This window comes from Alnus glutinosa, chromosome 11 (genome assembly GCF_958979055.1).
Source record: "Alnus glutinosa chromosome 11, dhAlnGlut1.1, whole genome shotgun sequence".
Classification (NCBI taxonomy): domain Eukaryota; kingdom Viridiplantae; phylum Streptophyta; class Magnoliopsida; order Fagales; family Betulaceae; genus Alnus; species Alnus glutinosa.
Window position 1 is genome coordinate 21,390,348 of NC_084896.1, and position 107,977 is coordinate 21,498,324.

General features: G+C 36.9%; 8 protein-coding genes, 1 long non-coding RNA gene and 1 other non-coding gene across 14 annotated transcripts in view; 6 read left to right on the forward strand and 4 right to left on the reverse strand.

Annotated features, from left to right (window-relative positions):
- Nucleotides 1-5,502, reverse strand: part of LOC133881213 (oligopeptide transporter 4-like) — a 13,410-nt gene extending 7,908 nt beyond the window's left edge. The window contains exons 1-2 of the mRNA XM_062320153.1: nucleotides 4,981-5,502; nucleotides 4,495-4,592 (exon numbers count right to left, since the gene is read on the reverse strand). Coding sequence (XP_062176137.1) covers nucleotides 4,495-4,592; nucleotides 4,981-5,502 — 620 coding nt within the window. The remainder of the gene's footprint in view (nucleotides 1-4,494; nucleotides 4,593-4,980) is intronic.
- A 9,054-nt stretch (nucleotides 5,503-14,556) lies between these two features.
- Nucleotides 14,557-17,363, forward strand: LOC133882919 (protein transport protein sec31-like). Of its 2 annotated transcripts, none has more exons than XM_062322157.1 (2): nucleotides 14,557-15,425; nucleotides 15,820-17,363. In XM_062322157.1, the coding sequence occupies exons 1-2, from the start codon at nucleotides 14,640-14,642 to the stop codon at nucleotides 17,089-17,091; spliced, it is 2,058 nt and encodes a 685-aa protein (XP_062178141.1). In that variant the 5' UTR covers nucleotides 14,557-14,639; the 3' UTR covers nucleotides 17,092-17,363. The 2 variants fall into 2 exon arrangements, with proteins under 2 accessions (XP_062178141.1, XP_062178142.1); XM_062322158.1 differs by having other exon boundaries at nucleotides 14,558-15,419.
- An 18,984-nt stretch (nucleotides 17,364-36,347) lies between these two features.
- LOC133880866 (RNA-binding motif protein 25-like) lies at nucleotides 36,348-52,383 on the forward strand. The gene is made up of 7 exons (XM_062319823.1): nucleotides 36,348-36,977; nucleotides 37,422-37,471; nucleotides 37,555-37,600; nucleotides 38,263-38,340; nucleotides 40,299-40,415; nucleotides 43,468-43,547; nucleotides 51,973-52,383. The coding sequence occupies exons 1-7, from the start codon at nucleotides 36,456-36,458 to the stop codon at nucleotides 52,079-52,081; spliced, it is 1,002 nt and encodes a 333-aa protein (XP_062175807.1). The 5' UTR covers nucleotides 36,348-36,455; the 3' UTR covers nucleotides 52,082-52,383.
- A 4,191-nt stretch (nucleotides 52,384-56,574) lies between these two features.
- Nucleotides 56,575-61,897, forward strand: LOC133882938 (protein N-terminal asparagine amidohydrolase). Its single transcript, XM_062322176.1, has 9 exons — nucleotides 56,575-56,781; nucleotides 58,022-58,207; nucleotides 59,119-59,183; nucleotides 59,295-59,394; nucleotides 59,502-59,540; nucleotides 59,643-59,834; nucleotides 60,649-60,827; nucleotides 60,966-61,085; nucleotides 61,471-61,897. Exons 1-9 carry the CDS (start codon nucleotides 56,734-56,736, stop codon nucleotides 61,574-61,576), a joined length of 1,035 nt encoding a protein of 344 aa, XP_062178160.1. The 5' UTR covers nucleotides 56,575-56,733; the 3' UTR covers nucleotides 61,577-61,897.
- A 2,419-nt stretch (nucleotides 61,898-64,316) lies between these two features.
- Nucleotides 64,317-70,180, forward strand: LOC133881731 (uncharacterized). 3 transcript variants are annotated; one of them, XM_062320747.1, is made up of 6 exons: nucleotides 64,317-65,033; nucleotides 65,189-66,300; nucleotides 68,722-68,801; nucleotides 69,049-69,313; nucleotides 69,421-69,718; nucleotides 69,825-70,180. In XM_062320747.1, exons 2-5 carry the CDS (start codon nucleotides 65,544-65,546, stop codon nucleotides 69,687-69,689), a joined length of 1,371 nt encoding a protein of 456 aa, XP_062176731.1. In that variant the 5' UTR covers nucleotides 64,317-65,033; nucleotides 65,189-65,543; the 3' UTR covers nucleotides 69,690-69,718; nucleotides 69,825-70,180. The 3 variants fall into 3 exon arrangements, with proteins under 3 accessions (XP_062176731.1, XP_062176729.1, XP_062176728.1); XM_062320745.1 differs by having other exon boundaries at nucleotides 64,317-66,300; nucleotides 69,421-69,722; XM_062320744.1 differs by having other exon boundaries at nucleotides 64,317-66,300.
- Nucleotides 70,181-72,384: 2,204 nt separating this feature from the next.
- On the forward strand, nucleotides 72,385-76,397 carry LOC133881571 (heat shock 70 kDa protein, mitochondrial). Its single transcript, XM_062320523.1, has 6 exons — nucleotides 72,385-72,599; nucleotides 73,541-73,617; nucleotides 73,710-73,788; nucleotides 73,920-74,486; nucleotides 74,595-75,215; nucleotides 75,549-76,397. Exons 1-6 carry the CDS (start codon nucleotides 72,522-72,524, stop codon nucleotides 76,173-76,175), a joined length of 2,049 nt encoding a protein of 682 aa, XP_062176507.1. The 5' UTR covers nucleotides 72,385-72,521; the 3' UTR covers nucleotides 76,176-76,397.
- A 3,365-nt stretch (nucleotides 76,398-79,762) lies between these two features.
- Nucleotides 79,763-88,552, forward strand: LOC133881490 (uncharacterized). Its single transcript, XM_062320426.1, has 9 exons — nucleotides 79,763-80,019; nucleotides 80,336-80,905; nucleotides 81,923-82,048; nucleotides 82,135-82,332; nucleotides 83,818-84,045; nucleotides 84,134-85,258; nucleotides 85,864-86,151; nucleotides 86,422-86,974; nucleotides 87,342-88,552. Exons 2-9 carry the CDS (start codon nucleotides 80,369-80,371, stop codon nucleotides 88,193-88,195), a joined length of 3,909 nt encoding a protein of 1,302 aa, XP_062176410.1. The 5' UTR covers nucleotides 79,763-80,019; nucleotides 80,336-80,368; the 3' UTR covers nucleotides 88,196-88,552.
- Nucleotides 88,553-88,767: 215 nt separating this feature from the next.
- On the reverse strand, nucleotides 88,768-91,819 carry LOC133881491 (transcription factor GTE2-like). 2 transcript variants are annotated; one of them, XM_062320428.1, is made up of 4 exons: nucleotides 90,228-91,819; nucleotides 89,901-90,105; nucleotides 89,657-89,812; nucleotides 88,768-89,571 (listed from the first exon to the last, which is right to left on the reverse strand). In XM_062320428.1, exons 1-3 carry the CDS (start codon nucleotides 91,605-91,607, stop codon nucleotides 89,754-89,756), a joined length of 1,644 nt encoding a protein of 547 aa, XP_062176412.1. In that variant the 5' UTR covers nucleotides 91,608-91,819; the 3' UTR covers nucleotides 88,768-89,571; nucleotides 89,657-89,753. The 2 variants fall into 2 exon arrangements, with proteins under 2 accessions (XP_062176412.1, XP_062176413.1); XM_062320429.1 differs by having other exon boundaries at nucleotides 89,652-89,812.
- A 6,397-nt stretch (nucleotides 91,820-98,216) lies between these two features.
- LOC133882901 (uncharacterized) lies at nucleotides 98,217-99,152 on the reverse strand. The gene is made up of 3 exons (XR_009902748.1): nucleotides 98,997-99,152; nucleotides 98,558-98,645; nucleotides 98,217-98,404 (listed from the first exon to the last, which is right to left on the reverse strand). It is a non-coding gene; the product is annotated as an uncharacterized LOC133882901 (long non-coding RNA).
- Nucleotides 99,153-101,941: 2,789 nt separating this feature from the next.
- TRNAQ-UUG (transfer RNA glutamine (anticodon UUG)) lies at nucleotides 101,942-102,013 on the reverse strand. The gene has a single exon. It is a non-coding gene; the product is annotated as a tRNA-Gln (tRNA).
- Between the last annotated feature and the right edge of the window lie 5,964 nt (nucleotides 102,014-107,977).

Consider the following 107,977-nt stretch of genomic DNA (forward strand, 5'->3'; position numbering starts at 1 on the left):
ACACCAAAATCAATAAGTATAGGTTCGGAAGAACCTGAGTTAATCCACCAAGCATTGGAACGAACTTTAATAAGAGTTGATTCGAAACATACACAAGCTGAAGGCTTAGCTTTCTTTTTGAACCATGCCTCACATTTGTAACAATCTTTTTTAATATGCCCAAACTTTCTACAGAAACAACACTTGTCGTTGTTTTGTCCATTCTCATGAACCTCAATTACTTGAGGAGGCCCACTAACCTTATGTGGCTTTACCTTTTTGTCTATTTTAGGCTTCTTCCATTTCTTTTTGGCCCCTTGACTTACAAGGTGAACTGAATAATATCCTTGTTGCTTAAGTATTTCCTCTTCTTGAAAAAGCGTATTGGCCAATTCATTTGCATTCCAGTACTTATCATTAATAGTGTTGTTATGAATTTAAAATGGCCCATACTGAGAAGCAACAGAGTTCAAAATGAATTGCACGACAAAGAACTCTACCAAATTCATCCCAAGAGCATTTAATTTAACAACTAGATTTGTCATTTCAAGGATATGCTCATGCATCCCACGTGTACCATCAAATTTCATGGTGGTATTTTCAACCATCAATGTCCCAACAAGAGATTTTTTAGTTGATGAAAACGTTCTTCCACAATTTTAAAGAATTCTTTAGTACTGTCACATTTAGGAAGCGTTGACTTAATATTGTTCGCTATGTAGATTCGCGCTCAATCTATCAAGACTTGTACATAGTATTTTCTGTCGTACTGCTTGAATTAGTAATAGCATGCGGTATTGCGGTTCCTTGGTTCGAAGTGCCAAATCAAGATCCAAAACACCAAAGTAAAATTGAAATTGTTCAGACAAGTTTTAGAAATGTGCTCCATTAAGAATCAAAATAGATTAGGCATACGAATGTAGTGAAATAAAATTAACACTATAATTAAATAAATGCTCACTAAGTTAATGCTTTGAGTTATCAAACATAAAATACTATTCTAACAAACAATAGTAGTACTACCTGAATTCACATTTGGGTGAAAATTGCGATATGCTAAAAATTTAATTGTTATGGTAATTCCCTTTCACTTATTAGGAATAATTAATAATGAATCCATAATTCGATAGGTTTGTTACATTTGGTTATTCGATTCTAACTCTTAATTAAGGATACACATTACTTATCCTATCTCAGTTTATCAATCACTTGAAATGTGGTGCACCTATGGGCCAATCCAAAATATTTTTGTGATTAGAAAAACTGTTAAAAAAAATTTCCAATGTTATTGTCTTAATACCTAGGATATGGGTTTTAAATTTCAAACATACTACTTGAAATCTACTAATCTTTCTAGTTTGGTCACTTTGGTGATCACCAAACTATTTCATAATATAAATCTCAATTCGAAACAAATAACAATGCAAAGCAAAGAGTCATAATGTACCATTAACATTAATTGACATAAATATTCATGTATATAATCAACAAGAAAATAACACAAATAAAACAATCAATGTTTTAAAGACAAAACATTCACTATCGTAACATTGATCTCAATTATTTTAACCAGTAGTTAATTTTACGAGTAGCAAGTTATAAGAAGCTCAGTGAGTGAGGGAAGTAACGGGAAGAAGATAAATTGTTGATGGGAAGAATAACTAGTGGCAATAGAGGCAAAAGTAAATTAGAGTTGGAAGCAATAAGGATTCTAGAAGGCCTGCATTTTATGAAGAAACAATTGCGTTTTGGGCATCTTGCGTTTTATGTAGTAAAGCGTGCATTTTGTTAGTTAAGCTTGTAACTGATTCAGCTAGCAATTGAGTGAGAAAGGTATAAGTGAGATGAACATAGGAGAGAAGAGTATTGAATTTGTGTAATGTTCATGATGAACTTTGGAGGGAAAGGCTCCTCGAGTTGCCTAGTTTGTTAATAAAGACACATACATTCCATTCATTTCCCATTTACATACCTCCATTTCCTTTGTAACTCAGAAATAGATAGTTGTTCTATTACAAGTGGTATGACTCGGTCCAATTGATGAGAACAAGGTCAATAATGACGAAAATCACACAAGTTGATCAAGTTCGTGAGTTGCAAGTTGGCTTCTCGAAAATACAGTTGGAGATGGCTACTGTGCAAGAAGACATCAGAACAAATCAGGAAGAGTTGTTGAAAAAGCAAGAAGATCACTTACGGAAAATACAAGCAATGTTGACAGCAGACAACGAGAATAAGGCCATTCAAACTAGAATAAAGGATCACTTATGTTAAATCCCTTGTTTGGTTTCAAAAATTATGTAGTAATAATGGCCTTACAACTTGGAGTGAGTTTCATAAGGCTGTTCAAACTAGATTTGGTAAAGGGCCTTATGATGATCCTATAAAAACATTGACCAAATTAAAGGGTCTTATGCTAGAGGACTATAAATCCCAATTTGAGGTTTTAGCCAATAGGGTATATGGATTGCTAGAGAATCATAAACTTAGTTTTTATTTAGGAGGACTTGAGGATGCATGATATTTGATTGCCTGTTAGGATATTTCATCCTAAGAATTTGACAGATGCATACTCTCAAGCAAAAATTCAAGAAGAACTCATTTTAACCACTAGAAGTGTTAGGCCTATGCGAAATGCAAATCAATTCCACATTCCAAGTAATGGAGTAGCTGCTGAGATATGATCTAATAAAGGCAATTTTTTAGCACAAAAATGACATTACAAGGACAATCAAAACCTTTCCATACTGCTCCTATGGCGAGTGGACATTATAAGGGTGGAGAAGGGAATCTTCATGTGATGCTAAGTGGAACAAAGGACATATGTGTGAGGTCCCAAAACTCTTCATCATTGAAAGGGTTGAAGAGGAGGATGAGCATCAGCTAGCTCATTTCTTCAGAGGAGGATGATCTAAGAGACAAGTTACTAGAAGAAGGTCCTGAAATATCCCTAAATGCTATCATCAGAACCCCAACCCCTAAAACTATGAGAATTGTATGATTTTTAATGAATCATTAAGCGATAATCCTTATTGATTTAGGTAGCACCCTCAATTTTTTGGATGCTAAACTTGCTGTTATTATTGGCCCTCAATCTAAGGGGCAAGATGCTATTAAGGTTCGTGTAGCCAATAGTTAAGAAATAGTTAGTCTTGGAAAGAGTAGAGATGTGAACATCAAGATGCAAGGTTCTATTTTTCAAGTGGACATCTACATTCTACCTTCGGCTAGTTGTGATGTGGTGCTTGGAATTCAGTGGTTATGCATTTTAGGACCAATTCTATGGAATTTTGTGAGTCTAACAATGGAGTTTGCATATGATTGTGGCAAGTATCTATTGAAGGGTTTACAACAGGGGCCTAATCTGAGTATGGAAGATGCATAATATTTCAGATTATCCAGGAGGGAAAGCAAAGGAGTAATATTACAATTAATGGGTGAGTTTCTATTACTTTAATTAGTTAGGAAATACAAAATAGGTCAAATTACTTATAATTGACTAGAGTAACGCCACAAGTCCGCTTTGGCGTAAAGTAAACTAACACACAACCATGAGGCTTCAAAGTATTCCTATATACATGATTTAATACCCCAAAATTTATTGGAATTCACATTAGATGAAACATCTAAAGCAATAGACAACAACAAAAATAAAGACTTTTTTTTCTTTTCTTTTTTTTTATCAAACGTGCGGACTGTGCAATGCCTAGTTTCCTTAAGCTTTCTAATTGACCCATGCATTGAACTTTAGACTAATGACTTCCAAACCAGATGGATTTAGGACATTAGGTGTAGAAACACCTATAGAGACTTAACAACTTGAATAAAAAATACTATGAAGCTAAACTAGTCACAACACAATAGCAACCGTTCCAAACTACTCGCTTTTGAAGCAAACACTCACTTCTTACTGAAGCAAGAGGTTCAGTTCCTGAGTAACAAGATCGAAATGGTCAATAAGTCACTTTAATAGACACACTTGCCTGAGTATTGAGCTTTATTAATATATTAGTTAAATTATTAAATTTATCATTTCCTTTCAGATTAAGTTTTTAAGATAAGTGATAATTTAATATGGTATGAGAGCTAATGTTTCAAATTCGAATATTGTCTCATAATTTATCGCATATTTCAATTAAAATAGTCAACATGTTATCTAGTAATTTAACAAGTTTGAACCCTCATTCCTACATTGACCACCAATACAAAGCTGGAGGCTGCTGAACTGGAAGAAGTTATTGATTAATAATTATAAAGAGTAAATTTACCAATTGATTTTTCAATGGTCAAAGTAAGAGTATTTTCATAATTTGTTTTTTCAAATTTGGTTTCTCAATCCATTCTAACGTTCAACGCTAACAGGTGGAATTTTTGCCACAAAAATGGTAGTTTTGATATATTCAAGTGTCACACCTGTCAATTTATAAAGCTTTACTTTTTTCTTTTTTTTTTTAAAAAAAAAAAATGTCTGGTAGATAGTTTATTTTGGTCAGGGGCAAGAAAAATTTTACATACCGAAAAAGTGAGACCTGAACAAGACTGGCAGGCCACCACATATGGGCAGGGTCCACCACGTAGTTCCTCAATAGCCCAGCCCAACCATATCCTAACACCTGTAAAATCAACCATACCCAATAAATAATATTAATTTGTATGTCCTTCGTAAGGCATAGAGATTTTACAGTAAAAGCTTAGGAAAAAAAAATGAATATTCTTCAAAAAAAAAAAAAAAGTTAGAATGGTTTGAAGTTGAATTGTTTTTAGAGAAAAGTGGGGGTGGGGAAAGGGTTTACCAAACAGAACTATTGTAACTCTTGTCTCTTAAATTCATGTAACTCTTGTCTCAATAGTGAGAATGATCCTAGTAACCAACTATTACAATTACAAGTTACCGCTCCTACACTTTTCAAAGTGAAAAATGAAAGAAAAAAAGATAGAATAAAAACCATTTATAAGGAAATTATTACCTTCTTCTTTTTTACTAAGTCAAGACACCATTACCTGAGTAGTGATAATAAGAAGCCAACCAGCCAAAAAGGAAATATTTCGATGATAAAAGGCTTTGACTATATCAACAATATAAACAGCATAAGCTGGCCCATTTCCAAATGCAGAACCAGCATTGGCAAAGATGGAAATGAGTACGTGCTCTTTCATGTTAAAGGGACCCGGGTTAACAGAGAATAACATTGATCCAAATCCTGGTATTTTGAATTGGGTTATGGGGAGGGTGGCTGCCATGAAGCGGCCGATGGGGAGGGTCGCCACCACGACGGTGATTTGGGTTATGATGATGGGCTCAGTCCGGTATGCAAAAAACTGGTTAAGGAAGGAGAGGAGGGCACATGAGAGTAAGCCCAAGGTCCACATTCGGAAGGTCCATACCGGTTGGGTTGGATCGTCGGTGTTGGACACAGTTAGCCGAACTTCCTCGATGGGAGATAGCTCGTCCTCATCGACAAAACCATTGATGATGGTGGTGGTGGTATCAGGATTCCGTGTTTGTTTTTCTAGGGTGGCCATGGGTGAAGGAAGTAAAGAGGATGGATTAATGGGAGTGTTGATTTTAGTAGGAGAACTCGGCTGCTACCTATTTATGGCATGCTATAAGAGTTGGATGTCCTACTTGTGAGGCTGAGACCTAGGTACAGTTAAGCCCAAACCGTTTTTTTTTTTTTTCTCTTAATTACATAGAAAAGAAAAGGAGATATGCTGAGAAGGGAAGGATGGCAATGAGTTGACTGCAAGAAAAGTGGTTGTTAGGGATAATATTAGCATGAGATATGTTTAGTAAATTTCAACTCATTATAATTATGTTATTTAACATAAAGATTAAGTTATTTAAAAAATATGATTATGATTAATTAGGAGTTCTTATCAATTTAGGTGGCATTCTATTGTATTCTGTTCAAATGCTATAATATTTTTAACGTATCTAGCATGTTTTAACTATGAAAGATGATGAAAAGATAGAGAAAACTTCACTAACCCCCTTGAATTGTTACTGCTTTTGCAATTAGTCCCTTAAACTTCAAAAACTCTCGATCAATTTAATGTATCAATCTTTTAATTTTTATTTTTTTTTAAATTTCATCAATCTGTTTGGATTTTATATAAAATCCTGTCAAAATTTCAAAAATATTCCTCTTTTTTTAAAAAAAATAAAAAATAAATATATGTAAAGTTTTTCAAAGATTTCGGCGTGGCTATTTTTGCCAATTTCATTAAATCCTGACCAACACCTAAACCTTAGCTTTTTCTTTTTTTCTAAAAAAAATTGATAGGTATTTTGAGAATTTTGACAACCTTCCATTAGGATTTAATGAAAAATCCTAACAGATGTGTGAAATTGAAAAAAAATATTGAAAGATTGATAAACTAAATACAGAGTTTTTGAGGTTTAAGAGAGTAATTGCAAATGTGATGAAAGTTCAAAGGGCTTAAGCGAAGCTTTTCTTGAAAAGATATGGATATTTTATTAGATATGAAATGAGTTACGGCTACACTAAAAAGGGTGTGGGTATGCATTACGGATAGCTTGGTGATAGATTTTCGATATGAATACAGCTACCTTGCAATGGAGTTTTGGTATGCGTTACGGACTACTCGTTAACGAGTCTCCAGTATAAGTTACTGTTACCTTATAATGTGGTGCCAGTACGATGACCTAGCCAGTATGCTTACAGTGCCCTGTGACAAGGGCATAGGTACAATGCAGATTACCTATATGGAATCATGTATACTATGCCAAACTCTATAGTACGACAGTAAATATACTAGCTAGTATGTTATGATGCCTCGTGTCTTAGTATGGAAATGTATGATAAGGAAATGGTAAGATGACCTCAACTGAATGAGGGTAAGATGCGGGTATGATGATGTGATGAAATGAGGTTACAGTTTTAAAGTTAATGAAATGTGCAAAAATATAGTGTTAAACTCAATTATTTTTAAACACCTTAAAGTGAAATTGTCATGAAACCATACCTTGTTTTATGAACTTATTACTTTACATGAAAACTAATTTTGAGTCTATCAATAGCTTATTTCGATCATGGTTTACGTATTAAATTGTGGACTTAAGTAATTGATATTTTTTTCCACCTCTAAAACCGATAAGTGAGATTTCAAGTAAGTGTTTACATAATTTTCTTCTGTCCGAAGAAATGATTTATCCAAATAATGAGTCACCATTGATATCGACACATCTGAGATCACCAAATGTTTGGAATTTCCTCTATTCAATCATTTTCCTTCTTCTTGTTGTTGGATATCTCGTTCCCTACAGTTTCTCTTTGTTTCTCAAGCCTATAGTGAGTTACAAACAGAGTAGATTTGGGTATCATAATGGCAATATGGTAATTAAATAGAATTATATAAACACATAACTTGCACAAAGTAAAAACTAAAGTATAAAATCAAAATTTAAACATGAAAATCACATTATCTATGCTTAGAAACTCACCAAACAAAGCTTTAGAGCATTTCTTGGGATGGTAACATATGGCATATGATCAAAGGAATGAGATTAAGCCATCTCTCCATCACACATGATGGTTGACCAACTGGGAGAGCTTCCCACAAAATATCTTAAAATCTAATCATCACAAAAATCAAATAATATTATAATCCAATCCTTTCTAGATAGACTATCTTAGAGGTGAAATTAGGTTATATTTAAGATGAAATATTCTGCAAATAGTCATGGACTAGTCAGCACAATAAGGCTAACGTGTTGTGCTGACATAGCAGTATCTTGGGCTACCACACATACACATTGTCTAATATATCCAGGGGCATTATGTTCACGGCCACTTTTGGTCAACCTACAAAAATCTGATACTATAAATTTTACAATTAGATAGAGGATTTTGAGCATACTGGCCTTTGAATAGACCCATTTTTTGACCTGCTCAAAATTTCAAGTCCATTAAGCTTATTCAATCAAATTGGAGAGCTAAGCGTGCCCCATTTGGCTCCAAATTTTTATTACTTGTTCTTCACACATAAAATGTCTTGTTGAAATTTTTTTCATTGAGAATATCTTCCAAATTGATTTTCAATTTTTGAGTCACACCCTTATTACGTATAATGAGTAATAGAATAGATAATATTCCTTATTATCCTTTTATTCATTTTTTAATATTCTGTATAACCCTCAATAATACCTTAACTCCTTATTACCTTAAACATACCGAAAATGAAATCTATGACCTCAAACATCAATGAATATTTAATTCTAGAAATATTAATATAGTTCTTATATTCTTTTCAGATTTACTATTGTGTTATTATTTGGTCTTAAATTTCATTTTAAGACTGTCATATTCCAGAATTTAAAGTCGGGGGTGCTACAGCCTCTTTGAGCTTGACCATCATGATAGTCTTTTGACGAGCCTCTGACAACATTAAACCAAGACATTTCTAATCTCAATCGTCATTAGGGGTGAAAATGTAGATGCGAATGCGGTTTAGCAATATCTTTATCTACAAAATGTGGTTATCACTTTTAGATATCCGCATATATTATATGATTACTATCCGCATCCCCGTGATTAATGCGGTTATTATCTGTTATCTGCATATGAGGTAATGAACGTTTTGGATTATTAGCTAAATCTATAAGCAAGATTAAATAATGCAACTATTACTATATGCAAGTTTAAATAAATTAATATTTAACTTGTTACACAATTCGCGATTATTTGTCATAGAAGGTTATTGTCTCATAGAGTAATTGAGATTTAGATTACCAAAGAAAATAAATAAATAAATAAATGCAATGAGGTATGACTTTGAGATGATAGTGGAAAAAAAAACGACGTCATTTTAATGACTTTATATGGAAACGCAGATTAACCGCATCCGCATTTCCTTAAAACCGCTATCCGCATCCGTATATGCATATGTTGGTTTTTGCTAACCGCATCCGCATGTGCTGATAGAAAATAGTGGTTAGGTGCGGATAGCGGATGTAAGCAATTATTATTCACCCGCATTTTCACTCCTAATCATCATGACGTGCTTCTGATGACATCAGGCAGAAAACTTTCTAGGCTTCATCATCATGATAGCTATCTAGCGAAAACACGTTATTTTTGTACTTCCAAACGAGAGATGTAACGCCCCGAATTTGAGCCAGCAAATTCATAAGCAGAAACCTCCAGTTTTCACGTGACATTACTACATCAGGGATAACTTACGCAGCAGAATATATTTATTTTCTTTAAAAAGACACATCAGAGTTTACTGAAAGACAAATGTAATTAAAATATTACATTCCAAACTGATACAAAGAAATCACTGTAATCATTAGCTACATTAATAAACAGTTCTAACTCTTCAGTGCTAACAAAATCCAATCCTTGAGCTTTATACTCTTTCGTACCTGCATAATGGGCTATACTGCCCATATATAAATATATATGTCAGTCAACTGCTTTCAACAATGATAAGATTACTGATTTAATTAAAAATATGCGATGCAACAATATGTAAGGCAACAATATGATGACAGTTATAAACACTTATGCCAAGGACTCAGACTCAAGAATCTCTATTAATTTGCCAAGGGCCTCTAACCCAGGGACCTCTATCCTTTTGCCTTGGGCCTCTAACCCAAGGACCTCTAACCCAAGGACCTCTATTCTTTTGCCTTGGGCCTCTAATTCAAGGACCTCTATTCTTTTCTCAGGGCCTCAGATATCTTAGGTTGTCTATCCCTCCCAAGGCCTCAAACCCAGGGATGTCTTGTCCTTTCCTCAGGGCCTCAATCGTGGGCTGTCTATCCCTCCCAGGGCCTCAAACCCGGGGATGTCTATCCCTTTGCCTTGCTTCTAACTTATAACCAATACATGCAATGTTCCAAACAACATGCTTCAAACAAGTTGCATACTATTAAATAAAGCAGAAATCAAAACATTAAAGAAGCTCCACGTGTATCACTCTGAGTGAGTAAGAAATACTCACAGTTATTCTCCGCAGTCTCTTAGTTCATTATCTGCAATAAATCCATCCACACAATAATATGTATATCAATTATCTATTAAACAAAACATTGTTTATAGACCCTTATCTCTTTATATTTATTATATCCATCACTTCATTATGTTTGAGACGATCACTTATAACAATCTTAAAACCTTGGTTCATGATTTGATGACGAGGCTATATGACCAATACCACCAAATATGAACTTAAAGGATTAAAATATATCATAAAGACAATAAGAATAAATACGATCAACTCATAAAAGTCATGAGGACATGAAATGTAAAAGTAAGTATAAATACGATCAACTCATGAAAGTTATGAGGGCAATGAAATGTAAAAGAAAATATAAATACGATCAACTCATGAAAGTCATGAGGACAATGAAATATAAAAGGAAATATAAATACAATCAACTCATAAAAGTCATGAGGACATAAAATGTAAAAGAAAATATAAATACGATCAACTCATGAAAGTCATGAGGACATAGAATGTAAAAGAAAATATAAATACGATCAACTCATGAAAATCATGAGGACATTGAAATATAAAAGTGGTTTATATTACTTTTTATTTTAATTCTTTTTATCTCATAAGCTTATTGGGTCTTTACATAACTCATAAAACAAGTAACATGGAAATTATATAAAATAAATTAAAGTCTTATTTAACAACTTACCAAAAAGTCCTTTCATTATCTATTTGAATTCAAGATTTCCGTCCAAATGGAGGGCAGCTTACTCCGACCTATTTTTCGATGGTCAAACCTACTTCGATTGACGTGAAATTTTGAAAGTAGATAGAAGACTTCAAGAGAAACACTTTCTCTTTTTGGTTCGACTCAATCTGAGTTCGTTATGATTCAATTCTGGTCAGTCAAAGTTTCTGGTTTTTTTTTTATTTTCTGGGTACTAGCCAAGCAAGAAGAGTAGAGAGGGGGAGCTGTTTTGGTTTCTGATCTTTATTCTATAAAGCTAGGCCATGAAAGAGCAAGGTAAGAGGTATATCTAGCTCTCCTAAGGATGCTGGACAGAAATACAAAAGGGAGAAACAGAAAAGTTTCACTCAATCCTCACCTAGGCCAAGTAGTGTAAAAAAGAAAGACTAGATTGTTTTTGCATGAAATTTTCACTTGTCATAAGGTAGAATGGAAGGCAAGGCTTACCTCATATTTATAGGAGTCTTAGAACATCAAGGAAATGAAAGAAATTCGTACATAAGTGTTGGAGGGTTGCTGAAAAATTCAGATATCAAGGGAAGATTCCTATCACATGGATTATCAAGGCTTTCCATGCCTTTACACTTAAATAATCAAATTGCCAACCACATGGACTATGCTTTCACTAAAATTCCAACACTAGTTGGTGGGTAATGATTTCAGTATATGGGAGGTTGTACTAGGTGTTGAATCATCATATCTTTCACTATCCTATTTAATCATATCTAACTATGATGATTTATTAAATGACATTCTTAAAGCATAAAAATAGGTTTTTCACATGTTGAGTTGGGTGATAGCTCATGTAGTAATCATGACTATGGGAAGATGACATGTGGTAGGTGAGTTGGGTTTGTGGATAGCAACTGAAATGGGTTGGGTTAAGTTCAAAGATGGGCCTATTAATGATTAATGTGAATTTTCGTCCAAAACAGAGGTAGTATGTTTCACGGATGTTTTCATGCCCTAAATGGAGTCCAAAACTCATGAAATTCGGAGGGTAACTAGAGGGCTTCGAAATGAGCGTCCCAGTTTTTGAATCGACTAAAACAGAGTTTGTTTGACCCTGTTTCCGTCGTTCCAAAATTTAAGGTCCGTTTGAACTTTTATTGAATCGAAACTATAAACGTTTTTTAATCAATGAATATTTATTTACACAAGTATTCATATTTATTATTTTGCCTTATTAATAGGTTTTAAATCTAATTTAAGACATTAATCTTATGTCTTAAAATTTGGGGCGCTACAAGAGATGTCATGACAGCCTTATGACAAAAATACACATAAGACTATAAAAACTATCCTCTTTAGAGAGAGAGAGAGAGAGAGAGAGAGAGAGAGAGAGAGAGAGAGAGAGAGAGAGAGAGCATTCTTGAGGAGTTTTGTTCGGGGGAGGGGGGGGGGGCTCCACGCCTTCCCCCTCTTAATGGTGGTTCTCTCCTAGCTCTTCTTGGGTTAGGGGTTTTTTTGTTTCCTCCATGTTTTGTTCTTTTGGAGGTTAGTTGTCTCCTTGCCATTAGGGCTGTGGAGTTATTGCCCCCTCGGTTTTCTGGTGGTGGTTGTTGTCCCTTGACAGAAGACTTCACGGGAGTTTTGGTGTTGGGAAGCGGCTTCTTGGTGTGTCTCCGGCAAAGTGTCTGACCATGCTTCCTTGGTGTTTTCTTTGGAGTTAGATCTACTTACTTCAGTTGGGTTTCTTAAGACACGCACCTCTCCACGATGGTCGCCGGCCTCTTCCAGTTCAGCAGCCTCCAGCTTCGGCCGTGCCGCATGTGGCCAGCACCCACTAGGGAGGTCACTCCCTGGACTGGCAGGTGAGGGCCACGGCATGACTTCCAGGGTGCAACTGGTGGTGTTTGGTGGTTCGGGTGTCTCCGACAGTCGTCTACTGAAGAGGGAGGTCCCCGTTGGTGGCGCATGTGGTCCATGCGCCGCTGCTGGTGACGGCATTTCCTGACGCCAGTTTTCCGTGTTGGTTTTCTGTCGTTGGGTTGTTTTGTATTTCTTCTAACAATTTGCTTTGTGTTTGTATTAATCTAGTCATTGGTTTTCGCTTAGAATGTGTGACTAATTCCTTGTTCAAGTAAAGGTTTATATCAATGCATAGATACCATTATGTTGGCTAGATTTTTTAGTAACAATTGTCTGTATTTGTGTGAGTCTTTTAGACTCATGTTGGATGTATACTCTTGGGGTGGTTGCTTGTGTTCACCTATATGGTGTTTGCTGTTATAATGTTGATTTTAGTAATGAAAGTTTCAACTTTTCCTAAAAATAAAAAATAAAAACCATCATCTTCACACCTAACACTTAAGAGACGAAAAAATTTACTAGCATGGTTTCAAATATAGAATAAGGTCAATTTTTAAAACCTAACAAATTTAATAATGGGTATAAGAAAAGTGTACTTTATATCGGAGATATACTTATACAGTTAAAACTAAATAATAATAATAATAATAATAATAAATAATAATAATGAATGTTGTTTAAAAAAACGCTTTGACTAAAAAATTTCTCATAAAATTTAACCTATCTTATATAAAGTAAAATATTATTTATAACTTACAAAAAAAAAAATATTATTTATAAAAGAAAATTATTTTATAATTACATTTTCCCGTCAAACCGCATTTAAACCGCCAAAACACCGTCACGATGACTACATGGTTGTGTAATACCCATGGGAGTAATGCTACATATCACCCTTGTGTCCCACATAATTGATGTGACTCTTAAAATCACCATTGAATTTATGATAAACTACTATTGAACTTTGATCCAATGATAATTTTAAGAGTCACATCAATTATGGGAGGATAATGAATGAACATAAGGGTGATATGTAGCATTCATTTACCTAAGTAGGGGTGAGCAAAAACCCGCAAACCCACCCCAACCCGCACTCCCCGCCCCAAATATAGAGGTTTTGGAGGGTTTTTATGCGGGTACGGGTTGGATTTTGTCCAACCCGTGCGGGGCAGGGCGGGTTGCGAGTTCCTCGGGGACCCGCACCTCCCCGCTGAAAGAAAAAAAAAAAAAAAAAAAAAAAAATTAAAAAACCCCTAACCTTGTAACCCTAAGCACACGCCGCACATCTCTTCATTTTTTTTTCTTTACTCTTCAGTGCCTCAGTCCCTCATAGTCACACACCTCACGCCTCACTTTCATCTTTTCTAACCCTAGTGCCGCTCGGAGGCTTCACAAGTGTTCGTCGACCATGGCGATCCGGCTCGCGAGAACAACCACGACATCTCCGAGTTCACGGTCTCTGATCCGGAGATCGACGGCAGGGGTGGCCTTTGGTGGGTCCAGACCTTGGTAGGCCTCCTCCTCCTCTTCTTCTTCATCAACCTCAATTGTTACAGCGTTAAAATTTAGGCTTGGTGAATGTTTACAGGGTTTGATCAATGGCGGAGGAAAAATTGAATACGGAAGTTTCTGTTGAAGAAAATGGGACTGCGGTGCCTGTGAATGACAAGGAAAAGGCCTCCGAGCCTTCTTCGACCTTGGAAAAAGATGAAGAGGACTAGATGAGGGGAAAAAAGAGGAAGACGAGGGAAAAGGTGAACTGGGTGAGGAATCCCCGCGGATCTCCGCTAACCCCCGCCCCGTGCAGCCCCTCCCCATCCCCAACCGCCCCGCATGGATGCAGGAAAATTTTAGAGGGGTGCGGGGCCAAAAAAGGGGCATCCCCGCCCATGCTCAACCCTTGGGTAGAATCGAAAATGATTTGTGGAGGATGAAGAACGTATCCATAACCTTTTTTTATTTTTTGGTTTTTTAATCTAAAAAAATCAAAATTTGTACTTTGATGGATCAAAGGACAAATTGGAATGTATCAGCTCTCGTCTCAAATTGACCATAGTCAAGCGGAACCATTCCATTAACTGAAACCCACTCTCATTTCAATTTCCAAAACCAAAAGAAAAAACCAGCGATTCAGAAAATGAAGGCCCTTCTCACAAACTCCCCGCCACTGCCCACTACCATGGCCTCCGATCCCCACCCCTCTCCCACCACCACCGTCATCACAAACACAAAAACGAACCCACCACCGTCCCCGCCACTGCCCACCACCACCGTCATAAAAAACACGAACCCACCACCGTCCCCGCCACTGCCCACTGCCGTGGCCTCGGATCCCCATCCCTCTCCCACCACCGCCGTCACCACAAACACAAACACGAACCCACCACCGTCCCCGCCCCTGCCCACCACCATGGCCTCGGATCCCCACCCCTCTCCCACCACCACCACCGACACCACAAACACACGCCCCTTCCCCTTCCCCTTCCCAATCCCAATCCCAAACACAAACACAAACACGAACCGACCACCACAATCAACAAGACCCAACAATATGTCTCCACTCCTATGCCCACACCGCGACCACCTCTACCCAGCCCCCCATCTCATCAGACCAACCCCACAACAACCTTCTCACTATCAGCAAGCTCTCTACCCACGCGCCTCCTTCGGCCGCGGCTTCATCCCCAAACCCATTCAACCTGTCACCGTCTCCGCCCACCCTTCTACTGCTGCTGCGTACCCACCTCGCCCTCTCGTCTACTACCCCCAACCCCACGTTCGCAGCCATCCTGTCCAACCCATGAGGCCTCCCCACCACCACTACTTGCATCCTGCTCAGCTTGGAGGTCCGGGTCCGGGCTCGATTCCGGGTCCGGGTCCCGGTCCGGGCATTCCTATTTCTTCTCCGCAACCCAAGGTTTGGGTTAGTTGATGCTTTTAAAATTTTTGGTTAACGTGACATTGTCACTGTCAATTTACTAATATATATATATTTTTTTTCTCCTTTCAATTGATTGATAATGTCATGTAAAATATATATATATATATATATATATATATATATATAAATTAAAAAAAAAAAATGAAGTAACATATCTCTAAAGGAAATCGGAGCTTGTTAGCTCATTTTATGAGGCACACGGGATTGATTATTTGATTGAAAAAATGATAGTCAATATTTGGAATTGAGAATAGAATAAATTAGAATACAATAGTTATTTTTATTTATAATACTGGAATAGAATAATGAATATTTATTTTATTGTTTGGTACAGAACTATACAATGGTTAATTGTATTGTTTCATAAATGTAACAGGGTACGATGTTGCCATGTACCGTAACAGGGGAGAAGAGGCGCAGAGCACCGAAGGCGGACGCTTCGTCCTCTCGTACCAAGCCAAGGATTGAGGATTCAGACGCCACAGCATCGGAGTCGGGATCTACATCGATTGAGGTCTCCCCGACTACCTTACCGATTACTTCACCGACCGGGAATCAGGGAGTAGTACCACCCGCTGCAGGGACGTTTAATTCCTCCAAGTTCATTGACGCGGATGCTTCGGATAGGTACGACAGCATCTTTGTATCGAGATCCGTACAAATTGAGCAGCATATGTTTTTTGCTGATTTCGAGAAGCGATATCCGAGAGTGATGCAACTCTTCGATCACCAGGTATGGACGGATATGCTCTCCTCAACAGTCTCTATATCACTGAACTTGGTTCGGGAGTTCTACGCGAACATGCACGACTTTAGCGATGGCGCCTTTAAGTCGAGGTTGCGGGGTAAAACTTTCACGGTCAGCCCAGATTTGATTAGAGAGCTCATTGGCACACCCTTAGTCAACAAGTCTCCATATCCCTGTTCCGCGGATAGGCTTCCAACACGAAGCGATCTCATTCGGTGCTTTGTCGACGGCAAGCCTACTACAATGAATGAGGTAGGTGTAGGTTTTGGCCTTGTTGATTTGCCAGTGGATTACCGCCTCATCTACCGTATTGTTGCGAAGAGCCTGCATCTGATTGACAGCACCGACCCCATGGGATACTTCCTATACACGTTGTTGGAGCAAAATCCCATAGACTTCAGCTCGCACGCCATCGACCTGATATGGAATTTTCCACGAACAAGCAAGGATGCAATGTTACCTTTTGGAGGTCTCATCATGCACATTGTCATGAGCTTTGGCATAGATCCTGTCATAGGAGGGGACATCAAGACCCCCCCGAGGCCTTTCAAGAAGAACTTCATCTGGACAACCGAGGATCGCCTACTCAAAAAGGCAGTACCCCTGCCAGATGAGCCCGAGCAGCCAGCCAAGCCAGTACATCCATCAAATGGAGCGCCGACCTCCAAGCCTACTCTAACAACCCAAGACTTGCCGACACTAGTAGCTCAACTTGTCCAGGAGGTGAGCCAACTACGTGAAGTGGTGGCTAAGCAGGAGACGACAATCACCTTGCTGCAGGAGACGCTTGATGATCACATCACCGCTTTTGCCGAGGAGCGGGGCATGTTGGCGAACGATCGACAGATTCAAGGTCACACGCTTGCAGTCGTTGATGAGATCCGGGAGCAGAAGAAGTAGGGTGGAGGTTCACTTGAGGAGTTCTTTGATGGAATAGGTCGTTTTGAAGAGACCGTTTAGTTATGTTTTTATGTATTTCTCAAATTTTTATTTTATTTATGTTGTGATGTTTTGGATACATTCTTGGGAGTTTTTAGGTTGTGTTGCCTACAATAGTTTTTGGGGATTGTATATTGGATACTGTCTTTTGTGTTTATTATGGTTGTGCTTGGACAATTTCCACCATGGAGGTGGTAATCCTTTGGGTATTATGCACACTATGATTTTAGGTACTTTAATCAATTATTAAAACCCTAATAATCCATTCTTAGTCACTATCGAATGTTAAGCTTCGAAGTCGAGCATTCAACCAATAAGGGTTGAAATTCAGTCAAGTGCAGTGAACATTCAATGAAGGCTAGATGCATAAATGAAACAAAACTTCTAGCTTAACCAAAGTTCATAATAAGTATATCAAAACATATAAAACCATAGCAATGTTATAAAACATGAGAAATATGAACAAGTTCGATTTTTCTTTTGGAAAATCTAATTACCCTATGTGATAAATTACAAACTCAACATGTCAAGCTAGGACTTCACAAAATGCTTGATATACAACAAGTTCAATATATAATCATTATGAAAAACGGACTTGAAGTTCAAGGATTGCCTTATGGAAATGGAACTAGTGTTGTCCAGCAAATTCAAGCTCTTAAGAAATCATCGATGTTGTTAAGGAGACAATATTCATAAGTTTTTATAAGCAAACCTAAAGTTGTTTTGAAAACTTAAAGATCAAACCTTAAAACCTTTAAGACCAAAAAATAACATTTAAGCTTTAAACTTTGACTGAACTGAAAATAGGTCAAACGAAATCAGATTTAATTTATTCAAAGACCACATTGTGCTCACAAAAGAAAGATCTATTGTAACGCCCCGCCTTTTACAAAAAGGCGTAAGTGAAAATTTCGATTTTCACGTGACATTACTACAACATCAGAGTTATAAATTGGTAGCGGAATATAATTTATCCAACAGACTTGGATTAATTAACACATCAGAGCTTTTAAATTAAATACCTCTAGACATTCATTAAAAAATACTTAGAACAAATACATGGAAACATGTGTCCATAGTGACACAAGAGAATACAAGGAAATTATTAGCAACCTTGTCAACATAAAATGCTATAAACACAGAAGGCTACAAACAAAATACAAACTATGTATCTTTAACTTGAAGACCACTCGAGCTCTAATCTTTGTCTATAAACCTGCACCAATGTATATATATATATAGAGAAATAAAAACACAAAACAACCTAAGTGAGTCCACTGTTTCCCATAATAATATGAATGCTGATTTACTAATAAATGCCACACAATGCAAATATGGTTTTATAGTCACATATATATGCAATATATAATCCGTGGTAGCTAATCACAGTCATATATTAAATGTATACCTAACCATAAAACAGTAATATGACAGTTTTAAATGCAAGGCTTAATTATCAATTTTATGCACTCCTCTCGTGAAAGAACCAACGGTCCAGATTAGCGTGTCACGGGAGCCAACGGTCCCAGTTGGCAATACCATCAACACCCCAGCTATATTAGCCAACTCTCACATTTATTAGTTTGTTACTGGAATCCAAAGGTCCCAGCAGACTATGAGCCAAAGGTCATAACCCGTTTATTTATTAAGTTTCACGGAAGCCAAAGGTTCCACTGGCAGCCATCACCCCCCCGCTGCATACCAGCTTTGTTATTAACCATTTTAGTTAAAAATAGAAAACATGTAAGAACACATGCGCAAACAAATAAATAAAGCAGTAAACACAATATCATGGAAAAATCCACAAGCTTCGTCCTCAGTAAGTATAGAGATACTTACAGCCTTTTGGTGCAGTTCTCATAATAGCTCATATTCTGCAATAAATATATGTTTATATATAGAGAGTGTTAATATTATTATTCAAGGATCATAATTGTGTACACATAGATACAATTACCCTTTTTACTTGGAAATCATTTATCATTATGAATTTATGAACTCAACCTGATAGTTATATTCTAAACTTAGTAAATAATAATAATAACATCAAAATCATGTTTCTATAAAAATATCACAACTTATTTAGCACTTTTAAAAATCCTCTTCTCTCAAAAGAACCACTTAAAAATATATTAATAAGGATTCCTTAATCCATAATCATTTCCACTAAGATAATAGAATCCAAAGCATTTCAAAATAATTAACCCATCAAAACTCATAAACCCATTCACACCATCAAACACTCTACAACTATCTTGAACCAAGAACATAATAATCCCAAATCAGCCCACTCGGCTGAGGTGACCAAAACTCCTAAAATCACCCACAGCCAACACATACCCATAACAGAAAACACAAGGATCTCACACCTACACCACCGAAATACACCCACCCAAAACACAATCAATCCAAAATTCACCAAGTGATCACAGCAACCTTCAACACTCAACTCACGGCTCAACCAAAACAGGGAGGAAAAACACCACATACACAAACATCACAGTATTCGGCCGATCAAAGGGAAAACAGGGGAATTAGTTCAACTTGGCAAAAGTCCATAAAACATCAACTTCCAACTCAAACAAAACCACCCACATACGGCCAAATTCATAACAGAGCACATGGCCAAAGACCACTATAGCTCAAAATCATCAATAAATCCAACAAGAAACCCAATCGGTTGAACCCACAAAAATACCCATTCTAAATCAGTCCTTCCAGAAAATACCCAACATCAAACCTATCTAGGAATCACCCATCTATGGGTACAGGGGATCACACGGCCGAACACCCACACAAAACACACACACGGCTAACCCAGAAAAATACACACAATCGGGTCAACCCAAAAACTCAATAAATCCAAATACATAACAGAAAACCACAATAATCAAACAGAAATTACAAGAAATCATTAGGAATTTAAGGCTGGGGAAATTCACCAGAAAATCACCCATGGAAGTCGCCGGATTTCCGGCCAGAACCGCCGGAAATCGCCACTGGGTTCGTCACCTACGATGACCCACGGAGGATCGGGTCTGGGTCTCGCCGGAGAGTCGGGTTCCAGCTCCGGTTCTTCTGGGTCCTCTCCTCCGTCGGTTTCCCTCTCTCGGTTCTCCCTCTCTGATTCACTCTCTCCCTCTCGGCTGTCTCTCTCTCTCTCGGCCTCTCAATTTCTCTTGTTCTCCTGATCTCTCTCTCCCTCTGTTTCGGGTTCCCTGTGTTTCTCCCTCAGCTCTCATCTCTCTTTCTCTCTGTTCTCACTCGGATTCAGCTGAGAAGAAGGAGAAAAGAAATGAGACCAAAAGAAGAGAAAAGGATTGGGTCTCTTCTCTCCATTTCGGCCAGACAAGGAGGAAAGAAGAAGAATCACGGAAAGGGAAAGAAGGGGCTCGGGTCATGGGTTCTCTGGGCTCGTCGGGTCACGGGTCATCTCCGATTCTCTCCCTCTCAGTGTTTCGGTCTCTCTTTCTATCTCTCTCGGGTCTCTCGGTTTCAGAAAAGAGAAGAAGAAAGGAGAACAGAAAAGAATGAGAAAGGAAGAAGAAAGAGCGAATAAAGAAGAAGGAAGAGCTTCAGTTAATTCTCACTGAAGAGGTGCGATTTTCTGATGAAGAAGGGAGTTCGGATTTATAGAAGAGAAACCGTGGGCAGCAAGGGTGATGCACAGAGATTACGCAATAGATTCCTTCACCCAAATTCAATTAACCCGCAGATTCGACTAATCTACAGATTCAATTAATCTGTATATAAAATATTTTTTTGAATATTTTTATATCGGGTCTTTACCATTTAATAAATCATTAGAATATAATTTTAAACTCGTTTTGAGTCCAGTTCATTTTATAAATAATGTTAATTTTTGAATAACATTATTACACTGATAATATTATTATACAAAATAATATTAGATCAAAATAATATCTTGTACAATAAATATTTCAAAATAATATTATATATTAATAATATTATTCTACAAAATATTCTCGTATAATAATATTAGAGATATTATTATTCCAATCAATTTACTAAATATTTAGGTTTTGGAACAGATAGCACATAAAGATGCAATTTATCAGAATAATGTCGATCAAGCAATTAAAAGTGTGAATTGATCGCCATAGATCTTAAATTCTATTTAAAATACCTTGTCTTAAAATCTGGGGTATTACATCTATCATATGGCAAAAGTTAATAAAAAGTCCACCAGTAGACTTTTTTACCCGAAACCGGAGCTTAAATGACTCAACTATCGAATTAACCAAAAAATTGTCAAAGAAAAATATCACCATGTTTCTAGAGCATTTTTGTGTAGAAGTCAAGAATAATAATGAAGGAATAAAAGATCTCAAGAATATCACAAAAGTAATCATGAAAATAAAGAAAAATCAGTAAAGTAAGTGTGAATGCAAAAAGTAGTTTAAAGATATTTTGGCTTAATAGACAGAAACTTTGACTGGATCGGAACTAAGTTAAAACAAACTCGAAATGAGTCAAACCAAAAAAAGAAAGTTTTTGTCTTAAAGTCTTCTATCTACCCTCAAAATTTCACGTCAATCGGAGTAGGTTTGACTATCGAAAAATTGCTCGGAGTAGGCTGCCATCTATTTGGACGAAAATCCTAAATTCAAATAGATAATAATAAAATGACTAGTTTGCACGAACTTATCTAATAAGTTAATACTTTTATTACATTTTTCACCTTATACCCCTACTTATCTTCTATAAATAAGCATACAAGGGTCTTTGTTTTTCCACACAAATCATAGGCAACTTTCATGAAAGCTTTTGCTTTGGTTTTCTCTTCCTTTTTCCCTCCTTCTACCACACAGCCACTTTGGTGTTCTTGAAGGTTTTTCTCTCCAAATCAACTTGGTAAGCGATCTTGATGCATTGAGTGACTTCTTCGATATTCCTAAGAAAGTGTTTAATTCACTTCCACTATATCGAGTCTGAAAACTCAATAGATATAGTTTGAACATGAAACTTTCAAAGGAATATCTTATGAACCACTAGGCATCTCTTTCTTACTATTTGATTTCATTACTTGTTTTATGAGTTGTTTAAAGACCCAATAAGCTTAAGAGATAAAATAATTAAAGTAAAAAGTTATATAAACTGCTTTTACATTTCATTGTACTCATGATTGATCTTATGGCTTTCATGAGTTGATCGTATTGATATTTCATATTTACATTTCATGTTTCCTCATGACTGATCTTATGACTTTCATGTGTTAATTGTATTTATATTTCGTATTTACATTCCATTGCCCTCATGACTGGTCTTATGACTTTCATGAGTTGATCGTATTTATATTTAATATTTACAGTTCATTATCCTCATGACTGATCTTATGACTTTTATAAGATGATTGTATTTATATTTCGTATTTTATATTTCATTGTCCTCATGACTAATCTTATGACAGTTCATTGTCCTCATGACTGATCTTATGACTTTTATGAGATGATTGTATTTATATTTCGTATTTACATTCCATTGTCCTCATGACTAATCTTATGACTTTCATGAGTTGATCGTATTTTATATTTCATTGTCCTCATGACTGATCTTATGACTTTCATGAGTTGATCGTATTTACTCTTATTGTCCTTATGATATATTTTAATCCTTCAAGTTCATTGAAAAATAAAGTAACTTCTAAATTACAGTGTGTGTGTGTGTGTGTGTGTGTGTGTGTGTGTGTGTGTGTGTGTGTGTGTAATGTGTAACAAAATATCAGAAGTGCGGAATTTAAAAGAGACAAATATTATGTTAACGAAGTGGAAACTCAATTAAGAGAAAAACCACTTCAAGACAGCCAAACCCAGGAAATCCACTATTCAGAAGACAAAGCTAGTACAAAGACAGTAACACTCACATACCCGATGCAGCGATCGCATCTTGCACTTCGACACATAACCCAACATGAACGCCTCCCAACCAAGTCACCTACTTGAAGGGGTATTCAATGGATTCATTTACCTTAGGGCTCCTCTCTAAGATAGACTTCACACGAACACAATAACAGCACATTGGCAATAGCTAAAGAACTAGAAGATCTTTACAATATCTCCCTAAACACCCTCTCTAAGCTATAGAGAATTCAATACCGAATTCTGTAAAGAATACATGCATGCCTAGAGGCCTCTATTTATAGGCTGAGAAGACCTAAATCGAGTCTGTCTCTGATTTCTCTAGGTGGCGTCCGGACGGTCAACTGTGCAACTGTCTTTCCATAACGCGCTTTACGCGTTTCCATATTAAGGTCGCATCCAGACGGTGTTGCCCTAGAACCTGGACAGCTGCAACTTGTCTACACGTAATTGCCTTATCAAAGGACTGCGTCCGGCCGATGTTTCCCTGGAGTCCAGACAGATGCAGATTGTATGCACACAATTTCCTTATCAAGGATCTCGTCAAGACGGTGTTGCCTTGTCATTTGGATGGGTGCAAGCTGTCTTCCCACTCCGTGTCTGCAAAGAAAAACTGAAATCTTCTCAAACTCTGAAGAGAGTCCAGACGTGTTGCCATGACTTCCGGACGAATGCAACCTGGATCTGTTCAGAAGCTTCTCGACACTGATGGCCATCCGGACGGAAACAAAGGATCCGACTTTTCTGAGTTGGAATCTACACAGAATCTTCCTTGAACACTAAGGTAGTCTTCTCTAATTACTTTAAAGATTCTGAAATATACGGCATCCCTGTTTAAAACAACAACATTACATAATAGTGATTTTGTCAACAGAATGTAACCAACAAAACTAACAAACTCCCTCTTTGGCTATTCTGGGACAAAATTCACTTGATCGATTTAAAAATCACGTACAATTATTTACCTATTTATTTAGGTAGATATTGCACAACAGCGTACAATATCTATGGCACCGGTGTTATTAGGGCTGGTAAAACGGATATGCGAGTCGACCCATTTAAGCTAGACCCAAACACGACCCGTTTATGTTAACGAGTCGGGGCTCCAGACACAGCACGACACGGCAATTTCATGGATCACCCAACACGACCCGTGTAACCCGTTTAGAATAATGGGTCATATCGGGTCAACACGACCCGTTTGACCCATTTAGCTTAAAAGGGATTACAATTTACCATTACTCAATATCAATTATATACACAGCTCAGAGCCTCAGATAAAAATGACTCTACCACTAAAATTTACATTTTCTTTTAATGATAGAAAAAGGAAATTACTCTCTCTCTCTCTCTCTCAAAGAGATTTTCCTCATAACACTTTCCACCGAAAAAAAGATCCAAGAAAAACTAAGTTTCAATATATCACCGTATGTTGTTTGGCTTCATTCACTAAGCGATCTAACTATACCACCTTTAAGAACTTACATTTCCACAAAATTTTGAACATTCAAAGCTAAGAAAGTATGGCAACCCATTATCTCAAAACCAAATCAAAATTCACAATCAGCACCTCAAATTTCAACTAAATGTTTTACTCTCAACAGTCAAAATAAAACCAAATTGACAATCAGATCGCAAAATCCATCAGAAACGTCACTTGCTTGTTGTAGATATTGAAGTAGATGTTGAAGAGGTACCAGAGCCCAAACAACACCCCGAGCTCCAACATCTTGAACAAGCTGCTAGATTCTGCGCTCTTGCCGATGCTCTCGAGCATCGAGGTGGCCCTGACCTCCAAGCTCTTCGTGTTGCGATCGGACTCAGGGACGGGGATCGAAGACCGGGGCTTGAGCTTGAACGAGTTCGACGAGGACAGAGACCACGACTGGCGAGGGGAGTTAGCAGAGACAGACACATTGGGGAGACCATGGGGCTTCAAGGACGACGGTGCAGTAGAGAGACAGGGAGAAGAAGAAGAAAATGGAAGAAGAAGAAGAGGGGGCGACGTTGAAGGAAAAATAAAATGAGTTAGAGTTTTTTTTTTTTTTCCCAGCTAATAGTAATAATCTCATTTCCTTTTTTTTTTTTTAAAAAAAAAAAACATAATCATGTCTGGCGGGTCACCCACGGGTGACCCATGACACGACCTGCCAAGCCGAAGTAAACAGGTCAATCCGTTTATGACCCAAACCTGCTAATTTCGTGTCGGGTCGTGTCAAAATTGCCAACCCTAGGTGTTATATTACAAGTCCTTCGGGACAACGTCAACCTTATTGGAAATGGGTTAAAATCCTAGGTAGGCCGTATGCCATTGATATGACATGGTTCTCTTGTTATGACATGTATTCTACCTATATTGCATTCATAATCATTTTATTAACCAAATAATTAAAACTTCACATTGTTGTATGTGATTTATACATTAACTTCTAAATTCACTTCAAGATAACATGTGCATCATGTGTATTATTACAAACTAAGTTGTTGACTTACACTTGTTTCTTTTCCACCTATAAAAAAATGTGTTGTTTTATAGCTAGTTACCTAGATGCCGATGCCAGTGAGGCGATGGTTCGCTTGGAGGACTTGATCCGTATTATTTTCCAGGAGCTAGACCCGATTCAACTTCAGGCTATGTGGAACGCAGATGGGGAAACCCAAGCTAGCATGATAGAGATCATTTATGCGCTTTGTCTTGTCAAGACTAGGTTATGACTCTCTTGATGTTATTTTTATGACTTCTAGTATTAAGTTGTAATGTTCAAATGATTTCAAGATTGGTATTTTGACCTTGACATTTGGTGACTATCTATGTTATGATGCTTTAGTTTTGCTCTGGTTGTTATGTGATTATGAGTTTTAATTACTATTCTTATATTATGTGGAAGTCTTCCATTGCAGACTCTCTTTTTAGAGAGGATGAGATCTCCGTGGTCTTATTCTTCTTAGTATAAGATTGGGAGGCGAACCATGAAGTTAACTATCAGTTAGTTAATTTTACTAAAGCCCTACACCAGATTTTGGTCGACACCAAAACCTCAGGCAATCTCTTGTATTGGCTGGCATTCGAGAAAATGAACATTGGTAGGAATATTATAGCCCTCATGGCCCCATGTTGTAATGTCCAAGAAAAATATAAGTGATACTTTTAGATTCAAAGAAAATTGAAAAGAAAGTAAAAAGAAAAGAAATGATAAAATAAATAAATAAATAATTAAAGGGGGGGGGGGGGGGGGGGGGGCGCACGGCCAACAAAAAACAAAGGCCGAATGGCCTTTGTTCAAATGGCCATTCGGCCATTTTAGAAATGAAGGGCCCGATGGCCCTTCAGTAAAAATAAAAAAAATAAATAAGTGAGGTGGCGCACAGACGTGCACCCTTTAGGAGAAAAGAATGCCTCTTTTTGGACCACACCAAAAAAAAAAAAAGAAAAAAAAAAAGTAAGGGCTCCTCTCTTAGTTTTCAAAAAGAAAAATTGTGATATACGAAGATTCAACGGTCCGATCTTCAATCCGTCTTCAAAAACGTGATCCTTGCCCTTGGATCTACATTTTCATCGATCATTTTGAAGTAAAACACTAAGCTCATGGTTTTGTGATTTTTGGGTAAAATCCTATAAATGAGTTTAATCTTTTATGTTCTTTAGATATTTGGGCTTGTTGGAACTTACTTGAGGCTACCCAAACCTTGGGTTTTGGTTTGGTGAATTTTGGGTGAGTTTTTTCAAACCCTAACTTTTGGGTTATGTATTTAAATTGCGATTTTTGTGCCTAAATCTTATGTGTTAGTGTTATTTGCGTTAAAATGACATTATTATGTTATGGGTTAGTAAATATAAATTGTGGTTAGTATTTATTGCGATTGGGTTAGTGAAAATTGATTTGGGAGTTTTTAGGTGTTCTAACCCCAGATTATTAATGAGTGAACTAATTGCATCTAGTGTGTTAATTAATCTCATATTATCTATGAATTTCATGAAAAATAGACATTTATGGGATTATGTCCTAAAAATAGTAATTAGTATAAATTGGAGATTTTAATTGTAAACTTAGGAATATTTCTATGTATGGGTTTAGTCTAATAATGGGTAACTTCGTGTTATAGCCTTTGAGCGATTCAAAGTGCTAATTGATATAATTGTTAGTTAAATAGCTAAATAGTGCATTATGTTGTGATTATAGCGGCACATTGCGGGTCAAACCTAGGATTGTTGGAATCAGGAGTATGAGCAATCCAAGGTGAGTATTTTATTCATTGAGAAAGTATTATTTTTCATATATGATGAATTGTAAAATATATATTTTTTTACAAACCGAACCAACTGTATGTTGATTATGATCTGTTTTGGATGATTTGATTACTTTTGAGTATATTGAAATTATGAAGATGTTTTGAAGTATGAATATGATATGTAGAGTTTGAATGAATGGTGTGACTATATGTTTTGGTTGGGAGTTTTGAAAACTGTGATTGCATTGGAACATGAATGTGATTTTAGAGTGAGTATAAAGTTTGAGAACATGATGCATTACGTGCCACAAGAGCACAGCATGGTTACTTATGTGCCACAAGAGCACAACCTTGAGCCACAACTCATGGTACTCGCATATGCATACATATATTGTGATGTGATGGAATGTGTTGCATGTCTTATATATTGTAGTTTTGCTAAACGTATTAGTTGCATAATTTAAGAAGCATTGAGTTTGGATGTGCCTAGATGTTCACATTGTTCAGATATTTGAATGTTATGTCTTAGTATAGTAGGCAGTTGTTATTTGTTCTTCAGCAAAGACATGCTTGCATATTGGAATCTCACTTTAGTGCTCGCATGATCACACTAACGTTCAAAGGCAATGAGTCTCAATGTATTCAAGCGTAGTGTTACTGATAACTCGGAATTCAAATGTCTTTGTATAGCTGAGCTAAATGTCTTATTTTAGTATTTCCAAAATGCATTAAGCCTCAATGTATTAGATGGCAAGTATTTCATTAACTTAAGGATGCTAGTGCTCTGTATAGATATGCCTCGAGCAGCAATGTACAGTGTGTTGGTATTTCTTATGCATAAGATGCTTGTGTTTCGATACAGTAGACTAAATGCCATTATTTAAGCCTAAGGGTTATGTGCATGCGAATGACTTCACGTGTATGAAAACCTAAGCAAACAAACTACGAAGTAATATATTGTAGATGGGTCGATATGTAGAAGCTTCCAAGGTGGAGTGACTGGAACTTCTATATATGTTCACAGCTACATAGTATGCTTTAAATATTTTTTATTAGTCGGTGTTTGCTATACCAGCTATGGGAGTTTTTCAAACAGAAGCTTATAAAATTGGTAGCTGTTATAGTGCTCGTAAGACTATAAAGAAAAAGTTGGTTCTTTGTGAAAACTCAATGAATAGTATACCTCTAATGTCTTAGTGTAATTATTTATGCTAAGGCGGTGGGCTCATAATTCCACCTCTGCGAATGCGGCAACCCCCGCAACCATGCAGATTCTGATGTTGTGACTACAGGTTCTCCTGAACTAGATGATGACCTGCAAACTTATTTCTACCGAAATCAAACATAGGCTATTGCTTAGCTTGCAACTCATCATTCAAGTCATAACACCCAAAAGTCCTAGATCTATCCTATGCTTTGGTCTTTCACAATTAAAACCTACTTGAATCATAATCTATTTTTAGATCATCTTTTGTGGTCGACAGAGTCGGATGCTCTGATACAATATTATAACACCCCCAAATTAAATAATTATATTTACTTAAGTTTGAGTGTTACTCGTAGTGTCATCAAACCAATTAACTAGTAATTAGTTGAATTCACTACGCTACACTAATTATCAGAGTATACTACAGCGAAAAACATAATTAAATAATCTAAGATTTCTAACAATAAATCTTTAAACTTAACAGGTGTTAGTATTTTATGTTGGCTACATTCTGGATGACAAAAACATTTTATGTAACATTTGCTTTTTAACAGGATTATCAGTTCTATTCAGAGTCTTCAAGTAATATGGACAATGTCTCATTTCATGCCATGTGTATGGTTACAAGTTTCTAGAAGATGTCCATGAAGATTCTGTGCAATTTCGAAGTCAGAACAGTCGGTTCCTGTGCAACCGTCCGGACAGGCCTTTGAAGGCGTCCGGACACCCTATATAGTGTCTAGAAGCTTCAGAGTCGAAGACGTCCAGACGTCAGGGCAACACCGTCCGGACGCTAGGTCAAGCTTCTCCAATTTCTACTTGGAGTTGGATTTCATGTTCAGACACAGATCGGGAAATAGCATCCGTCCGGACGGAAGGGCAACACCATCCGGACGCTTTTCAGGTTTCCAGGAAGCTTTCTGCACACGTCTTAGTGTTTTTATGCTCAAGTATCAGATTAAGACAAAATTGGTGTCGTTGGAAAGCTAAGAAAAAATCCTACAACTTGAGTTTCTAGACGGCCAATAGAAACATCCGTACGGCCCACCGTCTAGACAGAAAGAGAGTAGCGTCCGGACGGCCTCCAGAATTGCGTTGTTTTCTGAAAGGCGGTTGCAGAAGATCGTCCGAACGAAGCTAACTTCCGTTCAAATGGTCCACAGTCAGAGTCCAATTTTGAGCAGATTTAGGGTTTCTTTAAGCCTATAAATAGAGGGCTATAGGCTTGTAAATTGTATGAATTCAGTATCGAATTCCATAGTGCTTTGAGATGGTGTTTAGGGAGAATCGAAGATCCGCTAGCTCTCAAGCCGTTGCCGGTGTGTGCTCGTTGTTCGTGTGAAGTCTATCTTAGGGGTCGGCCATAAGGTAAATGAATCCATCAAAAACCCATTTCAGGTAGAAGATCTGGTTGGGAGGCGTTCACGATGGACTTCGTGTCAGAGTTAAAGGTATGACTACAGCATAAGAGTATGTGAGTACGAGTGTCTTGTACCTAGCTTTGTTTTTGGATAATGGATTTCCTGGGTTTGGTTGCCCCGGAGTGGTTTTTCTCTTCATAGAGTTTCCACTTCGTAACAAATATCTTGTCTTCTTTAAATTCCGTATTTAAGATATTTTGTTGCACACAAACACACACATTTGATTAAATTAGAAGTCAATATTTTATTTTCAACAGGTATTATCAATTATAGACTCAGAGCCTCCAAACAGACATTTGATCACAATAATGGTTAACTACTAACTAATTCAACCTAACAATACGAGCCATTCACTCGGCATCTTCATCCTAGTGAATTTCTCATTATACTGCTTAGCAACCTGCTAATCTGCAAAACACCTCGGTGTTTTACAGTGGAAGAGAAGTAACTCTGTAAGTCCACAATTTAGTAAGTAAATTATCACAAACTTAGTTTATGTAATGAGCCATAAATGACTGTTCATCATGATTAATTTATTAGACATGGGTTTTTCATAAAATGGTATGTGTTGTCTCCTTGTTATTATGTCATCTTAAAAGTATGGTTTATTTTGAAGAGGAGTAACATAAGCCTAATAACAATCACTAATATTTTAATGCATAGAAATCATGTTATGCATATATAAAATCGTTATTATAAATTTCCTTCGTATGATATATACAAGCCCTTAACCTCTTCTTCATAGGGTTGGCTCTGTTTCGAGGCACCCATAGTACAATATTGGTGCCCTGATATTGCCACATACCATCCATCACTAGCAGCCCGATCAAGTCTGACTTCGAGTGGCCCACACTGCTAATGATGTCCATCTATAGTGACCATCAAAATAAACATAAATCCATGTGACCATAGGGTCAAGCCTGTATAATAGTAAGCTCATGGCATTATATTGCTCGTACCAGTGTACCATATCATACAATGCAAATATTGTTAATTTAATTTAAGAAAATCATATATGTTCATTTATCCATTGAAAGCGGTCTAAACATGTTAAAAAACAGTAGTTCAGGATATATTCTTTTGAAAAGTAAAGCATGCTCAATCATCTGACATCTCACACGTTAAAGTAAAATCAGTTCAGTTAGTATTCACTTATGTCAATCACTTATCCACAAACTTGGACATCTTGAACTTCCCGCTACTGCGAAACATATCCTAATATTAAATATAATACATCGAGAGTACTAACCTATGGACATAAAAACCTTAATAATGCACTAGGTACTCCAATATATTATTAAAACGCTCATTATCCATTCCTGGTCATTGTCGAATATTCGGATTCAAGGTTGAGTATTCGACCAATAAGGTCAACCGTTCGGTCAAATGCAGTGAACGTTCGATGAAGGCCATAAGGCATAAATGACTCAAAACTTCCACTCAAACCACATTATAGCTTAACCAAAACTCATACTAACTATATAAAAACATATTAAACCGTAGCAATGTAATAAAACATGAGAAACATGAACAAATTCATAATATTTTTTAGAAAATCTAATTATCCTATATGATAAATCATGAACTCAACATGACAATCTAGGACTTCACAAAATGCTTGATAGACAACAAGGTCAATCTATTGTGAAAAACGGGACTTGAGGTTCAATGGTTATCTTATGGAAATAGAACTACACCAAATGCCACACTCTCTCTCTAGAGTCTTTCTCTCTCAAGGTTTGGTGTTGCAAGAATGAGGGACATGAGTTGAAGGCCGTAGTGTGCTATTTATAGGCGTGGGAAATGATAAGATTGGCTAAGATGACTGAAAAGTTAAAGTGTTTTTCAGGTGTGATCGGATGTTCAAGGCATACTTCAAACTTTTAGAGAAACGACAACTCGAATGTTTCGGTGGGATATCGAACAGTCAAGAAAAAGGACAAGTCAATCATTCTAGTGGGATATCGAATATTCGTCTACGGTAAGAATCGAACGTTCCAGTGGGGCATTGAACCTTCGACTTGGGTATGAAAGTGTCAGTTGTTAGATTTTGGGAAAAATTGGTTTAATGCCTGATTGAATTTCTTTTTAAATGTTAGTCATGACTGTTGGTTTTTATAAAACGTTATTAAAGCGAACACTTGTATTATATTTTATTTTAATATTTTGGGTTATTACAAGAACTCATATAGCACTCTTCCCCTTTGAAAGATCTTTCGAATGGCTTTTGAATTGTCCAAATCGGGGCTAAAAGAAGTCAAAATAGGCAAAAAAAAACCCAAAAATGGTCTAAACCGACCGGTTCAGATAGTTTAGATGGACCAAACCGGACTAGTTGGCAGTGGCCCAGTGCGCCACATGGCTTTGGCGTGCGTCTTGGTTCGCGAGCTCGAGTTGGTTGCTGGATTGGGGTTCTGGTCTGGGTTGGGCAGCGAGTCAATGTTTGACCCATCAATCGTTGACCGGGCTTGGTCCTTGGCTTTCTAGGCTTTGGCCTGGGCTTTCAATACAGAGTTACGGGATGTGTGCTTCACTTTGGGCCGCGTCGAGATGGATTTTGGGTCACGCTTGTGCTTCTTGAAAGGATGTTGCAATTAAGCTTGTATAAAACAATGTTGTGTTGTTTTTTTGCAGGTCGTTTCCAAGGTCCACGGAACGACGTTGTTTCGCCCTGAAACTAGTAGAGTCTTCTTCAACCTTGGACTTACTCAGCAATTAGGGAAAATAAAATTGGAATTTTGCCCAAAACTTTCCACCCTTCAACCCAAGATTTCCCCTTCTTCTAAGGATCCAAAAATTGTACCTTTTGTTGGAGATTATTCCCCAACACTTTCAATCCTGGGGAAGGAAAGTTTTATACAGATCTAGGGAAAAAAAATGGATTTGGAAAAAAAAAATCTTTTTGAGAAATTGAAGAACCTAAAAATTGTTTTCCCATATCCTTTTTCAAGTTCGTATCTTCTTCTCAGCATTTGGACATTCCTTGTATATCTCACACCTCCCACAATCACCGTTAATGGTTTTTCATCAAGTTTAGCAATGGATTGGTGGAGATTATAAAAGTCTGTGGTAGATGTCAAACTGAGGACTTGCTTATTGATTGTATTGCACACTTCTCGTAAGATTTTCTCTAATTCAATTTATTTTTCATTTCTTCTTCCATAACCTAAGCTTTTGATACCACTGTAGAAATATGAAGCATAGATTGTGATTGTTTGGAAGTATTTCCTATTAGGATAGAAATCCTATGGATGACAAAGAGAAAATAAAGTAGGAAAAGTTTTGAATGAATAGTTTCTTTTGATCCCTCACTCAAATATATAAAGTGTAATGCAACTCTTGGTGAAGACGTGCATTGTTTCCCTTTTCAGTAACCTCCATGGAAGTTTTTACCTTCCATCGGAATAATCAGGTGTGGGTATGATCACACTTGTTATGTTGTGATCATTCATACATCATCAAAATAGATGGGCCCTCAAAGATCGTTTTGTGCATTGATACCACATGAAAATCAAAGACAGAACGATCGGAGGAGAAAATAAAGAAAAGAAAATTAGAATACACAAGACTATTAGGGATCAAAGACTAGCGTTAGCCGATGTCTTTGATACCATGAAGAAATTTATAATGAAAAAAAAAATAACAAAAATAAAAACAAATGGTTTACGGATGTTTCAGTGTTAGACATCTACATCCACCAGTAAGGAAGAGCCCAAAAGTACCACATTTTCGCTCTTATTTATAGATGCTATTTTTAATACAAAAGGTTCCTATTTATAGGAAAGGTGGAGATAATATAAATATGGTAGGTGGAGGTAATATCAAATTATATTCAGATACAATCAAATTTGAAATCAATTACAATCACATTTGAATATAATCTCAACAAAAATAAAAATGCTAAGATTAGGATTAATCAAATCTGATCATATATTCTAACATACGGTCCACATTGTTTATGGAGAGCTTCATATCTCTGCAACCTGGAAATGAGGTAAGAGGAGGGTTTGTGTGATTACCTAGAACCCTCTTTTGCTGGAAATGTGAGTAGGGAATCCATATCCCTTTGCTTTGGAAATGTTTACTTTTTTCTTCAGTAGAAAAAATGCTCAAAATTGAGCTCTCTCGTGCATGCTAACTCTCTCCCTCTCCTTACCAACGAGGTCTCTCCCTCTCCCTTGAAAGGGTGAATCTCTAAGAATCCTTGTGGTTCGATTCCCGACAAGTTTCCTTTCTCCCAATCCGTGTGGTTTGATTCTAGATAATTTTCCTTCCTCCTTTTTTTTTTTTTTGGTGTGTGCTAATCTCTCGTCAGAAACCGTTGTCATATCTTTTTACTAACTCAAATCCATTATCTCCAACTAATTATCCAATATTGGAACATACAGTAAAACCATTCAAAACATTGAATGACTATTTTATTAGGAGAAATAATAGTTATTATTAGGAATATAAGAAAATAAAATGAAATAATTATTCATATTCATTAGTTTGGTTATAAACTGGAATATAATTTTGAATATGTATTCTATTGTTTGATATAGTGCAATACGTTGGTAAATGGTATCACATTGTAATATAGTTTTCTAAAATGCCCTTATAATACGATTCTAAACATTTTTATGATTTTTTTAACATAAAAGATCATTTTATTATTTTTTTCAATTCCTGCCACACTAGGAAATTTGTTTCTTAATGAATTTTTTATTCACCCCAAAGAAGATAGTAACACCTTCTTATTGGTAGCCTCTACCATATTATATTCTTAAAGTTTTATTTCTTAACGAATTTTATTCACCACAAAAAGAAAAAGAAAAAGACATAAGCACCTTCTGAACAACGTAGTTTGATCCTTCTCATCTTCCAACCCTCGTATGGCTATTTCCCTCTTAAAGTCAAAACATGCTACTCCGTCGCTCCGTTTACCCACATGGTGAGGCGATTGGGTAACCTAAATCCTTGGTTGGCTAGTGAGAATTTGAGAGAGAGAGAGATGGAAGCAAAAAAATCAATTGGAAACTACTTTCTAATAATTTGCATTATTAAAAGAGTGATTCATGTACAACTCATTTTTGCACAACTTCTATACAACTTCCACACAACGCAGATATATCGATGGAATTCATGCATGCGGGTCTCACCTAATGTGTCTGGGTTGTCCGAAAATTTTGCAATAGAGTTGTGAAAGAATAATGTAGTTAAAACTTTACTAATTTTATATCTTATGTATTGATTTAATGCTCAATTTTAATAAATTTATTACTCATGTTTTGATCCTCATATCTTAATATATTATTCATTCATACTTTTGCCCCCATTGATATAATTCCTGGTTTCGTCCCAGATGGACGCGGTGCCGCCATCAAGTGGGCCACATCACCACTTAGTTGAGTTTTAATTTTAAATTTTTTTAAAAAAACTAACTGTTGGTACAGTTTCCGGTATGGTGACGTGTCGCCTGAAGATTCGTTGTTGATTTCTACCGAATACCTCAACCCTGCAAAAAGGAACAAACAACTCGTCGGGGGTGCCGACCACGCCCACTCCGATGCCTAAGTCAGTCTAAAAAGTTTTCTGCAGAGTATTCTGAATATTAATCTCAAGAGCTTCGAGAGTTCGTGTTTATACCTGGTGTGACGGTCTTTATTTATAGGCCGGACCTTCTTGACACCTAGTTGGATTAGGAGTTTGAGTCCTAGCCTGGTTGAACTTTAACTACATCTTCAGGGAATTCGAGTAGGAGTGTGAAGTCCGTAGTTGATCGCGTTTGTACTTCTTTGAACTTGATTCCATGTCAATAACCATTTTATCCCATAAATTATGGATCTGTAGTTTATCCCTGATCTTCTGGGATTCTATCTTTATCTCACTCTAAGACGGACGTGGCGCATGGCACCTTTTAGAAGTCTGTAGCACATTTCAGCTAACCTCCGAGGCGATGATATCCGAGACGTGTTCGCTCCGACCTGGAGATCTCGGGATATATCGAGACGTTATTACTCCGAGACACAAATATCCGAGATATGCTCGCCCTATTCAAACTAGGATATCTCGGGACGTTCCATATACCGTAACCTGGAGTGTTAAGACCGAGATGTCGTTTTGCCTCCGAGATGTATTTGTACCGAGATGTCGTTATACCTCCGAGATCTATTTATACCTAGGCAATCTTTTCTTCGCTGGCCGAAATAAATGTCCGAGACATAGATCCGAGATGTTTCTGAGTCCACGTGTCTCTAGGGTTAATTTTATCCCTAACACTAACAATATTAAGTTATTTTCTAAAAAGTATTTTGTGTTTTATTCTTTTAGAAGTATTTTGAGTTCTAATAAGGGTTTTGTAATTTGTTTTGAAAAATATGTTATTACAAAAAATATGGATGTGTAAAAGCTGTCTCTAATATAATATATAAAAAAATAAAATTTTGTAATTACATTTTCCCCTCCAACCGCCAATTGCCAAAACACTGTTGTCTCAAATGACTCAAGTACTCTGCGGAGCCAATCCCGAATTTCAAAGCCTCTGATTTCTTTCAAAACCAAAAAAACCTGACCTTTCTCACAAACTCCCCGCCACCGCCCACCACGATGGATCCCCACCCCGCCACCACTGCCGCCACCACCGCAGTCACCACAAACACGCGCCCCTTCCCAATCCCAAACACAAACACGAACCCACCACCACAATCAACGAGACCCAATATAGCTCCACTCCTATACCCACAACCCCACCACCACCAGCACCTCTACACACCAATCAGACCAACCCCAAACCTCCAACAACAATCTTCTCACTCTCAGGGAGTTCTCTACCCAGTCGCCTCCTCCGGCCGCGGCTTCATTCCCAAACCGCTACCGCCCATACACGCTGTCACCGTCGCCTCCCACCCTGGTACCGCTACTTCTACTGCTGCTGCTGCTGGTGCGTACCCACCTCGCCCTCTCGTTTCCTACCCCCAACCCCACGGTCTCAGCCATCCTGTCCATGTCATGAGGCCTCCCCACGTCCACCACCACCACCACTTGCACCCTGCTCAGATTGGCGGTCCGGGTTTGGGTCCCGGTCCGGCTCCGGTTAAGGGCATTCCGGTTTCTTCTCCGCAACCCAAGGTTTGGGTTTGTTGATGATTCTTTTGGGTTCGAAATTGTTCGTTGTTCTTTGCTTGTTCTTTGGGGTTTGATTGATAATGGGCATGGTTTTGATCTATCGAAGAACTTGGTTTTATGGGGTTGCTTTCGATTTTTCAACCTTCTTTTCCCTTTATTGGGTGTAATTTCAACTGGGATGATTTGATATGAGTGGTGGTTCGGATTTCTTTGTAAATGGGCAGTGTTGGATTTAATTTGATAATGGGTAGGGTATGTTTATCAAAATGTTTTTAATCCAAGCCTTGCTTTCAATCTTCAACTTATGTTTGTTTTTGGGACGGAATTTCAGTTGGATAAGTTCATTATTAATGTCAAGATTATTAGTTTTGTTGAACACGAATATTTGATTTTATGCTTTTATTCTTATTTTGTATAGTCCATTCACTTTGAGTTCTCCTTGTTTAGGGTGTTCCTCCATCATCAGTCGCTGATTCTAATGGCTACAGAGATACGAGGTTATTTTGTACAAATTAGCATAATTTTGTTTTGTAAATTCAGAGTCATCACTTTAATGGATCTTTTGTTGTTCTTCCCGTAGGGATAGAAGCAGAGATGACTCATTGACCACTGTCAGAGATCGAAAAGTAAGTTGATGCTTTTGCTTGTTGATTGGCTTACATATGCATTACAAGTTGTTCAAAGAAGGCATTGTTATAATATTTTAATTACTTTGTTGACCCTTCTTGTAGAAGGGGTCATTTATGTTGTTTCACTTAAAGGGATTTAGGTTAAGGATAAAGAAATTGTTTGAGTTCCCTTGTTTAGAACTGATATAATTATTAATTAACAAGGATTTGGAAAGAAATCCACACAGCTTATCTTCTGCCCAAAATGATTGGATTTGGCTGGAATTGGAATGGGCAAAGGAGGAGTATTTTTTTGTATCCTGTTCTAGTTTATTTTGAGGACAAAAACCTTCAATGTCTTCTTCACTTTTTCTTTATTTTTTTCTAATAAAAAATAAAAAATAAAATAAAATTCCATTTGCCAAACAAGATAAAGGAATTATACTCGTTGCCACCCCCATTGGCATCCCTACGGCCCTCTAATTCTACACCAGTCAACTATAATTACAAAAAGAAATGGACAAACAAATGTTTTAGTGTGTTTTAAGTTCTATCATTTGGAGCATTGATCTTTTATGAAAACTTTTTGCGTTCTATATATTATAAGTAGAATGTCAAAAAGACATTGAGTTCATATTTGGCCTTTGGTCTTTATTCTTTGTTGCTGTTTATATTTGTAGGTCAGAATAGTGGATGGGGCTTCTCTATATGCACTGTGCCGATCATGGTTGAAGAATGGTTTTCCTGAAGAAAGTCAGGTTTGCATCAATTACGATGGGAATTCTTCTTTTCTGTGCATTTGGACTGTGCTGCCTTCTTCTTTTGTTCTTTTTTTTCGTTCTTTCCTCCATAACATATTGTAACAAATTTCAATATGCATAGATTCTTAATGAATTTACTCGATGCTTTACATGTAGATACTTAACATACTTGGTGGCACAGAGAAGTGAATGTGTCAAGTCTTACTGATAAAGGTGATGGCATGTGTGCTTATAGGCCTATATAGAAAGCTAACATTTGCATATTATAGAAAGATTTGGAACGGTTATGAATTATTACTTGTGTGTGTTTTTGGGATAATCTAATGAGAGGAAATTTGGTGCTTTCTGCATTGGAGAACCTAGTCCTAGTAGGGAAAAGAATGTCTAAGAATCTTAAAGATATGCTTCATTTGTACTCAAAAGATATCAGATTGTTGATAGTAAAAGTGCAAGTATTTTGTCCATTTGGAGGCACGTGTGCAGTGTTCTCTCTACCTTTTTTCTTCTTCTTCTTCTTCTCTTTCTTCTCCATCTTCTTGTTGCAGTGTTCACAGCTAAAGACAGCCTCTTGAACCCTTTTCCTTCCCTCTTTTGCAACCCCAATTCAAATCCTTTCATTTAAGCTATCAAAATCTTAAGACCGACCACATAAATACACATAGACAGTTTCCTAATCTAACCTTCATCACAAGTTCATGGGCTTGAAGTTTGTGGCATGTGTGTCATGAACTAAGCAAAAGAGAGAAAATGTGATGCAAATTTTTACTTTACCGTTCACATTGCTTTATATTTTTGACTCTGAAAGCTTATTTGGAGATGTTACATATAATTCCAATTCAGAGTACTTGTTTTTTTTTTTTTCAATTATAATAATTCAGACTACTGTTACTTACCATTTTCCTTTTGACACGGAACTGATCTTTCATAAACCTTGCTGTGAACTTGGAAACTGAATCTTCTCTTTTTCTTTCCTCTTATGCATGTATATTCTAATATGGGTTTCAATTTTCTCTTTCCTCAACAATCTATGCATTCAATCAAAAAAAGATGAATGGTCCTTTTTTTTTCTACTTGTAATTAAGAAAAGGTGAATGTCATAACTTCTATTTGAAGATCATACATTGTAGTTAGAGGATCTTTGAACAAACTAGTTTTTGGGTAAAAAGCTTCATATTCTGCTTAAGTACATTTACATGAGATACTTATAAAAAAAAAGTACATTTACATGAGTCATTTTTCATTCAGTTCTATCTTTGGTCTCATCTTCTGTTGAAAACACTATTCTATCGTTTTCCCACTGCTTGAGGTCATGTTCTTTTTTACTGTCCTATTGTCCTTGTAGTGCCTTTTAACTTGAACCAGATCACGCCTCTTGTTTGCCTTGAAGTCAATTTATTGCCATCTGTCAAATGGTTGACAGTTTTGGCTTTTGTTTGAAAACATTTGGTGTTGAAAGTATTTAATAGTTCAGTTTTTCAGTTTTTATTTATTTTCTAATTTGTATTCAAATGCATGTGTATGACATTGGCTAGGAAAATGAAAATTCCACCCCTGCTTTCTCAAACTTAATCTCTTCATATAGTGTATCCCAAGCACAGTGGATGGTGGAGGATTGGTTAAGTTGACTATTAAACTCCTTGTATAACATCTGTCACCATTGAAATGTTGAAGTCAAGATTATTCTTAAGGCAGTTCCTGTAATTTCCTGTTTTATTAGCATTGTAGTAAAGCAGGCTATTGGCCCATTTTTGTAATTTCCTTTTAATTGCTTTTAAGAACAATCTTACATCAATATAAAGTATATGCAGAATATGCCCTTTGGTTTCTTTTTCATTGTGATTTGGGCCATCTGAGTTGGGTGTGGGAGTTAAAATGTTTGGAGACTAGAGTGAGACTTTATTCTTTTCATCCCCTGCCCCAAATAAATGTTTTGTATTTATTTTTTCAATTGGCAGCCACAGTATGGGGATGCTGCAAAGTCTCTTCCAAAACCTTTGCCTATACCTGTGTCAGCCACTCATCTGCCAAAGAACAAGGAAGCTGAAGAAGAAGAAGAGGCAGAGGATAAGGAGGTTGTCTTTTCGCTTATCAATTTTTTGTTGTTGTTATTACTTATTTTTACCGTTTTTCTATATTACCACTCATCTGCCAAAACGTATTACTGTTATTTTTGTTTTAGTATGATTAATCAATTGAATAATTTTTTAGAATAAAATAAAAAGAAATGCACTAGATGGGCATTTGAGGAAACATGGCCATAATAGCGTCTGGAGAACTTCAACAAATTTAATGAGCATGTTTAGATCCTACTTTTTATGTCTGTTTGTCTTTGCAGACGTGTACATGAAAAGCCAAAAGGTGTTTGGTGAATTATCAGTCATGAGAATTTGCATGTCACTTTTCCCTTCAGCTTAAAGGTTTTTACATATTATGTAGCTGGAGTTTGGATCTGTGCTACACAAATATCCTCATTTATGTGGTGATCTTTTATTTATGCTTGGAAATTATGAAGAATTATTCCTATGATCAGAGTTTTTACTCAATATCTAGATGTATTTACATGCAAAATTTTAGTAGAATAATACAATATAACCCATTTTAAGCGTCTTTTATTTTCTTTTACATTCCACAAATCTGAGGTTACTGTTGTTTATTCATTTTAGTCGGCTTTTGGATGAACCCTTAATCATTTATCTTGTTTTGGGGTATTTCTTAAATAATCCGCTGATCATGACATGAAATGATGTAATTTATTTTTTAAACTGACAACCAGGCAGTAGTTTCAGTTGTAGATTAGTTAGATAATTCTAATTTTACTGGGGTTTATTGCAAGTCAGTCAGCCCACTTTTCTAAGTTATCACTTATGTTTTCAGACTAATAATCATCCTTCATGACCATACTTAATTGTGATCGTGCTTCTTTTATGGCATGTAGGAGCTGTATCCATTAGGTATCCATATTGAAATTAGCACTTTAACTTTAGACACCATATTCAGTAATTCTTGTATCCTGTTGGGTGAGTACCTTATGATTTTTCAATGTCAGGATATGACCTTGTTAAGTATAGATTTAAAAAGCATTTTTTAAAAAAATATACAAAACTTTAACAAATTTTTGACTAGTGTATATTTGGGATGTTTGCGTATGATAGAGTTGCTACACCATGGCATATCGCTATTTGACAAAAAATTGACATTTATTTGCAAAATATATGATTTTAACTGACATGGACGTGTTTCAGAGTTGAATATTTATATTACTGAACCTTCCAAGTGTCTTTTGTGTTCTTAAGGGGCTTAGGAAATGAAATAAGGCTTTATTCTCATTGCATATTGATGCAATCAAATAATAAAAAGACACAAAATAAAGATAGGGGCTACTTCGAGAGAGCCTTGATCTCCAAAACAACCAAAAGGTTTAGGGTTTCATAATATTCAGCATCTTTATTCATTGAGTAGGATTACACTTAAATAGATGACGGCTAGGTCATAAGACATAACCATTAGGTCTAGCCGTCATAACACAATGCAGGAAATTAAACTAAGAAGGAAATAACTAATGAAAAATACATTCCTTATTAGCTAAAACACTTATGGAAATAATATATGGAGATTATACTCTTTATTCTCTGCCGACTTGAGCTTTAGGATTGCCACGTGTGTTGCCACGTAAGCCCTAAAATTCTAAACGTATCATCCCTCTCCCCTAACATCTTCCTTGTCCCCAAGGAAGAAATCAAGAACTTGAACTTGGACCATGTCTTGATCCTCCCATGTAGCTTCTACCGGGTCAAATTTCCTGAACACAAGCCTTTGCGCAGAGCCGGAAGATTCTTTTTGATATATCTCTATAGCATATGGGCCACGATTTCCGGATATGGCAGTTTGGTATGTGCCATCTCCTTGTTCAGTTTCTGCCCAAAGTAGCCACTTAATTCCACCACCAAACTCAAAAAGATCCAGCAAACCCAAAATCAGAAAAGCATAATCATCTAAAAACCCAGGAGCTTGAGATGGGCCATTCCTTGTTGCTTCCCTTCTCAAAATTTCAGTCTCGTCTAGGGGGACATTTGGGACCACAAGCCCTTGTATTCCAACGTCTTTTATAGTGAACATGAACTTGGCTTTCTTGTTTTTGGTTCGTGTCTCTTTCTTGTAGAACCAAACCCAAACAAAAGCTCTCTTCTTTATCTCTCTCGCACCACAATTAACATGAATGACTCCTAAAGGCATGGAGGCACGGCGTGAATTGATGACGGCGCGTTTGGAAGGTTGGGTCCGGTGCCTTCTAAATTTACGGCCGAGGTGGGCTAATTTGCAGCCGGACGGCGGTGGTTTGGTGGGACGCTGGTGTGGATGGATTTTTGTTGCTTCAACCGCTCTTTTCTTCCTCTTTTTTGTGACTAGGGCAGCCGGTGAGGTGGGTGTTATGGGTGGGGCTTGGCTCGCCGGAGCGGTGCATGGTGGAGAAAAGCTTTCAATTCTTTTTCTGATCTCCTCCATCCGTTTGCTTGCTTCTTCTTTGTACGCGAGAAATTCTAACCGCATCTTGTCTAGTCTCGCTCGTTCCTCTTCATTCCAAAAAGACATGGTGATGATGTGGATCGGAGATTGTTGTAGAAAACAATCAACCTTCGCTTTGATACCACTTGATGCAATCAAATAATAAAAAGACACAAAATAAAGATAGGGGCTACTTCGAGAGAGCCTTGATCTCCAAAACAACCAAAAGGTTTAGGGCTTCATAATATTCAGCATCTTTATTCATTGAGTAGGATTACACTTAAATAGATGACGGCTAGGTCATAAGACATAACCATTAGGTCTAGCCGTCATAACACAATGCAGGAAATTAAACTAAGAAGGAAATAACTAATGGAAAATACATTCCTTATTAGCTAAAACACTTATGGAAATAATATATGGAGATTATACTCTTTATTCTCTGCCGACTTGAGCTTTAGGATTGCCACGTGTGCTGCCACGTAAGCCCTAAAATTCTGAACGTATCACATATATGTAGATAGATACATACATGCATACATTTTCAATTGAAAGTTTTGATCTGTTGTAGATACTCTTCCTCTAACTCCTCCAAGCTAACTTGCCTGTTTCTGCTTTCAGGATGAGGAATCTGTTGAGCATTTATTGCCGCAAGATCTTTTGAACAGACACATCAAGCATGCTAAAAAGGTTCGAGCACGGTAAGTTTTCTCTATTTCCTATTTGGTGCCATTTTTTTTAACCTCTCGTCTTTTAAATATTATTCTTTCTCATTAGAATGAGGCATGGTTTAGTTAATTCAAAATGATGCAGAAGTTTTTAAACTTGATTGTAGTTGAAGTAGGACCATCTGATAGTGCTTCCTGTGAGAATTCATAGAGGATGGATTATGAAATTAAATGTCCTCGCCTAACTTGGAAAATAAGTTCAAGGAATTATGGCGCTTGCGAATGGTTGTGTTGAAGATCTTTACTCATTTCTCTATATTTTTTCTTAGGCATCCAACGTAGAAATATAGAGAACTGATTAAAGATCTTCATATGGTTTTTATTGACTAGAGAAAGCATATGATAGGGTACCTAGAGGTAATATGGGGGTTTTGGAAAAGAGAAGGGTTCCTCTAAAGTATTAGGGATATGTATGATAGAGCTTTAACTAGTGTGAGAACTATATCAAGGATCAACATTGAGTCAATATCAAGGATCACCATAGCTAACTAGATCAATCCAGGATGAGGTCTCTTGGTATATGTTCTTGCAAATAATATCATGTTATGATGAGACTTGGGTGGAAATTTACTCCAAGCTGGAAGTTTAGAGGGATATTTTAGAATCTTGAGGTTTTAGGTTAGTAAGACTAAGAGTAAGACTAAGACCAAGTATATGGAGTGCATGTTTAGTAAAACTAGAAATAGAAATGGCAAGATAGTATAATTGGTCAAAAGACGCTAAACAATGATTACTTTCAATATCTTAGATTGTTAATTTTTTAAGGATTGGGAGATTGAGAAAAAAAATGTGGCTTATAAAATAGAGCATAGTGGATGAAGTGGAGAAGTGCATCGGTAGTATTATGTGATCTTAGAATACTCATTTAAGTTGAAGGGAAAAACTATAAGACTGTTATAGGCATGTTTTTACTACCGTTGTAATTATTATTATTTTTTGTAATTAAATCATTCTTATTACAAGCGCAGAGGTGCGTAACCCAAGTGTACATGGAGTATACAAAAGAGACTCGAAATTAAGGAGAAAAAAACAAGAGTCTAGAAATTCCGTAAAACTAGAAAAGCGAGGACTATTATACATCTTCAAGCATAAAAAGATTATCTCTAACACCGATCTCTCACATTTTGCTTTCTCCAAATGCACTACATTAAGCACAAATGGGTAATCCTTAAAGCTTCTAAAATGCCACGACTACCCCCATTGACATCTCTAGCTAGCCAATAACTCCACCACTCTTCTAGGCATAACCCACTCAACACTAAAAGGACGAAAAATTGAAACCACAATTCTTTAGGCACTTTTGACTTCACGATGGAGAAGAAGGTGATTTATAGTCTTTCCACTCCTCGTGTACATGCAGCATCAATCCACCACTATGACATGTATCTTTCTCAAGTTGTTCAAATTTAAAATCTTCCTTAACGCCGCCGTTCACAAATGCAACTCTCGAAGGAGGCTTAATTCTCCAAACGCTCTTCCAAGGAAATGGGGGTCCAATGGGAGTGCAAAGTGACTCATGGAAAGATCTAACCTCAAACCTCCGCCTAATTGAAGGAAGACAACATATTTTGGCTTCGCCACCTTTTCCCAACTTGATGGAGTACAAAAGATCAAAGAACGAAGTGACCAAATCCACTTCCCAATCATGCAATGATTTTCTTGATAAGTAAGAAAATTTTTATTAAAAAAAAAAACATAGGGCGCCCCTAAGTACACATGGAGTATACACATGAACAATCAAAACCAGCCCACAAAAGTAAACCCAAACAAACTTACAAGGACCTAAACCCTAAAACTCGAAAACCCTAAAACCTCAAGACCCACAAAAGGTACACAACACTACGTCATGTGAGCCTTGCCTATCCACCGCCTAGCTCCACACTACGTCATGTGAGCCTCGCCTATCCACCGCCTAGCTCCATAGTTAATGGAGCTTTTCAAATTCAATAGCTCCCTCTTGCCTTTGGTCTTTTGGTACGTTATCATATTTTTCCGATGAAATTCCTCTTCAATGACATCTAAGATTGCCAAGGACTTCTCGCCATGATCACCATCCATCGCCCAATCCAAGGGCATCCCATCCCAAAACTCGTCATCTTGCTCCCACACAACTACCTCTCCAGATGGATGAAACCCAATTGGCCACTCCTGATATTGAGATAAACCATTACACCCAATCAAGGGGGAGGGAAGCCCAAACACCCTGCAAGCAGTCATCCAATCATGCAAAGACAAGCTCAGAATCGGACCGAAACTCAATGCTCAGAGGCGGCTGGAGTCGAAATGAACACAAAGAATGGATAGAGAAAAGCACCCAACAGCGAAAGATTCTGGCACTGCACGAATATGAGATAGAGATAATGGGCGCTTTGTTAGTCTCCTTGACTTCAACAATCTCTCTCTCTCTCTCTCTCTCTCTCTCTCCCCCCCAAAGAAGGAGATTGAAGATTGCCGTTAGAGAACTGCACATGATTTGCCACTATAGCCTCCTTACAACAGGCAATACTAAATAATTCTGGAAAAGAAGCCTTTAGGGTATGATCCCCACACCACAAATCATGCAAAAACCTTATCTTAGATCTGTCTCTCACCTCATATTTGACAAATCTAGGGGAAAAAACCCACCCCCTTCTAATGTTTTTCCACAACCCTACCTCGAAGGGTCCCAACAACCTCCTTGGAACATCATCCTCCTCTCAAACTATCATATTTGGTTTCTACCACCGATCTCTACAAAGCCTCCATTTTCATGACAAAACGCCATAACCATTTCCCTAGTAGAGCTCGGTTAAACTAGGTTAGATTTCTATCCCCCAAACTGCCGAAGTACGACAGAACAAATTTTAGCCCAATTGACTAGCTGAAATTTGAACTCATCGCCAACTCCAACTCACTTATGCAACAAGAATAAACCTCTTCACATCCTTAGTAATATCATCCTTTCTCAACCTTTCCTCATAATATAAGGATCTTCCTTCTGCAACCAAATCAAGATTTCGGAGTTCATCCGAAAGAACCCTTTTACTCTTTTCAACGTTGCCAAAAACCTCTTCATTCCATTTTTTCAATTCGGTTTTCAAGGCTTCCAATTTATGAGCCAAAATAGAACTATGGGAGCCTTGAAAGTTGTAAGATGTCGTCCACCATTATTTCACCTAATCCACAAAGCTTTCTGACTTTAACCACATATTCTCAAACTTAAAATACCTACTACTCTGAACAACACCACAACAATCAAGCATTAAGGAAAAATGATCCAAAAGGGTTGTAGGGAGCCTCCTCTGAGAAACATCTGGAAACTAATGGTGCGTTTGGCAAAAGAATTTTCAAAAACAAATATGATTCTGATTTTGGTTTTGCTTTTTTCAAAAACAAATAATATTTTATTCAAACTTTTTCAAAAAAAAAAATCATATTTTATTCAACTTTTTAAAAAACAAATCATATTTTATTTGACTTTTTTCAAAAAGTCAAACCTCAAAATTCGCGCACCAAATAAAAATTGAATTCTGTTTTAAAAAATCGAACACCCAAACGGACCATAAGCTTCCCAATCAGGAAATAGAAGAAACCTATCAATTCTAGACCACACTAGAGGGTCACGATTCTTGAACCACGTGAAGTTCCCACCTACAAGAGGAATATCCATGAGGCCTTGATCAAAGATGAATTCGGAAAACTCCAGCATGGCTGGGGACAAATGGGTATTGCTAGACCTCTCACTAGGATAGTATATGATGTTAAATACACCCTAATACACCACGATAAATCCCACCAACTAATAAATTTAGCCAATTCAGCCCAAATCATTTTCTTGTCATTGTCGTCATTAGGCACATAAAGCCCGCAAAAGCCCACTCAAAGTTATCTTCAACACTTCTAAAAGAACAATTAACAAAGAAGGCCCCCACACATTCCTCAACTTTTTCCACCACCCTCTTATCCCTTTGCCAGTAGCCTCTCTCGATCCCAAATAACACCAATCTACATGACGATGGCCTCATAAATTGCGCACTCCAGTCCTAGATACAAATTTCAATATAATTTCTTGTAAATAGACAATATTAGCCTTCCAATCTCATAAAATATTTTTTAACCCTCCATCTTTTTTCCTTCTCATTCAGCCCTCTCACATTCCAGGATATAATCTTAGGCTTCATTAACCCCTCCCTTTACCTTTACCTCTACTAGAATGACCTCTCTTAAGGTCGTAGTTGATTGAACAAGCTAATCTCTTTAATTCACGTTGCCCTCTGTTCCCTAACTTAGAGATTGAGCTAGGAGAATCAGCTAGACCATTCTGATGACGGCTTGCTTCAATGGCAGTGAACAAGGCCCTCTCATCTTCAAAACCTTCGCACAACAGCCCCACAACGTGGTAGAAGCTAATGACTTTCTGTGTTACCCAATTTGAAGAGAAAGAATCAGGTATAGTTAGATCGTCAACCACAACAAGAGGGGATACGGTTAAGGGCTTACTATCCCCAGGCTCCTCCCCAATGTAAAGCACCAATTTGAAGAAGACGAAGGCTTGCCCCTCATCTCCGCAACAACTAACTAAGCTCGTTCTAGTGTTGTTTCCTTTCGAAAGGGTTGCCTGCATAAACCCTAGCTTCTTACCCACAGTATTGCCCTCCCCCAGCGTCTTCACCAGAGGAGAAAACATAGCCCCAAAAGATAAACCCTTAATGGAAATCCTCTTCCCTTCTCTGAAATCATGAGGCCACGCCTCACCGAAACAAGTAACAACAACCGCCTCCTTAACCTTGTCCTTGTCTGCTTGAACACCCAAATCCAAAGGCCCGTCAACCTATGCTCTAAACATAAAAACCAGCTTTGGGGCCACCGTTGGCTACCAAGGAGCCCATGAGCTAAGTTGATGGTTGACTTGAACTTGCTACAACACTTGGGCACACGTGTCTCCCTCTTCACCTGATTTAACTCTCCACTTGAAAGATGATATGGGCATGGGACGAGAACTCGAGATACGGGTATAACCTTGACGGAATGGGCCAACCCAAAAAAAATGAGTTGGATTGTGCATATTCGAGCCTATAATTAAAGAAGACTGGGTCTTCCTAATAGGGGTGGGCCTCAGGCTCGCTCCTTCACTCGAGCCCAAAGACAAGGCCCCCACTCCTAAGCTCATGGATCGAGCATGTGAGCCTAGAGGAAACAAAGCTAATGCAACATATGGATTTGGGGCCCGGGGCAGGGATGTGCTCTCATTGGCCTTCGACTCCCCTATTTTTTTCTTCTCACAAACTGCTCCACTCCCAAATCCACTAAAGCTCTAGCCCACCTCCAACCTGGCAATACAACGTTCAATTTCTACTTTGAGAAAGTGCAACATGTCCCTAATCGAACAAAAATCCATATTATAGCTCAAAGTGCCTTTGGAAGCTTCAGACTTGGCAATGTCAGGGAGAAACTTGGCATCCTCTGATACCACTCAAGGCACCCCCCGCTACTGCCACCTCGTCCTCTCCTATCTCTAAAACTTGAAATACCCGCATTGCCCCTGCACACCAAGGGAGTTGCTGGAGAATAGGCCGACCTTGCACCTTCGCGTACGTCCTTTTCCTGCCAACCTCCGTTATGGCTAAAACCTTTGCTGACGAAGTGCTACCACCCACACCACTCGAGGACTGGCCACCATAGAACCAACTGGAAGACTGAACTTTGAAGCCATTACAGCATGAGAACTGGAAGAAGGATAGTGCCTCTTGCAACTCGATAGTGCAGCTTTCCCGGCCATTCCCTTCACGTCCTTCCGGTAAGATGATGAAGGCTCTACGGTTGCCACCACTGTATTCTACTAGAACCAAATATCGGCCAAGGCGATTGGAACAACAGTGAGCTATATAAGCTCTGCTCCCAACTTTGGAAGATTAACGAATTCATCCTTCCCCTCCCCGCTCAATAGAGCTTCTAGAGAACCCAACAGCCACTCGACACTCACCTTGCCCAAAACAACTACTCAAGAAACACCTTTACTCCTTTTAACAATGCATAGTACAAAAGACCCATCAGATGCAAAAAGCTCGAAATGCTTAGATTCGATAAAAAATCTGCTCAAATAACCCATAGCAGAACACCCTAAAAGGAGGACTAAGCAAATGCCACTACTGGAGAACCAACAACACGGGATAGAGATGTTGAGATGTGCCTATACGCACCAACGAGAGAGAGAGAGAGGGAAAGAAAACATAAATTTGAGGGAAGAACGATTAGAATTTAAATGAATACCACATTTAATAGTGCTCTTGGGTAGCTCTTGGATATCATCTGTGCGATTGTCAGTTTTGGTTAACGACACTTCAGTAGTTCTCGTGGTTTGAGACAAGGGGATCCCTTATCCCCCTTGTTTGTTTTTGTGATGGAGGCTTTGGGTAGAATGATTTCGGCTGCAGTTAGTGGGGGTTTGTTGGATGGTTTTTCAATGGGCAACGTTATCTTCTCCCATCTTTGTTTGCTGATGATCCCTTGATTTTCTGTGGTACTTTTCCAGCACATTTGTGTCTTTTGCGGAGCTTGTTCCTTTGTTTTGAAGCTACCTCGGGCTTAAAGGTTCACTTGGCCAAGTCAAAGTTGGTTCCTGTGGTGATCAGGTGGAGAGGTTGGCCGAACTGCTAGGTTGTGGGATTTCCACTTTGCCGGTGAAGTATCTCAGTTTTGCTATTGGGGGCTTCCTAGAAAGCCAAACATATCGGGGTGGTGTTATTGAAAAGATAGTGTCGGTTGTCGAGTTGGAAAATGATGTATTTATCAAAGGGTGGCAAGGTTACCCTTATTAAGAGTACCCTTGCTAACTTGCCTACGTACTTTATCTCTCTTTCCTCTCCTGGCGAGTGTTGCTAAACGCATTGAGAAGCTCCAGCGTGATTTCTTATGGGGTGGGTTAGGTGTAGAGTTCAAAACTTGGTGAGTTGGTCCAAGGTTTGTTCACTGATTTTTTAGGGAGGGTTGGGTATTAAGAATTTGAGAATTTGATGGTGTTCAATCCTTGTGCAAATGGTTGTGCGCTATGGGCTTGAGAGAGAGTTACGATGGACTCTAAATTTGGCAGTTTATGGGGTGGGTGGTGTTCTCTTGAGGCTACTGGAGCATTTGAGGTGCGGTTATGGAAGAATATCAGGAAATGATGGGAGAATTTCTCATGTCATACCAATTTTGTGGTGGGAGATGGATCTCGGATTAGTTTTTGGCATGATAAGTGGCGTGTGGATATGGCTCTTAAGGCACCTTTTCCAGTTTTATTTAGTATTGCTCATGTAAAGGATGCCTCTGTTGTGGATCACCTGGAGTTTTTGGCTGGCTCTAATTAGTGGAATTTGAGGTTTGCTAGAGCGGCTCAAAATTAGGAGGTGAATATCTTTGCCTCTTTCTTCTAGTTGCACTCTGCTAGAGTGAAAAGAGGAAGTAAAGATAAGATGTGGTGGATCCCATCCAAAAGAGGGTTGTTTAAGGTCAAATTCTTCTATAGCTCCCTAGCATGTTCTGAAGGGAGCCACTTTCCTTGGAAGAGTGTGTGGTGGACTTAAGTTCCTTTGTAGGCTGCCTTTTTCACGTGGTAGGCGGCTTTAGGTAAGATCCTTATCATGAATAATCTCAGGAAGCGGCATGTCATTGCGATGGATAGATGTTGCATGTGTAAGAATGAAGAGTCCACAAACCACCTTTTTCTTCATTGTGACGTGACCTCTATCATTTGGATTGCCTTTTTCAGTCGTTTTGGGTTGTCGTGGGTTATGATGCCTTGACGTGTAGTCAATCTCTATGCTTGCTGGTGGACCTCTAGTAGTCCGCAGAGTGTTGCAATATGGAAGATGGTGCATGCGTGCATTTTATGATGTTTATGGAGGGAAACGAATTACAGAAATTTTGAGGACCGAGAGATAGATGAGATTTTATCTTTAATTCTTTAGAATTTGTATCTATGGACAGTTACTTATGTAACTCTTTTGTCGATTAGTTATAGCGGTTTCCTTACTCTTTTTGCTTCTTCCAATTATGTGTTTTTTTGTGTATTTTCCCTGTGTACTTAAGAACGCCTTATGCTTTTAATGATATTGTTAATTACTTATTAAAAAAAAAATTACACAAGCTATAATGAAGAGAACATAAACTTGAAGAAAGAATAGAAAAAATAAATAAATAAATCAAGAAACAAAAGCCATCACTATAATTAATATATGGGCTTTCTTAAAATGGTATTATTTCATATGTTTGTGTTTATTTTTGCAATGGCTTCCATTCTTTTACCTAATAGCTTGTGTAAATTTAAATGTGGTATTCATTATACACGAGATGTCCAAAAGGAAGTATTATACATAATATATCTCTGTACATTTGAGATAATGCAATAAATGACATACTATTCAATGTTTTGGCGTAGATTAAGGGAAGAACGGTTACAGCGAATTGCAAGGTACAAAAGTAGGCTTGCTCTTCTCCTTCCTCCGCTGGTAGAACAGTTCAGAAATGATACAGCTCCTAGAAACTGATTCTTGCAGAGTTGATCAGACACCATTGTCAATATCATGCACACTCATGCACTTGATGTAAAAGCTGTAAACTTAATTACTGAGGTTCTTAAGCCTTTCAGGGATGCAGAAAAAGTGACTCAAATTTGGTGGAGTTCATTGATCAAGATGCAAGCAAGCGGGAGATGGGAAAATTGTTTAGGTTTTTTGCTCATAAATATACATAGAATTGTTAGCTTTGCCCCTTGGTGTTTACATCATCATGCAACTTCGAAACAGAGTGCAAATGTTCTCTACTTAATCTAATTAATTTACTTTCTTTTTCCTGGTGTGATGATGATGATAAACTGGATAATTTGCCCTCTTCCTTTGTTGGTTCTTGAGACTCTAAACAAAGGATTCGAAGTAAACTACAATTTATGACAAGGATGACATCTACGGGGATATCATATTCCTCTTCTTTTAGAGACAAAAAAGATCTCATTCATCTATCTATTGTTTATCAATCATCGATTCTTTAGCAGTATGGATATAGCAAAAGGATTATGTATTGTTTTTATTTTGGAGAGTATTGCCATTCCTTTTAACTTTTTTAAAAGAAGTTTCTTGCCATGTGGGTATTTGATGACTGTTTTGATAAGAAAATTGAACGATCAATAACTTCGGTCGGAAAAACGAGTGATATATTCATGAAAGATAATTGGGAAAACTTTACTTTTTCTCATGATGTTTTGGCATTTTTGTAATCATACTCTCAAAGTTTAAAAAATTGTTATGTGGGTGGGGGGGGGGGGGGCTTTCATGTTTTAAAAGTTTACAATGTCACCCATACTATTTGGTTTTAGGGTTAATCAAAAAGTAAACATGTGAAATGTCTTTTATACCCTATAAAACCAATAAAAATACAAAATTATCCTTGATTAAAAAAAATTATTATTATTTTCATAAAAAAATAAAATAAAATAAAAAAATACAAGACAAGCCCCGGTAGACCCACGACCGTCCTTAGGACCCACGGCCTGGCCTTGGTCGACTAGGGCATGTCTTCCATTTAAAAAAAAGAAAGTGTTATTTTGGAGATTTTGGCATCTTTCGTTAGGAATTAACAGAAATCCTACCATAGGGATGGCATTGCAAACTTTTAAAACATGAGAACTTGACAATATAACTTTTTAAACTTTTGAGAATATGATTGCAAAAGTGCTCAAACATCAAAATGATAAGTGAAGTTTTCCCAAGATAATTACACTCAAATTTTGCCAATCCTTTTTAAGTGCTTGCACTATTTGGAGAGCATTACCTTCTAGAACCACCCAAAAGAAACTAAACTCACTGCTAAATTTGGATGCCCTTAGCGCTGCCGTGGCTTCTGCAATATCAGGGGCAATTATGTAATCTTTTGGTTCAGATAACGTAGCCAGTATTTCACCCATACTATCTCTAATAATAACACCAATACCCATCTTCATTTTATGTCTATCCACTGCAGCATCCCAATTGACCTTAACAGAACCATGCAGGGGGGTTTTCCAAGGAATCTCTGTAGTTTCTATCACTTGGTTCGAGGATTTTCTAGAATTTGCAACTCGAAAAGCCACCAGTAATTCATGTGCATTACTTACCACTAAACATGAAGGACAAACTGTTCTCCCGTAAATCACTACATTTCGTCTTAGCCACAAATTTCTAGATGCAACTCCTATAAGCTCCATGTCTTCCATATCCATATATTGTTGAAGCCCCTCAACAATAAACACAAATTCTGCATTTGCAATACATCGTTTCTGGATCTTACTTCCGCACATACTTCATATAGCCTTTGCTATTGGACATCCCCACAAAACATGTCCCGTAGTCTCCGCCTCCGCTCCACATAGAGGGCATAAGGGGTTGTCAATGATTTTGCATCGAAAAAAGATTTGTTTTAGTGGCCAGAGCATTGTGACATGCCCTCCATATAAACACTTTCACCACTCGCGGAACATTCATCTTCCATATTGTTTTCCACATGATTTTATGTTGACTTGTATGTGAACTTTCCCATTGATCAGTAGCTCCTTACGTAGATGGTAGGCGCTTCTAGCTGTAAATTCTCCATTAATTGTAGCCCTCCAAATCTGTCTATCACTATTATGAATGGAGCCAATAGGGATCTGGCATATATGATCACATTTTCTACTCCAAACAATTCGCGCACAACATAAATCTTCCACCTTTTTGTATCCCCATCAATCAGCTCTCAGCTCTGCTACCTTAGTTTCTTCACTGAGCCCTCCTTGAAGTGTTCTGAAAACTTGAGGTAGCCGCTTGTCCTTCTAGATACGAATTTTTCTTCCATTATCCACTCGCCATTGTAACCCCTCCTTGAGAAGCTCACGGGCAGACCAAATGCTTCACCATACGTAAGATGGGCGAAGGACCAATTGTGCTTCGAGAATCGAACCATGCTGAAAGTACTTGGCTTTTAAGACTTTTGGAGGTAGTGATTAGGATTTTGAAGGATGCGCTATACTTGTTTGTTTCGCTAATAAAGCTTTGTTGAAATATTCCAAATCACGAAAGTCTAATATTTTAAGACTTATTACAATAGTAGAATGTTGGAGAATTAAATGATATTAATGCCTTTTAAATTACTCATTACTATAATTAGTGGCCTTAATTAAAGAATATTGACTATAATAAAACCTTCAAATATTTTTTTTTTTAAAAAAAAAATCCATATTAATACTCATTAATTAGGGGCCTTAAGCGATCGCCTCATTTTTTATGAGGTAGAGCCGGCCATGCAGTCTGCCAAGCCAGGTTTAATGAATGACCTTTCTTTGGGGGCGTTCCGTAGCCTTCTTCGAAATGTTCCTAGTCATTGAGCATGGCCCTCGGTCTTACAGGACGCAAATGACGGTGTATGACCTCGTTGAGCCTTCTCGAGGCTAGGACTTAGTGTCTCACCGGGTGCACCTGAGGTATATTTTTGGTGCCTTGTCTAGTGGATACCCGAGGCTAGATCTTTTTGTGCCTAGCTTGTTGAGTGTACGTGTGTACCTGAGGCAATATCTTTCCATGCCTTGTCGAGTGTGTACCCGAGGCAAGGTCTTTCATTACCATTACCTTGTTGAGTGAATACTTGAAGCAGTGTCCTTCTGTGTCTTGTCGAGTGTGTACGTACTTGAGGCAAGGTCTTTCCTTGCCTTGTTGAGTGAAGACCCAAGGCAATGTCTTTTTGTGCCTTGTCGAGTGTGTATCCCAGGCAAGGTAATTTTGTGCCTTGTCAAGTGTGTACCCGAGGCAAGGTCTTTCGACGATCCTGGCAGGCCGAAACCGGCGAAACGTGTGACATTTCGATCGGCAATGGCGATGGAGATCCTGGCGGGTCAGGAGGTGTGGCATTCTTTTTTGGAAACAACTGCCTACCTTTTTTTCTTTTCCTAAGCAGAAACAACTACCTCCTAGACTACATCAAAAAAGCCCAAAAGAAGAAGAAAAAAACAAACTAACAAAACAAGAATGAGATGCTTATTATTATAAGGGATAAATTCATAATCATGGTTTCACTAATTTGCAAATAGCACTCTAGGGTATAAAAATTGGCTTAAAATCCTCGTGGTAAGCAAAATTGACAAATGGGCCCTCCATGGTTTTTCCAGCCAAATTTGAACCGTCTGTCAAGCTAAGTCATCAAATTGTTACGTATGCAGTGATGCTACACTTAACACGTCAGCATTCACTTTATAAAATCGATCTCACATGCCACGCTTGACACATTAGCCCCAAACGTGCGTCTTGTGAAAGAATGAGATTTTTGAATGAAGATAGAATCTTGTTGTCTTTCGTTTCAGTCAAATGATGAAAAAAAAAAAAAAAAAAAAAAGGAAAAAGAGTTGGACGAAGTAAAAAGAGAAAAGGATGTCTCCAACAAAAAGTCGAAAAAGGTTGGAGTATTTCCTCTCTATTTTGTTTAGGTTTTGTGTTCATTGTTCAACTACGCAATCACCGTTGCGATCATCTCCTTCAATATTATTCGTTAGAGGCGATGTGGATGCAGCACTATCAAATATGCGTAAACTCAAGAATTTATCTTGGATATACCCTTTTTTAATTTTTTTTGGGTTCTTTGTTGTTGTTGTTGTTTTTTTTTTTTTTTTTTAACATTTATATTTTAATTTTTAATTTTTTTAATTATTGTAGACATTTATAATTTTATTATTGATGTTGATTTGGCAGATTAACGATCCCCATCAAAATTTCAAACAATAGTTGAGATTCTTGAGAGCAAAAATTTATTTATCAATTTTGCTTGCCACAAGATTTTTTACACCCAAGAAGGAAGAAGCTATATTTATAAATCAGTGAAATCTAAAGACTGATAGAGGTTCGTTAGATAAAACACTTTAGAAGTTATTTTTGCTTTTTGGTTGAAAAAGTATTACGACGTAAATGTAAAAATAATTTTTTAACTGTTTTTTATTTGAAGCTGTTTATTAATACTTTATTTTATTTTATTTTATTAAAAAGCAAACAAACACTATCAAACGAAAAGAAGATTGTCAAACGTATCCGATTCCTGTGCCTGTTTCAAGCCATGTTCTTCGACACCATCGGCTATTTGCTTCCATAGAGAATTGAGAAATATTGCTTCCTCTCTGAGATCAGTCAGAGGTTTTGCACCAAAAGTCATGATATTTGTTGATGGGGTCCCGTTTTCTACCGACCCATCTTCTGAGGTACTCTGTCCACTCTTTCCTTCTTTATTATCACTCTTTTCTAGCATTTTTTTTTTTTTTTGCGAATGCCCATCTGCTTAATTCGCAGAATACTAACCCAGTTTAAGATTTTCGTTTGTCTGTTCATTTAGCAGTTTGGCTGCCAAGAAAATAAATTATACAACTACTATATCTCTCTCCCTTGGGTACAAGAAAGTTTAGAATTTTAACCAACTTAAATGCTTGGTTACATTATGCGTTTATAGTCGCTAGCTTATTGTATGAGTAGGCTAATCACTGTAGTGGGAGTAAAAAGTTCAAAAATTTCTCATCTGGAGAGGGTTTTATAGTCTCTTGTCTTTCTGTTAGTTTACTGAGAAAATTATGGTTATCAATTCAGAATTAGTATCCAAAAGCTTAAGCCGATAGAAATGGATGAATTTAATCATTTAATTTATATTTTAACATTTTTCGGCTTAAAATCTCCCTTAATAAGTGAGTTCCAATAGGTAAAATATTTAATTGAAATGGGAAGTGAATGACTAAGAAAAAATTCGAATTAAGGACCTTTGTTCTGCTATCATGTTAAATCATCATTTATCCTAAAAACTTAAGCGGATAAGAAAAGATGAATTTAATCATTTAATTTATATTCAAACTGAGTATATAATTTAACCTTTTGTTCATGAAGTTTGCGATTGCAGTTGTTTAGGTGCTGACAGGGTGGTTTTCCTTTCTTTCTCCATTATTTTCTTCTTGGGTGATCGCGGCAATTTTACCTTATACCTTGCTCTTAGACGCTGCTTATGAGCTTGGTCTCCACTCTCCAGTATCATTACTCAATGTCAACTTCTATGTCGAAAAAGGCCTAGATGCTTGATGTTAAGTTTGGAGCCTCATATAGCATATTCCCTTTCTCGTGGTTCCCAATTTTCTCAAGTTTAGAAACTTGAATAGTGGCAAGCTTAGTGTACTTGACCCTGTGCATGTCTTCAAGCACGCATATTTGTGTAAAATTGAACATTTCTTGGGATTCTGGTCCGACTTGCTTGTACTAGAGTAGATTGGTAATAGATGTGTGTGTTTCACCATTTTGGATGTGTAATGGAGCAAATATGAAATTCGAAATAATCACTTTTTCTCATAGATAAATATTTCCTGAAGGACTGTACATCCTGTGTATTATATGACATGCTTGCAGAATTTCTTTGTTATATTATGTGAATAGGTAATGGACATGAAAACTTGTGCTTATGAACAGGGAAGGAATGCCCTGGTTGCTTTGATGGAACACTCCACTCTGGTATCTGTCTCAAATTCTCTCAAGGCCATCCCGGAGAGGAAGTTCTCTGTCAATGAAGAGTCTAGCCTGGAGAGATCTCAAAAGAGTAAATGGGTTTATGTGTTCCAAAGAGAATATGCAACTGTAGATCCTGCATTAGTTGATGTATGTTTGTTTCTCAATTCCCTAGGAAAACTACTTGTGATTTTCTGACATGATTGATAGTGCATTGTAAGCCTTTACATACTTATCTGCCTAATTATTCTACGGAGTCATTCAAACTGTCAAGTATTTCTCTCCTTTCCCTAAGTTGGATCAAGATATTCCTTTAGCAACATGACTTTCTTGACCCTGCTTAAGAGAATTTGTTGTGCGTATGATATCTTGGAAATCCATATGCATGAAAAATACTTGTATTAGCATGCATAAGGAGTTAACTCAATTTTGGGGATCATAGACCGGAAAACTGAATCTGAACCATCTGTTCGTTTCAGCCATTTAATCTGGGATATCTTTTTGGTGAAAGGTTATTATTGTGTGCCTCTTGTACCTATCCGAGTTTTGTGTACAGGCGACCACATTCATGCACGTTCAAGATTTGAAGCACTAAAGGCTGGGTTTTTTTTTTTTTTTTTTTCATTTGAATCTTCTGTAGTTATTCCTAGTCCTCTGATAATCTTCTACACACAGGGCAATATGATCCTATTTTGGAAGTGCAAGTAACAAATTTTTCAGATGTTTATTGTACAGTCCGTAACGTTGCACTAAACCTTATTTTCATTTTTCCTTTTTTATCTCTAAACCCCACCCCTTTGTGAATCAACTGAAAGATTTTTTTTGTTTTTTTTCCTTTGACTAGATTTTTGTGAGGCCCCAATTTTAAATTTTAGATACTCAATTGGAGGATTTTATGAACAGAATTTTTATCTAATAGCCTTAAATGTTGTCATATGATGAATTGTCACTAGACAGAACATTGCAGTGCCATTTAGCATTCTCAGCTCTGCATCTCTAGCTGTTCTTTCCCAATTCCTTTCATTTAACATTAATGTTTTTTTCCCTATTCACATGAAAAGTTTGTCGGCACTGACGAAGCAACAACCTGTGTGGGCCTTGTTATACGCAACAAGCAAAATGGAATGTAAGAATTGATCATACCAGGGGTAGAGAATTTGTAGGAGATTTTACGAACTAAGATCAAATTTTATTGTGCTTCGTGTTGTTTTTCTGATTCCTATTTTTTTGCATGCAGGACCTCAGTTGCTCATATGGATTCTCCAAATATTGTAGATATGGGCCTCTCCCAGATGTTATCACTTGTTGTTGATCAGAACTTGGATGCCTGCTTGGAGGTATTCTTCTTTATTTCCCTATAGTTTTGTTTCTCAGTTATGATTTCTTCTATTCACCTTGATTACTACTTCATGGATTGAAACTCTTGCATAATTACATCATGCAGGTGCATCTAGTCGGTGGTTTCGAAGATGTTTCTCCTAATGTCTGACTGGGATTCTCTACTTTGTTATTGATTTTCCAGAGATGTAGTTTTCCACTTAGAGTCAGAATAACTGAAGTTGAATGTGTTGAATTTTCTATGCAGTATGCTAATTCTAGGACTAGATCAAAAAGTGGTGCAAAGTTGGAGGGTTATTCATATCCTTTGTGTGCCAAAATTGTTGAAAGTATGTGCATTAGACAGGAGAAGTTTCACGTTCGGACTTTCTTCGTTCTTGGGCATAACACCAGAAGGGATTCTGAAGGGAATGCATACCCCATTTTCAATGGGTTAGCGGTCAGATTAAACTTTATGGTTCTTATATCTTTTTGTCTTTGTTGAGTTCATTTAAATTGACTATAGGTTTTTTTTTTAAGGGAACAGAGCATTTTCCTTTCGATCTGGGAATATTAAACTTGTATTAGCAAAATATTGGTTGTCTTCCGCTGTGATCAATGTGATCTAGGGAAAAATTATTAACCAGCCCATGTAACTATGCATCCTTAGCTTAAATCTTGTACCCAAGTTCCTATGAGTGAGCTTGTAAATCTGAAAACTTGAGAATTGTGACAGAAAAGGCAGCTATTTAGGTATTCAATGCTTGCATACTCGCGTGCCACTCTTTGCACTACTTTAAACTTTATAATCTAAACCTGTAGCTGTAGTGGATTTTCCATGTAAAGTTTCAGCTAGACAAAAACCCAACTACAGAGAAATGAACCCAAAGATTCATTTGATACGAGTTAGGATTTTAGTAATTATGACTAGAAGTAGATATTTACAAATGAGACAGATGCTGGTATGGAGGTTCTTTTGAAAATCAAATAGTTTACATTCATCAAGACGCACTATATTGACAATATTATACAAGACAGATTTTGTTATGGACTACTTTTTTCCTTGGTGGGTACATATAATCACTAAACTAGTTACATGTGTGAGATGGACTCTAGTATGGACTTAATGGCATGATGAGGGATATAGTTACTAAACCTGTTACATGTGTGGTTTTACGGTTTATGACAAGATATTTGGCCTTTATAGGTTAATTTATACATGTGGCTGAACCTTTAGCAAGATTCTAAAATATATTATTCTACCCTTTTTTCAGGTAGAAACTTCCACCGGATCAGTTATCCCTTCCTGTTTTGATAGAACTTCAAGATGTCCAGATGAAATTGTCAGGAGAATTCGAGTAACTTCATCCTATGAGGACCACAGCTGGAATGGCAAGTTACTGGAGACATATGATACCCAAACTGATCAATTCAGAATTGCTCCCTGCCACTGGTAAATTTTTACATTTATTTTGAAGAATTATGAAGGCTTCATTTCTTTCCAAAAGTCAGTTCTCTATTTGTTTATGTAGCGCCTTGCTCTTTTCTCCATATTTGTTGATTCCCCGTGCTCTTCTTTCTACTGATATAGGACCTTTCGCCAAAAACGTTTTGCTTTGACACGGCGAAATTTTCCCGATTCAGAAATCCTCCTCACATGTTCTACTTCACCTTTTGCTGAGGGCCCAGATTTTGTGGATAATTTAAGAAGGTACTCTGATTAAATTAAAGCTATGATTTAAGAGTTCTTATGAACTTATGGTTGCTTAATCACGATTCCTTGGTCAGTTTGTGTTTGAACGTTGGACAGTGTCTTAGCTGCCACTTGTTGATTGCCAGTACCAACAGTTTTTTAGAAGTAGACAATCTGCACGTTGGATGCAAATATACTCTTTCTTGAATAAATAGTGAGTCGGGTCAATGGTACAGGAAACATGAATAGTAAAGCATTTCATTTTTCATGAAATCCACTAAGTTATAACTCCTTTGCTTTGGCTTGTGGATTGGCATATTTAATAATATACTGACTTCATGACCTCCACATGTTGCTTCAATGATATGGTTTGCATTTATTGTGTTCCATTTTACCTCTTCAGGCAGGATCAATTTTTGATTAAACACCCATATTGGAGAGAAACCTTTCCGATGAATCAGCCCCGAGTCTTTAAGAGGGCCGGTGACGGTGGATGGAAGAAGTGCTGATTAGAGTTACAAGTGAAGTTCTTTTGAAAATAATGATACCCCCAGAAATCGGTAATCTGTTGGTTCATACACCATTGGGAATTGATTTTTTCTGTCATGTGGGATACTTAGGATCGTAATATCGGGGCTAACGTCATGGCTATATGCACACTTCTTTTCCTCATCTGTATGTAAACCGTTCAGTTTTTACAGGGTCATCACATTTGCAATTCTTGTGCCAAGTATAAGCACAATTGCCCTGCTCTGCAATTGGTTAAGTAACAAACTGTTGTCCAAACTACATGGCATATATTAAGGTGTCTTTTAGTTTTTCAGTGTTCACCTTGTTGTTCTACTCAAAGGAGATTTATACTCCATTTAGTTACTGGAGAAAAGAATAGGAAAATGCTTTAGTATGTTCAAAACTATCAAAGATATTTAACCCGTTATAAACATTTCATTGCATTCTTTCTGAATTGATCTAGGCTTTGTACTTTAAATCTGTCCAAACACCAAACGAAAAAAAATAAAATTTTAGATATTCATATGTAGATATCATTTAATATCTTCTGTTTTTGCAAATGCTATATGCGCAACAAATGCATATGTTAAGGGCATACCATTGATGCAAAAGTTTTAAGACCATTGGATACTGATTTGATTTACTCTTTAATTATAAAGATAGTAACATTTCAATACGCTTCCGAAATTTGACGTTCGGGGCGGCTTACTATATCGATTCTAAGTCCATAGTAGTCCCTTTTTTTTTTCTTTTTTTCTTTTTTCTTTTTTTTTAGCTTAACACTATGCTCATACATAATACTAATACATTTTAATACAACTTATAATTCGTTTCCTTTGTGACTCGAATTTGTGATATAACGCATGCTCTGGTACTAATTGTTAAAAGCCTAACCATTGATCCAAAAGCCCTAAGAACCTAACCAACCATTCATGCTTTAGTTTTAGATTATCCAATGTTACTTTGATCACCAAAATAAACAATTTGGTGAGCTCCATGCCTAACCACAAGTCCACAACTCCTCGAGAAAATAATAATAATAATAATTGACCCTCTTAATTTTAGATTAGTAAAAATCAATTCGGTGGGCAAAACAACCAACTGAAGTTATCTTTGGCCACCCAAGTGTTTTAATGATCATTGTGAATTGTAAATATCTTAGTATGTGAGTTCAAATGTCATTGTTGAATCCAAGTATGCATAGAAAAATAAAAAAAAAAATTAATATTAATAGATGGGTTAATCTCTAGGCCGGGAGTTGTCTCCCCTATTTTAGTTCCAAATCAAAACAAGATAATTATTTTTTTAAAAAAATTTATCAAGATGCATAACTTAAATAGGGCTTCTAAATTACCATAATTACACAAGGGGGAAAAAAAAGTAATTAAAGTTGTAATGAAAATTTAGAAGTGAACTTTAGTAGGCCAATTGATGTGTTTAGGTCTAGTCATGGATCAATCATTGTTAGTGGTGTGGCAATCTCACCACTAGCTTTTGTGTAGCATCAATCTCCTATGCACAATGCTGCACCCTTGGTTTGGTTGTAAAGGCAATGGTGTTGATGTTGAATCCATGGGTGGAGTTTGGTTGTAAAGGCAATGGAGTTGGTGTTGAAGCCATGGGTGGCAACTTTTTAATTATAAAAATAAATAAAAAATGGTAAGTATGTGCAGGCAATGGAGTTGATGTTGAAGCCATGGGTGGCAACTTTTTAATTATAAAAATAAATAAATAAAAATGGTAAGAATGTGCAGGCAATGGAGTTGATGTTGAAGCCATGGGTGGAGTTTGGTTGTAAAGGCAATGGAGTTGATGTTGAAGCCATGGGTGGCAACTTTTTAATTATAAAAATAAATAAATAAAAATGGTAAGAATGTGCAGGCAATGGAGTTGATGTTGAAGCCATGGGTGGAGTTTGGTTGTAAAGGCAATGGAGTTGATGTTGAAGCCATGGGTGGCAACTTTTTAATTATAAAAAATAAAAAAAATAAAAAAATGGTAAGTATGTGCAGTATGTGAATTTTATCAAATGAGTTAATGGGATTTTAAATTGTCAAGAGGGCTTAAAAAAAAAAAAAAAAAAAATCACAAGTAACAAGTTACGTGGCCGGTTGGTTTGCAAAATCTAACATTTCCTTCGGCATCCATATTTTTAGAAATGTGATGCCTGTAAATCTAAATTCACACGTTAGCGAATGATTATGAATCTGATAGGATTTTTGATAATATGAGATTCTCAAGTTTGGTTTACTCAGGCATCTTGTCGGAATTATTTATTATTACTAAAATACCCTTGTGTTTTTCACTTCAAGTGCATCCTTTGTTTGATACAAAATTATTTAAAAATTAACAAAAAATGAGAGAGAAGAAAAACTAACGGATATAGATTTCTAACAAACTCTAACTCTATTTCTAAAAATAACATGTGTCCCTTGAACATGTGAAATGTAGCATGGTCTAGTAATTAAAATTAACAAAAAAAAATAAAAATAAAATTACACAAAAAAATAATTTAAGTTTATAATTTGATGTAACATAAAGATAAAAATAATTTTTTTAATATATTGCATTTTAGGTTGTTTATTGATATTTTTATTTAGAAAAATTAAAAATAATAGTGAGAAATATAATGATTTAGCAAAAGGAAGCCTGCTAAATGCTCTCTAACTAATTAGGATAAGAATGGGGCCCCAATTTAATCCATTTATAAACTCCTTAAGACCAAAAAAGGAAAAAACACAATCACACGTAGATATGCAATAGCGATCGGAGGGCGGAGAGAAAGGAGGAGGCGACGTCACGGCGCCGTAGCGATCGGAGCAAGGCTGCGGTGGCGGCCATGGAAGAGCATCAGAACGGAAGAACGAGAGAGAGAGAGAGAGAGTTTTGGAGATATGAATTTTTAGAGGGTTTGCGTGGTAGAGACGTCGTCGTTTTGGTCCTTTGGGCTTTGGATTGCGCGGGATCCTGCGTTCTCTTTGGTCATGGGCCACGTGGCGGTAAGCGGGAGTTCGGATTTCTTGGGTAAAAGGTTTTCTAAGGCCGTCCATTTATGGGAATTATTAATGTGATGGTTATTTTTGTGGTGTTTTTTTTTAATAAAGTCTATTTGGCCGAGCCACATCTAAAATAGCCAAGTTGGTGATGGATGGGAAGCTTCGCAGGAAAGTGGGAATCCATGCAACACGCTTCCTTTCTTCTTTGTTTATAGTCCTGAATCCTGACAAGTCTCATTTTCAAAATATTCCACTTGTAGCAAATTAATATTCTTCTTTTGAAATTTTCAAACCCCGTGGTGGTCGCTCAACGACCTGTAATAAGGCTGAAGAGGCATTTTGGGAGTTTTGTATATGCATCTTTCTAGTGCTCTGTGATTGGGTAATTTGGGTTTGTTGATTCTGATGCGGGTTTTTCTTGTTTAGGCCATGGCATGCTGACATGTAGCCTTTTAGTGAGGTACGACATCTATGTATGAGTATTTATATAGGTATTTCTGTTGCTGTTTTTATTCTTTCTGGTTGTTGATGTATTATTGTGGATTAATTCTTGTAATGGGATGTCTTGAGGTTGAGTGGGATTTGAAAGATTGAAAATTTGATGGGTTTTGCAAGGACTGGTGGATGTTGAATTTGGAATCGTGGTGGATTCAAGGTGTGGGGTCTAGTGGGTTTGCAGCAAATTTGGTGAATGATTTTGATCTGGTTCAATTTGGATCCCATTTTGTGTTACCTTGTTTTGAGACGGTTAGGTTCGATTTGGTATCATCTTTGTTGATACTACTGAATTTGGTCGCAAAAGAGAGATAATAACTTGGTGCTTTGAGGTTGAAATCTTGCAATTTACTGTGATCTGAATCTATAATTGATTTTATACCAAAGTGGAATCAGGATTTTCTGGATTGGATTGATTTGATAGACTTTATTGATGTTATTGGATTGACTATTTAAAGATAAGCTGCATTAAATTATGGACCTAGCTCATGAAGAACCAATGGGAGATAGAGAAGCAGAGGAGATGGAGACACAACCTTTGGAAGACACTCCTCTCAGGGAGCCCCCTGTCTACTGGTCTCGTTTAAAGGGTGAGGTGAGACAGAAAGCCTATATTTTTGATGGCTATGGGAACGTTTACAATAAGGAATGGGATCTAGTAGAAGGTCGAGGCAATGAGTTTTGTTGGTATCATGTGGAACTGCCAAAAGTAAATCAGAAACTGTCACAATCTGCACAATACCTTATTAGTGTTCTTTGTCCACCTTTGAAACTCCAAGACATTCTTTCACTTGTCAGCAATGGACCCTATTGTGGGCATGTTGATGGGGCTCTTGTCTTCAGAGCTAATTCGCCTGGTCCTTCCTCTAGTGATTTTACATTTAGAATCGCTGCTAGAGTTACTGAGAATTCAGTGATTACAGTATCATTGGGCCGTGTTCCTAGATTGGGCTTCTCGAGGATGGGTCAGTCTCTTCTCTCAGAGATTCCTAGAGTGGAGAGTCCTTCTTATCTTAGGGGTGAAGAGAAGGAAGGGGGTGGAATTGTTATCAAGGAGCATGTTCTTGAGTTCTTGTTGACAATGAATCACTCTGAGGAGGCTGATAATCCTGTGCCAAAATCTGTTTCTAATCTTCTTGTTCACATTCTTGACACGCATGTGGATCACCTTCAAGATGTTATGACTAAACTCGAGATGGAGCTGGATTCTGTGGAGATTCAAATGGATAAAGGTAAAATCCGATTGGTGCCAATTTAAGTTGTGCTAGCTATAATTGAATCCTCCTTATATGTTGTTGCCCAATTATTGTAAGTGTAGTCATCAGTTCACTTGCGGAAGAAACTTCTTATCGGTTTTTATATCCTTTATTTGTTATAATATAATAGTAACACCAAACTTTAGGGTCATCAAGGTTCATGCATCATTTTTCATGTTCCTGATGTTAGCTCTGTAATTGAAGCAAACATTCTCTAAATTGATTTAGTTGATCTTGAAAAAACTTTGAAATTTGGTTGATCTTGAAAAAATTTTGAAATAAGGGGTTGTCTACGTCATGCTTATTTACTTATTGTACATGTGGGATATTTCTTTTGGTTTCAGACATATTACCTTAGACATTGTCACAAATGATTTCTATTTTGTATAGTGCTAGTATCTTATATCTTTTTTAGCCCTCTCTATGGATAAGTAGCATCTCAACTTAGTGGAAATCAGAAAAGGTCAATTCATCATGTGCACCAGAGATTTGGACACTCATAGACCTTGAGGTATCACTAAGAGAGGCTGCATGCTTGAATATAAAAGAATGAAGCTGGATTAAAATATAATCTACAATTTCTTTTAACTAAATTGTTGATATGCAAAACACAATATGAGTGCCATTCCTTATGGAATTGTGTATCATTCAGTATTGATTTAAGAAAGAAAAATAAAATAAAAGAACATATGGTTATTTTGTGGCATCGTTACAGTTGTGAAAATGCCTGCTAAGGACTCAATTGTGCTTGTAACAGCTCAGTCCAAAAAAAAAAGGAATGTAAAAAAAAAAGGTCTTGTAACTATTACACTCCTATGTGTAACAATTGGAATATAACTTCATAAAATTAGTCAATTGACAGATTTCAGTAAATAAAAGCCCTCCTCCCCCCCCCCCCCCCCCCCCCCCCCAAAAAAAAAAAAAAAATCGTATTTCGCCCGAGATTAAAAAAGAAAAAGAAAAGAGGCAATTTTTCTTTTCAGAACTATTGCCCCAAAAAATAAATAAATCTTGTGATAGGTCTTGTTCCCGGTCAGAAATATAACGAAGTCACATTTCCTATTCTTTCCTCGAACCCCACTACTAAGAAAAATGTTAACTTCTTAAAATATCCGATATACGTAAGTAGGAACAATGGTAGTTTTCTTGCTCCTTTTTGCCCCCTATCTAGTCTAGTAAGGCTTTGATTCACGAGGTTTTGAATACAACATTTTTTACTTAAAGGATGAGGGGTCGTGGGGGAAATTCTGGAGAAAGTGAGAGAGAGAGACATTTGCAACCGTTACATCCTCAGAATCCACTTGGTCTCCATCAACAAACTCTGAGGAATTGTAGTCCTGGGTAGCTGAGCTGCACAAAACAATCAGTCGATGTGTAGCTTTAGAGTGGGCGTAGAGAATCGCCTAGAGAGTCCACCAAGAGCACATTAATATACATGCTTGGACACCACCCCAACCCAAAAGCTTAAGCTAATGGGTTTAAGTCCACTTATGTATATTAACTATTCACTTTGCTTATTTTTCCTCAATGTGAGACTCAAGACTCATTCGTGCACTCACAACAAATCTCTCCTTCACATGTAAGTTTCTTCTACATTGACCTAACTTCTCCTTGCATGTGAACCATTTACAAATCCAAAAGTGTCACGCATTCAAGAGTTGTACCAATTGCAGGCCACCAAACACAACTTTGCTCCAAGAGCCATCCACACTCATTACCGAATCCAAATCAAATGCGTCAAAGACCAAGACACTCATTTAAATGGAAGCTGAACCATAGCTCTGATTCCAATTTGTTAGGGAGAAAATCGCCAAGGGAGTCCAGCAAGAGCACATTAATATACATGTTTGGACACCACCCCAACCCAAAGGCTTGAGCTAATATGTTTGGGTCCTCTTATGTACATTAACTACTCACTTTGTTTATTTTTCCTTAATGTGGGACTCAACACTCACATGTGCACTCACAACACAACAAAATTCTACTTGAATGAATAAAATGGTCTTATATGTGACTGATGACTATTCAACAGGTTTCTTGAAGAAAATGTCTAATTGTCTTGTTTATTTAGGTAATAAAGAACTGCTATTATACTCAAAATGGCAAATAATGTTTTCAACTGTTGACCTATATGTGCATGGTGATACCATTGAGAAAAGCTTGGTGAGGGCCAATTGCAGGATTTTCACTTGAAAAAATCTTTTCTCCATTGAGGATAAATGCTCTGCCTAACTGAAAGAGGATGGGGATATCAATCCCATTGAAATTTCACCATGTCTTTCTAACTTTCTTTTGTGCTAAAGCAGCTCCGAATCTATTTCATATTGTTTTTTGTTTGGATTTGCATGGCTTAATACAGGGTTGAAATTAAGGCATAATTCTCCTGTTTCATTTCAGGTGGTTTTGCTTTGAAGAAGCAAATGCTAGATGATAGAAGATTCCCCAAAATGCATCTTAATTTGCAGCGCCTTTTGCAGGTAGTTTATCAGACCCATTTGGTTTCTTTAATGGCCAAAATTAGAAGGAAATGGATAAGAATTAGTATTAGCTCTACAACATATGGACAATATTTACTATGGTAGTATTTCATGCTTTCTTTATCTTCCACAGGAATGCCATTGGCTAGAATAATTACTACCATTTGATTGGAGTTTTGATCTAATGAGTATAAGTCAAAACTGTTGACTAAGCCTTCGTTTGGTTTTGTATTTTCATCAAACTCAGGTGATAGCACATGGGGAGCAAGTATTTCCACGAGTGAAAGAAAAATGTTCTTCAAAAAGTTGGTTTGCTAGCGAAGACATTAACTCCTTTGAAGAGTTGATCGGACAATTAAGGAGGCTAAAAGACAATGCGGGGTTTATAGCAAATCGGGTCACAGCAATACAAGCTGGCCTTGATAGCTGGCAGGCCGAGCAAATAAACAAGAAATTGTATTATCTTTCATTCCTTTCAATAATATTCCTTCCTTTGTCCGTCATCACTGGAGGTAAACGTTTCTCTTCGTTATAGCCTTACATTTGGTAGAATTTTTCAGAACACTTTTATGATTTTGGTGAGAGTGATAGGCATTTTAACATGGATTACTTGTATCAGTGTTTGGCATGAATGTGGGAGGAGTTCCATGGACAGGGCAAATAGACCCAAAGATAAAAGACGGTTTCCGTAATGTCATGATATTATGTGCGGCAATGCTACTTCTAGTGCTGTTGTGCTTCTGTTTCCCTGCTCTTTATACCCATGTAGCTGCTTGGCACCGAAGGAGGGGTATGAGGAGAAGCTGGTCTCTCAACAAGAAGTCATTCCCGATGAGAACCACAGAAAATGGAGGAGTTCAAGAAAGAGGAGGTTACCTCCGGATTTGAAGGGAAGAGAAAATGTGTCTATTATCTGTGTAAGTATGTTTTGAGCACTCTTCATTTGGCTTTTCAGTTACATACTCTTCCTTTTAGCTGTTTAAATATTTAATTCTTTATCATTATATCTTTGTTCTTTTTTAGGCACTCAACTTGCCACTGTTATCAATTTGGTTAATTCTGGTTCCCGTATGACCTTTGTAGAGGGAAGACATTGTACGATAGTCCATTTTCTGTAATACCGTTGACTCTTTACTGGAAATAGGAATTGTATTTGCCTCTTTTTCTCAATTTAGTTTAGAGAGGAGGCGGCGGTTGCTAGTTTTTTCACTTTTTTTCTTCTTACTGATTTTGTTTCTACAATTGGTTTATAGTTTCTTTCATCTTTGGAAAGCTCTTAGCGTGTACAGCATTCTTTATTTCTTTTATCCCCTTTTTTTAGCACACTGATTGTATTATGAGATCATACTAATGAGATATATATACTGCTCTGATTGTAATTACTGTATCACTATCATATTTATGATATATAATGCTTCATTCTCACTTACTTTTAATTCATTCTTTTTTATGCACATATATAAACTCTATCATCAACAGCCTCATTCTCAGTGCCCGAGCCTTGTTCCACCAAAAGGATGCAAAGACTGTTAACCAAACCTCTAAACTTTGACAGAATAAAACTCGACAACTTAGGCTGGTTTTTTTCTTCGGATGGAATTGATCTTTTAACTACCACTTTTTGTGAATTTGAAGCAGAACAAGATATGCAGCAAGGTTGTATTGACCTTTGTAGCTTCTGGCACCACTATTGGCCCCATTTAAGGCATGTCATGGCATCCAGTTTTCATCGAACTTGGAGTATAGAGAACTGGGGTCAGGTTAAGCATACTTGAACACTTGTCCTCCTTTCAAGATGTGAAATAAAAGCTAAGATACAAAATTTACCATAAAATAATACTATGGTAGAGAAGCTTGTGGTGGTTCATGGGAGGAAAAAAATCATATACAAGCATTTCATTTGTCAAGTCATGAGTACGATGTCATCACCGAGGGAAAAATCATATTTAACACAAGTATTCCATTTGACTCGTCATAAGTACTGTGTCAGCACTACGTCGACAAACTTCCCACATCATGTGTCTCGTCATTTACACGGTAAAAAAACAAGAAAGACACCCACCTACAAGAAGTGAAAAAAAGAAAAAAAGAAAGTAGAGCTTAATCTATAGAAACGACCACCCCCTCCCACAAGAAGGGGAGTGACCGTTGGTCTCTTTTCTTTTCTTTTTTAATTTATTTTACTGTGTAGATGACAAGACATTTGACGTGACAAATTTGTTGATATAGTGTTGCCACGGTGCGTATGGCGGGTCAAATGGGGCACACATAGTAGATGAAAAATAGCTAATTTTGATGGTAAAATGACTGAGAGACATATTTAATGACTGTGAGATATTTAAAACTTAAACAAAACACGAGAACTTAATTGTTAAATTGAAAACCCAAAAAGTAAATTGAAATTAAAAAAAAAAAAAAAAAAAAAACAAGGGCTAAATATAATTTTTCCTTTCATTTTAATGTAAGCCTACTATTTCAGACACTGATATTTATTTTGCTTAGAAAAAGTTCCATGAGACAAAATCTTTTTAGTTTTCTGCGGGTGTTCAATGAGAAAGAAAGTGAAAGTAGTTGGAAAAATGTCTAACTAACATTACATGGTTAGGCTGTTCACACCTAGGACATCTATAAACCATACCTTTCTCACTTTTAGGATCTAAGGGCATGTTTGGATAACTCATATTTTTTTTTATTATATTTCATTATTTTTGAAAAATATGTGCGGGGTTGATTTTTGAAATTCAAATTCTACTCAAGTTTTATTCAAATTCTTTCAATTTTGTCTAAAGTTTTTTAAACCATCCAAATATAATTTTAAAAAACAAATTTTCTCGGTATTCATAATTTTAAATATAGTAAAGAATAATAAAATACAATACAAAAATATTACACACCCAAATGAGCCTTAAAAGTCTCACATCTTAGTAAATTAACTATATCAATGCACACCATCTATATATATCCACCAAAAAATGTCACTAGTAGAAGCAATTAATTTTTTAAAAAAATGTATCTGAAAATTTAAATTGTAAAAATTATTAGTATATTAAATAAGGAAAAAAATACATATACTCCATCAAACTTTAATCACACTCCAATGTCTTCCTCAAACTACCAATTATATCACTGTTCTTCATAAATTGCTAAAAAAATGTTAATATCTACTCAAACAAAAATACTCTTCATAAAATTATAAAAATTAAAGAAAAAAAAAAAAAAAAAACCCCAAAGAGGTTGCTCGGCCAAATAGACTTACTAAAAAATCACCACAAAAGTAACCATCACATTAATAATTCCCATAAATGGACGGCCTTAGAAAACTTTTTACCCAAGAAACCCGAACTCCCGCTTACCGCCACGTGGCATCATGACCAAAGAGAACGCAGGATCCCACGCAATCCAAAGGGCCAAAATGGCGACGTCTCCACCGCGCAAACCCTCTAAAAATTCCCTTTGCCCATCATCACTTTAGGACCTCGATCGAACGGCCAGTATTCCGTTTGATCATCTAATTCCCGCTGAGGTGTACAGTCAAGAGGTCTAGAATCTTCCACCCACTTCTTTTCGCTAGAACTATCTCCGAACCCTCCCACGCACCCCTCTTTTCATTTCCGCCTCATAAAAAGCCCCCCTTGACCCCTACCGCATAAACCCTAAACCCTAATACCTCCAAAACTCTCTCTCTCTCTCTCTCTCGTTCTTCCGTTCCGAGCCTCTTCCATGGCCGCCACCGCAGCCTTGCTCCGATCGCTACGGCGCCGGGACGTCGCCTCCTCCTCTCTCTCCGCCTTCCGATCTGTACGTCGTCTTCCTCATCATCATCTCGACTGTGCTTTGTTTGGATTTTGATTGTTTATTTTGGTTGGTTGTGATCCGAGAAATCAGTGATAACTGGGCTTGATAAAAAAAAAAAAGTTAGCTTTGTCGAAGGGGTTGGGGTTTTGCCTCTCTGATCGATTGAAACGAAAGTAAAAATAGCTGATGCATTTTTCTCGGTATTCTTCGTTTTATCTGAGATGGGGTTTTCTAAAATGATATAGAGAAGCAATTGTGTTCTGTAATAAGAGGTTCTTTTCTCGGTTTAAGTTGCTGCATATGTTTATTGACTGTTTTTATGATTGATTGCGAACAATATACTGGTTGATATTTACTTGTACATTTTCAGTGAGGGATGCTAAATGATGCTGATAATTAAATCATGTTGATTGTGAATCTGCATCCTTTTTTGTTCATGCACATCCTCGCAAGCTCGAACTATTGGGCTTTTTTTAATAATTGAGAAGTTCTAGATGATGATAATACTTACTCCTACATGAGTCTTCTTAACATGTCATAATTGTACTTGTTCAGCATTGGTGGAAATCATTCGCCTTCTACTCTGATCTGCATCTCTTTCAGGACACTGATGATGTTCCAATTTTTCACTTGTCATGCTGTCTGTTTCTTGGACTCTGCTTCACTTTCTTTTCTTCTTTTTCTTTTTAAAAAAAATCCCATTCTCTAGCGTTTGTATGATATTAGAGCTACCCGAGTCGTTTTTATATAAATTTTCTTCCTTTTTTTTTTAACTGGACAAGCGTAGTTATGAGGTTGTATATGAGTCGCTTTCTAGAGTCGTGGTCATGGAACTGTTTTCTGCTGTATAAGGTTAATACTTTAGTTACATGTGTCCAGCTTGATATGTACGAGTAAATGTGGGTGAGACCTAAAATTAGTGGTATTTTCTAATGCCTGTGCAGTTAACTTGCAATGCAAAACCAGCCTGGGCTCCCTCGCAACTGGGTCACAACTGGGCAAGTTTGACCAGAGCATTCAGGTAAAATGGATTTTCTGAGTCTTTTTTGAATTTTGGTGCATTCTCTCCCCTTTTTCCTTGTTATTGATGTTTGTTAAATTTCTTCAATACAGTTCTAAGCCCGCTGGGAATGATGTTATTGGTATTGACTTGGGTACGACCAACTCGTGTGTTTCAGTTATGGAGGGAAAGGTACGGGCTTAAAACCGTGTTTTCATTACTGCATGAGTCATACCTTATTTATGGATTAAATATTTTGTTTTGGGTTATTTCTGGTTCAATTGGTTTACTTCTGACTAATTCTGATTTATGAGAAATTGTAGAGTCCCAAAGTTATTGAAAACTCTGAGGGAGCTCGGACTACCCCATCAGTGGTTGCCTTCAATCAGAAGGGAGAACTACTTGTTGGTACACCAGCGAAACGTCAGGCTGTAACTAACCCCACAAATACAGTATTCGGAACCAAGCGACTGATTGGCAGACGCTATGATGATCCCCAAACGCAGAAAGAAATGAAGATGGTTCCATATAAGATAGTCAAGGCTCCAAATGGAGATGCATGGGTTGAAGCCAGTGGACAGCAGTATTCCCCAAGTCAGATTGGAGCTTTTATCTTGACTAAGATGAAAGAAACTGCAGAGGCTTATCTTGGAAAGTCAGTTACAAAAGCTGTGATCACTGTTCCAGCATATTTTAATGATGCTCAGAGGCAAGCAACAAAGGATGCTGGCAGAATTGCAGGCCTTGACGTACAGAGAATTATCAACGAGCCTACTGCTGCTGCACTTTCCTATGGAATGAACAATAAGGAGGGTCTCATAGCTGTTTTTGATCTCGGTGGTGGAACATTTGATGTTTCCATTTTAGAGATCTCTAATGGTGTTTTTGAGGTAGTATTTTGTTTGCTATTAAAGCGATCTTTTCTTCCCCCGCCCCCTGGGGTTATGCTTAGGCAATTACCACCATTTTTTTTTTCATTTTTTTTTTTTTTTGTGTAGGTGAAAGCTACAAACGGGGACACATTCTTGGGAGGAGAGGATTTCGACAATGCCCTGTTGGACTTTTTGGTGAGTGAATTCAAGAGAACTGAGAGTATTGATCTTTCCAAGGACAGGCTTGCCTTGCAGAGGCTTCGTGAAGCAGCTGAGAAAGCTAAGATAGAACTGTCATCCACCACCCAAACAGAAATCAACCTGCCCTTCATCACTGCTGATGCATCTGGGGCAAAACATTTGAACATCACACTAACCAGATCAAAATTTGAAAACTTGGTTAACAACTTGATTGAGAGGACTAAGGCCCCATGTAAGAACTGTTTGAAGGATGCCAGCATATCTGCCAAGGATGTGGATGAGGTACTTCTGGTTGGAGGGATGACACGTGTTCCCAAAGTACAGGAGGTCGTCACAGAGATCTTTGGGAAGACCCCAAGCAAAGGAGTAAATCCTGATGAGGCAGTTGCTATGGGAGCTGCTATTCAGGGTGGCATTCTTCGTGGTGATGTCAAAGAATTACTTCTCTTGGATGTCACTCCTTTGTCACTTGGTATCGAGACATTGGGTGGTATCTTCACCAGGCTGATTAACCGGAACACGACCATTCCAACGAAGAAGGGTCAGGTATGGCCTGATTCTAATTTTATTTTCTATGATTTTAATTAAGCAAGACTACTATACACTGGACGATTTACTTGAATAATTGACAGTGTTTAGAAGTGTTAATATGATTATCCGTTAGAAGGGGAGATATCAGATTGCTACTTAAGTTTCCAGTCTTTCCCACCCATAAATGTTTTGCCTTGGTAGTGATATGGTCTCAGTTTTGGCTGGCTTTCGGTTTCACTGAACCATTTCCAGCCTGCAGATTTTCATTTTTAGCAGTCTGCTTTACATTTTTCTTTTATTATTATTGAGGATGCTAAGTTCCTGAATGATGTGCTTCCATTATTGCAGGTTTTCTCCACGGCAGCTGACAACCAAACTCAGGTGGGGATCAAGGTACTACAAGGTGAGCGCGAAATGGCCTCTGACAACAAGCTTCTTGGAGAGTTTGAGCTTGTGGGCATTCCGCCAGCTCCCAGAGGCATGCCTCAGATTGAAGTCACGTTTGACATTGATGCCAACGGCATTGTGACTGTTTCTGCCAAGGACAAGACCACCGGGAAGGAACAACAGATTACCATCCGTTCATCTGGAGGGCTCTCAGAAGATGAAATCGACAAGATGGTTAGGGAAGCTGAGTTGCATGCTCAGAAAGATCAAGAAAGAAAAGCTTTGATTGATGTCAAGAACACTGCAGACACCACCATCTACAGTGTCGAGAAAAGCTTGGCTGAGTACAGGGATAAGATTCCTGCTGAGGTTTCGAAAGAGATTGAGGATGCAATTGCAGACTTGAGGAGTGCGGCAGCTGGGGACAGCGTTGAAGACATTAAGTCAAAGATTGATGCAGCAAACAAAGCCATTTCAAAGATAGGGCAACACATGCAAGGTGGTTCTGATGGTGGTTCTTCCTCCGGAGGGTCTCAGGGTGGTGGTGACCAGGCTCCTGAGGCTGAATATGAAGAGGTGAAGAAGTGAGTTATGAGGTTGTTTATTTGTGATAGTTCGGTCCTTTAGACTGGCGCTGCGTCACAATTTAGGATGGATATCTTAATTTTCATTGGCTCTTTAGGACATAAAACTTTCTAGCGGTTTTTGTATTTAAATTTCGGAGGTTGAATGTACTAGGAAGTCCCTACTCTCATTGAGCACAATTCTATGCTCTTTTGGCACATTGTTAACGAAATTTTTGCATCAGTATTTTTGGTCGCATATACTTATGGGGATATACTGTCTGGGGATCCCTGGACTTGAAGCCAAACTTTGTCCCGGGCTTTCATAATATCAATAAATTTACATGTTTCATTTTAGAGTTTATGCTATTTGATGGTGTGAAGGAGGACCATTTGAGCTGTCTCTTAGATGCAAGAGAGATGGTAAATTTTATAGTTATTCTAGCACGACTGCACCATGCACATGAGCCTCAGGTTTGCATCTCTGTCCAATGTAAAAAAACATATATATGTGCCACTAATTCTAAACTAATCATTGATTTACTGCCCATGTTGTACAATTAGCAGTAAACAAACAGAGTCCCGGGCCCTTCCAGTTCATGTAAAATGTCTACTAAGATATAATAATTTATTTCGTGTCATAAGCAATGCAACACGAACCCCTATCCCTCTCACTTGTTTACAATTCCAGTCATTATGGCCCCGGCTCACGCCATTGCTGCCTCAAACAATTTTAAGAGCTGCACGATAGAGGGCGACCACCTAAAAAGTTAGTGAATATAAAGGTGGGTTATAGATGTTTAGTTTCGCAATAATCATTCGTTGATTAAGTTTTATAAGTGAATTAGTGATTACAAACTTCTCTCATTTAGGTTCCCTTCCTACTTGTGAGTGGTCTCCCAGCACCGCCGGTGTGCTCTCCAAGGGAGGAGGGATGGATACCATCCTCTCCCTCCTCCCTTCCCTTATTCTCGTCTATGCTCTTTGTTCCTTTTTATGTGGTTGCTTCTTTTTCCTCCTTAAAACTCAGCTTTTGGCCTTTCTCTGCTTCTTGTCCACCTCTCCCTGTCGCATCGCCTTTCTCCGGCCTTGCCCTGCCATCTGTCATCTTGCCGATCTCTAATCTACAGTGGATTTTAAATCCGCCCTCTTCCAAGTCCAGTCTATCACTTACTGTCTATTCCCTCCACCGACGCGTCGTTTCATTGTGCTCTTCGGCTCCTCCTCTCACCTCCTGTACCCTCCCTCCCGTCTTGCGACCATCACATGTCATCACGTGGATATCACATGCCAGGTTGTGTTCTGCTTCCGCCTTCTCACCGCCTCCCCATCCGCCGCAACCACTTCTTCTTTTTTTGTGGGGGGGTGGGGGCGGGGTCTTATGATTTTTCCTACGTATTTCTATTATTAGTTTTTTTTTTGTGAATTTTAGTCTTTGTGTGCTACTTGGTTTGTTCCAGTTGAGGATACTTTTTTGTGGTCTTTATTCACCTGGTTGGTGCCTCCCCTAGTGGCTCCGGTTTGGCCTCTCTTAGTGCTTTCTTTGCTAATGTGGTTCTCACTCCGGTGAGATTTGTTGCATTGATTATAGCGCTTATACTGGCGGCCAGTCTTGGCTTTTGTTCTAAAAACTCATAAAGCTGTGTCAATTATTTGCAACATTCCCTTCTCTGTTCCTGTTTGTAATCTTATAAAAGGGAAAAAAGTGTTATAAGTGATTTAAAAGTTCTCAATTATAATTTTTTTGGGTCGATATAAAGGGTTTTCATATGAGTAACATTTTCGACTCTCTCTTTTGAGGTTAAGTTTGTAATTTTTACAGTTGATTCCTCCAAATAACTCTATAAATAAGGTTATAAATTCACGAACCAAACTTGAACTTATCACCGAATTAGATAATTTGTTCAAACTCAATTTATTTATTTTTCGAACAAACTCAAACTTTAACTTATCACTGAACTAAATAATCTTCAGTTCTTTAATTTTTCGAACGAACTCAAGCTTGTTCACGAGCTACTCAATTAATTTATTCATTTCATATATAAAGTGAAGGTCATGATTGTTTATTTTTATTTTTTTCTTCATAAATTCATATTAATTATTATTAAGATTTTATTATTTGAGAATTAAATAAATTGACTTAAATCTTAAACGATCTAACCCCGAGTCTAGATGGTTTTCTTATAGTGCGTATATACTTTCAACACACACGTTATTATATACATTCAAACAAACCCACTCATTTACTCATAATTACAAACCCACTCATATACGCCTAATTCTGATTAAATCTCAAACCTCTTCATTGTAAATATGGTAATATTAATTTGCTTGTTGAAAGATATTAATAACCTAAAAATCCACTGATATTATTTAACTATTTGGGTAAATTGCATTTTATCCTCCAAATTACCATCTTAATTGCACTTGCACCTACAAATTACAATTCATTGCAACTCGGACTCATAAATTACCAAAATGTTTCATGTTTGCCCCTCTATCAAATCTTGCCGTTATTTACTTATTTTGGGTAGATAATGTCACACGTACGTAGCACATGCGTCTAAGACACTTTGGAGGTACCAATTTGCCCCTATTCTATGTGGAAACATACATTCTTACCGCTAGTAATCAACATGAAAAAAAAATAATAAAAAATATTCTAATGTGAAACATCAAAACCACAACACATGGTGGAAGCAAGCGATCACCATCATTGCACCACAACCAACCGATAAAAAATAATAATTCATGGGCACTCTGTAAGAGCCACCCTTATGTTCTGTTGAGAGGTGGGTGTGCCGCTACCTTCCCTTATTAAAGAGTTGCGTCACTCCTTATGTTTTGTAAGGTGTTCGCGTAGTTATATCTAACTAGCAGAAGATTTGATGCTATCATCTTTGTTTTGTTAAGGAGTGCATACAAGCCGCTCCCACTAATAAAAGGGGTGGTGCCACGCTCGCTGATAGAGGGGTTGGCACTACTCCCTTTATTCTGTTAGGGTGTAGCTCATGGGCTATCTTTATAGTATGAATGATCAAGCCACTCCACTAGTTCAGGGTGTCATACCCTTTTATTCTGTAGCATATCATCACATGCGCGATAACAATTTCATAATTTGTTACCTTTAAAACAAAACTAATTTTGGCAATATAAACGATTCATGCGCACATTATAGGCACATGTAATAATGTTCATCCGAAATAATGGTCCGAGTTAAAGGAGGGACAAATTGGAACAATTTAATAGTTTATGAGTTTGAACGAAATTGCCAATTGGGGTGAGAGTTTAAGGGGTGAAGTGCAATTTATCATAGTTGTTTTTGTCAAACAAATATATAAAAGCATACTTATTGGTTTTTAAGTTTCAACTAAATGTCCCTCCATTAAGGGTGAACATAACCTAAAACTTTAGAGATAGTCATAAACTCACAAAAAAATGATTTCTTTAATATAAGCACTTTATGGTGGCGAAATCACAAATATTGGGAAATTGTAGGTCATATCCGTTAAAAGGCTTGGGGAGGCTTTTCTCATAACACGAACAATGAAGGGTGTGCTTTGCAATATTAGAGAGCTCTATATAATGGTTTCCACCAAAACTAGAGCTCCCTTTCCCCTTACCCTTCTTGCTATTGGCGGCCACGGTGGGGACAATCACTCGCAGAACAGATTCAACAGAACAAAACGAACCGTTTCCTCACACATTGGCTCAAACCCTGAACCCTAGAAGGGTCGCACATGCTTCTCTTTCCTTTTCTCGTTAGCTTGTGTTTGGTTGCCGAGAAAACAGTGTAAAATACCCTTATTACATCCGAGTTGTAAGCTTTTATCTATATTTTCTCAGCGTCCAAACAGATAGTAGTAAAGGTACTGTTTTTTCTTTACCTTTAATATCATAAATATGGCTCTTTTTTACTCAGTTTGAAAGATATCCTATTTCTGGTTTCTTATCAAAATACATGCTTTATTTTGTGGATGTTTCTTTTCCTGAACGAATATAGAGATTTTAGGACACAAATATGTAGATTTATACTGTTTATTGTGGTTACTGGAGTAGAATGGTGTGCTATAGTGCTCTATAGTGCTTGTTATTGCTTCATTTATTCATTTCTTTCAAATTTTGAGGATAAATTTAGGTATGATATGCTTAGTAATTGTTTTCTGATGTACCATCACTGTACAGAGGTTTTTGACCAAAATAGAGAGTTTGGTCTAAATGGGTAGTAAGAAAAGAAGTTTCAACTCTTTAGAGGAGGAAGTAGAGAGTCAAAAGGATACTGTTGTTTTGAATCCTTTGGAGAAGAAAAAAATGAAGAAGGATAAGAAAGTAGATGGGGCTGTGTCCACTATGCCCATGGAGAGAAGGAAGAAGAGAAAGGCATTGGCCAAAGAGAGGCGGCATGCTGCAGTTTCTGAAAATGAGAAAAAGGCAAAAGAAATGGATGTAGAGTCGGTAGGGAGTGAAGATCGTGCACCTTTGGTGTCTTCAGCAAGTGGTGGTTTGCCCGAGTTTCATATTGGTGTTTTTAAGGACTTGGCATCGGCAGATGGGAAAGTAAGGGAAATGGCTGTGGAAGCAATGGTTAGAGAGTTGCAGGAAGTTCAGGAGGCCTATGAGAAGATTGATAATAAGGATTTGGTCGAGGGTGGATTGAAATTGGAAGCTGAAAAGGATGATGGGTTGAAAAATTGTGCGCCTTCTTTGAGGTATGCTCTGCGCAGGCTAATCCGTGGAGTTTCTTCATCGAGAGAGGTACTTTTTAGTCTATTATTTATTTATTTTTATCAATGTTACATGTAAGCATTATTTTGCTAAAACATATATGCAGCTGCTGTGTGGGTTGGCAGTTTTCTTCTTCTCTGGAGCTAAATGTAGAAACCACTGTTTTGTTTATTTTTAACTGTTGGTAACATGGATTTTAGATATTTTGTTCCTCAATGACATCTTAATGTATTGTAGATAGTAATCTTATATAAAATTTGTTTGGCATGAATGACACTTGTGAATGTGTTACAATATCATAGCTGAATATAAGATAGTATACATAGAATATCCTATTATTTCTTCCGCAACTTTATGAAATCTAACATATTGAGAGTAAGCATGCAATGCATGCTAGGGTAGTCTCTATGAAATTTCTCAACACTTTACTAAACTAGAGACTCATCTAAAACCATATGCCAAGTCCTATACTTTATGAATGACGTTTAATTTCAGGTAGCTAAAACCTTTTCTTGAGTTCATCCTTGTAACTTGTAAGAAAGAAACTCTTTTGCTTGAATTAGAAGAATTTAGTGAACTTTATTAATAAGTTCTTGGGTCCAAATGGTATAGAACTTTGGCTTCAGTATGATTCTTTGATGCCTGGTTGGAAACAATTTTTAAGGGTCTGAAATCTGAGAAAGTTTATTTTCTTTTTTAAGGTGTCTCGAGGTCTTTCCACATTTATTTGATGGGACATATAAATCATTGAATGGCTTGTTTAGGTATCATCTTTTTCTTTTTTTTTTTTTTTTTTTTTTTTTTTTTTTTTTTTTTTTTTAATATCAAATTTAAAGCAGCTAAATTGTTAACAATATATTTTACTGAACTTGTCAATAAGAAGAAGAAGGTATCATCTTTTTATGTTGTAAGTAGAACATTTCGAAGTATGTTATTTGTAATTTTGTTTGAAATGAAACATCCATGTGCAAGATTTCTTACACAATAGCTCTTATTCAAATAATCTTACTTAAAACCATTGATAATGTGCCGGAATTGCTTTTGCAGTGTGCAAGACAAGGGTTTGCATTAGGTCTGACTATTTTAGTTGGTACGATACATAGCATTAAACTGGACTCGTTGCTGAAAGTGATAGTTGATTTGTTAGATGTCGCATCATCGATGAAGGGTCAGGTAGGCTAGATTCTTTAAATCTCTTTTGATCGAGGTGCTATTCTCTCCATATAAAATCTATAAGTTAATTCCTCATGGCATTGCAGGAAGTAAAAGACTGTCTTTTGGGTCGCTTATTTGCTTATGGTGCTCTTGCCCGATCTAAAAGACTAACCGAAGAGTTGATTTCTGATGGAAATACTCCATACATCAAGCAATTCACGAGTACTCTTATCTCCCTTGCAATGAAGAAGCGATACTTGCAAGAACCTGCAGTTTCAGTTCTTTCAGACTTGATTGAAATGGTACTTTGTTACTGATTATTTAAAATGGTTTATGTTGTTGAGAATTTCTGTACTTACATTTCTCTCTTGTTGATAATGCCCTTCCAATCTGCTTATAACTGTTTAAATGAGTGTTCTAAACCCATACCACTTGGGTAGTAATGTTTTGAGTCACCTAAATAAATAGCACATAAATATAACTGGAGTGCATATTATAACCAGTCGAGGGTTGTGGTAGCTCTTTAGCCTATAATTGTTGTTAACACCTTTCCCAATATTTGGGATGCTTATTTCACTGGAGTAAGGATTAATGGATTCTCGTTAGTGTAATTACCAAAAAAATTATTCTTATTAGTGGAACCACAAATCTTTATTGAAACTCCTCTTGATTTCTTTTCACTGGCATAAGGACTATTTCCCTGGAGAAAGGATCATCTATTTTCTTCCATTGGATAAGACGATAGCAGATTAGCACAGCTGTTAGAACATAGTGCTATAGAAAGTTTGTTTTCTCATATGGATCATATGTGAGTTTTTCATGAATGAGTAGATTTCTCATGTTGGGTTTCTTTTAGAATGTCCTTAACTAACTCTTCAGCACTTCCATTTCATCTTGAACAACATCTCAGTTACTGCTGCCCATGCTATTTTTAATATTTCGAAATTAGTTCTTTCCATTTCCTTATTGCAATCTACATTTTACATCTGGACAGTGGATTGTGAATCTTCCCAATGCATATGTGTTTTCCCTTTCTATCCCCTTTTCTTGTTTCTATAAATTTAATTGGCATATCAAACTTGCACATTATTGTTTCCTTGTTCCATTTATATTTAGTTTATCCATCTTTGTAGTCAGAATGTTCTATATGAGTTATTTGCCCTAGCTGAGGGAGACCTGGATTCTAATATATAAGAGGCAATGCTCTGTGTGCATATGTGTCTTAGTGCGTACTGACATACTCTCATATGTTGAAAAAATGGTTTTATAAGTTGCCAATGGGCTGTAGTCCAAATGGCATTTCCTATCCCCGTAAAAGTATGGGATGGTAAGTGAGTGCTCGCTGGTTCTAATCCTGTGAGTTATAAAATGAATGAAAAGAAAGAAAGGTCTTACAATTCATTTAGTTGATCGATTGTTAATATAACTTAAGTCTTTAACTGCTATCAAACATGGAAAAATATATTTGAAAAGAGCCCAGAAAAAAAATTCAATAGGAACTCCTTTCCCATGCACAGGATTATATACAATGTCCTTTGTGCTTTTCTCACAAGATTGAAATACTTATATATATATAAGAAAAGGTATTATGTACAGTGCTTCTAGTGCAGGGTACTAGTTCCTTTGCGTAGCTTTTCTTTTTTATTTTTTGGACCAAATTTCCCCCTCACACATGTGCCCCACCTTGACTGCTGCCCAAGGGGGTAGAAGGTAGTTTGCATCTGAGAATGCCTGCAGTTTTGCTCATTTATTTTGTATAATCCATTAAGTGACCTGTTCTGTTGCAGTTGCCCACCGAGCCGTTATTGAATCATGTTCTCGAAGCTCCAGAACTGCATGAGTGGTTCAAAGGATCCATTGAAGTAGGAAATCCAGATGCATTGCTTCTAGCTTTGAAACTTCGAGAAAAGATTTGTGTTGACAGCCCAATATTCAGCAAGCTTTTGCCCAATCCATTTAGCCCTAGCAAACTTTTTACTGCCAACCATCTGTCCTCTCTTGCTACTTGCTTGAAGGTAGTATTCATATATGTCTTTCTTGTTTGCTGCAAGCATAATTATGGAGGAACTCTAAAGATATTTGTGCTTGTGTAAAAAATGGCAGGAATCCACATTTTGTCAGCCTCGAGTTCACAGTTTGTGGCCTGTTCTCTTAAATATTCTTTTGCCTGAGATGGTTTTGCAAGCCGAAGATGCAGCATCAGTTTCAAATTCGTTAAAGAAACACAAGAAGAGTCGCAAGTGTAGCTCTTCTGAAGAAGAAACTGTGAAGAACTTCCAGTGCTTCTGGGAAGTTATTATTGAAGGATCCCTTCTCACATCGTCTCATGACCGGAAACACTTGGCATTTGATGTTCTGCTTCTCTGTCTCCCAAGGTTACCTGCTGCTTTTGTCCCAATTTTTCTGTCGTACAAACTTGTCCAGTGTCTGATGGATGTACTTTCCACGAAGGACTCTTGGCTGTATAAAGTTGCACAACATTTTATTAAAGAGTTGTCAGATTGGGTTAGAGATGACGATCTCAGAAGAGTTTCTGTTATTATTGGCCTACAGAAACACAGCAATGGAAAATTTGATTGCATAACACGGACAAAAACCATTAAAGATTTGATGGCTGGGTTCAAAACAGAATCTGGTTGCATGCTGTTTATTCAGAATCTTACAGATTTGTTTGTGGATGAAAGTAATGCTTCGGAGGAACCCTCAGATCAGAGTCAAACAACAGATGACAATTCAGAGATAGGTTCGATTGAGGACAAGGATTTGGTTGGGATGGTTGGAAATTCTGATTTTTTGAAAACTTGGGTTGTAGAATCCCTGCCCAGTATTTTGAAATATTTGAAGTTGGATCTTGAAGCAAAGTTTAGGGTGCAAAAGGAAATTTTGAAATTTCTAGCTGTTCAGGGTTTGTTCGCTTCATCTCTCGGAACTGAAGTGACATCTTTTGAATTACAAGAGAAGTTTAGATGGCCAAAAGCAGCCACATCAAGTGCTCTTTGCAGGATGTGCATTGAGCAGCTCCAGTTGTTGTTGGCAAATGCTCAAAAAGGAGAGGGGCCACATGTTTTGTCCAATGGCCTTGAGCCAAATGATCTTGGGTCTTACTTCATGCGGTTCCTTAGCACATTGCGCAACATTCCTTCAGTTTCCCTCTTCCGAAATTTGAGCGATAAGGACAAAAACACATTTGAAAAATTGGAAGCAACGGAGAATAGGCTTTATATAGAGGTATATTTTCTTTTACCTTGACCATTCATGTTTTTGAAATGTGATAATTATATTTATTTAATTATAAATGTATTGAGAGAAGGGGAGGGGGCGGGTAGATTTTCAAATCCTTAGTCTGAGTTTCTTTACTAATTTTACAATATATTTCTTAAAGCGCTTATAAACAAAAGCTTGGGATAACTTATGTCTGGCCATGATATGCCTTGTAAGGTATTCAGATTAGTATATTCAAGATCTTGGATTTTGATATAGACTATAATCTAATAAGGTCCATTGTAGTATATAATCCTTTTCTCAATATCTGAGATTCATGCTTAAAATCTATCCAAATGCCCATAAACCAATTGAGCCAAGGCCCAGATGGTGCTCCCTAGGTCAATAAATATGTATTACTGGTCTATTTATAGATTTCTTGAAATCCTTGCTGTTCGGATTTGAGTCTAAGATGCAAGGTTTATTTTGACTTCACTTTTTCGATAACCTTCTGTGTCACTTCAATTTTTTTTTCTTTTGATTAAAACTTGTGACATGCTTCATAGTAGGGGGTTTATCTTGTATAATTCTTGTGTACTAAGGTTGCATCCCTCTGTGTTTGATGATTGCAGGAAAGGAATTGTGGGCTCAGTGCTGATGCAAATAAATTGCATGCGTTGAGGTACTTGCTCATCCAGTTGCTTCTGCAAATGCTCCTTCAGCCGGGGGAATTCTCAGAAGCTGCCTCTGAACTTATTATCTGTTGTAAGAAAGCTTTTGCCGCTTCTGATCTTCTTCCAACCTTTGGAGAAGACGAGATGGATGATGAAGCGACGCCTGAGTTGATGGATGTTCTTGTGGATACATTGCTTTCATTGCTGCCGCAGTCATCAACTCCCTTGCGGACTGCCATTGAGCAGGTGTGTGAGATAACGGCATGTTAATTTCTGGTTTATGACCTCAATCCTCATCTATCTCACCTGTTTTTGGTGGTCCAAGTGGAAATGCTGTCATTTTCTCCACATTTCCACTGTTTTCTGTGTGTTGAGAAAGCAACACGGGAAAGAAGGGAATTTAGAAATTTCCTTTACTTTTCTTTCCTCTAACGATGAACTAGACATGATGTTGGTGATAGGATTTCTGAAAAAGGTTCTTGTGATTATTTATTTTGTATCTATTTCTGTTTGTAGGTTTTCAGATACTTCTGTGCTGATATCACGGATGATGGGCTGCTACGAATGTTGCGGGTCATTAAAAAAACATTCAAACCAGCTAGACATCAGGGTGCAGAGAGTGAAGATGATGATAGTGATGATGAAAACTTTATTGGTATTGAAGAAGATGACGAAAGTGATGAAGCTAAGACAGGTAAAACAGGTGAGAGTGATGAGCAGACAGATGATTCAGAGGCTGTAGTTGGTGTTGGGGAAGTTGGCAAAAGAGTTCCTGAAGAATCCAATGATTCTGATGGAGGTAGTGATGATGATGCAAACTCTGATGACTCTAATGGAGGATCGAATGATAACGCTATGTTTGGTAAAGCTGGTAAAGAAGTCCCTGAAGCTTCTGATGATTCTGACGGAGGAATGGATGATGATGAAATGTTTCGGATGGATACTTATCTAGCTCAGATTTTCAAAGAGCGAAAGAATCAGGCTGAGGGTGGAAATGCTCATTCGCAGCTTGTTCTGTTCAAACTTCGTGTCCTTTCATTGCTGGAAATTTACCTGCATGAAAATCCAGGCAAGTTTGAGTTGCATGTATCAGTATTAGCTGATAAGCATAAATTAGTCTTCTTAAATTTTGATTGAAAGGATTTGAATCCCAATAATGTCCTGTAGGACAAAGTCTGCTGTTATTTTGGATCAGTAGGCAAGAAGGATGTAGCATAAAAAGTATAGGAGTTATGATCACTTTTTATTTTCATCGGAGCTAAAGATTTGCATGTAGAGCTTGGTTTCAGTAGCCCACCTTCACCTGCAGTTTTGGTGAAACTGCCCCAGATCTGTCTTTGATTAATGAATGAGCTCATTGCATTATCATTACTTAAGCAATGATCGATATATATATGCTTTCTGAATTGTGGTTGTGGTTTGTCTTTATTTCACAGGTAACCCACAAGTCCTAACGGTGTATTCAAACCTGGCTCAAGCATTTGTTAACCCACATATTGCGGAAGGTTCTGAACAGCTTGGGCAGCGTATATGGGGAATTTTAAATAAGAAGATACTCAAATCAAAAGACTATCCAAAGGGTGAAGCTGTGCAGCTATCTACTCTTGAATCTTTGTTAGAAAAGAGCTTGAAGTTGGCATCAAAACCATTCAAGAGGAAGAAATCTGCTGTTAACCCATCCAAGAAGAAGCAATCAGCCTCCCGGAACCGACACAAAATGGTTGTTTCTTTTGCTCAAAGTTCAACCTTCTGGATTCTGAAGATCACTGATGCGGGAAAATTTTCGGAGTCTAAACTGCAGAGGGTTTTTGATATTTTCCAGGGTGTTTTGGTGGGATACTTAAATAGTAAGAAGTCTCAAATAAAGTCTGAATTTTTGAAAGAAATATTTCGAAGAAGGCCATGGATTGGGCATCATCTCTTTGGATTCCTTTTGGAGAAATGTTGCAGCACTAAGTCAGACTTTCGGCGAGTGGAAGCACTGGATTTGGTTGCTGAGATATTGAAATCTCTGGTTTCCACTGATGAAAGTGGGCAAGATGTGTTAAAGAAAATTGTGAAAAGCCATCTGCATAAACTATGTCATCTGATAAAGGAGTTGGTAACAAACATGCCGGAAAAGCAGTCGAGGCGGGCTGAAGTGCGGAAGTTTTGTGGCAGGGTCTTTCAGATTATACCGACCCTTAACTTAACCAGGTCTTTTCTTAAATCTTTGGACTCTGATGCTCTTGCCGCTTGTGAATCTCAACTTGGTGAGAATTTTGTTAATTTGAAGAAACTGGAAAGGTAGCAACAGAAAGAGATTGTGTGTCAACAATACATTGCTGAGAGAGATTGTCTGAGTCACCCTATCAAGTGCTGAAAAAGTAGCATGTCCAAACGGCAGCCACAGTTAATAACTTTTCAGATGGATTACAGAAGAATATTGTTGCTGCTGTACTCTTATGGTCACTTCTTGGCTTGCTCTGAGTTTAAGCTCCTCTAACCTGGAAGCTTTTAGTTTCCTCCGTGAAATACTGAAGTTTTGTCTACTTGTCTATTGATTTTGTTTGTCACAATATAGGAAGAGTTTGATCGTTGTCAGGAAAATTTTGGAATTTACGGCTTATTTGGCTTTACTTATTATTAAAGAATCCTTGGGACATAAGCTATCAGTTTCTGGTAATCATGTGACTTTACTTCTCTCTACCATATATATCTTTAGCAGATTCTGGTAATCATTATCCTGTGCCAATTAAAAAAAAAAGTATGTATTTATGCATATCTTTACGCTAATTAGCCATTGTCTGTTACGATGTGTCATTGTAAAGCTGCGGGAATGAGGTTGAAATGTCTGAGAAGGAAGTTTTGAAATGGGTCAAGTGGTCAACAAAATACTGCCATGTTTAATATAGAAAATTACACCCAGCCATTTTTTCTCAACAATCTCTGTTGTTGTGATTGTGCGAGTAAATGGAACTGCAAGAACACATTGTTGGGTCCACCACTTGCAAATAGTATCCTGATGTATGAACATGTGGGGAAATATAAACAGTACTACATTTGTGCTTCTCTTGGTTCAACTATATATATATACTTATTGCTCCTTTTGACACAATGACACATCCAGAGTCCTGTGCTTTGTTTGTGTGAGAGAGAGAGAGAGAGAGACTTTGAGATCCCATCCCCATCAAGACGTACCAAATCCCAATATACTTTGAACATGTTTTTCAGTCAAAGTAAACTCAATTATTTCCAGGAGTTGGACCAGATTGGACGAGGGCTCTCCTGGGGAACAGTCATTGCCAACACTCTTCCAACCCACGTTGTTGGTACAGTTGAAGAAGCACATGGGGGTGGAATCGAAGCCCTGGGGGCCGCCGGCATTTGCTTAAACGAATCACACCCAGCAATATTGACAATAAAAACCACAAATTCTTTCTGAAAAATCATGTATAAATAATGCGGTTAATGTATGTACAACGAGTATCTGTGAATCCCTCTAAAACTCTTCTACACTTTTCCTTTTTAACTACACTTATCTTATCTACAATCTGACCTCTCCTACATTTTCTCCCCCCCCCTACAGCCAAAATATGCCCCCTGCCAATTTCATCGACAATTCCTCCAAACGAGAGAGCCACTCACAAAGTCAACACAAATCATACTTTCCAACTTCAACATTCCCTGTACCAAAAGAGTTTCACAAATTCAGTGCAAACACAAACTTGCAATGAAATGGAGGCAACTGCAGCTCAAAATTATACCTTACCTGGCACATACCATCCACTCATGGAAAGGCATTTCTAATGCAACTCTACACTTGGGAGTCATTCTCTTGGAAAAGCCCTTCACACATGCCTCATGCCTCAAGACTGCGCATTATCGGCATCCGATTCACTCCCGGAAGAACTCCCTGAATCCGAATCTGCAACAAACCTCACTATCAACCCGTTTCTGCAAACAAAATAATTTTCAAACCCACTGCGAAGAAACGAGACTTGGGTTTATTATACCGCTTGATGAGGAGGAATCACTGTCTGAACTGCTTGAGCTGCTCGAACTACTACTACTCCCATGACCCCCAACATCTTTCTCAATCTCCACCGGTGGGAAATTGCTCATCGGCATCTCATCCCCAATGTCCACATCCTCCTCCCCTGCCTCCCCTTTCTTTGGCTTCTTTGCCTCGCTCGCCACAGCTTCAACCATAGGTAACTCCTATCCACACAACGATTATCGCAACCCAGCAAAGTCAGATAAAAATACCCAAAACAAAAATTGGATAAAAAAATTAAACAAACAAATGCCCATGCTTTTTTGACTGAGTTAAATCTTTATACCCCATTGTTTCTGGTGATGTTGTTGCCCATGAGAGCTTGGCGCTTGATCTTGCTGACCATCTTCTTCCAATTGGTGACGAGGCGGTCGAGCTCCCAAAGGGTCTCGGTGTCAACGGCCTCTATATCGAGCTCGATCTCATCCCCGTCCTGCTTCAAATGCCCGTTCCTCTTCCTTATGATCTGCACCACCTGCTCCATCTTCTCCGGAGGCAAGCTCTGCAGCCCAATCCCCAGCTTGTGCTTCTCCTCCAGGTTCATCTCCCTCTTGTTCGGGTCCTTCGCCTTGGGCTTCGGAAGCTTCGTCGTCTTCAATGGCGCTGATTTCGCCGGCGAATGCGACCTCACTGGATTCGACGAGGTCCCTTGAACCCCCTGAAACTGATCCGAATGATCCGAAACCCTATCTTCCACCACCCGCTCCGATTTCTCCGCAGCAATTCGCATTGAATTGTCGTTATCGCTGGCCTGTAAATCCTCCTCCGCCCCCGCATCAAAAACCCGTCGCTTTTCTTCCTGTGGGCGCTGGATCCTTTCGCCAAGGGGGCGAAAGAGGTCCTCGAAGCGGGTGAGGAGTTGCTCGGCCATGGCGTAGACGAGATGGCCCTTAGGGTTGTATGTCAAGGCGTTGGTGAAGGTGAGCCTGACATCGGCGGCGAAATCAGACGTAGATTGATAGAGATTCCTGGCGAGCTTGGATTTGACGGTTCCCAAATCCATGGGCTGCTTGATTATGTCGTAGTAGTCGTGAAGCCCCATACTCACCACGTCCACCGGCTCGTTAAACCACCCGTTCTTGTGCTTCCGAAGCTTCGTCAGTATCTCCTTGCACGCTTTCATCGACGCCGAGTTCATGTTCATGTTGGAGTTCGAATTCGGGTTCGGATGCGTCAGATTCTTCGGGTGAATCGGGTTATCGGGCAAGGGCCGCTTCTTGCCCGATAGTTTCTTCGATTTCTTGGAATGCGGTGGAGCGTGGTTGTTATTGTGTGTCGCTTGGGATTCGAGGCGGTGTCTGAGATGGCGAATCTGGTCGAGCTCGGCGGCGAGGCGGGCCTTGAGCTCGCCCAGCTGTTTCTTAGAGTACGACGCGACGTTGAAGCTCACGTATTGGCGCTGGTTGAATTCGCTGGTGGTGGTGCTAGGTCTTCGGTGGTTGATCGACGACGCATCGTCAGATGCGGCCGATTGGGTCACGGCCGGGGATTCGTCTACGACGAATAATTCGCCGCCGTTATGTGCATCGCGTTGTTGTTGTTGTTGATGTCGTTTTTTTGTGGTAAAATTAGGGTTAGGGTTTGAGAAAGGGACTTTGCCCATGAATCCTCCTGCTCTTGCTCCCGCTGCGTTGGTGGTGGTTCTGGCTAAGACGGCGGACGCCATGGACGCACGGAATTCGAAATTCTCAATGCCGGCGAGGACGAAACCATGAATCGGGTGTGGGCGTGAGCCTCACGCGCCTCTTAGAGAACCCCCCCACGCGCTGATGCAAAGAATAGAACGAAATAATTGTAGAGAGAAAGGGGAAAGAAAGAGAGAAAACGTGAAGGGTAGGGTTTGGGATTTTGAACCCTAAATCTGAGCGAGTTAGGAAAGGGGGCTAGGGCCGGTTCTTAAAGGCGATGAGATCTGACCGGTAAAGTCTCGGGCAGGTCGTGGACCGTAGATTGGCTTTCGATTTCTCATCCGAGGGTTGACGCGGGTTTCCTTGCCGCCCGATGGACTAACCGCGTCACCTGGCATGGACGGCTAGGATGTGGGGGTTATCGCACGTGGCGGGTTCTAGAGGCATTGGATCTGGGAGGGTGTGCGTCCGGGGGTGCAACTAGGGTTTCCATTTGGGGTGTGGGGCCCAGTGGCGTTGACGTGGAGGGAAGCCAATTGGGTGGTTACGGCGTAAGCGACAAGGGACGCGCGTTGTTGCTTTCGGCTTGTGGTTGTGGGTGGACTCGTTCTTCCATGTGTAAATGACCGTTTTACCCACTAACGGACATGAACGAACGCACCCTCTCCAAGACGAGGATCCAGAGGACCCTTTTTTTTCGCGTTAAATAATTCCTCTTAAATCTCAACAGTCTTTTCCATTTCTCCATTTTCTTTTAGTTGGGTTGCCCTCCTCTTTCCCTCTCACACGTTCACACCGGTTTATGATTTTTTATCCGACCCGTGAATTATACGGGTAAACTCAATATAAAAAATATTAGCGGATTAAGATTAATAAGTTTGATACTATGTCTCTACGTGATTTGAGCTCGACACACGATATAAGAGTGGACAAATTTTAACATGATTTACGAACCTGACACAAAACTAACAGTTAAAGGGTGAAGATTTTGGCCTGTTTAATTAAATTGTTCGAGTTAAAATTGACCTATATAGTCTTGTACTCATGCGTCGATACACAGGCACATAAATTGTCACCCGTAATTTTAACATTCTTCACACTAACTTTCACCTCTGTACACGCCTCAATAACTTTCACCTCTGTACACGCCTCAATTAAGATCTTCTCTATTTTTATTTCAACAGAAATGAAAATTTAATAGTATATATATATATTGTCACATTATTTAAAATTTTAAATAACATGTAACCATATACACTGTTAAATACTCTAAAATAAAATCTCAACGTGAGCATTTATGTCAAAGGTGATCCACCTTAGTCCTTTCGATTTCTACTATATTTGTTTAATTACAACTCGTAATCTCTCTTTTTAAGTTGGATGTTGAGAAAGTTTCGTGAATTAGAATCGTTTACAATTATCTGTCTGAAATATAAAAAATTCAGACAGATAATTGTGAGAGACTACTTCTGTGACCCATCTAATCGAGTAAGTGATTAGACACTTCAATTTTTATTTGATCAAATAAATCTCATAAATAATTTCTCATAATTATTTGTCCGAAAGAAATAATTGTCGATTCTAATCCAAGTTTCATTTAGGGATTGATCACCGACCAAAATGATTGGTTTTTTATTTTTTATTTTTGGTTGCTGTCAGATTCCAATGATGGAATCTCAGCATGAGTCCATGACCCATCCATATGTTGTCGTTGCAATGTAGATCGAGTGGTTGGTAGGTAAATGGCTTTTTCAGTTTTGGTTTGGATCAATGGGCCCAAAAATTTTCCTTTTCCTAGAGCTTCCTATTTGAACCCTTCACATCATAGCCCATTAAGGATTCATACCCGCAACCAATCTCCTAAAGTTTCACCCTACGAATACAAGCGATAATTCATATTCGTGTATCAAATTTAGATCGTGTCAAGACATAAATATAAAATTAATTTAAATCATTTAATCAAATGAATTAAAGCTTTAAATTTGTGTTAAATTTACGAATCATGTCACGCACCGATTAGACAGATCTTCGAATTCCAAAAAAATCTCAAAGCCTCGTCGTCAAATAGTGATGCCTAACTGGTAACCACATGTTCTTCAAATTCCCAAACAGCCATCATTGCCATATGAATTACCACCTCAAAATCATCATTAAACAATACCCAGAAAAGGTGATTGGAGAACACTTGTGTGGTGCTAGCATTAAGTCATCTGCCTAGGTGTGACACGACAAATTCAACTAAATTCAATCAATCTCAGTTAAGCTTTTTTATTTACCAAAAAAAGGGTCGCCATCATCTTATATATGAGCCTTTTGGGGTATACAAAGAAAAAGATATTTGTGTATAGATTAATAGGAAAACTTTTGGTTAATTTTTATTACAATTTTTTAACAAATTCACGAGGTAATTCACATGAGTGTCGTGTGATGTTATATGGGTGAAAATTTTAATTAATAAATTTAATTGTTTAGTAACTAATTTAACATAGTAAAATTTACGTGAACTGTCACATTAGTTTGTAAGAAACTTGTAGTAAAAGATATTCTACGTACCTTTAATAACACTCCCATTAATATCTCAGTAAATCAAACTCACGGGCGGGCAAAGATTGTTGTTAAGTTGGGTAACTTTAGCTTCAATTACCAATTAGGTATTCTTTTGTAATTATTGCTCATTCAGGTACATAAGATGTAAGAATATTATTTCTCTCCAATTTATTATTTTACCAACATCAAACCCGGTAGGCGTAGGATCATTTTTCTTTTTCCTTTTTTTTTTTTTTTTTTTTTTTTTTTGGGTTGGAGTGATAAGGCAGACCTATATTCGGGGACAAAACCTAAGAAGCCAAAAAACTTGCTTGTCTTGTAGCAAAGTAGCATCTAGAATTAGTGTGACAAATTAAAGTGGGAAATTTGGGTTACTTTCAATGAATCCTCAAAGGTGTACAAATTTGTTTAGTCATTCTCATGTGTACAAATTTGTTTGACCACTTTGTTAAGATAAGTCCCTTCGTTTTTCTTTTGTTGGGACCTCCTTACATTTATTATATTGTAAGGGATAAGGTGTTTTGGCCATGTGAAATGTCTCAAACCTAGAATAGGAGCTTTCTATATGTATCCATGTCTCGGCGGAATTTTTGTGATTTGTATTGGTGATGTAACCCTGTGTGATGTTACAGCCGTTCGTGCATTCAAAAACGTAGGGAAAAAAAAGAAAAAGAAAAAGAAAAACACTCTTCAGTTCCCTTGAAGAGTCTTATAGATATGCCTTGACGCGATTTAAATTTGACACGAATCGAATACGGAATTAGCGGGTTAGTTTGAAGGGTCTAACTTATTTAATTAAATAAATCGGATTAAGATTAACTTATATAGTTTTATATCCACACCTCGACACAACTTGAATCTAACACTCAAACACGAATTGCAACTCTTATATACCAGCCTTGTTTCTGTTTTTCCATTGTCAACAGTCATCGAGCACATTACTAATATATAAAATAAAATAATAAAAATAACAATCACCGGTCGCATGGTGCCACGGCCCAAAAATTAGAGGTGTACATGCGAACGTATATAAACCGCCCACATCTGCTATCCGCACATATGGACGCGTTTAACAAAAATCAATATCCGTATATGCGAGTGCGTATAACGGTTTTAGGATATGCAGTACCCTTTATATAAAATATATATTTTATGTATATTATATTTAATAAATTTATCAAAAAGACTTCGGATTGGATTAGGTATAGGTTATGTTTACATTGGTTGTGTTGGCTGTGTTGCTTTCTCGTGTAATACTTAAACAAAAAGACAAAAGTAATGTGAAATCAATATGTTTTCAAAAAATTAGGGCTTATAAACGAAAAATTAAAACAAGCCTAAAACACAAAAGCCTGACCTAAATTATTTTCAAAATTGTTTAGAATATGTTCTAATAGAGACCCAAAAAATGCTCATTATCTAATATGCGGATAACGGATAATAACCACATTTAACAACCGTGCGGATGTGAATAGTAAAAATATGATACGGACTAAAAGTGATATTCAAATTTTACAAATGCGACTGTAAATATTATAAATAACTGTACCTATATCCACATCCGCATGTAAAATCATACACAAAACTATACAAGTATGAGGATTTTGGGCCATTAAGACCATTTCTAGAGCTTCCTGCTTATCATGGTGGCATGACTGGCATCCAACACGTTCGCTTATGTGTTGTTTCAAAAAAACACTAGTTCATATTCATCGTTTTTGTGGATTGGTGGCTAACCTAAGGCCCCGCTCAGCCTATTTCTGTAGTTAATTTTATTAACAAATTAAGACTAATTAGCTTGGAGTATTGCTTCCCACAAAGTTACAAGAACTCAAGAGATAATATCACTAGAGTTACAAGCACTGAATAGACAAGAGTTAAAAGATGATAAATTAAATTAATTATTGTTAATATAAAAGTAGAAGAGACTTGTAAGTTGTAACGTTAAAACTCTTTCTCTATAAATGGAGTCTTGTATACAATTAAATTTATAAAAAGGAAAAATTGTAGCCAAATAAAAGGCTTTGACGTGTGGATGTAAGTCAAAGGCTGAACCACCTAAAATCTATGTTTCATTTATCTCTCTTTAAATTATTATTAGTTCTTACAGGACAATCAATTTCTGTCGGTGTGTCAGGTTCGGTTGACTCATGGGTCAACTCAAATTCGACCTATTTAGTAAGAGATAATTGCACCGTTAGCCCATGTGGTATGCCATAATTACTTTTTACTCCCTATAGTTTAAAAAGTTCATGGGAGGTCTCTGTGGTATGCAATAATTACGTTTTACTCCCTGAGTCGATTTTCCGTCCACCATTTTGACGGAATCTATTAACCCTACACGTCAGCGCCACGTGTCGCCAATAAGATGGCGACACGTGTCCATCTTAATAAAAAATAAATAAATAAACTTATTTCTTTTTTAAAAAAAAAAAATAATAATAAGTTTATTTATGTATTTATTTTTAAATAAATTTATATTTTTTTATTAAAATGGACACGTGTCGCTATCTTATTAGCGACACGTGGCGCTAACGTGTAGGGCTAACATCATCCACCTCGCCCCCATCCCATAATATTATCCACATCGATAGTGGGTGTGATCTGCACTCATATATTCTCCATTGATTCCTTACTTTAATTTATTATAATTGACCCATTTGCTTTGATAAAAAATTGTCTAAATAATTAAATTTACAATTTTGCTTATCACTTTGAAATTAATGGGGGTAATATAAAAATGTGATATCAAAATAGAAGTATTGAGTTCAAACCCAACTTACTCCACAATTTTGCTCCAATTTTAGCTTAATATTTTATGTTTTGGGTCTCGATTAACATGTGAAAAATTGTTAAATATTAATTAAAAAATAGATACTTCTGTCTCTCTCTCTTTCTCCCCCCCAGTTTGAACATTAATCAATAGCAACACACAGCAGACAATATTTTTAGCATGGGCATTAAAAGAACTTGATGTTGGATATTTCATAGAATGAATTACATTAGTTCACGCAAAATGATTCCTAGAAATTATATTTATAGCATAATTTCCTTCACAGCAATAAATAGAAATCTGATGGAACTTGGAAAGAAAGATGTTTAGAAGATGACCGTGAAGAAACTAATAATAATCTAAAGAGTTAAAAGAAATTGAGAAAGAGACAGAGATTAAGATGGTTCGGTCTATTGTTTATATTCATATGTTAAAGTTTTATTGGGTATATCTTTCTTTAATATTTGATTTGAGTACAATGCCCTCTATTTATAGAGCTTTATAGAGATTTAAATTATTTTAAATATAAACTAATGCTCAATTTGTTTTGACGTAAAATATTTTCAACAAAATCAATTTTAAAAAAAAAATGATTTTCATGAAAATATTTTCTGGCATTTGACTCGTACGAAAAAATCATCAATGACGAAAAATTACCGATGACGAGATTCCATCACTAGCCGACAAGATTCCTGCTACTTTCACCTGATTCCAGATACTGTTGTTGGATTTCAGAGATGAAGGATGAAATCTGGCAATAATGGCCAAATTCAGGCCAGTTTCAGTTGAATCTGGCACAATACAGCAGGATTCCGGTTGTACTAGCCAGATTTCGGCCAATTTAGGCAGAATCTGGTGACGGTGGTTGGACGTTGCCGAATTTTGGCGAACCAGTGCCACATTCCAGCACCGGCTAGATTTTCGTCTGTTTTGCTAGAATCTGACAGCGGTCACCGATGCCAGAATCCAACAATCGGATATCAATATTGGGGGACCTTCGATAGTAGATTCGAGTTACCAACAAATTTCAATGCCCGACGGTGGCAGATTCCCATAAACATGTCTACAAGAATGAAGAGTTTAAATCCAGAAACGATTTACGGTTTTTAAAACCGTAAATCGCTTTCCAAAAATTAAAGAGACTTTTACTATCAAACTGAAAATGATTTCTGTTGATCATCATTTTCGGTTATACCTTACATCGAAAAATACAAAAAAATATTTTATGTCCAAACAAACGGAGCGTAAATATATTAATTTACGATAATCAAATTATCTAAATCATTTTATTTAAGATAATCAAATCATCAATAATTTCTATCCTTAATTACCATACCAGAATGCATTGCACACATATGTATTATATGTTGAAACTTCTTTACATACAAAATATATTACAAATAACTCGTCATTTTCTGTGTAGTGTAGCTAATTATAAAGAATAATTAGGCACATATAATGGTGGGGTCACAGCAACACTCATCTAAGAGGCAACAGCAACATAAAGCTGCAAGGCTGCATAATCACACGTACAAGAGTCAAAATTCAATTAGAATTTTCCTTCAAAGACATGGAAAACACTTAATTAATTATGAATAAACATTCATAAACATTAATTAATATTTATGAATTTATATATATTATATATATACACACACACACACATACCATCCCTCAAGGAAACTAGGTTCTCGCTTAGGCGGTGGAGCAGCATAGTACTGAGGAGGTGCCATTACTGGAGGTCCTTGATAAACACCTGTGCCAGAATATATTGAATAAGAAACCTGTTTCATCCTTTGTTTTCCTCAATAATAGCATTCTCTAAACCCTGACAATAACAACATTAATTGTGCAGAATCCACAAAATCCGAGGATTCAGCAACCTGTATATATTATCCTAACTCCCATGCTACACAGCATCTTGCAGACATATACATATGCCTGTTTGCAGGGAGCTATGATATATATATAAAAAAAAAGATAGAAGAAGAAGAAGATCATATCTTTTAAAGGGTTATAACTTAAGATAATGGAGTGTAAATTCTGACAAGTTTATTAATGTATAAAACTAAGGAGCAAGTAAAAAAAAAAGAATGATCAGAGGTACCCTGGGCAGGATATGGATAGCCATATTTGGGATCATTCATCTCTGAAATGCAGACCAAAAATACAACACCAGAGAGCTAGCTTGTTGGAAGACAGGACTTGGTTTAGTTTTTATGAGGTGTTTGGCATTTAATATATATTCTTTGGACGAGAAAGTGGAAGAATATGTGTGGAAAGAATAAGAAGATGTACTTTAATTTGTGTGATTGTTACACACTTTATACTTATCTTTCGAGACGGTCTGAATTCAATATGCGACATTTAAAATTAATAATATTTTACACGATTTATAAATTTAACACAAACTTAATATAAAATTAACGAGTTAAAATTGATGTGTCTGACTTATTTAATTAAATAAATTGAATTAAGATTGATCGACACGAACTATAATCTCGACCTTTATGTTACGTCATAACACTTTTCAAACCAAATACGGGCACCATTTTTAATAGATTAGTCAGATTAATAGTTTATAGAAATTAATTCTTTAAACACATTCTAGAGGAAGACAGACACACGTGGCAAGATGGCAAATGGGATGCTTTTTGGCAACTTTGATTCCTGCCGAAGTTTTTCCTTGAAAAGATTGGATATGGCAACACATGGGTCCATGTGCCAACACCCAGCAGATATTATTCCTCATACATGTAACAATATAATTTGGTGTACATGCATATATTCTTTTTACATTATAAACAGCATATATCTTCTATTCTATTCTATTCGCTTTTAGGTAGGGTCGACCGTTGTTTACTCGATATAAATCAAATACGAAATTAGTAGATTAGGATTAATGAATTTGACCCGTTGAATTAAATAGATTCAATTAAAGTTAATTTATATATTTTTATACTCATACATCAATACGAATCGAACCGAATATACGAATACGAATTGTCACCGCTCTAAGCTTGACATTCATTATAAAAACCAAAACTTGTATGCAAACAACATGACCTTTTTTCTTTGTGAAATGATAAAAGAACCCAAAAGATCAGTAGGGCCAAGTTGTCTAATGTCTTTACAGTAGGTTAATGGTTCTTTTTAATTTGTTAGATTAAATATTTGTTTCTTTTTTATCATATTACAAAAAGGAAGAATTAGATATAGTCCCAACTTGGACGTCAGGGTTAGAATATTAATTAAATAAATTATTTTTTATCACCGTAAACTTTAGAGATAAATTATGATTTTTATTTTTAGGAAACTATATCAATCTTTCATTCAAAAAACTAAGAAAATAGAGCATGTTGCTCGTTCTAAAGTCATCGACAATATCATAGATACACAGGAATTTTTTTCATCCAAACACTATTCATTACTTGTTTTATTGGAGCCTTGGCTAAACTATGCACAACAAAATTTGCATATCTCTTAATATGACCAATCTGCTAGCTCCGTAGCTCATTTAAGACACCTTTAACATTCTTTACAATCTACCCATGCTGACTCCAATTTGTATTTAAATTTACAATCTGTCCTAAATTTAAACCGACGATAAGAATAATATGATTCTATTTCTTGTAGGCTTAAGTGATTCTCTCAATTATTCTTTCATCAATTTTTCAAGTAAGTTCTATTACCTTTCTTGTACCCACTTTTCTCTTTCTTTTTCTTTTTTTTTTTGGCTAAATTCTTCTCCATTCTTTAGTCTTACTGACTCTGTTGGGTATGTATATATTAATAATGTCCTTATTATATGCTCCCTTTCCGAATCTAGGTTAGCTTGTGACAAAATTTTCATATATTCTCGATAGAGTAATGCTTGCTGTACATAAAATGTATACACTTTGTGTGTCAAGCATTTTTTTTTTTTAAATAAAAAAAAAAAAAAAAAAATTGTGTACAAAGTGCGTACACTTTGTGTGGAACAAGCATTACTCTCCATAATTGTGACAAAGAAGTGTGAAACCATTAGATTTATCTCCCAAACCTGAAAACAAAAGGTTTTTATGTTCACACCATCTTTTCCAACCCCAAGTTCTTTTTTGTTTTTATCTGCTTCAAATCAGTTGTCACTTGTCACAGTCCATGGCCAGTGCTTAATCCATCAGGTTGAACCATGTCGTTTTTGCCACATCATTCCCATACTTCTTAAATTTCAAATTGATTTGTTAGAACAACAAAAAGAAACCAAAGATTATGGATACAAAAGTACCATTATCTTCTTCTTTTGTTTAGTATCCGTTGAGATAGGTAAAAATAAGACATTCCGTCTTGATGAGAAGAAATTTAATCATTAATAGAATAAGATCATAGAAAAAAATATAACTTTACTCTTCGAGTAATCATTCGATTTCAATTTAATCCATTAGTTTCTAAATTCAAATTCTAACTCCTTGAGTTATTTGTGCTCTTTATTCGCTCGTTTCGTTCAAAATCGTCTAAAACTATCTTACCAAAGGAGTTTTACCACATAACTTAAAAAATAATTTTTTATTTTATTAAAAAATAAAAATCTAATTAAAAAAAAAAATGTAGAGGGTCGACTGTAAAAACTCATAGGGGGTAGCCACCTTGAGCGAACGGATGGCTCGCATGGCCACTCTTAGCGATAAGGTAGCTCTATCAACTTCCATCCAAAATCTTGACGGATTTCATTAGTGTGTCATATCAGATACAATTATATAATGACACATGTTATTCTTAAAATATATATATATATATATATAAGACAAAATTTCACTTCCTTTGACCAATAGTTTTTAATTTTTAGTTTTTATATATCTTGATTTTTATAATTTGGCTTCCTCAAAACAATCCACCAAGCCACATACTCTCTTCAATCCACAGAGTGACCAAACCAACCCCAAGAAGAACCCATTGCCAAAAAATGAGCAACATATTTTCCAAAACATATTACAAACAACTAGTCAACACATATTTGTTTGACTAAAAAAAACAGAATGGATTTGGGTTTCTTTCTCATAGCGGTAGAATAGTAGGTCCTACCGGGAGTCGAACCCAGGTCGCTGGATTCAAAGTCCAGAGTGCTAACCACTACACCATAGAACCCTGTTGATTCAAGAGTTTTGGGTTTTATTAACTACGCGACAATAAAAATGGCCCCTGCAGTGGGGGAGGGCTTCATCTCTACAAAATTTGAAGGGGAAAAGGTAATGCATCTCCGATTTTTCAAATATTTATTGGGTTAGGGCTTGGATTGAGAAAATTAGGGCTTGAGAATTATGGTTTATGCATATTCTTTTTTTTTTTTTTTTTTTTTTTAAAAAAAAGGAAAAAAAGAATTATAGATGCCATCAAGAAATTCCTGGTAATTGGGAAGCGAAAGTATGCAAGTAATTAGATCTAATTTAACTTGCAAAAAAATAAAAAATAAAAATAAAAATCTAATTTAGAGCAGTGTCGATAAATATGAATCCCGGAAAGAAGATCCTTGGGCCTGCAATTGTGGTATGGACGAAAGGGGCCGGGCCCTTAGCCCCTTATTGGATGGCTATATTCCTGGAAAGCAAATCAGTTATTTATTTATTTATTATTATAAATTAAAGCAAACTAGTTTAGATAAGTTGGATTTTTTTTTAAAAAAGAAAAGAAAAGTTGGGGTTGGATTCAGCATCGATGTTCCAAAATAACATTTTCTCTAAATATCAACCACTTATGGTTTTTAAGGTGATATAACTACTAATGGTTTTGTGACTTTAGTGTAATTTAGAGAGGAGGTACAAGATTCCATCTAATCTAGAAGGTTTTTATTATTATTTTTTTTGTTTGAGATCGTGTTTTAATGTGATATAAAGGTAAAAATTATTTTGTGTATTTTTATAAATGTTTTGTATTTGAGTTATTTGTTAACATTGTTTTAGTTTTTCCTTTGTGCTTTTTTTCTATTGGTTTTCCTGGCAGAAGGCTACATGGGGACGTCTGTGTTGGGGAGCTGCTTTTTTGGTGTGTCTCCGGCGAGTTTTTTGACTGTGCTTTTTTTTATGTCTTGTTTAAAGCCAGATTTGTGTTCTTTGGTTGGGTCCTTTATGACACGCGCCTCTTTATGATGGAGATTGTTGTAAGTGAACAGAGGCGCTCGCTAACAGACTCGGGTTCAGTTCGAGCTCGGTTTATTTATTAAACGAATAGAGTTTAAACAAAAATTTAGAATCGTTTATTAAATGAGTCAAACTCGTATACGTTCAGCTCGACTCATATAGGCCTATAATTTCATTTTTCTTATTTTTATAATATTATTTTTAACTTTGTAATGAGAACATGTTAAGTATTTTAAAAAATACATATATATCTTCGTAGTGTAATAAATACAACTTAAATTATTGTAATTATGAGTTTGGATATAAGTACATGTGTATTTATGTATATATGAGTGTGTGTATGTGCATGTGTAATGAATATATACATACTATAACATAAAAATATAAACTTGAGATTAGATTGTCTAAGATTTGAGTTAATTTCTCTTATTACTGAATAATAAATCGTAACCATATTAAATAATTGATAATTAATATGAATTTACAAAAAAAAAAAAAACTCACTACATTTATTTATATATGGAAGAATAAGTTAATTGAATAGTTCGTGAACAAGTTCAAACTCAATTCTTGCTAAAAAATACACACACACACACAAACTGAATTTAAGTATTCAATACTTGACTCAATTACAATCCTAATACTATAGCATAGAATTGTGGTAAAATAAAATGCTTAGGAGTATGGGTGAAAAAGCCAGGGGATAATAACCGCCTGCATCCGTTATCCGTATGACCGCGCACGCGAATGCGGATAGCAGATAGCAGTTTTAGGATATACTAATGCAGTTAATAACTACATCTATATTTCCTTTATATATATACATATATAGGAAATTCTTCTAATTTGTTCTAATTTAATTGACTTATATATTCTTCATTTATTATTATTACTTTTTCAAATATTTTTTTTTCCTTTACCAACTATAGATAGATAATGCAGGAAGCTAAATAATGTATGAGATGAAAATTTCATGATAAAATGATTAGCAAGTGTGATTTGAATAACTATAGATAATACTTTATTGTATTTACTAAAAACATAAATTACAAATTCAATGCCTAAAATGTTCATTACTTCAAATGCGAATAGCGGATAATAACCACATTTAACAATGGCGCGGATGCAGATATTAATTACATGATGCGAATGCGGATGCCTAAAAGTGATAACTGCATTATGCAGATGTGGATGTGGATATTGCTAATAATCGCATTTGCATTTTCACTCCTACTTAGGAGCAACGAAAGTCATAATTTGGCGGGCAGTTTGGGTGGATCAAGATCCTTTTAAATTATCTGTCTGAATTTGAGAGAATTCACGCAGGTGATTGTGAGAGATCGCTTATTAGACTCACATGATCAAATTAAAATTGGACTGTCCAACCACTTATCCGATCAAGTGAGTTTCATAAATAATGTTCGAATTTGAAAGAATTCGAACAAATAATTTAAAAAACTGTTAATCCATTTTAGATAGGGTTAGATGTCGGATCGGGGCATGAAGACCCTATCCATCATAAATGTGAGCTTCCCATCTCAATAAGGGAAGCTCTCTCTTATGAAAAAGGGTATAAATAGTATTGATAAATGTGGATCTTATCATGTAAGATAATGAACAGTGTACTGAATTATTATTGGCCACGTGGAATTGTGGAAATGACAGTTGGTAACTACCTTCTGCTGACATCCATTCAGGTACTTGATTATGTGTGGAAAACGCTCCCAATTGAATTCATTGCAAATAGAGTAGGTATATACATGCACAAAAAAGTGAGCACATGTTGTGACTTTTGTTGTGGACAAAAATCATTTTCCTTGCAAGTAACGGTTACTCCTGTGCTATTGGTAAATGGTAATACAGTCACTCACCAGGAAAGGACATGCAAGAGACAAAGGAGGTTAAAGGGGTTGGTTGGGGGGGAGGGGGAGGGGCTTAGATCCGACAAGATCACTCTGCAAGCTAGTAGATAAGAGTGAAGGAAAATTTTAGCAGAGTGAATGCACTCTGCCATCTTCCTTTATATAAAGGTAGTTGTCCCTCGTCCTTCATCTTTAGGTTTTAATTTTTTTTTTGTTTATAGTCTATTCTCGACGTGAATATTAGGAGTGTTCATGTGGATGCGGATGAGATTATTTGCACCATCCACATCTACAAAATGCGAATATCTAAAAATAGATATCCGCATCATGTTTTTACTAATCGTATTTGTGTGGTTATTACGATTAGAGATATGATCTTTTGCTACCTTAAGACACAACTTTGATGTGGCAAAGTGGTTCCCTAGCTAACTTTAAGGTTTTTTTTTTAAAAAAAATAAAAATAAATAAGAGTAAAGTTGTCACGTGGACAAATGTGATCAATAATTATGTCTTGGGGGTGGCAATGTATCACTACTATTGCGATTATTATCATTATCTGCATAATGGATAATGAGCCTATTTTAGTCTTTTGTGCCTCTATTAAGGTATACTTTTAACGATTTTGAAAATAATTTAGGCCCATTTTTAGTGATTTGGGCTTGTTTAATTTTCTTTCTTTCTTTTAAGCTCTAATCTTTTGGAAATATATTGATTTTACATTATTTTGTATTTTTTACTTGAGAAAGCACACAGCCAATCAAACCATATACCTAATCCGAAATGACGTCGTTTTGATGAATTTATTAAATATATAAAATGTACAAAATATATATTATATATAAAAGGTATGCAGATGCGGTTAATAACCACATCCACGTGTCCTAAAATCGTTATCTACATCCTCATATGCAGATAGTAATTTTTGCTAATCGCATTTATATCTCCACGTATGAATATGTATAATAGATAGCGAATAAATACGGTTAATATTCGTGCGCATGAACACCCCTACGGAATATTCTTTGCTAGACTATGTTGGGAAGGGATGCATAGGGTGGGCATGTGATTAGCTGAGCTGACGGAATGAGAAATCGACTATTGAACGTTACTTCTTGGCAGAAGTGTACCCAATCCTTTGTGGCTAGATGGTTGTTTGGGCCACAAGTCATCGAGCCTTTCAAGCCTCCCTTAGGGTGGTGGGTTGTTGGCCTTCCAACTATTAATTCCTTTTGACTGAGTCTTTTGTTGGCATTCATGTTAAGAAATGACGACCTTAATTAATGTTCCTACCAAACATTTATATTTGATGTTACATAGCATCTTTCATTTGGACAGCTTCTCATAAGCAAAATTGAATCAATTCTAACCCATTTTTAACATCAGTTTTGCCTTTTCAGAGTGGGGGGAAATTAAAATTGATTTTAGTTTTAATTTTAAGGGATAAATATATTTTAGCCCCCCAAATTACCATCATTTCTCCGGATGCCCCCCAAACTACCAATGCTTAGATTCTGGCCCCCCAAATTACCATTTTATGATTTTTTTGGCTCCATCCTTTCATTTATACCGTTAATTTTAAACAAAAATCCGAAAATACCCCTCATACACTTTGAAATTCTCACGGTTAAGGAAGGGGTATTTTTCAAGTTTTTGGCTAATTTATGTTAGAATTGACGAAATAAATAAACAGATAGGGCCAAAAAATCATAAAGTGGTAGTTTGGGGGGCCATCTGAAGAAATGGTGGTAGTTTGGAGGACTAAAATATATTTAACCCTAATTTTAATTTTCTAGAATTTATGTTAGTCTTATATTTTAAATAAATTTAGTTCCCGGACTAACAAGATTCTAAACCTATCTTTGAAGGTAGAACTTAGACCTAATAGTTGACTTTTTAGATTTAATTATTTTAATAGAGAAAGAAATAATTTTAGTGACATAATTACTGAGATTTGCAAGTTATTGTTAATTAATGAAAATGAAGTTTGAACATAAGTTCTGAAAAGAACCTTTTTAGGTAGGTTATATGGTCAAATTTTATTCTATTTATCATTTTGTTGTGAAAATACCAAATTGACCCATTCTCTGATAGATACTTTACCTAATTTTCTGACTAGATTCAACAACGGATTTGAATTAAAGAGACCCTAATTCACGTCGGTATCATAGGATTATTGACTTAAATATACATATAAAATGACAGGAATTGAATGCCAATCTTTAGGCTTTATTTTTAAAGTCTCGATTATTTGATAATCGAATCCCGAGCTATAAACTAGCCCATGTTTAGTAGACAACCGATCCTGCATCTTTTTATTTCTCCCGTATTTTTATTTGTATAAAATTTTTAGCTGTCTATTTAAGTATTTCACATTTACGAAATTTATGAAAATTATTGACCGGTTTGTTGTTTATTATTATGTAAAAAAAAAAATGTTATATATATTATATCTTCATTTCACTGGGACGATGTTACCGTGCTTATCAACTTTTGATTAAACTTCTTTTTTAATAAATGCTGATCTAAATGCTGATAATCACTGTTACATCAACCCAATAAAAAGATGGCGTACTATATAACATTACCCTAAAAAATACTATGATTAACAATGATTTGAATGTATGGCATTGATCAAGTCATCAAGGCTCCTCCAATGAGCTCATGAGTCATGACCAAGTGATCAAGTAGTACTTGAAAGTTGAAATGGCATGAAACGTACACCCAAGTGACCACCAACTAACACAATAATAATAATAATAATAAACTTCATTTATCCATGATTTTTTTATTACATTTGTAATCACCTTCTTAAACTTTAAAAACTCTTAATTTCATGTATCTAAGGTTAAAAAATTTGCAATGTGACTCATCCTTTAGAATTTTCTGTTAAATATTAACGGAGGATGCTGAAATACCCAAAATGCCATTATTTTAAAAAAAAAATTAAAAGTTTCACTTTTCTATGAGATGTTTGGGTGCAAGTTGAATTTTGTTTTCAACTTGCTACAGTACTCGGATTTAATTAATACAACCCCTATTCTTCCCCTTTTACACCCGATTTCCCCCTCTGATTTTTTTATTATTATTTTTTATTTTAAAAAAAAAGGAACTCC

Excerpts from the sequence above, each read along its gene's own strand:
- LOC133882938 (XM_062322176.1), top strand. The coding sequence starts at position 56,734 with ATGATATTTGTTGATGGGGTCCCGTTTTCTACCGACCCATCTTCTGAG. Across the intron at positions 56,782-58,021 it reads CTACCGACCCATCTTCTGAG|GGAAGGAATGCCCTGGTTGC; the intron begins GTACTCTGTCCA and ends GCTTATGAACAG. Across the intron at positions 58,208-59,118 it reads TAGATCCTGCATTAGTTGAT|TTTGTCGGCACTGACGAAGC; the intron begins GTATGTTTGTTT and ends TCACATGAAAAG.
- LOC133881490 (XM_062320426.1), top strand. The coding sequence starts at position 80,369 with ATGGGTAGTAAGAAAAGAAGTTTCAACTCTTTAGAGGAGGAAGTAGAG. Across the intron at positions 80,906-81,922 it reads GAGTTTCTTCATCGAGAGAG|TGTGCAAGACAAGGGTTTGC; the intron begins GTACTTTTTAGT and ends TTGCTTTTGCAG. Across the intron at positions 86,975-87,341 it reads TTACCTGCATGAAAATCCAG|GTAACCCACAAGTCCTAACG; the intron begins GCAAGTTTGAGT and ends TTTATTTCACAG.
- LOC133881491 (XM_062320428.1), bottom strand. The coding sequence starts at position 91,607 with ATGGCGTCCGCCGTCTTAGCCAGAACCACCACCAACGCAGCGGGAGCA. Across the intron at positions 90,106-90,227 it reads ACATCACCAGAAACAATGGG|GAGTTACCTATGGTTGAAGC; the intron begins GTATAAAGATTT and ends TTGTGTGGATAG. Across the intron at positions 89,813-89,900 it reads TGATTCCTCCTCATCAAGCG|ATTCGGATTCAGGGAGTTCT; the intron begins GTATAATAAACC and ends GGTTTGTTGCAG.
- LOC133881571 (XM_062320523.1), top strand. The coding sequence starts at position 72,522 with ATGGCCGCCACCGCAGCCTTGCTCCGATCGCTACGGCGCCGGGACGTC. Across the intron at positions 73,618-73,709 it reads AGTTTGACCAGAGCATTCAG|TTCTAAGCCCGCTGGGAATG; the intron begins GTAAAATGGATT and ends TCTTCAATACAG. Across the intron at positions 75,216-75,548 it reads TTCCAACGAAGAAGGGTCAG|GTTTTCTCCACGGCAGCTGA; the intron begins GTATGGCCTGAT and ends CCATTATTGCAG.
- LOC133880866 (XM_062319823.1), top strand. The coding sequence starts at position 36,456 with ATGGATCCCCACCCCGCCACCACTGCCGCCACCACCGCAGTCACCACA. Across the intron at positions 36,978-37,421 it reads TTTCTTCTCCGCAACCCAAG|GGTGTTCCTCCATCATCAGT; the intron begins GTTTGGGTTTGT and ends CTCCTTGTTTAG. Across the intron at positions 37,472-37,554 it reads AATGGCTACAGAGATACGAG|GGATAGAAGCAGAGATGACT; the intron begins GTTATTTTGTAC and ends TTCTTCCCGTAG.
- LOC133882919 (XM_062322157.1), top strand. The coding sequence starts at position 14,640 with ATGAAGGCCCTTCTCACAAACTCCCCGCCACTGCCCACTACCATGGCC. Across the intron at positions 15,426-15,819 it reads CTCCGCAACCCAAGGTTTGG|GGTACGATGTTGCCATGTAC; the intron begins GTTAGTTGATGC and ends TAAATGTAACAG.
- LOC133881731 (XM_062320745.1), top strand. The coding sequence starts at position 65,544 with ATGGACCTAGCTCATGAAGAACCAATGGGAGATAGAGAAGCAGAGGAG. Across the intron at positions 66,301-68,721 it reads GGAGATTCAAATGGATAAAG|GTGGTTTTGCTTTGAAGAAG; the intron begins GTAAAATCCGAT and ends GTTTCATTTCAG. Across the intron at positions 68,802-69,048 it reads ATTTGCAGCGCCTTTTGCAG|GTGATAGCACATGGGGAGCA; the intron begins GTAGTTTATCAG and ends CATCAAACTCAG.